We start from the raw sequence: 135118 nt of genomic DNA on the forward strand, positions 1-135118 counted from the left end.
ACACACGCACATGCTGGTCCCACTTACTGAACACAGTGCACTCCCTGGAAGCATAGGAGCCAACTCCTAGGGGCTTGAGGGGTCTTCAGCCCCCCCAAAAAATATTTGAGGGGGCTGTCCTCCCAAAGTTGATAGGCATTGCCATTCAAATAGTGTGTGCGCGCGCACTGTGTCATATGATTGATTATGCAGGGCAGGGCTTACCTGCCACCCTCACCTCCAATATTTTATTCAGCTTGGCACCCCTGCCTGGAAATCATTTGTTAGGCAATTGTTCACATAACAAGTTGACAATTTCCATTAATTCCTATGGGGAAATTTCTAATGCATTTCTGACTGTGGCATTTTGTCCTGTGCCTGAAAAGTCTTCCCAACCCAAGAAAACTTATGGAAAAAATGCTCATTATTTCCAATCCCTCCCTCCATTCCTCAACCAACCAGCAAAAAGCAAATAAGAAATAAAAATAACGCTCTCTGTTTGGATATCTGAATTTTTGCATAGAAAAAGTTTGTAAAGAGGGACCTGTATGTATATAAGAAGCAGGTGTAACAGATTTGCTTCTAATAAGGAAATGAATACACATACACATATACACATTTTTATAAGAAAACACTTAAATATTTAAATATTTGAGATTGAGATTTTAGTAATAATTTGTACATTTATGGAAGAAAATAGATTTGCATTTAGCAATAATTGTGAAGTCAAAGGTTTTCTATTACGATATCACAGAAATATTGAATGGTTTCTATAATAGGAGGTGTTACATTAAACATCAATAAGAACTTTCTGACAGTTTAACAGTGGATTGGACTCCCTCAGAAGGTGGTGATCTGTACCCAAATCAGTCCAGAACAGACGTTTCCAAGTATAGGAAAGACTCTATTCACCTCCACAAAATGATCCACAGCCATTAAAGGTTAGCAATTATCACTAACTTTATTGGACACCTTTACAGAAGTTAATATTGCACATGGTTTAAGAGAGCGTTTAAAAAACAACAACCCAAAGAGATGTTTTTAAAAAGAGAGCAAAGACAGTCTTACAAAGACATTCCCTACATCCAGATAGAGAGCCAAAGGCTTAGAAGTCAAATTCACAAGAAGGCCAGAGGTTCCAGCCTCAAGATTCTGAAGGAAATGGGTACCATTATCCATTAAAACGGTTTTTATTTTCCACATAGGTCACTGTGGGAATGCAAGTTATCTGTAATAGCAACCACCTTACCAACCTTCCAAGTTTCGTCCCCCTCCTCACTTTAACCAAATGGCTAAGCAAAGCAACAGATCCACCTACTGACAGTTTAGGAAATGCAATCAAAGGCATTGTGGTGGTGCGAAGTTAATTTTAAGGCACTAGGGTTGCCAGGTGCTGTGTAAATGGCTGCCAAGTGGCTGTGCATAGGAGAGGCACTGCAGTGCTCAGGGAGAGCAAGTGGAACCAAAACTGGAGTTCCTTTAATTAAAGAGAGAATTCCACCATGCAATACTGGACTAAAGGAAGTGAGCATAAACTAGGGTTTTCATCTCCGAAATTATTCTCCTGTAGCCCCAATCAACTGTCATTCTTTGTATACACAGGCATCACTTTTGCTGGGTCAAAAACAGATATAAGAAGCCATGCAAAAAAGGTAACTGTGACATAAGTTCCTTCATTGGTGGGGCATATATATATATATATATATATATATATGCACGTGCACACACCCTTTCCCTTCTATTCTGGAGCTGCTGGATCTTGCCTTAAAATCTAGCCTTACTCTTCTAAGAACATTCCTTCTATATATATTTTAAAATACAAACGGCTTCAGACAAGCTTTGTTGCCACACACACCCTTTTCTCCAGGGGGTGTCATGTGTTCTCCCACATTGATTTCCTCCCACCCCCTGCAGAACTTGGATGGGGAAATTCATTTGTTTTATTTGTATCTCCAGTCGTCCCTAACCAACTTCAGCATCCTCTCCAGGTGTGCCTAGGCCACATCCGGCAGCGATTAGTGCTTGGGCCTGAAATCTGTGCTCTGCATCTGGTTTGGGGTTGCTTGGTGTCTGAGAGTTGACTTGAAATGTCAGGGTCTCCAGCTTCCTTCTCTGGGTTTCTGGGACAGCATTCAGAGAGGGAGGTGGGCTGTCCCCCACCCCCTTCCCTCTTGTCCTTCAGGCTTCCCTCCTGAGGCACCAGGGCTGCACAGGCAAGCACTGTTGTCCTCTGTGGCCCCAGCAAGCACTACTAGACCTCACCTCCACCTTATCAGGCTACACCCACCTCACGTCTACCTGGCACCACCCTCTGAGCCTCAGGGAGCCTGGACACTGTCCTTGGGGTTTGGGTCTTCAAGGCGATCAGCACTGCCAGCTTCTGCATTTTGGAATGGCTCAGGGAAGTTGGCCTTTGAGAGCCCCTCAGGCACCCAGGTAAGCAAAGGCAAGGCAGAGGAGGGGTTGGGAACTGAGGGAGCACCTCCCTTCCCCCTGCCCCAGACCCCTGGGACCCTCCCCAGGCCGCAGCGTCTTGGTCTGGCTGCAATGGCTCTTGTTTGCCTGGATGGTGGTTGGAGGAGGTGTCTAGCCTACTGTGCAAAGGAAACATTCTGCGCAAAGCATACTCTGCAAAGCATACATAGAATCATAGAGTTGGAAGAGACCTGCCAAGCAGGAAACACCATCAGAGCACTCCTGACATATGGTTGTCAAGCCTCTGCTTAAAGGCCTCCAAAGAAGGAGACTCCACCACACTCCTTGGCAGCAAATTCCACTGTCAAACAGCTCTTACTGTCAGGAAGTTCTTCCTAATGTTTAGGTGGAATCTTCTTTCTTGTAGTTTGGAACCATTGCTCCGTGTCCGCTTCTCTGGAGCAGCAGAAAACAACCTTTCTCCCTCCTCTATGCGACATCCTTTTATGTGACATGTCTAGCCTACATTCGTTGCTTGGCCGGTTTTTGCCTCTGGCCCCGACTGGCACTGGCACGTGGCCCCCAGAATGGGAAGGCAGCCCCTGGGCTGAAAAGGTTCCCTGCTCCTGCCCTATCCCACCACAGGGGACTCCAGGGCAGCCTCCCCCTCTATGCAGAGCCTGGCCAGGTTGGAGGCAGGACATGCTGTCACTCACTTGGCTGGGCTTTCTCATTGCAAAAGGGAATGGAAATGGGAGTGGTGATGCTCAGCCTCTGGCTCCCAGCATCTGCCCAACCCTACCACAAACGTGGGGCCAGATGTGGCAGTTAGGAGCTAGACTGGAGGAGGAGCTGTGGGTTTGAGCTGAAACGATGCTCTGTGGTCACACGGGGTTGGAGTGCTGCGTTCACACTTGTGTTATCCTTTGAATGTCCACATAGGGCCAAGAAGGCCGCAAAAGGTTTGTTCTGATCTTAAAATTCTTGTACACCCGCCATTTTCAGGTGCCATGTGCACCCAGAAGACACCTATTGTAGATATTTTTCTACAGTAAAGATCTCAATGGGAGCAGAATAATGGGTGTCTCAGATCACTCTGATTTGGAAGCCAAATTGCTAGGGGCTGCCACTCAGATTTAAAATGGCTACACTACAGCCTGAAACTGATTTTATGGTCATTTCCTTTCCCCAGAATACCCTGGGAAATGTATAGGTGGAGGGAGCAGAGAATTTTCAGTTTTGCTCACCAAACTTCACTTTCCAGGATTGTGTCAGAGGAAACCACCGTGACTAAGCTGGTATAAAACTGGTAAACATTTGTAACATCAGCAGTGTTTCCCTCTTCTTTCTTTTTTAATACACAGAGGCTGGTTTGAATTTTGAGCAAATGCAGTAAAAGATATGCAGAATTCACATAGGCACTCAGTTTTCAGCACTTCCTATAATGTGCACAGCTGCCCAGATCTAAAGGTTGGAGTCTGGAAAATGGCATCCCCTCTGGAAACTGGATGGTACAACTGCTTTACGGGGGCGGGGGGGGGGGGGATATTCTCTCATAGATATTTGCCAAGAGCACCCACAGCCATTTTGGGAGTCGGCAAAGGACTAAATCTGTGCATGAAATTCAGGCATCATTCCCATGTTACATTATTGTGCACATACAGCCCTACACTTTCATGTTGAGATACATGCACACTGTAATGTAGGAATGGCTGTAGTGGATTGGGAAAGGTTCACCTCAATGTATGGTGTGTCGGGAATACACTGATGTGGCCATTGCCTTGTTTACCAATACATGTGACCCCATGGATTCATGGACTTGAGCGTAAAAAGCTGTAGTTTGTGAATCTGCCTTAAGAGCGTCTGATAGAAAGAAGCACAGGAAACTGCCATATACCAAACCAGACTATTGAAGCATCTAGCCAGTGTTGTCTGCACCTACTGGCAGTGGCTCTCCAGTATTTCAGACAGGGGACATGCCTAAACCGACATGGAAGTGCCAGGGGTTGAACCTGGGATCTTCTGGATGCAGAGCATGGGCCCTAAAACCAAGCCGCAGCCCTTCTCCAACGACGGCAACTTCTGGTGGTGGAGAATCCTGTGCATCCCCACATCCTGCCCCACCCCAGGGCAGCAGTAGTGATCCTTCTCAAAGGAACAACCAAGTTTGTCTAGCACAACAAATTCACTGAAAATGCAGCGTTATTGTATGGGCTGAAGGTCTGAAGCTGGTGAAATTGTAAGATCTGTACCTCTTTCCCTCCACATGTCAACTCTTCCCTTCCCTTCCCATCCCTTTCTCTTCCTTGGGCATTGGCTGGTATTCTGCCAGGTCTCTTTAATTACCCCAACTGGGTCCTCCCCACTGGCTCCCTCCTCCCCAGAATGGCCTTTGCTTTTCCACATTCCCTTGCTCACCCCCCACCCCTACCCCCAGTTTTCCCATTGGCTTTCTCTGTCCCTTCATCCCACCCTCCCTCCCCATCACCCTCCTCTAACTTCTTTATTTCTTGTAGTTTCCGAACTGGATAGCCAAGCGATTCGTAGCGCAGCGGAAAGTAGCTGGTTGGACCTCCCAGTAGGGCACAGGGTTGGCAAAGAGGCTGATGCCGTGGTACGAAGCCCGCTTTACCCCAAAGCCTACGGGACAGAAGTCGTTCACACCAATGTGAGTGATGTTGTTGGAGTGAAGGTACACAACCTGTGGAGGGAGAAGTGAGACTTGGTTACCCAGAGGTGGAAGATCCACTGAGCTTGCTTTTGTCGGCTTGTGAGGCAGCTGAGACCTGGGAAAGAGCTCTCCTTTGATAGGACAACTCAGATCCTGCAAGGCTCCTCAAGGTAAGCTCAGGTGTGTGCTGTGGTTTCGTAGGACTGCAGACAAGTCGCTGAATGAGCTGTTGGCCTACATTTTTTTAGCATCTTGGGAATCTCTACTATTGGTTTTCTTTTCTTTTTAAAGAAGTGGATGTGTTTAACTTCAGGACAGTAAAAGAAACCCCCATTTTATTTACCTAGAAATGACGGTGCTGTGATTTAAATGAGTTTTTAAAATGCAAAACTTCACATGCTCAGACGGTGTTTTTTAAAAATTATAATTATTAGGGTTGGCAAACTGTATTTGTTTGGAAACCTCTTGTCTTCAGGCCTATGTACACCCACCAGGCCTCCACATTTGCCTGTTTTGACCAAGCCACGCTCACTTGCCTGACACCATATATAACATCCATTGGGGGGCAGATAAAGATCCAGTTGGGCCAACGGGAGCCCCAGAGCAGGCATTGGTGATTGGTCTGCAGTCCCTGTAAAGCCTTGTGCTTTGCAAGTCCCAACACTTACCTGATGCGCAGCTGATGCACAGTGCTGCGGCTTGCATAGCTCTGTACAAGACACTTTGTGCCAACTTTGTGTCTGCACGGGCAGAAATAGTTCTCCCGAAGTCATTGTGAGATCAAGTGATTTAACTGATGGGTGGCCTCGCCCACTGATCAAACTTGACCCACAGGCAGTTGGGAAGAAAAGGATCTGGCCAGATCTAGTTCACCCCTACTGTTAATATATCAGGAATGTAGAGGCGGTTGCAAAGCATGAAATGATGGTTGGGGAGAAGAAAAATGTTAATTGTTTGATGTTAGAAAGATGTTGGAATGAAGTTACATGGCTTTAGCAGAAATGTTATAAAGAATTAAGTACAATAGATTGTAAATGGATTAAAGGAAAAAATAATGTTAGAATTTGTCAAGTTAAATGATAGGACAGAAAATTGAGGAAGATGGAAAGGATTTGCTGAAACAATTAATCAAAGTGGAATGCAAAAAAAGGGAGGCGTGAGGAGGTCAGTGAAACAAGTAAAAGAAAGTTAATAACATTGAAAGTATTGGATGTGTTTTGTTTTTTTAAAAATTGTTTTTGTTTTATTTTTGTTATGTATATGTAGTATTTTTGTCTTTGTATTGTATTGTATTGTATGGTTTTGTTATGTTTAAATCTTTTTCTTTTTTTTCTGTAACTTTCAAAACTTTAATAAATATTATTTTTTTAAAAAAAGAAAAATGTTAATTGTTTGTTTCACAACTCAAGCAAAACACATGCCAGCCTAAAGAGGAAGCTGCAAGATGACCTATCTGCAACACTGATGGTCCTGGTTCTCAGTTGCTGGATACCTTCAGGAATGTAGGGTCCTACCAGCTGCCCAAACTTGCCTACTCCTGAAACTGGTCCTGCATTTGCTCACCTCTGCCACAAACCACCCCCAACCCCTCTGGTACCTGCAGAAACTTGAGGCCAGGCAGTCCTGGAGGAACTCGTGACAGCTTGTTGTTATCCAAGTGCAGCTCACGTAGGCTGGGCAGGAAAGCCAGACTGCCGTTCTCAATCATGCGGATGTTGTTGTGTCCCAGGCCCAGCCTAGTGGGAAGAAAGGAAGGGGAGGTGACAAAGAAAACAAAGGGAAAACAACAGCGGCTTCCAAATATCACCAAGGTCAAGTGAATCAAAATCTGTCTCTTGGAAAAGGGCTGGACTCTTGAAGAGTAATGGGGGAGACAGGAGGGTGTTCAGGGCTACAGCCAAAATTAGGATGGCTAGCTGCCCTCCTTTACACAGGGTGGTCCTCTGTTCTGTAGGGTTGCCAGAGGACAGTCCTTTATTTGAAAGGATCCTCTGTTTCGAGGGCTGACCTCAGTCTGTTTAAAAAAATAAGGAACCATAAAAGGGGGGGGGCTAGGGGTTTCTATCAACAGTTAGCAGCACCTGGTCAGCAGACCAAGTAGGCGTACAATACACCTCTTGTCATTCCCAATACGGTGAGATGTACTGTTTTTCTGTTTAATAATTATTTCTAGTTTTGCATCTATACCTATAAATTACCATATGCACATTGTAGGCAAATTGATATCCTTTCTGCCCTCCTTTTTGGGTGATGCATAACTGGCTGCTCTAGCCCAAAGCCCTGTGCATCTGTGACTCAGAAGGTGGGACCCAGCAGAGTCTCATTCAAGCCCCAAAGCGTATGGCTGTGCAACATTGGGTCCCTGTGGTTGGCAGAGAGGCAGCATGAAACCTCAAGCTTAGCCAGGCCTTCTTTCCTTGCCTAATCAACTGAACAGTATCTTCCCTTTGGCCAGTAGGGGCCTGGGGTTGGGAAGCCCCCATTGCCAAGTCTGGATTTGGAATATGGCTGCCTGTCACTCTGCCTCTTTTCTGCTTCCTTAATGCCCTTCCTCCAGTTCTTTCTCTGATTGCTGGAAGCTTCACATTTCAGGTGTGTAGAGAAATGTGTTGCTGATATAAAATGGGGGCTTAAACAGTTGCAATTACAAACCACTACAGCTACATGCAGCAGTCAGCCAGTGTCCACTTAACTATAAAACAGGAGAGGATGACGTAGAGAGGGATCAGACAAAAGCAAGCCATCTTGTTTATTGAGCATTCACCCTGGTTTGTTTGCATTTATGGTTTAGGCCAGCAAATTCAAGGCTCAACATTCCGGTCAGAGACAGAGTTTGCCCCTGGCAGCATTCCTTTAAGCGTGGAAGATGGAGATAAAGCTGTCGTGGGACCTCTGCAGATCCTCCTGCCTGATCCCTCCTGCCAACTACCCTGTTCCTACACCTGCTGTGGCAGCAGGTCTCCAGGTGTGGTGATCAGGAGGAAAGTGGCTATAACTAGGCCAGGGCGAGAACAGGCTCTCTTCCTGCTCTGGCCTGCGCCCTCTTCCTCCACAGAGTCCTCTGACAGAGAGTGTCCTATGGGAAACAGCATCAGGTGCAAGTGCCTCATCTAGAGGGTCTGGTGGCTTTGGGGTAAACAGTGTGGTTCATGGAGCATCTGTTGTGTGAGAGCCGCTTTCAGAATGGTAGTAGAAAAGCAGGATAGAAATGTGCTTAATAAGCAACCAACCAACCAAAAGAAGGAAGGTGTATGTATGAGGAGCATCACACTGAAAAGTGGCCCAAGAATCAGGACTAATAAGTATGGCTCTTTCTCCCTCTACTGGCTGAGACTTGAAAGGGAGGACTATTTAGGAGTTGATGGTTGTGAGTGCAAGTCAATGCTACAAACTCATACCAGCTTCAAACCTGCTTTACAAAAAGCTCCAGCTGCCTCTATTTTCTTGTGTCTATTCCTTATAAAGAACTGTACCTGCCCTGTTTATATATATTTTTTAAAACGGGCAAGGGTTTACACTGGGAAAGAGGCGAACCCTGTCTACTTGCCTGTGAGGTGTGCTCACTCCATCCCGAAATTTTCTGCTCCCCCTCCCCTGTTGAAGACCTCCTACTCTGTTTTTGAATTCATTAATAGGGCTCCCATTTTGTTCCTATTCTATCTTTTGGAGGAAATATTAGATATCTGAAAGCTAAATGAGTTGGGAAAGTCATCTATCTGCATGATGTCATGAACAAAATATTTGCCTCAGATGTTTTCCCTCGCTGATTTCTGTCCTCCCTGCATTCCCTGCCACCCACCCACCACATTTTTTACAAAGAAAGCTTTGGAAACTTAACACAATAGTTGTGAAATTTCCGCAGGTGCAGATGGCTTATATTATGCAGCTATTCTGGCTCTTAATGGTCTGTGCATGTTGTTGTAGCCAGGGAGTCATAAACATGGTGCTTGCAGGGACACAGGTGCCCACACCCGGCTCAAATACCCAGTTTGGCACATACCTCCATGCACATTTGTGTACATGCACTAACACACACACAGGCTGGACTGCCCCTCTGGAGGCTTCACCCGGGGCAAAAAAAAAACAACTGTCTAGCCCCCCTTAGCTAGGGCTCTGGTGGGTGCATGTGATTTTGCCAGTTTGCAAATGTGCCTGGGGGCTCAAAAAAGCTGGTGACTCCATTTCCTAGGTTGCTCTAACTTTATTTCTCTAGAGTCTGTTTATTCTCTCTAGGGATCATTCTATCAGCTTTCCGAATAGAGTTGCCTTTATTTTCACCACCCTCTCCCCAAAATTCAGCGGGGAAGGGAGCACTCTGGACTGGGAGTGCAGTGAAGGGGGAGGGAATATTTAACAACAAGCCCCCCCCCCCCATTTACACTTGCCCCCATCCAACACTTGGGGCTAAGGAAAGGAGGCTATGCTGTGCTAGAAGTCTAGAAGCAGAGTTGCTATTTCACCTCCGACTTAAAGCAGGACAGCAGGTAACAGCTGCTTCCAATTGTCCACCTCTAGAAGAAGCCTCCTTGCCTTTGGCCTTCTGGGCTGCTGCCCTCCCAACCTTAGGCCCACCTTCCCTTGCTGAGTACATTATATGAACAATTAGCTCCCTCTAGTATGAATGGCAAGGGGCAAAATACATTTTGTAAATGTTAAACTTCACTATGAATATTTCCCTGTGTTTGTGCTGCATATAGATGCCACAGATCTTTATCCATGCCTGCTGCCTCTCACAGTGCAAACTTAGCTCCAAGACAATATATTGTTGTTGGCATCTATCCGTCTTGAGAGGCAATGGAGTGCACCTCCAGGGGTAAAGCCAAACTGCTGGATTAGCAGCACCAAAGTGACTTCCCTGGGGGACAAGCCTGGGCAGTGTGTATGGAGGTCCTGGGCTACCCAGATGACAAGGCCACACTCTTGGCCCAAAGGAAAGCAGAGTGATATGTTTGGCCCCAGGTTGGCTGCAGGAGTTGCCAGAAGGAGGTGTACAAGGCACCATCCAACCATCTTAGGAATTCCACTCCAGATTTGTGTAGGGTTTACTCCTTAGCCGTTTCTTCTCCCAAAGAAGGCAGAAGAGGTTCAGGACCAGAGTTTTCCTTCTCCTATATGGGCGACCTTCTCAGGTGGATGAGCCCCATCTGCCCCACACTTCCCTCTATAGCATGTGCAGAAACTGACTTCATGACCGTTGGACCCATCATAACAATTTTAGGAATGTTTATCGGTCCACTATACCTGAATGAGTTTCTCCACCCCCTTCATTCCACCCGGACACTGAGGTCCAGCTCTGAGGGCCTTCTGGAGGTTCCCCCACGGTGAGAAGCCAAGTTACAGGGAACCAGGCAGAGGGCCTTCTCAGTGGTGGCACCCGCCTTGTGGAACGCCCTCTCACCAGATGTCAAAGAAAAGAACAACCACCAGACTTTTAGAAGACATCTGAAGGCAGCCCTGTTTAGGGAAGCTTTTAATGTTTGATGCATTACTGTATTTTAATATTTTGTTGGAAGCTGCCCAGAGTGGCTGGGGAAGCCCAGCCAGATGGGTGGGATATAAATAATAAGTATATTATTATTATTATTATTATTATTATTATTATTGATAATAATAATAATAATAATAATAATAATAATAATAATAGAATGGGGTGGGCAATCTTTTTGGCCCCAAGGGCTGCGCGTGGCAACAATTTGAGGGATACACACGTGTGTGTGCACAAACACACACAAGTACCTCCTTTCCCTCTCCCATGCACAGACAAAAACATACACACAGTATGTTTTTGTCTGTGCATCTTCCACCCGCTCTCTGTCACACCTGCAAACTCACACAGCCTTCCAGGTCCCACTCGCTCTTCTGGTGCACTGGGAACCCATTGTGCCTCCCCAGCTGGTTGGTGCTGGGAACAACTGGGCAGCAAGCATGTCTGTGCCCTCCTCACCTGTTCCTAGTGCCAGTCAGCTGGGGAAGGGGAGTTGTGTGTTGGGACTGCGGAGGAGCAACCTGGTCAGCACACACCTCTGCTATTCCCAGAGCAAATCATCTGGGCAGGACTGGGAAGGCTGTGAGGAGACAGCTGAGTGGCGGGATGCGATTGCTGGTTGGTGCTGGCCATTGTGTTTCTTTCCAACCTCCAAATAGCTGTTTAGCAGATTGAGGAGAATGCAGTTGTGGCAGGGAGGAAGGTGCACAGGTACAGATGTACTCATGTCCCTTACTTCCCATGTAAAACAGACTCCATGTAAGCCTCCATGCAGCCGTTTAGCTAACTGAGGACAGAAAATTGCCAGGGTGGGGGCAGAGTGTGAATTGTTAACCTGCGACAGGTTGCAGGGAACGCTTGTGAGGACCCCATGTGTCCTGCAGGCATCTTAGAGGTCTTGGCTTGGCAATGGACTGGATGAGAGCCAACAAACTGAAGCTCGATCCAGAAGAGGCTGAGGCCCTGTTAGTGGGTGGTTCCCTAGACCAGATGGATGGGAGGCTGCCTGCTTTTGTTTTTTCTTTTTTTTTAAAGATTTTTATTGATACAACAAGAAAAAAAAAAATACCAAATTACACACAAGAATAACCATAGACACATAATTTTCTTAGCAAACAATAAAACATATATTGGTCTTAACACTAAAGACCCAACCTCCCGTCTATTCCATATTTCAATTTCATATTACTTATTGCCAATACACACTTTTATCATAATTAAACTTATTCTTAATAAATCTAATTTCTCATATCTACCTTGCAACTATTACTGAAGTTCCTTGAATGCTGCAACAGAATTTAAACTACTATATTTATTTTTCAGATATTCTTTGAAAACCTCCCATTTTGAAACAAATTCCTGTTTTGATTTATTCTTTATCTTTTCTGAAAGACCATCTAATTCAGCATATTCTGTCAGCTTTTGGATCCAATCTTGTATAGAGGGGGTGGGAGGCTGCCTGCTTTTGATGGGGTTGCATTCTCTCTGAAGCAGTGGATACATCGCTTGGGGATCCTCCTGGATCCATTGCTATTGTTTGAGGTTCAGGTGACCTCAGTGGTACAGAGTGAATGCTGAATAAACTGGTTGGATGCTGAATAAACTGTCTACAATAAGCCTGCAAGTTACACACATTTAACTTGTGTGCATTTACATGCATGGAAGAAAATAAAAAATAAAAATAAAATTGGGGTGGAGTTCCAAGAAAAATTACTTTGGCAATTCCAGCCACCACTGAACCCAATCTGTTTTGACTATACGTGGTTTTGGCTTTAGGCATGATTCCCGGAAGGCAACTCTTGCATAAGTTGCGGACCTACTGTGCTGTAAACTGTCCTGTGATTCTTGGATGAAGGGTGGTATATAAATTTAATAAATGATAAAATAAATAATAATAAGCAAGCCATCTGGAGGAGCCCAGCTCACACTACCTGTAGACTTTGGAATACCGGATCAGATCCTCTAATTCAATTGCCTGGATCTTGTTGTGGTCCAGATGTAGCTCATTTAGGGTTTCAGGAAGATCTGGTTGTGGAGGCGGAGAGAGATTATTTTTATACATCTATGTATTGTATGGAAAGATTGATAGGATTACATTTCTGTACCACTTGCCCATCCCCGGAACCAGTGCTTTTTTCTGGGGGGACACGGGGTCTGCATACCCCTAAACATTTTGTGAATCTAAGTACTGCCCTCTCATAGAGGGGCAGTATTTCAATGAGAGCAGGAAAATGAGAGTACCCCTAAACATTTTTTTAGTAAAAAAGCACTGCCCGCAACACAAATCAATGTTTTTTATGAAATCATGTCCTAAAGCCAGGAGCATGCATTGGTCTTACAGAGCAATTGGCTACCAGAAAATTACATTAATAATAGCCAAGTAAAGCTGTGGCTAGGCATTGCTATGAGCTATGAGAAAGAAGTCATGCACATTACCTTTAGGTACCCCCGTGAGCTTTGCTTCTGAGATCCTCAAGTAGTTCAGCTTCAGACCATCAAAGGCACCAGGTTCAAAACCGCTGTTCTCCAGGGGGTTCCCTCCCATCTCTGTGAGGAGAGAAAACATGTCAGCTAGAACAAAAACATCCCATTCTTATCAGACCCACATTTAATGCCAACATTTGGCATCTTTTTAATTGTTTTATGTCCATTTCTCTCTCTAGGGTGGCCAGATGCAAAGGAGTGTTGTTAAGCAACCTGTTGATAAGCTTTATTCTCACATAATTTTCTCTGATATATTTAAAAGGAATTCTTGGATTCTTAGTCTTGCATTTTAGTTATAATATAATTTTTATTTAATATGGTTACTGTACTATCGAATGCAAACACATTATTTTCTATAAACTGCTTTGAACACAAATGCATCTATAGAAAATAAACTGATATCAACCTGGTTTGCAGGTAATGCAAAAGCCAAAACTGTGGCTTAGTGAGAACTAGTGAATGTGAAGACTCTCAGAGGGAAGATCATGGCCATGGGGCTCCCCCACCCCCCCCCGACCTGCTGGTGCTACGCTGCTTGGGCTAAGCCATGGCTTGATTTAAGATAGAGTCTAAACCTGGTCTCGCCATATGCCTCACTCCTCTATACAAACCATAAGCTGTAACTAGGGGCTGTAACTAGGGGTGGGGGAGAAATCCATTTCAGATCACATTTAAAGGCACATCTATCCAATCCACTTGATTTAAGATAGAGTCTAAACCTGGTCTCGCCATATGCCTCACTCCTCTATACAAACCATAAGCTGTAACCAGGGGTGGGGGAGAAATCCATTTCAGATCACATTTAAAGGCACATCTATCCAATCCACTTTCCAAAACAGTATGAGAACCTAAACCCAGCCAACCTTCAAAATTTGCCCTTATCTGAATTTTGCAATGTACAGTAGTTCTCTAACCAACCAACCAACCAACCAACCAACCAACCAACCAACCAGTGTTTACAAAAATGCACATATCAGGGGAAAGTGAGTGTAAAAATGAATATACTGATGAAAATAAGATAAAAATGCATTCTGCTAGCAGAAATGGCTTGCAAAAATGTGTACATTAGTAAAAACTGCATACAAAATCTGTTTATCAAGAGAAATTTGCACTAAAATGCTGGCAAATTTTGATGAGGATAAAATAAAATGAAACTGCAAATTGCTGCAGAAACATGGAGGGTTGAATTTAAGATTGGGGAAAGAACAAGAGCCTGATGGAGTCAGGTCCTTCCATCCCTAGCAGTAACCAGTGCTTATTCTGACCAGTTTCCTAAGTTCCTCAGAAAACTCATGGAATGGGACAGCTCACAAAGCATGTCTAGGGAGGAACGGCCCAGTGGGCATCAGTCCAGTAGAGCACCCATGTCTCACCCCCATGTCTCACCAATGCAATTCATGTTGTTGAGCCCATTGAAGACATCCTTGGAGACCTTCTTGATCTTGTTATCATGGATGCGGAGTTCAACCAAGGAGCTGGGCAGGTTAGGAGGGATCTCCACCAGGTTGTTCTTGGAGATGTAGAGTTTCTGCAGCTTGTGCAGCGGGCTAAAGGCCTTTGGGTGGATCTTGGAGATCTTATTGTTCACCAGGACCAAGGCCTGCATCCACAGAAAGAAACTGCATGAGGGACAAGGTACGTGGGGGGGGGGGATAGAACAGGGAATGGAATCCATCCTCCAGGTAACTTTGCCAGTACAGTGGCCAGGAATGGGGCAGTGAGAAAGGAAGAAACCTTCCACCATTTCAATCCAGAAAGGGAAGGGAAACCCAGGCTTGCATATCAGAGGTTCCAGTCTCAATCCCTTGGATTTCACCTTCAAGAATCTTGGGAAATGGTCCTTGCCTGAGACCTTGGAGAATGGCTACCAGTCAAAATAAACAGTACTACTGACCAAGGGGACTTGCTCAGTGCAAGGCAGCTATTTATATCCTTAAGAGTGGGTGCTTATGTGGGGAGATCCTGACTTCGATTCTCACAATGAGGGATAAATGCAGGAGGATTGACGAGGCACTGACCTGTTTGTTGAGCATTCATCCTGATTTATTTGTGGGGAAGTTAGATTATGTTGCATTGAAGCAAGTGTTGCCCCACACTTTCTAGTGCATTTCCCCATCAGCGCTTATTCACACTTACCTTTCCTCCGCTTTTCCCAGGCACAGATCCACACTTTAAAGCTTCGTGTCCAAGTGCCCTTTTATTTCCTCCAGAGCTTTCCTTGCAAAAACCTACTTCTTTAAAGCTGAATTTAAAACTGGAATTGCTGTTAGCTCTGATTCAGCTTTAAAGAGCAGGTTTTTGTGAGGAAAGCTCTGGAGGAAAAGCAAAAAAAAGGGTGTTTGGACATGGGGCTTTAAAGCGCAAGCCATGCTTGGAAAGAGTGGAGGAAAGATAAGTGTGGCTAAGCCCTGTGTTGACAAGGGTGAAAAAATGCAGGTGCACACCCTAATTCTACCAGCAGAAGGTAGTGCACAGATAAGGTGAGGAGGAGGAGATGGAGATCAATGCTGTCTTTTGAAAAATGTGCTTTAAGGGAGTGCAGTGAGAGTTGTGGTGATCTCTCCACAGGCAGAGCAGACAGACGGGGCTCAAAGCCTTTGCACAAGCCTCCTTCACAATAAAGACAGAGGTAATAGGTTGAGGAGAGGAAGCTTTTGCCATACTTACATACAAGTGATGCAGCCCCTTAAAGTCATCTTTGCGTAGTTCAGTAATGTGGTTGTTCTGCAGATCCAGCAATTTTGTATCTCGCGAGATCTCCTTTGGCACTTCCTTGAGACCTGGATGAAGCAGGTGAAGAAGGATGGTTAGGAAAAGTTAATAGGGCAGGTTAAATCATTGTGGCAGTTGCTAAGCAGCCCAGAAGGACAGAGCCAGGACTAGCCCAAGATAATTTACTGCCCAAAGGGATATAGAATGGTGCAAATCAAACAGGCATGTCCCAGAATTCTTTGCACTGTTGCAGAGGATTCTGGGGGTGAAACTCTTGCACTGCAGAGATAAATTAATGACCAATTTAAAGATAAAGGTGAAGGGACCGCTGACAGTTAAGTCCAGTCGCAGACGACTCTGGGGTTGCAGCGCTCATCTCGCTTTACAGGCTGAGGGAGCCAGTGTTTGTCCGCTCTGCAGACAGTTTCTCTGGGTCATGTGGCCAGCATGACTAAGCCGCTTCTGGCGCAACGGAACACCGACACCAGAGCAGCACACAGAAATGCCATTTACCTCCCGACGGAGTGTTACCTATTTATCTACTTGCACTTTTTTTGTGTGCTTTCAAACTGCTAGGTTGGCAGAAGCTGGGACCAAGCAATGGGAGCTCACCCCGTCGCAGGGATTCAAACCTCTGACCTTTTGATCGGCAAGCCCAAGGCTCAGTGGTTTAGACCACAACGCCACCCGCATCCCATAATGACCAATTTAAGGGCCTGCAAAAAGCAAGAGCAATGCCATCTTTGCAGCAAACAGGATTCTAAGATGTGTTGCCACTGCAGGAGGGGAACCGACTAGTCTGGACGCACGTGCTGCCTCTCATCTAGCCAGGCCCTCCCTTGAAGTAAAAATGCAATGTCCCCTGGCTGCCAGCTCTTCCTACTCAGAAGGCATGCTTTTAAAAGCACTGCTGAACTGGGAGACGAGGGAGCCAGTTTCTCCTGGGCATTTGGTCTTCCTCTCTTTCACCTGCCATGCAAAACACCTGTGCAGGTCTGTACAACATCTATGGAGTGTGGGATGGGAGGTTGACAAAAGACCCATTGTATGTGTATAGAAGGCGGGAGAAACTGCCTCATATTTTGATTCAGTGGCAGATTTGAGAGTGTGGGGTGATCTCCAGGCCTGCAGAATCATGCCCAGAATCTGTTGAGCTATCAGAGCCACTAGTCCTTTGAGATATGTGGGGTTCCAGAAGGCTGTGCAGGGTGAGGATGCTGTGCCCACCCATCATGTCCTGCCTGGAAACCAAACAATACCTAGAACCACTTCTGGGTTAAACATGAGTTTGTTAGGCATGGATTGGGAATGCTGCTCTAACTTGTATCCTTCTTCCTGTCACTTCTGCCAACCTAGCAGTTCAAAAGCACGCCAGTGCAAGTAGATAAATAGATATGGCTGCAGCGGGAAGGTAAATGGCATTTCCATGCACTCTGGCTTCCGTCACGGTGTTCTGTTGCACCAGAAGCGGTTTAGTCATGCTGGCCGCATGACCCGGAAAGCTGTCTGCAGGCAAACGCACGCTCCCTCGGCCTGAAGCGAGATGAGTGCTGCAACCCCAGAGTCGCCTTTGACTGGACTTAACCGTCCAGGGGTCCTTTTCCTTTTACCTTTACCTTTACCTCCTTCCTGTTAAAACGCACACACCCCTTCTTGGTGCTCTCCAGGTTTGCACCAATATGGGTTGCTAGAAATAATTTGGACCAAAACCAAGGGTAGGTCTCTCTCAAGCATATAATAGTGTCATATTCTGACACACAAGTTTGAGAAGAACCCTCAAGTCCCTAACCATAATCACTCCTGATAAATGGGGCCATCAATGCACAGCTTCCAAACAATGTCAGCGAATACTCAGTTCCTTTTTTCTTTTCTTTCTTTCTTTTACAATTGTTGATCAGTTACCTTTATTTTATATGTCTTTTTTATATAAGACCTTGCATTTTACTCTTAGTTGGCCTCCTAATTGCTATTTTGCATAACCACCAACAGAGGGTGATAGAGCACCATTAAGACCAGGCATGTATTGCAAAATATAGAGTAGCCTAAGAGCAGGGGTAGGCAACCTAAGGCCCGGGGGTCAGATCCGGCCCAATTGCCTTCTCAGTCCGGCCCACGGACGGTCCAGGAATCAGTGTGTTTTTACATGAGTAGAATGTGTCTTTTTATTTAAAATGTATCTCTGGGTTATTTGTGGGGCATAGGAATTCGTTCACCCCCCCAAAAAAAAATATAGTCTGGCCCACCACATGGTCTGAGGGACGGTGGACCGGCCCACGGCTGAAAAAGTTTGCTGACCCCTGCCTAAGAGGGTGGAACTGAAGACTGCAAGGTGGGGGCAGGCAAAAAACCTGCGGCCCTTCAGTATGGTGTAGTGGTTAGCATGTTGGAATAAGATCTGGGAGACCAGAGTTAAAACTCAGCCATGAAGCTCACTGGGTGACCTTGGACCAGTCACTGCTTCGCAGCCTAACCTGCCTCTCAGGGTTATTGTGGGGATCAAATGAGGAGCCAGAGAACCATGCATGCCACCTTCAGCTCATTGGAGGAAAAGGTGGGCTATTAAATGCAAGGAATAAGTAAAATAAAATACAGTTTGACCACAACACCCATCATCCCTGACCATGCTAGCTGGGGCCGATGGAAGTTGGAGTCCAATGGGATTTGGAGGCTCCCCTTTCCTTGTGTATAAGCAGCTGTTGGGCCCCGAGTGTGTGACTGAAACTTGGACCATGATAGCAGGCTCCATGCACTTCAAATTCCCCAACAATAGTTTTCAGAGTAATATGTTGAGCCCTTTTGTTAGCTCTGCCTACCTCACCCAGTGGCACACCACCGACTCCCTGTTTGCAACAGAACTGAGGCCTCCAGAATCCTCGGCTGCTGTTTTGCTCCCATGCTCCTACTCACCCAGGTCAGAGCACTGCACCACCCTAAGATGGCAGTGGCAGCCAAAGGGGCAGAGGCCCGGGTAGAAGGGCACGATGTCCTCAGCTTCGGCCCCTCCTGACGTAGGGAAGATGCCAGACGCCTCTTCCTCTTCTTGGACATTGGGGTCATCCATGGAAAAGTCCCAGAAGCCTCTCTGCACAAACGGCAAGTCACCGCTCACCAGACCCAAGAGTGGCATCAGCAGAAGAAGGTGTTCCATGGTGGGAGCTGCTAGGCGAGAATATGAGAGGGAGAAAGAATGACAGAAGTCAGTTAGATCCCAAAACTAAGAACTTGTCAAGAATGTATAACTTGCTGTTGAAATGGGGCCCTCAGGATGAAACGGTAAAATCGGTTATGATTAAATGGGCACAAGATGTTGGACATAACATTATGATGGCTGACTGGGAACAGTTATGGACCACAGGTATGAAGTTTACGGCATGTAATGCCTTAAGAGAGAATATAATGAAAATGATCTATAGGTGGTACATGACACCAGTCAAGCTTGCAAAAATTTATCATTTGCCAGAAAATAAATGTTGGAAATGCAAAGAGACTGAAGGTACATTCTTTCACCTTTGGTGGACATGCCCAAGGATTAAGACTTTCTGGGAGATGATCTATAATGAAATGAAAAAGGTATTTAAATATACCTTTCTGAAGAAACCAGAGGCCTTTCTCCTGGGCATGGTCGGCCAATTGGTGTTAAAGAAGGATAGAACTTTCTTTATGTATGCCACAATAGCAGCAAGAATACTTATTGCAAAGTATTGGAAGACACAAGATTTACCCACCCGGGAAGAATGGCAGATGAAGGTGATGGACTACATGGAACTGGCGAAAATGACTGGCAGAATCCGAGACCAGGGAGAAGAGTCGGTGGAAGAAGATTCGAAAAAATTTAAAGTTTATCTACAGAAACATTGTAAAATTAAGGAATGTTAGAAGGATGTTGGAATGAAGCTATGTGGTTTTAGCAGAAATGTTATAAAGGATTAAGTAAAAATGGATTGGTAATTAGTGAAAGAGGAGAATGTAAAATTATAGTATATCAAGATAATTTTTTAGGATAAAAACAAAGATGGAAAGGATTTGCTGAAATATCTAATTGAACTAGAATACAAAAAAGGGAGGTGTGAGGAGGTCAAGGAAATAAGCAAAGGAAAGAAAGTTATGTAAAGGTTGGATTTGTGTTTTTCTTTTTTTGTGCTTGTTTGTTTAACTTTTTCTACTTTTCTTTCTGTAACCTTCAAAACCTTAATAAAATCTATTATATAAAAAAAAAGAATGACAGAAGTCAGATTGTGCTGTGAAGGACCGAAGATGTGAGATCCACAAGGCTTTTAGAATCACGGAGCGTCTTAGTGTTCATAATCAGCAGGGCCAGAGTGGCACTGTCTGGCACCTGTTGTTCACTTACCTCATTGCCCACTGCAATTCTGCCCCTCCCTCCTGAAACTCTGGCCCTCTGGCACCTCAGACTGGGCTTTCCCCATTTTCTGTCTGGCCCAGAGAGTCTCTGTTAATGGATTTCTTAATGGGTTAATCTCTTGGCCATTCCTGTCATGGTTCTTCTGTCAGGCAGTTCCCAGGACACAGGAAAACTGGCTTGAAATCCAACCCCTACTAGACCCATGAATTTAGGGGTTTGCTTAAATTCTTACCCTTTTTTTTTTTTAATAATATTTATTAAAGATTTTCAAATATAACAGAAAAAGAAAAACATCCAAATTTAAAACCTTATTTTCATTGGCATCTTTCCAGGACTTCCCCTTCCCTCCCCCTCTTGTATTCCAATTCTTTCAAATAGATTCAACAAATTCTTACCCCAAATTTTAAAATTATTATCATTGGCCCAATTTAAAAAAAATATTTTCCCATCCCCTAAAATCGACCTGTTCCCTTCCACGAGTTCCCGTCTTTAATATGCAATACAGATTAAGATAAACAGAAAGATAAAAAAAAAGAATAAAATGTAATTTAACACCCTTTGGATTCCAAATTTCCCTCCCCCCTTTCCCGGTTGCGTTCCCAATGTCCATCAATGTCTACTGTCATCCTGGAGCTCCCACATCTAAACCACAGTCCTTCACCAGTCCGCTTTGCCGTCTTTTTATTAGTCTTTGCCATCTTTTGATCATCTTTGGTTTCACATGTCCAATCTTGGAAGGAATCTATCTTCCAACTTTGTCCAGTTCTTGTTATTCTTATTGTTCTTGTTGTTCTCTCTCCTCCTCTTTTTTTTTCCCCCCTGCTCTCCTGCACAAATGTTCTAATTCCAAAAAGCTTCTAATTCCTCTGCAGAGGCTTTGTTATTCAGGAACAAAACATTACGTCAAGTCCCTTCCATTCTTCAATAGATAAATCTATTGTCTCCTTTAGTGTGTAGACCTCTGTAGACAAAATAGTGTTCCATTTCTGCAGTTTCCCAGGCGATAAAAAGTCCTATTCAAATTCGATGCCAACAATACTTGTAGTGTCCCACAGCTCCTCTAGAGGGATTATAGTAACTCAGTTTCCTTCCCGATCACACCCAACAGTCAAAGTAACTTATTATTCCTTGTTTTAAACAATTTATATCCAATTTGTAACAAATGTGACCAGCAAAGTCCTCGTAACAAAGTTCTCTTTTTGTTCTTCCGCTTTGACAGCTCCTTTGACAGCTGTCAAAACCTCTATTTCTCCTCTCCCGGCGCTCTTTCAGATCGCTCCCGGGGTTTCCGGGGGGGGGTTGCATTTTAATTCACATTCCACTTTTCTCCTCCAGCCCAGTCTTATAATTTTCCATCGCGAAGTTAATAACTTTATCAAAAAAAGGTTACACTCGATCTTAGTTGTCAAATCCTTTGCTTTAGCTCCTCTACAACAGGGGGGAGGCTGACTTCCTTTTTGCACCTCCCCCGCTCGCTCCGAATTTAAATAGAATTTTTCCCCTTTTTTAATCCAAGTTCCAATTACTCACGGGTTATTCTTTTAAAGACCAAATTTTCAATGGAAGAAGTCAGCACTCTCCGTCGAATGGCATGCGGCTTCACTCGGCAGGGGAAGCGGAGGACTCACAGCACCACCACCCCCCGTCACCCGCTCCGCAGCCTTTAAAAAGGCTCCTTCGCGGGTCGGGGGGGCGCAAACGGTGCCCGCCAAGTCACCATGCCCATGGGTTTCAGCGCCCATGGTTTTTGAGGGTCCCCGCGTCGCCGGCGCGGTAGAACCCAGCCCCTGCCGAGCAGGCTCCCTCCGGAGCTCGGAGGGAGTCCGCCATTCGGCGATGGCGCCAACCCGGAAGTCCTTAAATTCTTACCCTTTACTGAATCAAGATATTTTAGGGGAGCCTTGGCTCCCCAACTTATAATAATATTGTCCTCCATTAACTATGTTAACGCGTGAAGAGCTGTGCCCTGGCATGCCTTATCTCCCTTTGGTCTTTTGTACAGGCACTTCCTGCTCTGGTACTGGAAGTGAGAGGGGCAGGGGATGTCTCAAGAAGGAACAGACGGTATGGATGTAAAGATGAGAGAGAACGGGCTTATCCAGACTTTCTTTTGTGCTGCGTTTCCAGGCACAGATCCATGCTTTAAAGTTCTGGGTCTGAGCCGTGGAAAACCTGAATTGCCTAGAAAGTGCAGACCAGAAGGTAGGTGTGGATGAGCCCAGAAAAGAGTGTTCAGCTCCTCTCCTGTTTACATAGGATGTACCGGTAAGTCAACCTGCTGCTCTGTTTTACATGGAAGCAGCACAAATATGGCTTCTGACATCACATCTACGTAAATTTGGCCATTTCCTTACCTACTTTACAAGGTTGTGGTGAAGATAAAAATGTAGAAAGTACCACATATCAACCTGCAAACTGCTTAGAGGAAGGATGGGATATGTACATGTCTGTGTGCATGTGTGTGTGTTCATGCGTGTGTGCCTGCTTGTGTTTCCAGATGGGGGTATTAATGTATAATGTACTTCAAAGTGAGGTCTCAATACTGTAAACTTGTTGCTGTAACATTGCAAATGGATCATTGGCAGCAGTTTGCTTCTCAGATCTGCTCCAAAAAGGGTAACTTAAGATCAAATAGAGTAAGAAAAAATGCAGGCCTGCATTTTGGTGACAATGACGTCATGTAGATGCTGCAACAAACTGCATGCATGAGAAGCACCACAATAAAAGCACCCTGTTCCTATTTTTGTGGCCCTCTTGTTCCACACCCTCCCTGCACATGGTAGGAGATTATGCTCTAGGCAAGACTAGGCTGTATGGTAAATAACAGTGCATGCCAATGAATATATAATGATATAAATCCAGTAAGTAAATGGTTGAGGGAGACATGAATTGAATGAGGCACTTCCTAGTGACTTGACCATGTCAGGAATTGAAAAGCAGGGTGGGTGGGTGACTGAACCATGAGGGATTGATGAGGGAGCCATGAGTAAGTATCCACAGGAAGGAAGTGTGTATGCAAGAGTGTGGCCAGTTGCAACACAACTGACTGTGCACAAAGATCTCTCGAATCTGCCCGCAGGGGCTGCATTCACAGCCTGGATTCTGGCCTGTGGTCCTGGCCCACCAGGACTCTGTGTGTGTGTGTGTGTGTGTGTGTGTGTGTCAGTCAGACCCTGCAGTTTGCAGCTGCATTTTGTTGCCCTCTATTCAGTCTGCGACTTGGAACAGGGCAGCACGCAGCTGTAACATTGCTCCTCTGAGGATGCCAACTGGTTTCTGCCAAGACGCATTTGAAAACATTAGTAGAGAGGGTTTGCCTTTTTCTGACTGTACAGGAAACAATACTGGGACCTGGGGGCGATGAGGGGGAGCCTCTTGAGAAGGCTAAATGCCAGCTGTGGAGGTTTAAGTGTGTGTGTGTGGTTTCAATGCATAGCCCACCATACGCTAAACAAAGGAAGGTAATAAGGTTACGGTCACTGCCGTGAACAGCCCACTCCTACAACTCTCAAGCTCATATCTCTTATGGAAAACAATGCATTTGAGGGAGTACCTTTCCCCCAGGCTTCCTTTGTATTTGGCACACTATCTCGATCTCTGCCCCAGCCTTCGCTAACCCCTCCAGATGTTGTTGAACTACAACTCCCAACAGCCTCAACTAGCACAGCCACGCTGTCTGCAGCTGATGGGAACTGTAGCTCAACAACATCTGCAGAGCACCAAGCTGGTGAAGGATGTTGTTATGTAGTGAAGTTTCACCCTGGGCCAGCAGGGGGATACTGTATATAGTTTTCACTCAGGTCTGTAGATAGTTTTCACTCAGGTCCACGTCAGTTATTTTAGGTGGGAAACGCTGGGCTGTTGTTGCTACAATGTTGACAGCCAGCTGCCTATAAAAGCAGGCCGGCTGAGCTGTTTGCAGTCAGTTCTATTCCAGCTTACAAAATAAAGAGCTACTTGGAGAAATCGCTGTGCCGTCTGCTATGTCAACCCACAACTTAACAGATGTTCTACCCTGAGATTCTTCCATAGCGCCAGTTGTTTCTCTGTGCTTTTGGAGACCCCTTGCTTCAAGTCTTCCACTCCCCACCTCTGGTTTGTGGTCATAGAAAAAGGCAATGTCTTCTGTGAAGAGCTTGCTCCCCCCCCCTTGTATTTTTGTGATGTACTTTTATGTTGTGAACCGCCCTGAGACCTGCAGATGAAGGGTGGTATACAAATAATAATAATAATAATAATAATAATAATAATAATGTGACCGAAATAAGGCAGTTTGTTGCCACATGGTTTACTACTGGGCTACCTTTTCATTCTTCTCTAAGACTCTTGTATCATCAGGGGTTTTGCCTTAGCAGAACAATATTTGCTGTTCGCTTCTCCCAGCTCCAAGCAACCTTTAAACAGATTTTTCCTCTCTGTGGTGGCTACTATACTGTGGTGACCTAATCTCACATCTGGTCTATGACATCTGTATCATCTGCCTTGGTGGCCTTCCCTCTGCAGTCAGCTCAGGAAGCTAAACTAATATTTCTTATTCTTCAGCTGTCATCGTGTTATGTCTTTCCTTACGCTTGCTGCGAGTCCAGTCCTCAGGGTGACGGTGCCAAATGTGGGTTGCACAAAGGGCTTTTTTCCAGATGGACCTTAACTCCGGCACCTCTCAGGTGGGTGCTGTTGCCTTTATAATAAGGGAGGCACCTCTTTTTCTAGAAAAATAGCACTCGTTGCACCACATCCCTTCCTCTGCCCTCTCCTCTCTTTATTTTTAGAGCATTTCTACAGAGATTTTCACTTTGATTCTGCTTCCCTTCAGATATGTTACACACCTTTGCCGTGATAAACTATAGAATGCGAGAAAGGAAGATACTGAACGAAGGAGAAATTGTAGTGCTTTAAAGCTCAGTAACATGTGTGTTTCAAATCTTAATAAACATGTAAGAGAAAAATATTCTAGTCCTCACATTTACTTTTTTAAAAAATCCCTCTCTCTGTCCCTGAGAATAGTTGTCTCCAGTGCTTTCTTCTCTAGAAAAACAGGTGCTGGTACTCACCATTAAGTTTAGTTACAGAAAGTGTCACACATTTTAACAACAAAAAAAGATGTGCTGGTACAGAGTACCCTTGAGTACCCCCTGAAAAAGAAGCAGCAGCAGCAGCACTGCTTGTCTCCATGCTGAAGCCCTTTGGCACTCCTGAGACATTGCTTCTCTTTAATCAGAGGGAAATGAAATTAGGACAGAGGCTGCTTCCAGACAACCTGCTTATTGGGTGTTCATCCTGATTTGTTTACACAGAGTTTGTGAAGAGGTAAGATGACACTGGTGCTTATTGAGCATCCATTCCTATATATTTCCCCATCATTTTCCATATTGCAAGAAGTCTGTTTTTTGTTTCGGAGGAGGAAGCATTTTTTGTGCATGCAAGAATTCTGAATCAACTTTAATTGGTTTGTGTTGTGTTCTTAAATTTTGTGTGGTTGCATGTCTGCTCAGAGTGCCTTTTGGCAAGCAGACAGAGTATAAATGGCTGAAATCACCCACCCCTTCGTTTGCCATTCGGCTCTCCCCTCACTGTTGTCAATTATTGAAAATTGTTCTTTATCCAAGGCATGTAGGCTGCAAAAGCCCTCTGGGTGGGGAGGGATGTGACCTCTCTGTTCCAGGCAGCACCTAATGTACCCACGGCTGGTAATCATTTTGAGCACTGGGATTTGGAGAGCTTTATATGTTAAGTATGGGGGGCCCACCCAAGAAATTTTGTTGGCTGAGGCAGAAAAATCCTGAAGTGGCAGCACATACCCTTTCATCTGTTTAATAGGGGACTTGGTCCACCAGGAAGGTCCCCTGCACAAACTCTGTCAATGATTAGGAGCAGCACAAGAGCTTTCCTGTTCAATTTCAATGAGGTTTTGCTGAGATAATAGAATCACAGAATTGCAGAGTTGGAAGGGACCCCAAGGGTCATCTAGTCCAACCCCCTGCAATATGGGAACATTGGCCCAACATGGTGCTCAAACCCACAACTCTGAGATTAAGAGTTTCATGATCTACTGACTAAGCTACCCCAGCCACTGAATAGTGTGCCCCATGGGTCAGACTTGCACTGTCTCCCACTCTTAATTCCACTCTTAATTCCACCTGATTGCATTAAATAGAATATCTTTTCCCTTGGCTCAGCTGTTAACATTTGCTCTTTTCCTACCAGAGCTATCTCCATCAGAAACCACTCAAGCTGGTGCTTAGAGAAGCATTACCTAGCGTCATATAAACCAGAGGTTACAGACTTACACCTTCTACTCCATGGGTAGGCAAACTAAGGCCCCGGGGCCAGATCCGGCCCAATCGCTTTCTAAATCCAGCCTGCGGATGGTCTGGGAATCAGCGTGTTTTTACATGAGTAGAATGTGTGCTTTTACTTAAAATGCATCTCTGGGTTATTTGTGGGGCCTGCCTGGTGTTTTCACACGAGTAGAATGTGTGCTTTTCTTTAAAATACATCTCTGGGTTATTTGTGGGGCCTGCCTGGTGTTTTCACATGAGTAGAATGTGTGCTTTTACTTAAAATGCATCTCTCAGTTATTTGTGGGGCCTGCCTGGTGTTTTCACACGAGTAGAATGTGTGCTTTTCTTTAAAATACATCTCTGGGTTATTTGTGGGGCATAGGAATTCATTCCCCCCCCCCCCCAAAAAAAAAATAGTCCGGCCCCACACAAGGTCTGAGGGATAGTGGACCGGCCCCCTGCTGGAAAAGTTTGCTGACCCCAAAATCTACTCTTCTGTGTATGTGTGTGCTTAAAACATCTTGGAATCCTTGTGGATCACCAATGTGCTGTAAATGTGTGAAAGAAAAATGTACACCTTTTGAAGTTGAGAGGCAAAGTGCATACAGATAAAAGTGGTTTCCATATTTGTGTGGCTTATAAAGATCCACTTTTCCTGCTTGCATGTTTGGCAAGTTCGCTTCCACACATTCCCAGTCCTGTGTTTGCTACCAGTACCCAGGCACAGTGATTTCCCCTCACCCTCCAAGTACATATAAGAACCTTATGCCTATTCTGTATGGCAGGTGCACCTCCAGACAGATGAATGGTGGGCAAGTCATCCATGTTTAGGGTCACCATTGCCAAAAAAAGAGGGTGCAAATTTGCATATGGTCATTTAGAAATATTTAGAAATAATAAATACCGTATTTTTCACTCTATAAGATGAACTTTTTCCCTCCTAAAACGTAAGGGGAAATGTGTGTGCGTCTTATGGTGCAAATGCAGGCTGCGCAGCTATCCCAGAAGCCAGAACAGCGAGAGGGATCGCTGCTTTTGCTGCGCAGCGATCCCTCTCGCTGTTCTGGGATTCAAAATATTTTTTTTCTGGTTTTCCTCCTCCAAAAACTAGGTGCATCCTATGGTCTGGTGCGTCTTATAGAGCTAAAAATACGGTACATCTGGAAAGGATTACTGTCATTGAAACAGAAACACATCTCACCATGGTAGAGGAGATGCCACACAACTGATATGCCTGCTCCCTCTGCTGACCAGGTGCTGCTAACTGTTGATAGGAAATTTCAAGGCTCCCTTTCTATTGCTCCTTACCTTTTCAACCAGACTTGGGACAGGACAGCCTTCCCAAGGGAGGACACCTTCAAAGAGAGGCCTGTCCTCTGGCAGCCCTTCAGAATGGAGGGTTGTCTTCTGTATAGCAGCACACACAAGACACCCTGTCCGCATTTCCCATTGCATGTAGTTTCCTATAGCAAGCCAAATCAGCACTGTTTATAGCTATAGAAATTTATAGACACCCGGTCCTTAAGAAAGGAGAGTTCCTTTGCCTAGGTTGTGGCGTCCTGTAATTCCCTGGGGCTGAGAATAGCAGGACTGTAATTTACCAGCTATTTTCGCCTGCCTCCTGGCCTGAAGTGGTCAGAAAGAGACACATCCCTTGCCTCCCCACCCCCACCCCCCACGAGGGTTTCTTTGGACTGTGCTGCACGGGCAGGAAAACGATGGGAGCCTGCCATGGATTTAGTTGGCACTTCTCTCTCTCTCTCTCTCTCTCTCTCTCCCTCCACACCCCACTCCCTACCAATTCCCCCAGGTCTTTAGATGTGGAAAATTATAGCAAGTCATCGTGGGTTTCCAGATGGCAATGCCTGCCGAGAGGTGAGATCATTGTGACTAGCTTGTGCAGGTCCCACGCCCGCTCTCTTACTGTAAGGAAGTAGGACTCATGTGAGCTGATGTCATGCAGTGAGTGTGCTGTGCAAAGTCTCTCCACTGTCAAAGCAAGCTTGCCTGCTTTTCATTTCTATTTGGACATGGGGGCTGCTTATATGTATATGTTTTAAGCCCATATTGATGGACTATTTCTATTGCAGGTGTGAGCCAGGGGCAGCCAATGTGGCACTCTCCAGATGTTGCTGTACTCCAACTCCCATCAGCCCCTCTTTGCAGGGCCAATGGTCAGGGATGATGGAAACCGTAGTCCAACAGCATCTGGCTCCCTGCCCCAAGTGAGCTGATTATGTTTCTTTTTCGTTTTGTTTGCCCCCCAAAAAAGTACAAAAAGATAGAGTTTCCCATTTTTTATGTCAAGATATTTGGCTCTTATAGGCAGCAATGTATTCGGTCAAAGTCCAGGTCCCACAGTTCAGGGAGTTGGGGGCACCAAGAGTGGAGGAAGAGGGGCAGCAGGGCCTGTCCATAGTTACAGGTGCTCATTTTATTATTTTTACTTCTAAAATGCACAGTAGATTGTGTTTATTCTTAAGGAAGCATGTTTAGCAGGAGGGCAGCAGAAGCCAACCCTGTTTTATTCACATAGCCATGATGGTAGCAGGATTTAAGTGAATTTAAAATGCAAAAACTGCACATGCTCAGAGTATTTTTAAAAAAATAATCAGGGTTGCTAGGGTTGCCATATTTCAAACAGTCAAAATCCGGACAGATTTCCAAATGACAGTGGAAACATTGTGTGCTTCCCTTCAGTACTGGAGATTAAGATGCAATAAGTTCTTTCAGTGAGGACGACTACCACTTAGGATCTAATCTTAAAAGCCACGTTCATGAAGTATCTTTTCCAGACCTTGGCGAATACTAGATTTGGAAACTTCAAGCAAAAGGTCATTAATTCTTCCCAGCCCAGGGTCCTAGATTTCACCAGGTGGAGCCTCCCTATTGTTACTCTGTGTCATGGACACATCTGTGTGCATGCTGCAACTCTGCAGGGGTGCAGAAAAAGTAGAGTGTGTGGCAGTTGGCAGATTTCCATCAGCCAAGAGTGCCCCGCTTAACTCTTTGATCCTCACTATAGCAGTGAATACATTATGGGGAAAGAAGCAACATGATGTCAGGTGACTGGCAGGTTTGGCCCATGGAGGCCTGGTCACCTTCAGATCTAGCTCTCATACCAAAAGTGATTCTCCACCTTTGTTTTAAGAACTGGTGACAGGTTGCGCATTTTCTTCCTCTGTTCCCTTCCCCCTTTTCTTTTGTGTAGTGTTTTTTACATTGTAAGCATGAAGGTAGGGACTCTTTTGTTTGTTATGTAAGTGTTATGTACTGAGCTGAATCCTAGAATAGGATCCAGAATACAACAGTCTGATTGGTCCGCAGGAGCCACCCAATCCAGCTCCAGGTGGAAGGGAATCAGCGACTTGATTGGCCTGCAGGAACAGCCAGTCAGAGACCTGGATGGAGTGAATCAGCAACCTGACTGGCCTGCAGGAGCAGCCTGAAATTAGCCAATCATGCGGGGCCCATTGTGTAAATAATGTATATTTAGCTAGACAGTTTTGGGGAAAGTTTCATTCATTGCTACTATGAGCTGAATAAAGAGCATGAATTTCACACTCGACTCCGAGTATATTTCAGTAAGCCACTCTGGGAAGTTTTTCAGCTGCAAAATGGGGTAAAAGTGCTTTAAAGAAATAAACCCAGAAGTAGGTAGCAAAAATGAGGAGGGAGGTTTTGTCTCAGTCCCTGGATTCTTGTATAGTAAGAGAAAGTATGGTTTGCTCAGGGCTGCGATTCCCAGTTAGGGCCTCTGTCTGTCTCACGATGCTTCCTTTCTGACTGCTGAAGGGTCAGGAGCCAACAGTGGAGACCTAGCCAAAGGTACGCCTGGAAACTGCAAATCCTGAACCGGCGTCTGAAATTAGCAGAAAGTCTGAGCAAGGAGCTGTTACCTTTGGAGAGGGGGCTGTGCTAACATACACTGCTCTGCTGATGGATCCCTTTTTCCCTTGGACACTTGCCTTTCTGCAGAGTGTGCTTTTATTTTCTCCACACACACACACACCCTTAAAAAATAATAATACTGTTTAAAGAGGCAAAGGTTTGCAACATTACTACAGGTTCCAGAGACAGGGAATTTTCTGTACAGAGCCAGAGGCTCAAAGTTTCCTGGATGCCTCAAAGCTGGAAGCTCTTTTCCCTAAACCGAAATGTATGGCGAATTTGGGTTGTGAGATTGCCCATTGCTTAAAGGGACTCTTTTCTTTGTCTGGGCTGTGCCCTAACCCTTTCCTCCTAATCCTAAATCTAAACCTTGGCTCCCACAGAAAGTGACCAGCTGCGCAGGTTAGCAGATTTAAGGCACCTGCACCTTAAATCAAGGATGGGGAACTAGATGGTCCTCTTGCACACATGCCTCAGCAGACGTTTTGAGATTTTAGAGGACAGTGTAACAGAATGCTGGTGCACCTGCCCATTCTAAGAAAATCTTCAAATCGGAACAATATCCTCAGCTTCAAGACTGGGCAGAGATTGTTTCCCATCAGCTGAAGTCCAAAAGATCTGGAGGATACCAGGTTAGTGAAAGGTGGTTTCCTATATTAAATAGTGCTACTACCAATATTTGGTGCCCCTAAATTATACCTTCAGTTTTTCTTAGAACTGAAAACCCATATTCTAGAAACAAAATGGCAATTGTCGCTTTTTTAGTTTCTGGCTCAAACGCATGTCTATGCCAGGAAGGTAGATTATCCGAACTCTGAGCTGGTATGGGACAGAGGCTGCCATGAAGCAGGCTGCTTCAGGCAGCAGGATTTAGGAGGATAAGTATATGATGGCAGGAACTGCTGTCTGAATGGTGTAGCAAGACACTTGAAAGCAGGCGTTTGAACTTTAGGCTGGCAGGGTCTGGCTTATTTTTTTTTTTTTTCTGAGCCCCCAGGGCCAAGAAATGGAGCAGAGGACAAAATTTCCCTATGGAAAAATGTGCTGGGTATTAAGAATTAAAGAAAATGGTACCTCAGAGCACATATGCAGGCCAGGAATTTGTGATCAGTACCAGAACCAAACTCACATTCTTCCACACCAAATTCCACTCCTTTCCAACCAAGCATTCCTTTTCAATAATCTTTCTTTTTGGGAAGGGATCTTTTTAATTGATATTGTTAGAAAATTGGAACACAGAAATACTTGTCAATCCACTGCAAATCACCCAGAGTTCTGCCAGTAGATCCCAATCTATGTTCTTGCCACCCCCGATTTAAAATGTTGGCTCTAGAATAGAGGAAGGTGCCATTTGGGTTCTGCTTGGGCAGCAGAAAGTCTTGGACAAGCACAGCTTTGATATTTTGCAGAACAGAATGGTTTGGCTGATCCATTCTTACAGCTTCTATGGAGTCAAGAGGTCTTTCGCCAAACTAGAATTTAAGAACAAGCTGAAGGAAGTCTATAAACAGTATTGTTCCCTGGTACACCCCAACTAAACATCAGCAGAGCCTGAAAAATTATTCAATAGCTTTGCCAACAAATTCCCTTTGAGGAAAGCTTATACCCTCTTTTAGTTAACATAATCTGCTGTTTTAGATGGAAGATTTACCAACAGAATAATAGAATTGTAGAGTTGGAAGAGACCCTGAGATTTTTCTAGCCCAACTCCCTGCAGTGCAGGAATCTCAGCAGAGAATCAGCAGGGCTGCAATTGCAGAACAGGATAAATCAAGTAGGTATTCACAGAATTATTTCATTGTCCTATATGTGAGGATTATGAGGAGTGAGAGTTTGGGTCCAATTTGCAGAAAATTTATTTTCTGTTTTCAAAGAGATGCAGAAAATAGATCTTTCTGTTTTCAAGCAGCGATTGTCAACAAAGTGGCTAATTTTGTGTTAGCCTTGATGAAACCAAAGGGAACATTTAACGACTATACCTCTTTCCTTGTGTATACTTTGGATCAATTATATTTTGGTTTGTGCAGTAATGGATCAGTTCAATTTTATCTTGCCTGCTTTCTTTAAGTATGATTTCTGTCAGTTTTGTTATGGACTACAGCTGAACAAACACCTTTCTAAATACAAAATATCACAGGAAACTGAGCAGCTTCCAAATTTAATGGCTATGACTCAGAATACAGGGTTTGGAGGCAAATGAAAACAGAGCTGATCTGAATGTACTTTGGGAAACATATTTGGTTTGAACCTGGAGATGGGGAACATCTTCTGTTCTGCCCTGTATTCATCGCATGCAGCACATCTCTGTTCTGCTACCGTTTGTCTTCCACCAAAAACTATGTTATTTGACTTGCTGTCTGCTGTGCCAAAATAACTTAACTTGTGCAATTTACATACTTAATTACATAAGTAACATTGTCATCTCATTATTCTATCCCATTCATTTCAATGCAAAGAAAATGCAACACAAATGGGGAAGAAAACATAGTTAATTTTCATTTTCAGACCGAAGGCAACAAGAGCAGTGCATCCCAATTGTATTTGCTGGATTGATTTAGGTTCTGGACATGGGAGAAAAAAGTGAATGTTGGCAATTTCCACTCCATTTTCTGTTTTTTTTCAGAATTATCCTGCATCCCTATTGCCGGGCAACTCTTAACTGGCCAAAATGCTCATTCTAATTAAACATTGGTGGTATCCAGACACTCCTCTCTCATTTGTGCAAAGAAGGCATGCAGGGAGGGTGAAGGCCTTGCAAGGGCAGCACAAGCGAGTCCTGCCCTGTGCTGTCGGTGTGTCAGGAGGGAACCGTGCATCCCAGTCTACAAATTTAGTGCACAGAAGCATACCTTTGATCCTTTTATAAGAAGCCTTCTGTTGACACTCATCACGAGCCCCACCTGCCCTGCTCACTGAAGCCACTAAGGAGAGCCTTCCTGCATGCCCCAGCTTGATCTCCTCCTCCTCCTCAGGGATGTTCTCAGGTGGCAGGGAGAACGTCACGTGCCTGAATGCTCCTCCACAAGTCAATCACTGTACATGAAAAGTTAACACTGCCACTTCCCGTTCGCAGACATGTCTAGTGCAAATTATTTCCCCCATTATAACTCAGAGCTTTAAATTTTAGGCCAGCCACCTCATTTTACTTGTATTGGCATAGCAAGCAGGCATGCCAGATAAACTGTACACAGGGTGATAAAGAAGATGTCAAAAGTGACATCAAATGTTATATTTCAAAGGTCACGTGTACATGCATGAGATGGCTTGGGCTGCTTTTGGGGAAACTGTCACAGCTCTCCAAATAATGTACCTTTGGAAATGTGTCACACCAGAGGTGGAGAACTTGTGTGGTCTTCCAGTTGTTGTTGGACTACAACTTCCACCATCTTGGACACTTAGCCATGCTGACTGAGACTGATGGGAGTTGGAGTCCAACAACATCTGGAGGGCCACAATTTCCCCATCCCCGCAATACACAAATAAAGTGGCCACATTCAAACATCACAACAAACTAGAGTCAAGCCACTGTCATCAACTTGTCTGCCATTACTAATTTTTTCATCACGCTTAATTGAAATAATGACCCATTTTAAAAATCTTTTGAAGAAAATCCAAGATTTCCCTGGAACACTATTTGAAAATTATTGTTGGAAATTATGATGGCCCACTTTTTCTTGGATCAGCAGAAGCTGCAGAGGGGGTGAGCTTGCTAAAGACTCCCTTCCCCCACTGGTAGGCTTACTCGGTCGCTATTGGTGTCCTCCTCCCAGGGTTTGTGGCTGGTTGGATCAGTCAGGTACTAGGGCCTGACAGGACTGACCTGGCCCTGCCATTCCTCTCTGCCTCTGGGTGCAGTAAGAAGGAAAAGGGCTCAAGCAGCATGTTCTAGCAGAGGGCGAGGTCCTTAGGTGTTTTGCAGGCCCAGCAAAAAATTATGAAGGCTCTCCTGATGAACAGGGTGATCCTGGAGCCTCACGGCACAAATGTCACCTCCTGTAAATACGGTAGGTACCACTGTGGCAGGAAGGTAAACGGCGTTTCCGTGTGCTCTGTCACTTATCACAGTGTTCCATGTGCCAAAAGCAGTTTAGTCATGCTGGCCACATGACCCAGAAAAGCTGTCTGCGGAAAACAATGGCTCCCTCAGCCTGAAAAGCAGAGATGAGTACCACACCCCAGTAAATTTGACTGGACTTAACCGCCCAGGGGTCCTTTACCTTTACCTTTAGTTGAATGGCATGTTAGAAAAAGAAAACTTTAAAAGCCATGCTCTTTATTTATACACATAAGGATTTGAACATCTTAAGTATGTGCACATACACACACCATGAGCCCACAATGTGTGGAGTGGCCATTAGATACGGATGAACCTTTAATCCCTTCCAGTTATGAATCTGAAGTAAGCAGTGGAGGTGAGGAGCTTATATTTGAGTCGTCTGCCTTGGGAATTAAAATGTCTTGGGCCATCCCTATGCTCAGTTTATTTTTATTATAAATTTGTATCCTGCTTTTCCAAAATTGTTGGAGGTGACTTTTCTAGACGTTATAACTTTAGAAAGAGGCATTCTCTCTCAGTCAGCCTCCCTCTCTCACCCACTTGTTGTTTTGCAAAAGACTTACGACTCAAACTGGTGGTGCTGAAGAGTGCGTCTCAGGATGCTGGGACTCAACCCAATAGTATTTTGCACACCTGGAAGTTCCTTTCCTTCTTTTACCTGAAAGGGCCCACTATTCTTCTATGCTCTCAACAGCAGCCTGCCATAACAGCTCAGGTACGCTTCCCACCCCCCATTTTACCTTCATGCTGCGAAAGGTGGCTTGATTTTTATTTCTTTTAAATCAAGCTACTGTTGTGGGCACAGGAGCAAGGCATGGGGGGAAAGGTGGCCACGCACTCAGCACAGCAGATTGTCTCTCTTGGAGCAGCCCAAAATTTGAATTATGGCCTTTCCTTGTAAGAAAAGAGCTGCTTCCAGTAAAAGCTGCTCTCCGCACAGGCCACAGCCAACAATTACAGGAGGCTGGCGTCTCTGCCGAAGCGCTTCACATCCCTTCCAAATCCACAGCCCCCTCAGAGCCCACAATAGAAGCCTTTATATCCCAAGATCCGAGTGTTTGCGATTACAGGCGGGGTCACACCCAGTTCTCCGTTCCAGTTTTGGAGCAGACGCCAGGATGGTGGAAAACTCTCCCTCCCTGGCATCTGGGTCCGCTCATGCAGCACTAGGCAGAGACAAAACACAAGCAGGACTGACCAGTGGAGGTTTTTTTTGGGGGGGGGGGAGAGAGAGAGAGAGAGAGAGAGGATACTAGGTAAGGGAGTAGCAGGCTGGCCCAGATGCCTTGATCACTGCGGCAGAAAATCCCAATGCCATCATCTCTCTTCCATTCATTATCGTGGGGCAGGATTCGTCAGGATGTTCTCCTATGCAAGCCTGACTGACATGGGGAGTGTCATGACCACATGATTTTGTTATTTGTACAGAGTAAGAAAACCTGTGCAACTCAACTTGCACAATTTACATAAATCAAAGATTTCAGCTACAATTTGAGTCCACCAGTAATCAAACACAAAAATTCTGAATATGCTTGTCATTATTGTTAAGCATTTAAGGTACCCCTGCCCGTACGGGCCAGTCGTGTCCGACTCTAGGGTTGTGCACCCATCTCACTTAAGAGGCTGAGGGCCAGCGCTGTCCAGAGACACTTCCGGGTCATGTGGCCAGCGTGACGAAGCTGTTCTGGCGCGCCAGCGCAGCACACAGAAATGCCGTTTACCTTCCCGCTATAAAGCGGTACCTATTTATCTACTTGGGGGTGCTTTCGAACTGCTAGGTGGGCAGGAGCTGGGACCGAAAGATGGGAGCTCACCCCGCCGCGGGGATTCGAACCACCGACCATGCGATCGGCAAGCCCTAGGCGCTGAGGTTTTACCCACAGCGCCACCCGCGTCCCTTGTTAAGCATTTACTTGACACTTAAAAAATGCAGAGCACCCTACTATCTTGGCCTGTTGTTACAACAGACCCTTGAAGTAGAAATTAATTAATATTCTTGTTTTACAGATAAGCAATTTAGTTTTAGAGAAAGTTACTTATTTACCAGGCATCAGAGGTTGTGAAGGAAGTTGAGCAATGGTCCTCCAGCTCAACTGAATGAATCAAGTCTTCTTATTAACCTACAAGGGGCTCACTTTGAACCATACAACAATGATACCCTGTTGCTTCACTCTTGTGCACCAAATATGGTTCCTCCTCAGAAGGTACCCAAATCCTGCTCTGAGCCACTGTGGCCTTTTTCTGCTAGGGTTGCAAAATTTGTTGCAGGGAGGGGCATTGAGCTGCCCCACTCCCTTTCACAATCTGAAGTGCCTTTATCCAAGCTAATACTCCCATCCGTCACCTGAGGTCTTTGCTGTAACATGGATGTGTCTGCAGTCGAAACCATTGGCAGTAATTTGTGAAGTAAATATCTGAGGCTATCTCTGAGTGCTACAAGCACCGAACTGAAGATGCTGGCAAACAATTACTCATTTTTTAGGTAAAGGTAAAGGTACCCCTGACCGTTTGGCCCAGTCGCAGACGACTCTGGGGTTGCGGCACTCATCTTGCTTTACTGGCTGAGGGAGCTGGCGTACAGCTTCCAGGTCATGTGGCCAGCATGACTAAGCTGCTTCTGGCGAACCAGAGCAGTGCACGGAAACGCCGTTTACCTTCCCGCCGGAGCGGTACCTATTTATTTACTTGCACTTTGATGTGCTTTCGAACTGCTAGGTTGGCAGGAGCAGGGACTGAGAAACAGGAGCTCACTCCGTCGCAGGGATTCGAACTGCCAACCTAGGCAAGCCCGAGGCTCTGTGGTTTAACCCACAGCACCACCTGTGTCCCTTACTCATTTTTTAGTCTTGGTCAGTTTTAGTCTTGGTTCGGAAAGACAAACTCAAGCTGTGTACTATTAGCACTCATCCGTCCCAAGAAGCAACTGCTGCATTAGCAACACCAAAGTGACCGTCCCAGGACACAAGCCTGGGCATATGGGGTGTTAGGGGAGGGGATAATACCTCTGGTGGAGAACAGATCATGCTCCTTCTGGGGTAGTTTGTCCACCTTTAGTCCCCACTCTCACCTCAGCTCTCACCTATGGTGCCTAGAAGCTGTCAGCGTGTGACAGTGGCCAAAATCCCAGCCAAACCAGGTGAGAGCCGCCGATGAGTCGGGGACTTTCCCTGCATATGAAGACAGGTTCTGGCAGGTTGAGTCCACGAGACCAATAGTGGTTCAAGAAGGCAGTTTCTATGCTGAGTACACACTATACAATTAAAGCACATTTGAAGCAGGGTTTTGCCCCCTGAAAAAAACCTCTGATTGATGTTTGCTCTAATTCTGCTGTAAACAGTGGGTTTTCCCAGGGGCAAGCGGAAGTATGGGTGGGGCCTGGCTTCTACAATGGTGATGGGATCGTGTCCTCCACAGTGGGGTAGTGGGGGGGGGCTGAGAGGGCCATCGCCCCGGGCACAGTTTTCGGGGGGGGGGTGCATCAAGGCAATTGCAATTGCTTCCTCGGCTCCCTCCAGCTGGAGAGCAGGTGGGAAGGACGCAGCAGGCGTGCCCCCTGGCCTGTGAGCCCAGCTCTGCTTTTCCAAGGGGCGCTGCTTGCAGGGAGGGCACAGGGGGCTGTTGCGTCCTTCTCATGGTGCCCTCCTTGCGACCCCAGCACCCCTTCCAAAAGCAGGGCTGCAAAGTGACAAGGCTCACTGGGCACCCTGAGCATGCCTCGCTTTGCAGCAGTGGGCAGAGGACTGGCCATGTGGCATGCACAACTCTGCCTTCCAACAGAGGGGAATGGCTGGGGTGGAACAGCTACTGCTTGAAATGCTGCTGGAAATGGCCTCCTCCATCTGCCTTACGAGGTTGTGCAATTCACACCCCCCAGAGGCCTGGCTAGAGTCCAGGCCTCAGCACCTTTTGGAAGAGTTAGAAGCACTTCCTGCATTTTGAGGCTGGTTGGGGGGGGGGGTGAGGGGCTTATGCCGACAGGTGATGGGAGACTTTCCAGGAATTTAAATCTGATTATATTTTATTCCGTCTTGTTGGGAGGTATGCTTTTGTTGCCCACCTCAAACACCCAGGATGTGGTAAATAAGCTTTAAACCCAAACAAACTTCTAAAAAGACCGACTCGTTGGGACTGAAGCCAGTGTGCCTCTCATGCCCTCCAGCAACCTAATAATCCTAGAAATGTAGAACTTTGTTCCAGGGCCAGGGGTTTTTTTCAGCCGGAACGCGTCGGAACTGTGTTCCAGCGCCTCTCCCCATGCCATGCCTCTGGTTCACATTAAGATTATCCCTGGAGCGCAAAGAGGACATCCTCTGTGGGCACTGGAGAGGGTCTTCTCATGAGCCAGAGGTGCACCGGGGCTTTAATGAGGCTCTTCCCGGGCTAACAGCTGTGCGGGGGGGGGGGAGCTTCCCCTGCCTCTGCTCTGTAAGACTTATGCAAGTCTCTCTGGCTTATGCAAGTGAGCAGAAGGGAGAGGGCAGCTTGCAGGGCAGACCTGCAGGGGAAAAGCTTCTATGCGCATTAGCTGTGCTGTTCACAAAGCAGCCCTCCTTCTTCCGCTGTCCGGAAACAGGAGGGACAGGGCAGCATTCTTGCACCGTTTTTTCTAGGAAAAAAGCACTAGCCGAGGCATAACAGAAATTAGGGCTCACCTGCCCCAGTCTGTTTTCAGTGCCAGAACTTTCACCCCTGCAACTTATTTATTTTATTTATGGAATACATTTACATCTTTTCTCCAAGGAGCTCAAGGCAGCACGCATGGGTCTCCCTCCCTCCCATTTTATCCTCAAAAAGACTGATTTTTTGGAGGAAGCAGATTTATTGTGCAAGACCACCCAATCAGCTGTAACAGAGCCATGTGAATTTGCCGGTATGTGATTGCATACTACTCAAAAATAGTGAGTCTGGAAGAGCCCTACATTCCCCAGTCCTAATCTGACAATGCAGCTACTACATCACACTGCTCCAAGATGGGGCAGGAGGAAGTGGTTTCATGACATCACAGGCTCTAACCAATCAGGGCAGCCCTCAGTTGGCTCATGCTGCAAGCATGCTCACTTGGTTTTCCCTGAACTCAGTCCTGGAGAAGAGAAAGTACATGTGATACACTGTGTTTTGATGTGCTTCCACAGCACCTGCATTGTTCATCATATTTATATCATATTTATATACACTCTGGAATGAGAGTGGGGCAGTGTTATCAGAGGAATTAGGTTCTGGGCAGGATGTAGCCTGGGCACCTCTGTTTTTAACCACTGGCTGCAAGTAACCAGAAGTGAAGGAAAGGCACTCTACACATGCTCAGAGGCCCACTCTGCTTAACTTTTTCTATATCACCTATCTCTGTTAGCCACAAAACCTGCCAGTTCTACCATCCACAGCACTCTGCGACTCTTAATTTATCTACCTTTTTGCAGTATTGCTTTTCTGCTCCCCAGTTTTTCTTCCCCAATCTGCTCAGTGTTTATTTTGGCCTTGAAATTTCCCAAGTGCTACCATTCAGCAGTTAAGGGTTTGAAGCAGCTGCATTCATCTAGAAACTCCTTGCAAGAACTCAGCTGGTCTGTGTATTAGCTAACAACCCATACGGGCTGCATGTTGAGAATATACATTTTACATCCACAAAATCAAAGTGAAACAAAATAAGATCTGAAACTTCTTTTCAGCCTTGATGACTGTCAATATAAAATTCTCCACATTTTTGCTTGCTTTACTTCTGCCCTTATAAGTAATATGGATGAATGTTAAAAGACTGTGCTGTGCAGAAATGTGAATTACCATATTTTTCGCTCTATAAGACGCACCAGACCACGAGACGCACCTAGTTTTTGGAGGAGGAAAACAAGAAAAGAAAAATACTCTGAATCTCAGAAGCCAGAACAGCAAGAGGGATCGCTGTGCAGTGAAAGCAGCAATCCCTCTTGCTGTTCTGGCTTCAGGGATAGGTGCGCAGCCTGCATTCGCTCCATAAGACACACACACATTTCCCCTTACTTTTTAGGAAGGAAAAAGTGAGTCTTATAGAGCAAAAAATATGGTAAGTTTCTCTGACTTTTAGCCTGGCCTAAGAGGGAGACCTAACTCACAGCCTGCAATCTAACCCCATTAATTTTCCACAGCAGTGCCCATTCACAGCTCCATTGCATTCCAGTGAGACTTGCTCTGCAGAACTTCTTAATGGGTTGTGCCATCATGGTAAATAGAGAGGCGGGTGCCATTTAGGAAGAGCCTTGCTAGATCAGGCTAAAGGCCCATCTAGTCCAGCCGTCTGTTCTCACAGTGGCTGTCCATCGAGGCTGTCCAGGCTGCCTACCAACTGGTATGCAGAACCGTATCATCTCTGGCCATGGAGGCACAGCAGAACTTTTGTGGCTAGATTTAGATTTCTTGCCACAAGAAAGTATTGCACCAGTCCTGACCGTGCTCCTATCCTGGCACTTTTACAGTTACCCGAAATGTAACTGCCCAGCTCCACACAGCTCCCTCTGTGTTACAGCATTCTCCCATGCACTGGGATCCAGCCAGATTTTGCTGTTTATGAAGCAAACAAACGTAGGAGACCAGGCTTTCAGTCATCTGTACTCTTTCAGCTCACCAAACTGCCCTCCCCTTTACCAAAGGGAGGCATCAAAACTCCACGCCTTACATTTGTCTCTAAACCGCAAGTAATTTGGCTTCTGTCCGAACATGTAACCATTTTGGGACGGGATTATATTTTTAACAACAATGCCAATGAGAGGACATTGTGCAACATAAGCCTGCAATCAAGCAACCCTCTAGATCCCAAGAGCAGTTCTGAGTGATTCTGTCTACAATAGAGTCCTAAATAGTCCAGCTTTCAGTATTTTCAAAAGTAGGTTTCCAGGCCTCATGGTTGTGATGGCTAAAAGCTATCAAAGAAGGCCCAAGTCAAGTTTGCTATTTCAGATCTCCTGAATAAAATTTCTTTTATAAGGGGAGGAATCTAATTAATTGGAGGATAAATGTTCCATGATCATATAAATCTCAGATTTAAGAGTCAATAGCCACGTTTTCACATAAAACTAAGCCAAATTATGACCTGGGGCTTGCTCACACTTCCACTTGTCCTGCTTTTTACTGTTGAATCACAGCAAATGTCAGACTGAGGTTTACCTGATTCTGCAGTAGACAGAAGGTTTTCTGGGGCTATGGCAAATGGAAAACTTATTGGACCCAAGGACAAGTGGGAAGCCACCCAGAGCTGTGCTTTCTAGGCACAGAACAAGCAAAGAGTGGGTGAACCCTTAAAGGAATGTGCTGGAGGAGAATAGCAGCTAAGTAAGCCAAGGCTTGCTTAGCATGTCATCAGAGCTGCAGATCATGGTTAAGCTCTCTCCTCATTAACCACCATCTATAAAAGGTGAAGGTAAAGGACCCCTGACAGTTAAGCCCACTCACGAACGACTCTGGGGTTGCAGCGCTCACCTCGCTTTACTGGCCGAGGGAGCTGACATTTGTCCACAGACAGTTTTTCCAGGTCATGTGGTCAGCATGACTAAGCCGCTTCTGGCGAAACAGAGCAGTGCACGGAAACGCTGTTTACCTTCCTGTCGGAGCGGTACCTATTTATCTACTTGCACTTTGACGTGCTTTCAAACTGCTAGGTTGGCAGGAGCTGGGACCGAGCAACAGGAGCTCACCCCATCGCAGGGATTCGAACCACTGACCTTCCGATCGGCAAGCCCTAGGCTCTGTGGTTTAGACCACAGTGCCACCCGCATCCCTAACCACCATCTATAGCCAAGGCTTATTCTTGGCTGCAGACAATGCTTAAGGAACCTTGGCTTAGCTGCTGCGCTGCAAGCTGCCTGATGGGAACCAGCATGTTTGAAAATTTCCAGTAAACCATAGTTTGCCTTACTGTGCTAAATGAACCTGGTGACTGTGGTGTAGTACAATGGGGAGCGACTGTAGGGCATGTGTTTGGCATGTAGAAGGTGCTGGATTCATTTCCTGATATCTCCAGTTTTAAAATGAACAGGAGATACTTCTGCTAGAGGTCTACTGGAGCTCTGACCATTTTTCACTTTACTATTTCACATTTTAACTTTTGGGCCATTTCTGCACACATTTGAGAAGATGCCATTATATGCACTTTGAGCTATAGCAGTTCACCTTCCTAATCCACTACAAAGGAAGTGAGTACACTGCAATAAATAACAATGACTAAATAGTACTCTTTCACAACAAATCTGCTTCCTGCTCCTATAACTACAATGGAAAGTAGTTTGATGGTGACATTGCATAACCTCCAATACTGTGAAAAATCAGAATGACTGCTCAGTATTGGAGAGAGGGGGGATTCAGTTTTGTTTGCCTTTTAAAAAGAAACCACCTAATTTGCATTTCTTGAAATGATAGGTGAATCAAACACAACTAGCCTTCAAAATTTGCACTTGTCCAAATTTGGAGCTGCAAATCTCCAACAGAAATACATTATATTAGGGGAAGGTGTGCATCAAAATGCATATATTCATGAAAATAGCATACAAAAAACATATCGGGGAAATTATTTGAAATAATGTGTTTTATTAGTCACAACTGCATACAAATACGTGTTTTTTAGGAGATGGTCACACTGAAATGCTGACAATCCCACACCCAAAAGAATGCAATTTCAGTGGAAATATGAGGAACCAAATTCAATATTAGCAAATGAGAGAAAGTTGACATTGACCAACTCACCCATTCCTACCTAATACTGTACATGTTTTGTCTACATGCACCCCCTATCATGCAGCTGGCATTCAAAGCAGGTGATACTGAAGTTAATGGGACAGTAGTCTGACCTGGGGCTTGCTCACCTTTAAGCATTAAAGGTAAAGGTAAAGGTACCCCTGCCCGTACGGGCCAGTCTTGACAGACTCTGGGGTTGTGCGCCCATCTCACTTAAGAGGCCAGGGGCCAGCGCTGTCCGGAGACACTTCCGGGTCACGTGGCCAGCGTGACATCGCTGCTCTGGCCAGAGCCAGAGCCAGAGCCAGAGCCGCACACGGAAACGCCGTTTTCCTTCCCGCTGGTAAGCGGTCCCTATTTATCTACTTGCACCCGGAGGTGCTTTCGAACTGCTAGGTTGGCAGGCGCTGGGACCGAGCAGCGGGAGCGCATCCCGCCGCAGGGATTCGAACCACCGACCTTTCGATCGGCAAGCCCTAGGCGCTGAGGCTTTAACCCACAGCGCCACCTGCGTCCCCCTTTAAGCATTACTTAGCTGTTAATCCACTTTTCCCACATTAAAATTAGCCAGAAGAAATATCAACAACCTCAGATATGCAGATGACACAACCTTAATGGCAGAAAGTGAGGAGGAATTAAAGAACCTTTTAATGAAGGTGAAAGAGGAAAGCGCAAAATATGGTCTGAAGCTCAACACCAAAAAAACTAAGATCATGGCTACTGGTCCCATCACCTCCTGGCAAAAAGAAGGGGAAGAAATGGAGGCAGTGAGAGATTTTACTTTCTTGGGCTCCATGATTACTGCAGATGGTGACAGCAGTCACGAAATTAAAAGATGCCTGCTTCTTGGGAGAAAAGCAATGACAAACCTAGACAGCATCTTAAAAAGCAGAGACATCACCTTGCCGACAAAGGTCCGTATAGTTAAAGTTATGGTTTCCCCAATAGTGATGTATGGAAGTGAGAGCTAGACCATAAAGAAGGCTGATCGCCGAAGAATTGATGCTTTTGAATTATGGAGGAGACTCTTGAGAGTCCCATGGACTGCAAGAAGATCAAACCTATCAATTCTGAAGGAAATCAGCCCTGAGTGCTCACTGGAAGGAGAGATCCTGAAGCTGAGGCTCCTATACTTTGGCCACCTCATGAGAAGAGAAGACTCCCTGGAAAAGACCCTGATGTTGGGAAAGATTGAGGGCACAAGGAGAAGGGGACAACAGAGGACGAGATGGTGGGACGGTGTTCTCGAAGCTACCAGCGTGAGTTTGACCAAACTGCAGGAGGCAGTGGAAGACAGGAGTGCCTGGCGTGCTCTGGTCCATGGGGCCATGAAGAGTCGGACACGACTAAATGACTAAGCAACAACAAGCTGTTAATCCACTTTTCCCACATTCAGGTTAGACCAAAGTTGTCCACACCCTCACATATTAGAATTTGTATATTTGAATTTGCATATGCCTTCCCCGTTCATGCCAGCAGGCATTCCCTTTTGTGTTTGTCCCTGCCTTCTAATTAGATTCTGTTGTGCCAATTAAGTACCAACAGGGCATGTACATAGAGAGCTGCAGATGTGCCCTGTTGTTGTTGTTGTTTAAAAAAAATCCCCACCCAAGAAGCAGGCAAAAACACAAGCTGTAAGTTTGCTTGTGCAGTTTAAATGTTTTGTATGTTTTTGTTTGTGTTCTGAATTTTTTGTTTTTTGTTTTGTACTGTTTCTATTATGTGTTTGAAAAATGAATAAAAATTATTAAAAAAAAAAAAAAGTTTGCTTGTGCAGTTTTCTGGTTGTGTGCAAATCTGACGGACCAAAATAAAATTATTCCTCCACTCAATAGCACCCCTGAAATAGTTACAAGTACAGGCAAAAAAGAAATGAAAGCATTGAGGAAGGTGTGGGCGTGGAAAGGGGAATAGCAGAAAGTGACAACTGAGCCTTTCACCCCCAAAGACTGGAAAAACCCAAGTGACGTGGTTTGGAGCCTGTATTTCCCCAACTTATTGGATTATCCCCATATCAGGTAAACCCTAATGTTCAGGTGGGAAGCATGAGATTGGTGTCGTTTGAGAATAATTTCATGTGGGCTATGCAAATTAAATGGGAACACAAACAGCTGCAAACACACAGTAAACTCCACTGTGGGCAGTCCCCCGAGGCTATGTTTCAGAGAGCCATGTGGTTCCCAGGAAGCTTATCAGGGATTCCTCAATGATAACATCAATAAGAGTGACAGCTTGAGTGACAGCATGCCTACTGCATCTTCCAATTTTGAGGTGGGAAGCTTTTGGTTCAAACTTTGCCTTTGCCACTGTGGCTCAGATTTAGCCACCCACAACATCAACCTGCCATACTGGATTGTTGTAAATGTTACAATACAATGTTTGTGCTTTGAACATCCTAAATCACAGTACTAATGGTTAATGTTAGTAGCAGATTTTAGAAGCCATAGAAATAAAACATGATTATATAATCATACACACAAACACACATGTGGAAGTAGGACCCCTTTATTTGACAGATGTTCTGTCCTCCCTTGTGTATAGTATTTCCTGGTATATTTGATTAAGTATGAACCAGGGGAGCCAGTGCAATCAAGAGAGCTCAGATTCACAACAGACAAAAGGACCCATCAAAGTGCAGTGGACTGTGGGGTTCATATAGGTATTCTGCCTCTCTAGTGGCAGACTGAGAGTTATGATGCTAATGAAACCAGCCATCAAGGCACTTCAGACTGTCCCTGCTTTCAGGTGCAGTCACGTCCCAACAAATTTGGGTTGCACAATTAATTGGTTGATTGGGAGGTCCCATTCAACAAGCCTACTTCCCCAAAAGATCAAACATTTTGCAATATGAAAAGTGACAGGAAAATGCTGGGAAGTGTGGGGTAACATTTGCTTTGATGCGACGTCATGTGACTTTCCCACAAACAAATCAAAATGGGTGCTCATTTAAAAGCAATGTTGTCCAATCTCCCTGCAGACAAATCAGGATGAAGCTCAATCAGCAGGTTGTCTGAACCTGTGTGATATATCTGCATCACTAGTGTAATATAGATTGCACACATGGTGTTGATAGAACCCAGACAAAGCTTTCGCCAGCAGCGTGCCATATGTCTAATGGAGGGTTAAGAAGCATTTGAGCTCAGCTCAGAGATGGGGTGGTGAGGAGAGGTTGTGCCTGAATGCCTTGTTCCGTGGCTGGGAGCAGCCTGTGGGTCTTGGGCATCTGTGGCTATGTGGAGCCAAGCTGGTGGTTCTGTGGCCGGCAGTGTGCCATGCCTGCCAGCTCAGCAGCCAGCGTGCCAAGAAATCCGCACGCTCCACAGGCAGGGGCTGGCACAAGGAGGTAGAGTTGATGAGCATGTGTGGGTTTTTCTCCCAGCCCTCCCTGCCCTAGCCTGCTGGACCTCTTCTCTCAGATATGAAGTTAGGAACCATGATGCCTCTCATTTACATTGACTTCTTAACCCTTTCCATTGCCCTCCCCATTCCTTGCAAAATTCTGACCTCCAGTGCCATTTTCCTCCACTCGATGATAGCCACCAACTCTCTCATAATACCGTTTAGTTGGATGCCTCTCCATAACAAGCATAAGCCTGTGATAACCCAGCTTCCTCCTCTTTTTTGCATTTAGCATCTTCTCTTTCGCAGGACTCTTTGAAAGGATCAAGGAGGCTTTGCTTAAACTAGCCGGTTTTTGTGGTTTCCTATCCCCCTTGGGGCCTCCCCATATAATTGCTTCCAAGGGTGGGATTGGATGCTCCTGGAGACGTTGCAGGATTTGCTGTCCCGGTTTGCAAACATTTATGCTGGCTTTGAATGAAAAGCTCTTCCAGTCTGCTCTGCTCATGTTTCATTCTCACTTTGGACAAACAAGCCAACCAAGTACCTTATGCCATCCATAACTAACAGCTTTGCTCAGATAAAAATAAGATAAAATAATGCAATGTTAGCTTGCTGGGCCACAGGCACAGATTTCAGTGGGCTCCAGATCCAATCTAATGAGGAACTTGAGGGTCTTTGAGGCTAGCAGACTGAGAAGAGGGGTGGGAATTGGGGAGGGGCTGTAAATGCCTCAGGATTCTATCTCTAGCTAGGGGAGAGAGGTGGATTCCCCATAGTCAACAACAAGGGAAATAGGAGAATGAAAGCTTCTAAAAGAGGAGATAGTGTCTAGCAGTATAGGGTGGGAAAACGAGGCACAGTCCTGGGACAAAGGACAATGCAAAAAAACTGATAGGCGGTAGGTTCAGAATGGGCAGAACCAAAAGTACTTTTCTGCACAACCTCTGGTTAACTTAAGGAATTTGCTCCCATGAAGTGTGGTGATGATGGCTCAGACAGCTTTACAAGGGGATTAAACAAATGCATAATGTAGGGTACTAGGGGCAATGAGCCACAAGAGATGAGTGAAACCTCCACATCCAGAGGCAACATACCTCTGAATATGAGATATGGACTTCATGTGGGATTTGGCTGACCACAGGATGCTAGATTAGATCCACCCGGCCTGAGCCAGCAGGGTCTGTTTATGATGATCTTTTGTGATAGCAGGTTGATGCTGAGGATGCAGGAGTCAATGAGGAGGGCTGTGTGTGCACAGGTCCATGGAGCAGAGGGATGGGGGTCTGGTGGCATTGAGCTTCCTAAGAATCTTGACCTTCGCTTCTCCTTTTTTTAACCCCAATATTTTTTAACTTGTGGTGGGCAGGAGTAGAAGTGCACCGAGCCATCCGTTAGGAACGTGCACACAATAAACATTTTCCTCTCTGCCCACTAGCAGGTTCAAGTTTCCTTGGGCACATGAAACATGCAACAGCACCCCTGCTACAATTCCCATACTGCCAAATGCTGTGACCAAGGGCATTGCCCATTATCACCCAGTTCGCACATTTACATTTGTCCTCCTGACAAAGATGTACCTAGGGACCCTAAGGAATATTCACAGGACTGGCACAGTTGCTGGCAAAAAATCCAAACACACACACACACACACACACACACACACACACACACACACACACAGTCCTCCTTTATGACCTCCAAGAACCCTTCTGACTCTGGAATGTTGCCCAACCCACTACTGTCTTCTTGCACCACCAGTGTTCCCTTCAATGGGGCTTTGTGCAAGAGAGCTCTCCAGTGGATTGGGCCCTGCATATCGGATCTCATTCCACTAGCCTTAATGATGGGGAAATCCACTGTGTGAGGTCCCCCATGCCTCATGGTGGCAGGACCCCCTCCGCATATCGAGCAAAGAGAAGACCCCGCCAAGGGAACCACCCCTTCAAAGGAGTTTGGAGACCCTGGTAATGGTGCAAGAATAACAGGAGACCTCAATGGATTGTAATGGCTGAGGTCAGAATGTGGCCCCAGCATCTATTAATTTCGCTAACAAGGAGAAGAAAGCCAGCAGCAACAGCCTGGGAACCCTGAAGATTGTTCGAGGGAACGAGAGTGAAAACCAAGAAATCCTGTCTTGTTCTTGCAGGGTTAGGCAGCTGCCAAGCAGATGAAAGTAACAAATGGAAACCTGAGAACTAGAGAGTTTAAGAGCAAGCTGTTAACAGCCCAATTCTCATCAGCTTGTGGGGAAGGGGAGCAGAGTTGAGGGAAGTGGCAGCGACAGGCAGCAGATAAGAATTCCACTGTAATAGACAGACAGACAGACAGACAGACAGATACACACAAACACACTACAGTGGAATTCATAACTATATGAGTCTTAGAGCAGAGGGAGGGTGACAAGAAGACTTCTCCTGTGGTTGGAGGGGATGTCCAGGACTCCTGGGTTCTGTTCCCCATCACTAGAAAGAAACTAGTATAAGGTTTTAGGGCTTTAGGGAGGGGTAAATGAAGTAACAGTAAATATGGTAAGGGTAGACTCAGAAGGCAACATTCCTAGAGGAGAATGGGATTTCATGAATTAAGTTCTAATGGTTAGAGCAAGGGAGCCCTGGAAGTGAAGGTTTAGTGAGAGCAAGGGAGTCTAGAGCACCAGTTCATGGCTTTCATTCCCCTGACTGCAATCCCTGTGTGGTCCATTCATTAACTCAACCACCACAGGGACAGTCCGTGTGAAAAACTTTGCCAGACACCCTGGGGATGGGGGGAGCGGGGTGCAGAATGAAAAGAAAAGGTACCTTTGGGTCAGAATGTGGTCCTGGGTGTCACAGCCTGGGGCAGACTTTCTTCTCTAGCCAAATGCCTGCTTCCTTCTGCCTTTAAATCCCCTTCTTCTTTCTTCCTCTTCCCTGACTCTGTGGGTTTTGCTTTTTCTTCTTTGCTGCTGCAGACGGGAGCTGTGTGTGTCAAGCCCTTCTCACGGGCCGGAGGAGACTGCGCTGCGCTGGAGGGAATGTAGAGGAGTTGACTTCCCTTGTAGGCAAGCTGGTTTCAATGAGGTACAGCGCACTCTCTACGCACACAAAGACTCCCTCCCTCCCAAAAAATGACTTCAGGGGCTGAACCGTCATGTGGTTTCCATCAACCACCTGCCAAAAGGATGGGGGGGGGGGAATTAAAAGAGAGAGAAAACCACCCAGCCTCAAGGATGGAAGTTTTCAGCCGCCCCCTCCTCTGTCCAAAATGGCAGGCTTTCTTGTCAGTTCTCATTTTCAAAGTAGCCACATGAGTGAGTGGGCCAGGAGGGTGGTGAGGAAACAAAACTGACACCCCAGCCCACCCCCTAAAAAATAATAATAATGAGGGCAGGGTAGGATTTGGTCACCAAACTCTGACTATGTGGCGCCAGAGAGGATGGGCTTTTGTGTTGGTTTAAGGCCATGCAAAATATTTGTCTTCCCCTGAGTGGAAGAAACTGACCAGCGATAAAGATGAAAGGGGGGAAGCCATTTTGTTGGTAAGGAACTGGGCATATGCTGTTTTAGACCTCTGAACAAACAATGGGCAGAATAAGACAAAGAGACAGAGAAACAAGATTGCGATACGAGGGGATAAAGGAGATCAATAAACATGGGGAGAGGGGGGAATGCTGTTCAGTTACATAGCCCATGGATGAATGGCTTTAGAGAGAATGTGAGACAAGAATGGCTGGATCAGTTTGCAGATCCGTCTAATCCCAGAGATGGGAAATTTATGGCCTTCTAGATATTGTTGGACTGCCAGTCCCAGCCAGCATGGCTAGTCAGTAGAGGAGATGGGAGTTATATTCCCATCAATATGTGTAGGGCCAGTGTCCGCCCTTTTCCAGTTGTGGGCAGTTGGAGGATCTGGAAGTTCATAAGCGGAGCAGTGGAAGAGACTCCCTTGGAAGGTGGTGGGTCCTTCATGGGATCCTTCATCCAACAGGGATTGGATGGCCCTCTGTCAGGGATACTTTGGCTGTGAATCCTGCATTGCAAGGGGTTACACTAGATGGTCCTGGGGGTCCCTTGCAACTCTACGATTCTGGGATTCTGAGTTTCTGAGAAGGCTGACTCAGCCAAAGAATGGAACACACTGGACAGGGAAAGCTGTAGAATCAGGAGGTTTAAAGGATTTTCCTGCCCTGTTCATATCATACCACAATGCTGACCCAAAGAGTACAATTGCAGGTTGCCCACATCTTGGGCAATTGCCTATTTTCAATCTCTTGCTCCTTCCTTAGGAGGAGGAGGTCTTTCCACACCAGCGCTCTTGCACAGCTCCCATTTGTTTCAATGGGGCTTACACGGGAGAGCCTCTTGCTGGGTCCATCACTGCTAAAATGGCACTGTACAACTACAGTTGAGTACATCAGGCCATTTGGCTGATGTCTGGGTGGAAGAGCAGCCCTTTCAGGTTACCTTTCGCTGTGGCTTGCTGTCAGTTGAAGAGGAGCAAGACAACAGGTCAATGGAAGTGCTTGCATCAGATGAGCTTTTGATGCCAGTGCCCCTCCAGCCCAAGGATGTGGTACAGCCATCCTCAAACTTGGAGGACTCCATTTCAGAAGACCCAGAGAGGTCAGAGTAAGAGACTTTTACCTCCCCCTCCCCCTCTTTCCAAGTACAGGTCTGTGCTTAAAAGCTCCATGTCTGAGCAGTTGTTGTTGTTGCTGCTGTTGCCACAAAGCATTCCCCGCAAAAATCCGCACCTTAGTGCTCAATCAGAGCAAATGTCAATTTGGGTTTTCTGTGGATTGCTGCTTGCTCCTATTGTATGTTAAAAAGCGAGTCTTCATGGGGAATGCTCTGTGGCAACAAAAGGACACTCGGATACAAAGTTTTAAAGCACAGATTGTGGTTGGAAAGAGTGGAGGAAAGGTAAGCGTGGATAAGATCTTAGAGTGGGCTAGACCCAGCGGGGGCAAGGCTAGCAATTAGGATACAGTTGTTGTTGTTGCTGCTGCTACTCAGTAAGGCTCAGTGTCAGGTTTTTTCCTGATAAACTAAACATCCCAGCGCCATGTTCCTAAAGTCCTGCCCAAAGCTCGCCTTTCCCCAGCTAGTCTGCCTTGCACCTAGCCTGGACAGAATAGATCAAGAGACCAAATAATATATTCCCTCGCTGCAATTACTCACACACCCCCACCTACCCTGCAATCTGTGCATTATAAACTACAGCATTATTTATGTGTTATTTCTATTTCTAACCATGCACCAATTCACCTTATGGTCCTAGGACAAGGGACAGACAAAATCACTATAAACATTACATTCAAATGTACTAGAGCACAATCAAAATTTAATAATAAAAAATTATAATCAGAGAATAACACTTGTATCCTCCCTCCACCCAAAGGCCTGGGTGAGAAGGTTCATCTTAACCTGTGGCTGAAATATATATTACGATGGAGCCAGATGCACCTGGGGGCAGGTGCTCTAGCCTGAGGCCCCCACCCAGAAGGCCTTCTGGTGTCCTTAAACAAGCAGGCATGAAACTGCTAAGAGATGCTTGCTGAGGAACTAGTTCCAGGTGACGGAAGCAACCAAACCATAGACAAGGGTGCAGGGGAAAGCAAGTCCTCCCTGAACCCTCCCATGAGGTACAGTGGTTGAATCCCCTCAGGTAATGTAAAAGGGCAGCAAATGTTATGTTTATTGTCCCTGCTTATCCCATATAATCTAAACCAGGGGTGGGCAAACTTCAAGTCTGCAAGATCTACTTCTATTCTTTACTACAACTCCAAGATCCACCACCTGGAGCTAGTTGCAAAAGAAGTAGATTTGAAATTACAGTGGTACCTCGGGTTAAGTACTTAATTTGTTCTGGAGGTCCGTTCTTAACCTGTAACTGTTCGTAACCTGAAGCACCATTTTAGCTAATGGGGCCTCCCTCTGCCGCTGTGCTGCCGGAGCACGATTTCTGTTCTCATCCTGAAGCAAAGTTCTTAACCCGAGGTACTCTTTCTGGGTTAGCGGAGTCTGTAACCTGAATCGTATGTAACCCGAGGTACCACTGTAAATAATCCTGAGCCCAGGGATTTATTTTGCGTATCAGAGCCAAAAAGATCAATTGTCTGACTTGAATATAAGGCAACTTACTACGAATGGGACGCAGGTGGCGCTGTGGGTTAAAGCCTCAGCGCCTAGGACTTGCCGATTGAAAGGTCGGCGGTTCGAATCCCTGCGGCGGGGTGCGCTCCCGCTGCTCGGTCCCAGCGCACAACCCCAGAGTCTGTCAAGACTGGCCCGTACGGGCAGGGGTACCTTTACCTTTACCTTACTACGAACCTATGAAAATCTACTCCTAGTTATCCCTGTGTATATACCAAACACTTAAAGCACACTCCCGCCTGCAATGAATCCTGGAAACTGTAGTTTACCCTTCACAGACCTACAATTCCCAGCACCCTTAACCTCCAGTTCCCAGGATTCTTTGCAGGGGTTTCTGCTTTAAATGGATGGTATGTAGGCAGCCATAGACTGTGGAACAGTTTACATGCCACTGGGGGTCGGGGGGGGGGAGCTGCTTAGGTTTGCGTACTGGTCCCGAGAGAAGATTAGAAAAGCAATTTTGTACATTTTGATGCTAAATTCCTGAATTCCTTAATGTGTCATGCCAGATTTGTTGAAAATACTTTCTCTTACTCCATGTAATATAAAATCTTTATTTTATTCATACACAAAGGTATATACTGCCTAATAAAGAATACAGCAAACAACACAAAAATAGAACATAAGAATAGATTATCTATGTGTGTATGTGTATATAGATATAGATATAGATATAGATATAGATATAGATAGATAGATAGATGATAGATAGATAGATAGATAGATGATAGATAGATGATATAGATAGATGATAGATAGATGATAGATAGATAGATAGATAGATAGATAGATAGATAAAGGTAAAGGTACCCCTGCCCGTACGGGCCAGTCTTGACAGACTCTGGGGTTGTGCGCCCATCTCACTTAAGAGGCCAGGGGCCAGCGCTGTCCGGAGACACTTCCGGGTCATGTGGCCAGCGTGACATCGCTGCTCTGGCGAGCCAGAGCCGCACACGGAAACGCCGTTTACCTTCCCGCTAGTAAGCGGTCCCTATTTATCTACTTGCACCCGGAGGTGCTTTCGAACTGCTAGGTTGGCAGGCGCTGGGACCGAGCAGCGGGAGCGCACCCCGCCGCAGGGATTCGAACCGCCGACCTTTCGATCGGCAAGTCCTAGGCGCTGAGGCTTTAACCCACAGCGCCACCTGCATCCCTTAGATAGATAGATAGAGATATGAATAAAATGAATCACATAAAACAGTTCTATATGCACTCAGGGAAAGCCTATGCAATGTAAATAAGTTATCTTCCCATATCTATTTAGATCTACATGCCATGGGGGGTGGGAATATCTGCCACCAAATGTCAAGTGCAGAGTAAAAGAGGTTTACGTAAGTGATTTTGGCCCATTGCCTCTTCTCCTGTTCAGCTGATGTTCTTACAGTGTGTGTGTGTGTAAAAATTTTTAAATCCTCACTGGGTCTTACGAGATGCTGTGGACATGAGTTGTTCACAAACAACTTCACCCCACTGAGAACATTTCCCCTTAATTTTGTGACTTTTTTATAGTTCATTTTGATTTGTGGAAAGAGGGCATTCCTAGAACAGCCGTGTGCCTGGGAGTTCAGGGCTCTTTTGGTCAAGGGCTTTTGATCTCTGGAAGCCCTGGGTTGAGGGTTCAGAGGCAAGACAAGGGGGGCTGGGAAATGGGGCTTTGGGAAGGCTTTGGATTTGTTGGTGGCTTTGCGGTTTTTAAAGCATCCCCATTAACATCTCCCTTTGCAATCTTCTAAATCATGAGTATGTGTGTGGTGTTGCCCATACATATGGTTACCCACCACCCTTATCTCTGAGATTCCGGGGGTTGCAGGCATGCTTACCCAGGGCTAGTGTTTCCTTGGGGAATGAGGCACAATGGGGGCTAGGGTGTCTTTATGATATATGGTTTTATTTACATATATACAACTTGAGCCTACCTATGGAGGGGCTCACAACAGCAGCAGCAGCAGCACCCCAAAAAGGGCCAGCTTATTCCAGAATCACATCAGCATCCCTTCTCTGCAGCCTCTCTTGCTCTACAGCTGGGGTCGGCAAGGTTTACCTCGCCTGGGCTGGTTCACTCCAGCGGAGATCCCTCTGTGGGCCGGATTGTGTGCGCATGATTTCCAGCGTCTGCATCTACGTCTGTGCAGACGCAATTTCCAGTACCATGGAAGCGAGTCCCCGCGCCGTGCTGCACTGGTTAAACGACCCCCGTGGGTGGCCTGTGGCCCATGGGCCTTAGGTTGCTGACCCCTGCTCTACAGGGCACATCCAGATAAATTCTTCCTCTCAGCTTCCTGGTTGCATCACTTCCACTCCCCTTCCCTAAACTATGCTCTCTTTATCTACAGAGGGAGGAACTAAAGCAGGGGTCAGCAAACTTTTTCAGCAGGGGGCCGGTCCACTGTCCCTCAGACCTTGTGTGGGGCCGGACTATATTTTTTGGGGAGGAAATGAATGAATTCCTATGCCCCACAAATAACCCAGAGATGCATTTTAAATAAAAGGACACATTCTACTCATGTAAAAACACGCTGATTCCCAGACCGTCCGCAGGTCGGATTTAGAAGGCAATTGTGCCGGATCCAGCCCCTGGGCCTTAGTTTGCCTACCCATGAACTAGAGGGCTCCATTCATTTGCATTCTGACACCTACCGGTACTTCCTTTTTGCTTTGCCCTCCTAAGAGTTAATCTGCCCAGGCAGTCCTCTCACAAAGAAGTTTGTTTGACTTATTGACACTTGTTGATTTGGCTAGGATTACCATGTCCAATACACAACCCAGGAAATGTGCCTCATGTAATTATCTTTTACATGTGCTAATTAGGTAAAGGACCCCTGGACAGTTAAGTCCAGTCAAAATGTGACTATGGGGTTGTGGCGCTCATCTCGCTTTTCTGGCCGAGGGAGCTGGTGCTTGTCCGCAGACAGCTTTCCGGGTCATGTGGCCAGCATGACTAAACCACTTCTGGCGCAATGGGACACCATAAAGAGTGCCAGAGTGCACGGAAATGCCGTTTACCTTACTGCTGCAGCAGTACCTGTTTATCTACTTGCACTGGTGTGCTTTCGAACTGCTAGGTTGGCAAAAGCTGGGACAGAGAAATGGGAGCTCTCCCTGTTGCGCGGATTCAAACTGCCGACCTTCCAATCAGCAAGCCCAAGAGGCTCAGTAGCTTCCTTAGATTCTAACCCTGGATAGTATTACACATAGCTTTATAACCCCCAAACTTGTTATAATAAGAGCTCACAACATTTTCTGGCCCTTGCATGCATTGTGGTGGCCTCTTCTTCTTCACTGTGGGAGCTGGTTCCAGCTGCGTTTGGATAGCAGCTGCAGGAATGTAGGCCAGATTGGACATGACGCCAGCAGGAACATTCCTGATGTGATCTTTGATCCCTGCAGGGTTTTTTGCTTTATTCCCCAGGAATCTCATATTCTTATTAAGATATTCTCTATCCCTCTTGCCTTGCCCCTCCTGAACATCCCTCATGAATCTACTGCTGTTTTGAATTGAGCAGACTAACAACAGCATTGGCTGCCTCAAGGCCAAACAAAACGTGACGGTGGCAGCCACGCTTGCCCCTCACGTGTCTGCCTTCTCCGGGTATAAAGGGCTGGGGTCTATTTTTAATATCAAAAGGGGCATAAAGGAAGGGAACCACCCACACCCCTTCCTTACATCCTCAGCTTGTCTCCCCTACCCAGCCCCATTTGGTAGGCATGATGCTCTTAGAACAGGGGTTCCCAAGCGGTGGTCAGGGGAGCACCAGTGGTCCACGAGCCTGAACTCCATTGTGTACATTGTACAGCATCACAATTGCCTCAAGTGGTCTGCAAAGATCCTCAGCAATCAGCAATTTTCAACCGGTCTAGGGAGGGTGGGGAGGAGTTCGGGAACCATTGCCTTAGAAAAGCCTGTAGCCTGTCAATATCATTCCACTCAGAGTTAAAAATCACAGGCACCGTAAGGTGTGTGCATGTCCAATTGCAAATAATGATTTACAAAATACAGATTGAAATCTGAAATGACTAATTCCGAATTGATTTAATACAAAGGAAAATTTAACAAAAGTAATAAATTATGCAAATAATTTTAATCTAAAAAATGAAAGACAAAATAAAGATTTCTGCCCCCTAGGGCCTCCACCCCATATGAGCCTGCATGAGTGGCCTTCACATATGGAGGTATTCAACTCCTGCTCCCTATCCTGCTTATGCAACAGGACTTTCCTCCTCTCCTCCCCCCCATGCACAACCCATGTTCTCTCAAATATTCTCTGCATAAGTTTGGGGAAAACCCTAGAATGGATTTAGAGAGCATGAGCAGGGAGAAGAGGGGGAGAACGTTGCATTGCACAAGCAGAAGTCCATGTGGAAATGCAACTTTGGTGTAGAATCTATTCCTGGGCTTTGGAAATCGAATGGGGTGGGAGCCTGGGAGTTTGCTCTCCAATTTTATTTAGGTTAGGAACAGCCTACAGGGTATAAAGCTGGCATTCCTGTTCTCTCAGGCAAACTAATGACACTGCGCCCCCACCCCCATGTCCCACATGAAATGTTCCTTCCTTTTCCTCTCCTCAGAATTCCTCAGATGTTTTCTTTAATTAAGAACTTCCCGATTCTCCCTTGAAATTGCATTATAACTGAAATTCCCTGGCAACTCTGAAGCACCCTGTAGGGGGATTGTGTGGAATAAAATGACACCTAGTTGCTTGACTTCTTGTCACCTGGGATGGCACAATGATTGGATACTGGGACCGAGCCCTATTGGTAAAGAGTTAACCTTTATGGTGGCAAGCGACTGAGTTTGGTTTGAGGTTGCAAATGAACTCCTCCTCCTGAGTCACCCAAATCCCTTTCCGTGGATCCAAGCAAGAGGCCTCAAAGGAAGGTGTTGCTTTTGGGAAACCAGGCGTGAGGAATCGTACCCACAGCCTTGGCCAGGACTGTTTCACTGTAATTACAGAGAAATGTCATTTTGGATAGAATGTCTCTAAATTCGAATGGGTGGAAGCAATATGAGCATAAGGTGAGCCCTGATGGATCAGACCCAGTCGGCATCCTGTTTCCCAACAAAATGCCTATGGGAAGCCAACAGGAAGAGCCCCCCTGTGGTGTTGCTCCCCAGCTATTGTATTCAGTGGTAAGTGAAGATGGAGGGTTAATATAGCCAGCCCTTTTCCTTAATCTTTCTGCTCCGGATGTTGCTGGACTCCCATCAGCCTCAGCCTGCATGGCCAAAGGTCAAGGGTGATGGGGGTTTTATCTTGTGAACCACCCTGAGATTTTCAGATGAAGGGTGCTATATTATCAATAATATTAATTGATTAATTAAAAATAGACCAACAACATGAGGGTCACAGTACCATCCCCATCCCCAGTACCAGGTGTGCCAACTCTGGGGGGTTGAGGTGTCTTCAGCCTCCTCAATATGCACCATTTTACACAGCGTCAGGAGACGTCTGTGACGTCATGTGATGTGTGTGTGACATCACACGTGTTACACACGTTGTCCCCCCAATCTTGGGGGCAACCCGGCACCTCTGCCCAATACATCCCCATATATCCTTTTGGCAGAACTGAGCATTTAAATTTTAAACATTTTCAGTTTTTGCTAAAGATGTACATAAATTAGAGAGTAAAGAATATCTGAAGAAGGCTTTCACCTTGTGAAGAAGTGATTGGAAAGGGAGCAGGCAAAAAAGGAGTGCTAATCACATATGTATTCATTTATCATGGAAGTTATGATATACATAACTGGGTTAAAGATTTGGGAGCAGCTCATTGCAATTTCAACAGACTAAATGAGAGGCCATCACCCTTTTAAGGCTTGTGGCTCATTTCCTAACAGGGGGAACTGTTGTGGGTATCTCTCTCACACACACAAAAATTGTATCGAATGCTAGTTAACTCCACTGAAGTTAATAGGCATGCCTAACTTAGGTTCATTATTTTCAATGAATCTACTTAGAGCTTAGCTCAATACAAGCCACACAGGTTCTATGGCTTTTTTTGAGCCTAATTTCAGAGGGGGGGGGAACCCAGTGGGAGCCAAAGAAGACCCACAGGCACTGCATTGGCAACCCCTTGGCTAGACAGTTTTTGATAATGCTTTTTTGATAATGTTTTAAGGGAAACTTTAAAAAGCGAGAAATAACACATATATTGTTCCAATAATGTTAAGCAATGTTAAGCAACAACTCGCCATTCTCATTATCTTCATATCTTGGCTGCTCCCCAAAGAGCTACTTTAGGCTGCCTCGGGGCATTCCCTGTGCTCAGTGGGGTTTTTTATCTTTGATGAGTAGATTTTCCCTCTCCAAACCCCCCAACTAATTTGGAAACTCACTCAAATATAAAAGCAATCTGCTGGGCAATGCTGGAAGAGCAGTGGTGTGTGGGGGGGGGGGGGATGACTATTGTTCAGTAAACACAAACTCATTGCCTGGTCCATCCTTCCTTCATCCCCCCACCTCAGTCATAAGCCCTAAGGATAGGGTCTTGTGGCCCTCTTGGGGAACTGTGTGTTCCATAGAAGTACACAGTCTTCTCCTTTCCACCTTGCCTCCATTTTCTAATTCTCTCCCCTTCCTCAGTTGTTTTCTCTTTGTTGAATTCTAGATTGCAAGCCCCTTTGCAGCAGGGACCCACCCTCTGTCATTGGTTCTGGCACCACCAGCTGCTGGCCTTTCTGCCTTCCTACTGGTCCCAAGGAACACCACCAGCCGCCACCACCACCTAGCATACATTTGTAAATAAAAAGATCCTACGAATGTGCCTCCCTCACAAGGAAGTGAGAAGTGCAAAACACTCCTGTGCTAGAAGGCAAAACAGCAGAGAGTCCCTCTGTCTCCTGAGCCACGTTTGCTGGCAAGCCCCTGGGCTGTGGTCAGGGGGCTTCTGACACTCTGTGCTTGCGATCAAGGGCCTTTTACACAAGTAGAAGTAGAAGAGTAGGAAGGGGAGACTTTTCGCTTCCACCAGAATCCTGATCTGCGAAGAGGACAATGGGTGTGGGAGGCACCAAAGGGGAGGCTGGCACTGCTGCTGCCCCCAACAAGACCTTTGCAGTAATGGTGTCCAGATGTGCCTCAACTGCATTTGCTCAGGCTGGGGCCTTTCTGCTCTTGAGTGTGGGCCTCTCTGCCAAGGACACAGACCTGCCTGGTGAGTCTGGGATGCAGCTGTGGGTGGCCCTCATTTTGATTGCACTCAAAGGTAACCCAAAGGGAGCTGTGAAGGACACCTGCGTGAGAGATGAATGGATGGACTGGAGAAGAAGGGAAAAGATTGGGGGGGTGGCATTGCTGCTTGAAATGATGCATTTGAAAAGTCAGCACTTGGAATCAAACATGCCTGTGTTGGAGATTGAAGTTGTATTTCAAAGCTTAGAATAAATGCGAAGGGTTTATAATAGAGTTCAGCTCCAGTGCACTCCCACTGCTGGTGTTTGGAGCCAAAAACACAAAATGTTAGCCACAATCCACATGTTGCCTGTAGTTTCTGGAGAAATACGGTACTGCTGCTTGATGCGTTTCCCCCCAAACCAGCTTCCATCTGATTTGAAACTGTCAGCTGCAGTTACACTGAGGTGTATACCTTCCAGACATCCATTGCACATGCACAGTTAGCAGCACATGCACAGATTGAAAGGGAGCGGAGGGGTGTTTTGCAGCTGCAGGGAAACTAACCTGGTAATGCACATCTCCCTGACCCCTCTCTGGTGTGTACAGCAATGAAAAACATGGCTTGAAACGCAGCTGTGCTGGCAGTAGCTTTCCACCCACTGCAGTGCTGGGCCATTTCAAAGCTCTGAGCAGCTTGGACCCAGGATACCTTCAGTTGGGTCTTACCCTGTATGTCCTGGGTCAAACAACTGAGTTCATTGGGGGAGTACTCTTGGTAGTCCCTACCTGGACTTGTAGCACAACTCATGTCACCGTGCCTTCAGAATAGTGGGTCCAGTAGAAAGCTGGCAGGCTCTGTCCTTGAATGCTACTCTGATGTTTTAATACTCTAGTATTAAATCACTCTGGGAGTTTTATGGCAAGTGTAAATGAATACTCACAGAGCCAGCTGTATGATGTGGAGCTGCCGGGGAAGGCCTTGGCACTGGGGAGCCCTTCTGAGGCCCTGGCAACTGCCCTAGGATGCCCGGTGCAGATGCAAGAGAGTTGCTCATGTGCTGGAAGAATGTATTTGAGTAAAGCCGCCTTTGACAACCTTGTGCCCTCCAGATGTTTTGGACTACAACTCACATCAGTCCCAGCCAACATGACTGTAAGTTCCAGACATGTAGTCTGGGCTGATGGGACTTGTAGTCCAAAACAACTGGAGGGCACACCAGGTTTGCAAAGGCTGGATCTGATTATCTCATGAACGGAAAGAACTCTACTCCTACCGAGGAGGCTGCCCAGTACATCCCTCTGTGAGTTACTGCTCCCCTCTTGCTGTCTCCTGTTCTGGCTCAGCAGCAAGAATAGGGATTGACTGAATCATTCATCATTCTGCAGAGGCTCAGGATAATTTCCTTCCTACAGTAGAGGCAGCAAGTTGCATCTCCAAAATAGAGACTGAGGTGTACAGGCTCTTCTGAGAGGGCCCTTAGAAATCTGCCTTGTGACAGGTCGGACTAGCCCAGTATTGTCTGGTCTGTCAGTGGCTCCCACAGTTTCTTTCACATCCCTTACTACCTTGTTCTTTGAATGGAATGTGCTCCAAACTGAACCTGGGCTTTTATGCATGCAAAGCATATGGTCCCTCTCCAAGTATAAGGACTTCTAACATTATAAAAAAATAAACATCCTTAGGTGAAGTATGCATCCAGTTTCAACTGAGAAAAAAGTTTGAGAGATTACGCTTTACACAGATGTTTTAAAAAGTCAAGCCTTGTATTTCTGTTCTCCCCAGCACAGTAGCTTTGAAAGTAAAATATTGTCTGTTAAACACATTTTCACAGCATGTATAGTTATGTAAGATGGCAGTTTAATTTGGATTGCAAAGTACGTTTCTGAATTTTGGCTTTCCAAATACTTTTACTTTGGGGAAGGGCTTCAACTTTTGAAGTGCATCTGGACTAGTGTTGTGTGTGCGTGTTTCAAATTCTCTCTGTGACTCCAGGCTGCAGAGTATATTCACTACTACATCACATTTACAGCATCTCACACTGGTGAATTGTTTTCTGCAATTTGCCACCAGGGCTCTGCCGATACACTTTGGCACCTGAGGTGAACCCAGAAATGTTGTCCCCTGCTGGTCAGGGAAGAAAGGGTGAGTGAAGATCTACATCAGGGACAAGGGAGAAAATAAATATCTCCATCAGGATTTGCTGCCCTTGTGGAACCTGCCGCCTGAGGCAGTTGCTTCACCTTGCCTCACGGGTGGGCTGGCCCAGTTTGCAGCTGTTGATTAATTGAGGTCTTAAAGCTCTTCTGCAAGTCATTGTATAAGCATTTGAATAATTTTGTATATATTCAATTCATGATTTTCCATAACTTAGAACTTGATGGATGTCTGCCATTGGTACCTAGTCTGTATTGCTTTGTTTTTATTTTATAAAAACATCTGCTGTCTTTTGTGTTCTTTCTATTGTACAAGCAATGACCAATTGACCATGCACGAACCAGTAAATGGCTTTAAAAATGGCAAAATGGTCCGAAAACAATGCCTAGCAATCCCACGAGCCTTTGCAAGTACAATGCCAGGAGCTCTTGCACTGACCGTTGAGGCCTGGGGAGAGTTGAAGTTTGAGCAAGGAGGTTTGGGGGGAGCAATTGTGGTGGAGTTTGGTGTCTGGAAGTACTGCTGATTTTTCAAAGGATTTTTCAAGGGTTTGCAGAGGTTTAGAGGGCATTGGCAGGCTTTTCCAAAGGTGTTTCAAGTATATGTGATTTCACGTAAATGTGCGGTGCCTTGGAACGCATCCCCCACATAAATGGAGCGTTGCCTGTACATTGTACAACACAGAAGGGCTGACTCACCCCCCCCCTTGAAGCAATGGAAGGAAATGCAGCGTAGCATCTAACAAGGGTCACCCCCCTCCCGGCAGTAAACACTATTCAGGACCTAACTGCACCATCGGGAGAGATCCCACCTGCAGTCTGCAGTGTCACAGTCCAGACAGGTTTACCTCCTCACTGGCTGTTTATAATAACCAAGCCTCAGAGAGAATGAGTTTAGAGAGGGAGAGAGCAATTCATGGCAGTGACAAAAAAACAAAGCCCTATACACCCCCTTGTGCCCCAGCTTCACTTCCCTCTTCTAGATTTGTTATGTACTGACTTGAATAGGATCCAAAATGCAGCAGTCTGATTGGTCCTAGAACAATAGGATCCAGAATGCAGCAGTCTGATTGGTCCGCAGGAGCCACCCAATCCAACTCCGGGTGGAAGTGAATCTGCAACCTGATTGGCCTACAGGAGAATCCCAGAATTAGCCAATCATGTAGGGCCCATTGTATAAATAATGTATATAAAGCAGACATTTCAGGGGGAACTTCCATTCCTCACTACTCTGAGCTGAATAAAGGGCATGAAATCCACACTTGACTTGGAGTATATTTCAAGATCCCTCTTCTACCTGGCTGAGCAGCTGAGGCTGATGAGATTAGCATCAAGCGTGAGACAGTGTACCTGCAGGCTAGGTGGGGGGGGATAGGATGTAAGGGGACCCCGCCCTTTGAGCTGCCTACAAGGGTTTGCAGGAAGGAGGGAGGGGCTCAGCCATCCAGTTATATAACAGGCCTTTTTTTGAGGGGGAGTTGTTAGTAAAAAGTCCAGTGGGGTGGGGTCATAGATGGCTAGGAACAGAGATGAGCAAAGGCCCACTAGATTGCAACCAGCCTCCCCTCCTCCTAGCATTTCTCCCTCCCCGCAGCTCTCCTCTCTCTTTTTCTCTGGCCAGCCTAGCAAGCAGCCCTGTTTTCACAGCTGCAGCCGTCCTGTGCCTTGGAAACGGCATTACCTGACTGCTTCCCCCTCCCCGGCCATCATCGCCCACCCTGCCCCAGGACGCGAGGGGCAGGGATGGTAAGGGCTGCTGTGAGATGCAAGCCAGAGACGGCTGTTTTCTGGGTTACAAGAATCAAGTCAAGGCAGACCAGAGGAAGAGGGTTGCTCCAAGGACCAACTCCACTCTCCGCAACCGACAACAGGCAGTCAGAAACACCTCTCTTGCTTTGGTTTCTTCCAGACCCTTTCTGCCTCCCAGCGCCCTCTTCTCCATGAACTGTCTGTTCTCAGCATCATCAATAATTGTATAACCAGGGTGGTGAATGTCAAGCCCAGGGGGCAGATGTGCCACCGCAGGCCTCACCCCTCACTGGCCTGCTTCGCACCATGAATATTTTTGCCCTCGAATCCCAATGATGCCTCTTGCCAGTCTGGGTGAAGGATAAGAGAGCATATGTAGAAACTAGCACATGGTCCAAAAGCAAATTTTATATTTGTTACTTGGTGCACTCTTGCCTCTGGCCCTGCCTGCCACTGGCATGTGGTCCTCGAAAAATCTCCAAGGAGGAAATGCGGCCCCTGGGTTGAAAAGGTTTCCCCATCCCTACTGCAAAACTCATGCCCTCCAACATTTCTCTGCTGAAAATAGGGACATCTGATAACTTAAGTTTAGTGTAATGGATATTAATGCAACCCTTTCACGATGTATTGTGGTTGGCCCCTAAAATTGTTTAAACAAGCCTGAATACTTTTAAAAATTTGTCTTTTTTCCCCCAGGCAGACTGACCAGCTCCTTGTGTTTTTCGGGTTCCTCAGCAGCACCCTGCAGCATCAGGAACAGCTGCCTCTTGGCTTTTCATTGGCGTCTGCAATGTGATGCAAAAAACCCCCACGTAACACTGAAAACCTGTCTGGGCCCCATGAGCTGTGTGCATCAAGGAGGGGCAGACAGCCCAGCCATTTTTTCCATGTTCCATTTGGGGCCTCTGGCTGGTGGCAGAGTCTTGGAGCCAAGTTGTCATTGGCCTCCTGCTCTCACAGTGCTGCTGCCTTTTTGGCTGTGAGGCTTGGATTAATGATGACGCCGGAGTTTCCAACCTCCCCCCTTCCGCCCTCTCCCACCCCACTCCTCCACCTCTCCAGTTTTCCCAGCCAGCACCATGACTAAGAGTCCCATTTTGCACAGGGCTGCTGTGCACTGGCCTACCCTCCAACATTTCTCCCATGAAAATAGGGACGTCCCATTCCATCATGATAATTTCACTATTTATACCCCACACATCTTACTGGGTTGCCCCAGCCACTCTGGGCAGCTTCCAACATATGTAAAAACATAATAAAACATTAAACATTAAATAAACTTCCCTATACAAGATTGCCTTCTGGCAGCTCGGTCGGATAACTCCATACCTTCCAACATTTCTCCAGTGAAAATAGAGACATCCTAAGGAAAAGTGGGACATTCTGGGATCAAATCTGTATCCGGGATGGTTTCTCTCTCTCTCATTCTCTCTCTCTCTCTCTCTCTCTCTCTCATTGATAAAGAAATGATCGGAAATAATGCAATAGACACAAAAAAGAAAACTGTGAAATAAAAAAGAAATAATAATTTTAGGATATCGAAAAATAAACAGAAAACCAGAAAGCATTCCTACACCAGCTTCCCATCCTTCTCCTTCCATGGTTCCTTTTGTCTCCTCTTTTTCTCACATTTTCTTGGTTCACCTTATCACAACTATTTATCTACACTTTATTTTTTTATTATCCTACTGAAAATATCACCATCCTGCTAGGTAAATTGTGTTTTTATCATACTTTTTCATATATTCAATAATAAATAGCCAGTCCTCCTTGTATCTTTCATCATTTTGATTTCTTATTCTAGTGGTCATCTCTGATAACTCGGTGTATTCTAACAGTTTAATATGCCATTCTTTTGTTAAAGCTGGCGCCTTAACATGTTTATAACTATGGATATGTAAATGTGTAGAATCCATGTACTGGTCAGAAATACAGGTGCTCCATGGAATAATTGCATGTTCTCTGAGGTGCAGAGAGGGCTGAGGGCCCATTCTGCCACTTGATGCAATTTCTGATTCAGCTGAAGCACAGCTGGACTGCAGTTTTTGAAACCTGTTGAAACAATGCTCCCAGTCCTTTAAATTAGAGCTGTCTGGGCAAGGCTGAGATGCAGCCAGCTGTGATCAGTGCCATTTGTCTCCTGTTGGTTCGACATGCTGAAAAATATGTGTGGCATATGTATACATAGACAGGCACACATATAGTTGAGAACCTCACTTTTGAAAAGTGGCTATGTTTCAAGTTCTCAAGGTTTCACAGATGTATCTGCAAATATACAGGCTATGCCTTCAGCTGTTCAGGAGCACAGGAGCTTTTGCATTACACATATAGCTCAATCCAGATAAGACAGAGGCGCTGTTAGTGGAGGTTCCCTAGGCTGGCTGGATGGGAGGTGGCCTGCCCTTCAGAGGGGTTACACTCCCTCTGAAGGAGCAGGTACGTAGCTTGGGGGTCCTCCTGAATCCTTTGCTGTTGCTTGAGGCTCAGGTGGCCTCAGTGGCACAGAGTACCTTCCATCATCTTTGGCTGGTGGCTCAGCTGCCCCCTTATCTGGACAGGGAGGGATAACCTAACTTCTGTTGCCTCTGCTCTGGTAACCTCTAGGCTGGATTACTGTAACACATTATAAGTAGAGCTGCCTCTGGAAACTTCAACTAGTGCAGAATTTGATGGACAGGTTGCTCACCAGAACAAGACAGTTTGACCAGATTACACTGATCGTGGCCCAACTCCACAGGCTGCCAATTAGTTTCTGGGCCCAATTCAAAGTGCTGGTTTTGAACTATAAAGCCTTAAACAGCTCAGGTCCACAATACCTCAAGGACTGCCTTTCCTCATATAAACCATCCTGGACTCTGCGTTAATCATCTGAGGCCCTTCGTCGTGTGCTGCCTCCACGTGAGGTCCGGAGGGTGGCAACATGAGAACAAGCCTTTTCTGCAGTCATACATCTTTAGGTATCCAGCAAAAACCTTCTTCAACCATGCCTTGGGCTGATTAATATTGTACAGCCTTTTAAATGTGTTTGTGGGAGGGTGGATTATGTTTTGCTTTAACTATTTATTTTGTACTTTTATCCTGTGTTTTCATATTGTGAACTGCCCTGAGATCCACAGAGGAAGAGTGGTATATAAATTTAAACAGCAACAGCAACAACATCCCCCTCCCACTCTATTGTCCTTCACTCCAAATGCAAAAGTCTATCAAACAAGTAAACATTGACAAGGCACACCCACACTCCTTTCCACCTCTTTCCCCCTAGGAAAACCCCTGGTTTAGCGCTGGATTTCCCACAGGGTTTCCCACAGGTTGCCATTTGTGCTGATTTAGTGCTTAAGAGCAGGGGGTTTTTTTTGGGGGGGGGAGTGGCTGGGCAAATTATTTATTTATTATTTATTCAACTCATACACCCTCCTATACCCAGAGGTCTCACGGTGGTTCAACGACTTGGATGATGGACTCAAGGGCATCCTGATCAAATTTGCAGATGACACCAAACTGGGAGGGGTGGCTAACACCCCAGAGGACAGGATCACACTTCAAAACGACCTTGACAGATTAGAGAACTGGGCCAAAATAAACAAGATGAATTTTAACAGGGAGAAATGTAAAGTATTGCACTTGGGCAAAAAAAATGAGAGGCACAAATACAAGATGGGTGACACCTGGCTTGAGAGCAGTACATGTGAAAAGGATCTAGGAGTCTTGGTTGATCACAAATTTGACATGAGCCAACAGTGTGACGTGACAGCTAAAAAAGCCAATGCAATTCTGGGCTGCATCAATAGGAGTATAGCATCTAGATCAAGGGAAGTAATAGTGCCACTGTATTCTGCTCTGGTCAGACCCTGGAGTACTGTGTCCAGTTCTGGGCACCACAGTTCAAGAAGGACACTGACAAACTGGAACGTGTCCAGAGGAGGGCAACCAAAATGGTCAAAGGCCTGGAAACGATGCCTTATGAGGAACGGCTAAGGGAGCTGGGCATGTTTAGCCTGGAGAAGAGGAGGTTAAGGGGTGATACGATAGCCATGTTCAAATATATAAAAGGATGTCACATAGGGGAGGGAGAAAGGTTGTTTTCTGCTGCTCCAGAGAAGCGGACACGGAGCAATGGTTCCAAACTACAAGAAAGAAGATTCCACCTAAACATTAGGAAGAACTTCCTGACAGTAAGAGCTGTTTGACAGTGGAATTTGCTGCCAAGGAGTGTGGTGGAGTCTCCTTTTTTGGAGGTCTTTAAGCAGAGGCTTGACAACCATATGTCAGGAGTGCTCTGATGGTGTTTCCTGCTTGGCAGGGGGTTGGACTCGATGGCCCTTGTTAAGTTGTGGGTTGACATAGCAGACGACACAGCGATTTCTCCAAAGCAGCTCTTTATTTTGTAAACTGGAATAGAACTGACTGCAAACAGCTCAGCTGGCCTGCTTTTATAGGCAGCCGGCTGTCAACATTGTAGCAACAACAACCCAGGGTTTCCTGCCTAAAATAACTGACGTGGACCTGAGTGAAAACTATCTACAGTATCCCCCTGCTGGCCCAGGGCGAGAACTTCAGTACATAACAGCCCTTGTGGTCTCTTCCAACTCTATGGTTCTATGATTCTATGGTTCGCAACAAGACCACAACATATAAAATCAAACCCAAAGCAGTAACTCAATAACCCCCCCCCCAAAAAAAAAGCCACATTGTAAAAGGGTGCTGGATGTCAAACTGATAAACCAAAGGCCTGGTTAAAAAGGAATGTTTTTGCCTGGCGCCTAAAGGTATGTAATGAAGGCACCAGGTAAACGTCCCTGGAGAGAGCATTCCACGGGCTGGGAGCCACTGCAGAGAAGGCCTGTTCTCTTGTTGCCACCCTCTGGACCTCTCAAAGAAGAGGCACGCAAAGGCAGGCCTCAGAAGATGATCTCAGGGACCTGGTAGGTTCATATGGGGTGAGGCAATCCTTGAGGTATTTCAGTCCTGAGCCGTTTAAGGCTTTATAGGTAAATAAGTGGATGATATTTAAAATTTAATAAGAGTGTTTTCTTTTTTATTTTTGTCTGTTTATTTTTCCTTTGTTGTATTCTTTTTGTTTTTTTTGTTTTTTTGTGGAAATTTCAATAAAAAGCATATATATATATATATATATATATATATATATATATATATATAGGTCAAAACCAGCACTTTGAATTGGGCCCGGAAACTAATTGGTAGCCAAAACCTCTCAGACTAGACACAGGACAAGCAGGAAACTGCTTGGACCTGTGCTTTCTAGGAGTGCACTGTTCATTATCAGATTCCAGGCTAAAAGTAGACAACTTCATGTTGCAAGCAAACAAGGAAACCCAAGGCAGCTACTGGAACCCTTTGCCTCCCTGCTGTTTTCCATTCAAAAGTCCCTCACCTACACCCCATCAGCTCTTGCATGTACTTCAGAGAAAAGAGCAGCAACAGCAGCTAGATGTCTTGTAATAACTAGCTCAAAACCGCATCTCTTAAGAGAGAAACACCCGAGCATATAAAAACAGCCCTGCCTAGTGGGTGGATATCTCTCTCTCTCTCTCTCTCTCTCTCTCTCTCTCTCTCTCTCTCTCTCTCGTTTGCCTTTCGGATGTTGGGATACCGTGAGGCAGAAGAAAGCAGCTGACACACGGTTGCACAATTTCTGTTTCCCAAAGAATTCAGGACAGGATTTGCAGGATATTTCTTGACCAAGAAAGTGGGTGAGAGAAGGAGGCGGGTGGTTTTAGAGAAGAGAATGGAATTTCCCCAGCTGGAGTCAGAACAGGAAACAGGGGTTAACAACACACTCCAGCTCTTGAAGCTCTGGAAGTTTGGACAGGCTTCAGTCTTCCTGGGGTACTTGATGTCTAGGAGGGGTCTCATCCGCCCCATACATTCAAAGCATTTTTACAGCACTTGGAGAATCCTGGGAACTGTAGTTTGTTAAGGGTGCTGATCTTACAGAACTACAGTTCCAGCACCTGTGACAAACCCAGTCACCACCAGCTAGAGAGGAATAAAGGTTGTGGAGCAGTTGCACTTGCAACCCACTTCTCCCAGTAAGAAATTCTGAGCTTTGGGGATTCAGCCACTCAGAACCTTTAGGATGTAATTTTGAAAGTATAAATAAAGTCATCCACAAAGGGCACAGGCCATCACAGTGGGATGCAGCAGCACAAACCCACCACACGCAAGGCAGCGCCCTTTTTTGTCCAGGATCAATACCCATCTCTCTCCTTCCTACTAAATGTTTCAGATGGGGGGGGGTCCTCTCTCTCTCTCTCTCTCTCTCTCTCTCTCTCTCTCTGTGTGTGTGTGTGTGTGTGGCCTTGTTGACCCCATTGGGCAGGCAGGCGAGAGGCAAAACAAAGGATTGTATCCGACATAGTGTTTCATGAACTTTCTGCTTGCACAACGATTTCTGCTTGTACAACTGAACATTTTCCTTCTCTTCCTGCTCCTCCTAAATCTGTTCTAGGGGCTTCTTCTACCTCTATAACATATTCAGGGAGGGTGTTGCCTGGGCGGAAATGCCTGCGCTGACAGGATGGGTTGGTTAAGTACCTTCCAAAAATCTTTAAAATCAAGCTAGAGGAGCCATTCTTCCAAAAGAACGGTAGATTTGTGATGAATGGTTTACAACAAAAAGTAACACACATTTGTGTGTAAATGTTCTATTCTGTCACAAGACATTCATTTTTGTCTCCCTGACCCCAAGTAAGTTTTTAGAATAACAATTCACATATTTTAGTGCACTCGGATATTAAATATTCTGAAGGCATCCAGTTGCATAACACTCTAAGCTGGTTTTCCTGTGCCGTGTTAAGTAATCTTCTACTCTGACTACAGCTGCAGTGATTTGGGGTGAGAACTGTCCATCAGATTCTCAGTTTTCACATTTCCTCACTTTTAGATTCATGTGACATTTTGCTTGTGTTCTAACTATGACTACAAAGCAGGAAGGACTGAACATGGAAGTTTCTGTATGCAAATCGTGTGCTCATTTTCCTGCATTCATTTCTGCGGAGCTTCTGTGGGAGAACTTACCTGCACAGTGTTCCCCATTATCCAACCTATCTCCTGTTACAATTCAGCTACCCTTACTGGGACCCAGCATCCAATATCTGGGAGCCAAACTATATCTGGGAGACATCACTGGTTATCAGTGACTACTAACCATGATCGCTGTGCTGGCTGCTGGAATTGCAGGTGGGAAGAGTGTTGTTGTGCTCTGCTTCTGCTTTCAGACTTCCCGTAGGCACCTGGACAGCCACTGTGACACTAGGATGTTGAACTAGATGGGCCTTTGGCCAGATCCAGCAGAGCCTTCCTTATGTCCCCATGAAAATCTCCCTCCCCAATCTGCTATTTGCATCTGGTCCCCTTGACACCAGTGGAAACTCCCCTGCCCTGGAGCTAATAGCAGCTTAAGGGGGGCAGAATGGTAGTCAGAAACAAAGTGTGAGAGGAAGGCCTAACTTCTTTCCCCATGTGCTGCTGTTCCAATCCTGCTGCCTTCAATGACTCCCTCCCATTCTTTCTCTTTCTGTATGTTTGTGTGAATAGACAGATAAATAGAGCTAGAGATATATTGTGCACATAAATTGCTCACAGTAACTCTATCAGGTCCAGATCCCAGTAACTGGGGGGCATTCCCCAAATCAAATATGTTAAGGGACAAGGAAGTGGGTGGGGGGATAATTGCCTAGGCTGGCACATATCCCTTCGCTCCAATAAACAAGAAAGCTGACTTTAACAAAATAGCTATTGCAAAATATTAAAAAGCAGCTCCAAGCAGTGCTCTTAAAAACTCTGTTTTTCTCTCTCGGCTATTTAATATTGTTTATATCCAAGAGCAGGCCTTTAAGCCTTCCTGGAATCTTGAAATAAGGCATGGCACTCTCAGGAATCAGGCACATCTAATCTGATTGTGACTAAACAGGGCCAGGCTAACTTCAGTCTCTTGTGTGGTCTGCTGTTTTCTTCACTAAAATCCCCTATGGCCCTCCAATCTGTTTTTAATGTACGAAAAATAGTGCATCTGTAGGATATCCTAAGGCATGGCTAGTTTATATGAAATGATCCTGAGAATGCACTCCTAGTCAATATTGGAACGGACTCTGTCAAGAAGTGGTGGACTCTTCTTCCTAGGAGGTTTTTAAGGTGAAGTGGAGATTCCTGCATTACAGGGGGTTGGACTAGATGACCCTCGGGATCCCTTACAATTCTGTGATTCTATGATTCTGCCCACCCCCAGTTTAAAGCCCCTGAGTCCATCTTCCCCACTAACTTCCTCCCTATGTTGTCTGGCGCACATGCACACACAAGCGAAAGGGTCTTGGCACAAAATTAGCTCTAGCTGTCTCGTGGGTGGTTCCTCCTTTGCGGGCTGTTGACCAACAGGTGACCCAGCCTTCAGTGCTGCATCGCATCTTATCTGTGGCAACAGGCAAAGCAGCGGCAACAGCAGGTGCTGGAAGAGGCCTCTCCCTGCTGCTCCAGCACTCCTTGCCCTGGGGCACCAGATGGGCAGGAAGCCTGAGGAAAGAGGAGCAGCTTCTGTCGGTGATGCTAATAGGGGCAGACAAGGCTTTGGCTGGTCACATCAGGCACCGCAGCACATGGCAGGAAGCGAAGGCACTGGGAAGGGAGGAACATGTTGAGAAAGGGGGGAGACACTCATTTCCTCCGCAATTACAGCAGAACTCCACTTGTTCTTCTGCTATCACCTCACTAAAGTACAGCCAATAATGTAATTTCTTTAACAAGTATTTGGTATATACTTTGGTATATACATCCAACAAACTAATAGGGGAGATAATTTGTTAGGATCGCCTTTCTTAAATATAGGAATGACTATACTAATATTCCACTGAGCAAGGAAGTGACCACTATTATTAATTTCTGTAGCAGAGCTGCAGGGATAGAGGCCCAGAAATTGCAGGCTGCTTTCTACACTTCTCCAAGTGATTCCATCTTCCCGAGGCACCTTCCCATTTTTTAGATTTCACTAGGAGTGAAGGCTTTCCTCTGTATTGACAGTAGGGAGGTTGCTATCTGAACAGGGTTTCAGAACAAGGCCTTGGGGAATGGCATGTTGAACAGCTCTCAGAAATGGGCTCCCAAACTTGTGAGGGAATATTTGTCTGCCTCAATGTGCCCCTTGGCATGCCAAACGACCCATTCAGACCCCTGTCCCTCAATAGCTAACCAGCATCACAAATGTCAAATGAAGCGAAACCTTTACAGCTCTACGGCTCCAGTCCACGCACTCGACCAGAGCTGGACGGATGCCATCACCAGATCCCCTATGAAGAGAGAGCTTGCCCATGTGGAAGTACTTGCTTGTTTGTCCCACCTACAAGGACTAAGCAGCAGACTTGTTCAAAGATTTAAATCTCCCAGTAGGGAGATCAATTGGCTATTTGATTAACTTTTTTTTAGGGGAGAAGTCTCCTCTGAAAAGTGGTCTGCCTTGCCTTTAGAATGGCAATTCTAAGGAGAAAAGCTTGTGGGGATCATAAGTTCAACACTTATCTGATAAAATGTCTGTTTTTAATAACTTTTTAAACTGTGTAATGTATTTTTTCCTGTTTTGTGTATTTTATCTTTTGTAATGGCTTTGGCTAAACAAACAAACAAACAAACAATATTTGTGTTGCATTTGTATTTCCTCAGCATTGAGTGCCTTGTTCTAGCTGCCCTGCTGTCTTTTCCCTTCTCACCATCCATTCATCCATGACTTGCCTTTGCTGTGATGAGGAATATGCCACAGTCCTACTGGAGAGTGGAGGCAGGCTTTATATTTGACGGAGGGTCTGTCTGCATCCCACTGGCAGAGTGTGGCCCTCCGGGTCTCTATCTCTGGCCCTTGTTAGGACTCTACCCAAGCCATGCCTCTCCCTCCCTAGGCCATGCCCTCTCACCCCACCCCACACACGGGCTCTTCTGTCTTCTCCATGTTCTCCTTGGGTCATTTCCCCTGCCTGTAACTTGTCCTTGAACTTTGATAGTGCTTCTGGTTTGCCGAGACAGAGAAAAGTGTGTGTGTGTGTGTGTGTGTGTGTGTGTGTTGCAAAACCTCTGTTCATATCCCATGTGGCAAGAGGGATCCTCTGCCCTTGCCCCATGTTCCTTCAATCCCCAGTACAGCATTTCTTCTCTCAGCTGACGTGCTCCTCTCCCTTCCCCACAGCTGGGCCCCACGAGGGACCCGTCAAGAGCAGGGAACAGTTAATGCCCAGCTTGCAGCTACAATCTCCTCCTGATCTGGATCACAACAAAGGCACTTCCTGTTTGGGGAAGGTCAGAGGGGCCAGCAGCAAATGCTGGCTTTGGCTCAGGCTCCTGCTACGCCTTCCAGTCCCCACGCCGGGTTGACCTAACAAATTGACCTCGCAAATTGGAACCAGCTTGGGAGGCTGCATCATAAGCGTCAAACCCCTGCCCCCACCCCCACCCTGAGCCATTTACTGCACAGACCGAACAAGGCTGTGCGGTCAGGATGAGCCTCAATGTGTCCTGCCCAGTGAGAGGCTACAGTTGCTCTTACGTATTGCCTCTGAGGGTAAGGCAGTGGTTATTCAAGGAGGTCTCCTTCTGAATCCATAGGGGTCCATGCATTATGAAGTGGCAGGCTGGAGGTTTAACAGATGTTGGCTCTCATTTTTCTCCTTTGGTTTAAAGCAGCTGAGGTGAATGGGAGCATTTGGGTTGGGGCTGCTGGTTCCCATCCCCCCACTTTCCCTAACTCGATATCCAGCTCTGTGGTTCTGGGATGTCCCTCCTGCCAGCAGACTTGCTTCCTCCTCTCTGACATCAAGGGAGAACTTCCCTCCTCCATCCCTGGGTGTCCCCTGTGTTGTCCCACTCTCTGATCCTTCTCTTTCGTCCAGTGCTGCCAAAACATGCCAGATCCTGATGGAGCCAAGGGATCCATGCCCATGGCTTACCCAAAAACAGGCTTGAGGGTCAAACAGATTATGTCTGAGGGCCAGAGATTCTGCACCTCTTGCCTCTGAGCAAGTTGAAACAAAGCTCAGTCAGTAGAGCATGAGACTCTTAATTTCAGGGCCATGGGTTTGAGCCTTGTGGGCCTTTGCTTAACAAAAACAGGGCCAAGTGCAGATGTGTTGCCATACAAATTACATTGCTGGGGGAATGTCTTTCTCTGCTCCCCTGGCTGGAGGCAGTGTCATCATGGTGTCTGTGAAAGGGGACAGAAGAGGCCTTATTTGCTCTCTGTGAGAAGTGAATGCTATGGGAAATCTCCATGCGTCTATTGGAATGTTAATGCTGTGACTCTTCCAGTTTGTGCTCAGTTTGTATATGTGTAAATTAAACCTTCTAATCACATAAATGCCATCAGCCCAGTGACCTTCATTCTAAGGAAACCAAATCTGAGGGACATGTTGGAACTCCTGAAACCTTTTCCTGCTCAGACATTGGGGTTCATGTAACAGTACACAACGTTTTGCAAAGGGTGATGCTGAAGTTTCAGCAGCTTCTTCATTGTCCACTGCTTTACTGGAAATCAGTTATAAACAAGCATAGTGTGGCCTTTTGCACAGGAGCATCCAGCATCTTTGTTGTTCATGAGTTGCAGCCAAGTTGACTTTTTTACTCTTCATGAGGCATATGAGTGTTTTGAACTTTGGGTCAAGAGCATTTGTTTCGTCATATGGTTTGCAAACCGCAAGCTCATCCTCTCCCTCTCAAAGGAGTCAGTGTTAACTTTAAACTTTGAGATACAGTGGTACCTCGGGTTAAGAACTTACCGTAATTCGTTCTGGAGGTCCATTCTTAACCTGAAACTGTTCTTAACCTGAAGCACCACTTTAGCTAATGGGACCTACTGCTGCTGCTGTGGTGGCGTGATTTCTGTTCTCATCCTGAAGCAAAGTTCTTAGCCCAAGGTACTATTTCTGGGTTAGCGGAGTCTGTAACCTGAAGCGTCTGTAACCTGAAGCTTCTGTAACCCGAGGTACCACTGTATATCCTGGGTCACTGTTAGGAATGATTAAGTAAGGTGCAGCAGAAAACAAAACACTTGAATTAATATGTTTTAAACTATTTTTTATTTTATTTAAAGAAGGTTTTTTAATTCACAAATTGAAAGAGCAAAAACAGTTATACATAAAACAATTGTGAAAGATTTCAACGTAAGTGAAGAAATACAGAAAGTACCAGTATATAGCACCACATATTAATAACATTTACCACATAAAAAGGAGGTTGGATAAGAGCACTGAGCTGTCTGATAGAATTTGTGTTGATTTGTTGTTGTTGTTTTAAAAAAAACTTCTTATCAAACTGATACACCGGAGAGAAAATGCTACCATATTGTGAGTTTTTGCTGTGGAAAGTCTAAAGAGAGAGAGTCTGGAGTGCACCCCCCTCACTCTTTATATGTAGCAGAATTTGGAGGGTTATGAGGTGGTAAAAGCCTCAGGTGCTGACTACAATGGTTAGGGTAGGGAGAGTAGAAACAACGCCCTTGGAAATGTTGTCAGTACCATACAGATGACAAAACACAGACCATCCATAACAAAACCTATCTACCTTCTGGTGCCAGACAGAAGATCTCGTTTAGGGATGTGGAATCGGTGGCCTTCCAGCTGCCTTTGGACTCTCATTTCCTACCAGCCTGAGCATAGCACGGCCAATGGTCAGGGATGATGGGAATTGGAGTCCAGCAACATCTGAAGGGCCACAGGCTTCTCCATGCCTGCACTAGAAGAACTTCTCTCAAGGCTTTTTCACAATTGCTTTGCTAAAGGTTCCTACTAAAGGCCTTTGATTAACCGGTGGCAACAAGCTAACTGTCCTGTCCAGCTGCTTGAAGAAGACCTAAGGAGACAGTCTGGTGCTGCAACAGAGGCAGCAAAGGACACGGAAGCCTTGAGTTTTGTAGCAGGATGACAAGAGAGGTTCAAAGTTATGCTGCTGTTTTGGGGGCACCGGGTGTCTGTGTGGAATGTTGTCTGCTAGGTATTCACCTGGTCATCTGTGTTCACCTTTGTACATTTGTAATGTTTCCAGTACTCTCTCATCACAAAAAAAACCTGATTCCTTAAAAGACTGCCCCTGAAGCCTCTAGTGGGTAGCATGAAACAAGTGACAGAGAAGAGACAGGTGCCTATTTTCTTGCCCCTGCAGCACTGTGATGTCTTGAAGAGCAATATCTCTCCCCACGCCCTCGGGTTGGGACAGTGTTTGGTTCCATAGCTTGTGACCACCTCACAGCTGTTGCGAGTGATCTGCAAGGCACCTTTAGTAGTCGTCCTCTTCATTCTGTTGCGGCCGCAACACTACACTGTGGTAGGCTTTGATGCAGGAGAAGGCTGTGGGTGGGATCCGGCGGCGGTCAATCAAGTTGTTTTCCAGGTGCATCGACACAATGTTCGAGTCCTCTGCCACTCGCGTGTCACAGACAGAGTTCAGGGGGACATGCCTGCCAGGAAGAGAGACTAAGAACCCTCAGCATCATGCAGCCCTTGACAGGGCTTCACATACAGTACCTTCTCTCTGCCGTACAAACAGCAACCCTGTGAGGCGTCTGGGCATGATCCCCATATTACAGGTTTGGTCAGGAGAGGTGCTGACTGGCTTACCCAAGACAATGTAGTAGTGAGTTCATGGATAATAGGAGAATGAAATTAAAACTTCTTGGCTCACATAAAATGAGGGTGAGAGTAGCAAGGCTAGGAATCTGATTTCCCGTGTTTTATCCCAGGAGCAAAATACAACCTCAAGATACCAGGTACTGTATTTAAAATAGTTGCCTGCGGAGCCTGACAATAGCTGTTCTGTTGTGTGCTGGTCTGCCTGCGTGCTTGCTTGCTAATTGGTATATTTATATACATTCAGATTTTACACAAATGCCACCAGTCCCTACAGCACTCTTTCCTCCAAACAGACTGACTGTAATGCCCTAGGATTTCTCATTGCTTGTGGATGCAAGAAGCACAAAGGAGCAAGGAGCAGAGCAGGCTCTCTTTTGGAGATGGAGAACCTGTGCCTTTCTCATTACTGATGGACTCCCACAAGCCCCAGCCAGCATGGCCAATGGTCAGGAATGATGCAAAGTGGAGTCCAATAACTATGCAAAGGGCCACTGTCTCCCCATCCCTGCTTTACCTGATGCAGTTGTGGCTCAGTCTCAGAACCTGCAGCCCCTTTAAGTTCAGGATGCCACGGGGAATGGCTTGGAGCTGGTTGTTGTCCAAGAGCAGCTCGGCAAGGGAGCGGTAGAGCCCTAGGAAGGAGACGGCGTGGATGCCATCGTCCCGCAGTGCATTGTGTGACAGATGCAGAAACTCCAGGCCAGGCTTCATATGGGCAAAGACGTAGCCAGGGATGCGCTCAATGCGGTTGTGGTGCAGAGTCAGCTGCTTCAGGTGCCGGGGTAGAAATGAAGGCACGTGCACCAGGCGGTTGTGAGACAGGTCCAAGGCCTCCAGCTTCCTGAGGAGGAAAAAGACACACACAGCCCTTGGGGATTCCTGAGTTCCCAACACTGGTGTCCTGGATTTCCTCCTATATACATGAATTGCTGCCATTCCCTTCCTTGGGAGAAACATTGCACTTGGGGGCATATTGTAGTTTAATATGGACGATAAACTTCCTGTATCTCTGTTTTCTCTGTTGTCCATATGACAGTTACCTCCAGCCAGACCTACAACTTTATTATGAGGCATCTTGTCTTTGCTAGCTAAATGAGTGGTTAGTATTGAAAAATACACAGGTGTTAGACTTGGAAGGACATGGCAATAAGTTTGGCTCGCATTCATATTTATGGTATGTTAAAGTTAAAATGCATAAAGGTTTCATGAATCATGTTATCAGGAAGAATTTATATGAGATAAATATAAAAATTGGTTAGAAAAAGACACCTTTGTGGCTTTCTCCCATAGAAGCTATATCAGTGAAAAAATGAAATATGAAAAACAAGTAGGCAACATGTAGAGATTCTTAATGGATGGAGATGTTAAAATAAAAAGGTCTGGAGACAGCTTGATTACAATATCATCAACTTAATGAATTGTTCAAATTAGATAAAAGAAATAGATTTGTTAATCAAACCTCACAATCTGAAAGAGAACTTAAATAAATTTGTTTTTTAAAAAATGACAGTCACCTCCAAATCACCTTCCCACACTTTCCCCTCCCTCAATCTGGATTTTTTCATACCCTCTCCTTTTGGAGTATCACTGGTATGAGAAAATGACGCTGAGATACTCACGGGAGGTTTATCCAGGCACGTGGAGCAATGCGATCTTCCTGCAATTTGTTGTTGCTCAGAACCAGCACAGTGAGGTTCAGGGTTTTGTTGAGGACACTCTCGGTCACCTCCTCAATGCTATTAGAGTCGAGGTGCAGCTCCTGCAAGGGTGGGAAACTGTTTATTTTAAATCTGTCTTTTAATATGACTTCAGCTTCACACACACACACACACCACACAGTTGATTCCAGCATCCCCCCCTTCCTTGGTTCCAGTTCTGCCCAGTCCCTGTCCAGCTTTGTGTGGCAAACAAATCCAGTACCTATCTCACACAACCCATCCATCCCCAAAAACAACAACATACAGAAGAACTCCGGAATGAGACAAGTTAAATGGGCTGGACTGGAGACAGACAGTCATCTTTAAAGAGAGATGAAAGTGGTATCACAGGAGCAGAGGGAAATAACCCTGCTGGACCAGCCCTAGTTCAGTATCCTGTTTCACACAATGGCCAACCAGGTGACTCTGGGAAGTCCACAAGGACATGAGGGCAACATATACACCCCTCCCCTGGTTGCCGTGTTAGAAACTGAGACATGAAGGCTAGGAGATACAGTAATTGGAATCCTTAAACCTAGGTTTAACAATGGAATGTCTAGGCACACTTTTTTATAACAAGAATACAAAGCTGAAAATGAATGAACTGCAGCTAAAATATTATGTTCATTTTTCACATGGTCTAGTCCTTCCCCTGCCCACCCCCTAATATTCTTAAGAGGGTCTCTTCTCCAGTTCTTCATATTGTAGCTGGAAATGGGGAGGCAGAAAATGGTCCTCTTTTCCTTCCACTCTGCAGTTTTAATCTTAGGTGCAGCACTGTGCCCAGTATTTGGCTGATTTGGACAGTGGTGCTGCTGCCCTGAGCAGACAATGCAGACATCACTGGCTCACTTCAGAGCTTCTTTCTCTATCCTGGCTGCTGCCCAGAGGAGAAGCGGCGCCAGGTGAGAGCTCTGCAGTGCATACCACTAGCCCAGCTAGTGACCTTCTAGGGTGGAGCAGGCAGGAGAGACCAACAGACAGACCAGTTTGGCCCAGAGGGGGTCTAAAATAAGCACAGCATAAAACACATGTGTTAAGGGGGGGGGGAGAGTATGTTTAAGTTGAAGAATGACTATGGGTAGATCAGGCATAGGCAAACTCGGCCCTCCAGATGTTTTGGGACTACAACTCCCATCATCCCTAGCTAACAGGACCAGCGGTCAGGGATGATGGGAATTGTAGTCTCAAAACATCTGGAGGGCTGAGTTTGCCTATGCCTGGGGTAGATCACCGCCCGTTTTTGATACTGGGTAGTAGTTTACAGCCTATTTGAAGTTGGACATTGCTTGCTGTACGGTATTCCTTTCAAATCTCATACATTACATTATACCCTTTGACCTACCAGGTTTGGCTCCTGGTTCAGCTGACAGCCCCCTGACTAGGGTCTGGTCCTGTTACAAAGATCAACCCCTGCTGTGCTCACCTGCAAGGAGGCAGGCAAACCTGACGGGATGGCTCGAAAGCGGTTCCGATCCAGTCGCAGGTAGATGAGTCTGCTCAGGGGCTTGAAGGTGGTGGGGAGCACGTTCCCATCATGCAGCTCGTTTGCCTCCAGCTCCAGAGTGAGCAGCTTGAAAAGGCCTGTGCAGAGGAGAGATGAATCCATGAATGTCCTCTGACCACTTGCAGCCAACCTGCTTATTGAGCATTCATCCTGATGATGTTTGGCACAAAGATTGTGGGAACGTTATATGGTGGCAGCTATTTATTAAGCATTTGTTCTTATTTCTTTGCAGGAAGGTTGTATGATGTTGCATCAAGCATATCCCACACTTTCTGGGGCATTTCCCCATCCTATTGATTGATTGATTTTGATCGATTTTCAAAATATAAAACAGCAAGTTCCCCCCGCAACTGCAATAAAGAAACTTCCCTGTTCCTTCCCATCACATTTCCTTGCTGCAGAAAGCCCAGGTTTTTTTTGGGGGGGAGGACAGTTTTGTTGCACAAGACCACTGAAGCCCTTTTAATTGTGCAGTATAAATTTGCTGCTATGCCATTTAATTGTACCTGTAAGAATAACAACAGTCTGGATGTGCCATCACAGTGCTGTGGCAGAATTAATTCTTTGAAGGCTCATGTATAAGATGAGAAGGGGGGCTCCCCAAATGTATTATGAAATGTCATTCAGAAATCAGTCCAGTGCTGGAATTATACTGGGACAGGCAGAGCACCCCTTAAGGAAATGCACTAATCTCACTCCCTGAATTCCTCGAGGTTTAACCAAATCATGCCCCCATAGCCTTTGAAAAACAGCTGCAAAGGAGGACCTCACAGAAGCTAAGAGGGCTACCCCCCAACTGAAATACAGGACTGATACGCAGGTCAATATACATTTGAATATGGGTCAAATATTCCCCTCTCTGCCCACCCCCACCCTGCCTCCCATTACCAGCCTTGCTCTTAAGCTCTTTGCCTTTTCGCTGACATGGAGGGATTTAGCAAAGAATGGAGAAAGCTTCACCTGCCAAATTTCTGCCTCCCCAGGGTGCTTGGAAAGACACAGGGACAACAACAGTTTAACATGGGATAAATATATCAGCAAAACAGCTATCAGAATCCCTCAATTGTTAAGGAACAAAAATTTCAAATTATATAAAATTAATGCATGTAAGCATATTAGTCCAGTTTTTACATTTCCTTTCAGTTTCCACTGCTGGAACACTCTCAGGATAAAAAGGTAAAGGTAAAGGTACCCCTGCCCATACGGGCCAGTCTTGACAGACTCTGGGGTTGTGCGCCCATCTCACTTAAGAGGCCAGGGGCCAGCGCTGTCCGGAGACACTTCCGGGTCACGTGGCCAGTGTGACATCGCTGCTCTGGCGAGCCAGAGTCGCACACGGAAACGCCGTTTACCTTCCCGCTGGTAAGCGGTCCCTATTTATCTACTTGCACCCGGAGGTGCTTTCGAACTGCTAGGTTGGCAGGCGCTGGGACCGAGCAGCGGGAGCGCACCCCGCCGCAGGGATTCGAACCGCCGACCTTTCGATCGGCAAGTCCTAGGCACTGAGGCTTTAACCCACAGCGCCAGGATGGACAGAGTAGAAACAACGGGCCTCTGTTAGCAACAGAACTTGCTCCCAGGAGGCCCAGTGTGTATCCCAGCTTCCTGTTTAGCCCCCATTTATCAGCTGCTAACAAACTTCTCAGGAAACAACCCACACACATCAAGCACTGGGCAGTTATAGAAACAGAATAATAAGCCTGCCAGTAATAGAAGGCTTCCTGGCTTCCAAACTGATAGAAGATCTTCACTGATAGAAGATATTGGAAATAGCATAACATGTCTGCATGAAAACGGTGCATTGCATTCAGTACAGCGCTGGCTTTGTCAAAGGACAATGCGGGGGCGGGGGGGGAACAACATATCTAGATTTGCCTTTGTAGTAGCGATCCTTGAGATTTGTTTATGTGGGGGATCTCTTTTTGCTACTGTTGTCTACTTTCAATGTGTCTGGGCAATAGTTTCAGGTCATTTAGACACATGGATGTTGTTAGCAAAATGAGGTCACTTGAAATCGCCGGGCATCCCGTTATGTAATTGTTCTACTGTGCATCTTGATAACATGTGTGTGCACTATGTATGGCTGCGCCAGACACCGTTATCTGCAATGTAATTTGCCCATAAGGGTTTACAATACAAGCCTATGCATCTCTCCACAGAAGTTGTTGGCACCTGTCTGTCTTGGCAGACAATGGAGTGTGCCTCCAGGGGGGCAGGGAGCCAAACTGCTGGAGAATCACATTGCCTGAAGTGACCTCCCTGGGGTGCAAGCCTGGTCAGTGTGTCTAGAGCAGGGGTAGGCAACCTAAGGCCCATGGGCCGGATGCGGCCCAATCGCCTTCTCAATCTGGCCCGTGGACGGTCCAGGAATCAACGTGTTTTTCCATGAGTAGAATGTGTGCTTTTATTTAAAATGCATCTCTGGGTTATTTGTGGGGCATAGGAATTCGTTCATTATTTTTTTCAAAATATAGTCCAGCCCTCCACATGGTCTGAGGGACAGTGGACTGGCCCATGGCTGAAAAAGGCTGCTGGCTCCTGGTCTAGAGGTTCTGGGCTGCCCAGATGACAAGCCCCTCCCCCTCTTGGCCTCTCCAAAGGAAAGCAAAGAAATGAGTTTGGCACCAGCTGGGCTGCAGGAGTTGCCAGAAACAACATGTACAAAATGGCATCCAAGTGTCTTGGAAACTCCACTCCAGATTTGTGTAGGATTTGCTCCTCAGCCTTTTCTTCCCCTGAATATGTTCTACAAGGCAGCAGTGGGGCAAAGGGAAATAAGAATGTGCCCTAGGACTCTGGAGACTAGGATTCAAATTCCCACACAGCCACAGAATTCATGTTGGGCAGTCACTGTCATTCAGCATCACCTACTTCGCAGGGTTGTTGTGAGGCTAAAATGGGTGGGGGAGAATTGTATGCTGCCTTGGGTTCCCTGGCAGCAAAGTGGCCTATAAATGTAGCAAATCATGAGCAAAGGAACGAATTCTTAACATCTTATTAAGCGGTTGCCATAGCTCTAGTCCTGCCTAAAATGTGGAGATCATAAAACAGAGTGGTTGTAATCGCCACCACAATCTTAAATATTAACAGCGGCTATTCTACAGAAATGCCCACAAGAAACCTTCTCAAGAGACCTTTGGCCAATTAAACTATCTGTGGCCTTTTAAGTTGTGTATATGGGGTATTGTTTTCATTTCTTACTATGGTATGTATTTTTGTGTTTTTATATTGTAAACTACCCTGTGACCTTCAGATTAAGGGCAGTATAGAAATTTAATAAATAATGATATAATTTCCATGTCTCAGTGAAGTTCTCTTTGCTATGGAAAATGTATTTTTTTTTCCTAATGACGAAGGGCTTCTGCACACTTCCATTCGTTCCATGCCTAGAAACCATGGGGATCTGAGCAGTTTTCCGCTTGCCCCACTCCCTTCTCCAGGGAAAACCTGAACTTTAGTGCTAAATCGGAGCAAACTTCAATCCTAAGAAAATCTGAATTACTGTTTGTTCCGATTGAGTGTTAAAGAGCACCTTTCCCTGAGGAAAGTGGCAGAACAGCAGGAAGTATAGATGAGCCCCTAGGTATCTATCCCAGAGTTTCAGAAATCTATAGGAAATGTGACTTAATAGGGTGCCGCCTTGTGTTTACAAAAATTCCGGCACCTAGGAATGAGGGCCTCTGATCATATGCAAAGTACACACACACATCCAAAGAAGGACTTTTTATAAAGTGACCCCTACCTCGGAAGTTGTGTCTCTGCAGTCCTTCTAAATTATTGTCATTCATCTTTAGCTCTTGTAGTGAACTGGGCAAAGCTGGGACTGCAGTGAGGCGGTTCCCATCCAGATTCAGGCGCTTCAGCTTGGTGAGATTCTGCATGGAAGAAGAAAGGCACTGACGGGGTTGTGATCATGTTCAATAGTCATAAAGAAATAAATATTGTCTTGCAAATGGGCAAATTATAGAGCAATGGCCCAACACATTCTTTGCATGTACAGTCCTAGTTTCAGAATCTCCTTTAATTGAAGAAGTTAGGAGTAATTGATCTCCAAAGGTGCCTGTAATAATCTATTTCCCCCTCAGCCCCCCCCAAATAAATTGACTTCCCTCTTTGCTTCTGAACCTCCCTTCATAGCAAAAGGTCTTTCCCATCTCCACTCACCTTGAAAGCTTCTGGGTGCAGACCTGCAGAATCCAGCTTGTTCTTGCTGAGATCCAGCCATTCTAGATTGGGCAACCCCAAGAAAATCCCAGCTGGCACATGTGTGATCTCATTCTCTGGGAAGCATAAAAGATGGAAGGTTACAGAGAAGATCACGCTCTGGGCCTTGTAATGGCAACTCTAAAAGCCCAGCTCAGACATCTCATTCTGTTCCTCCAATCTTTTTTAAAAAATCAATCTTATTAAAGGTTTTCAAACTAATATTCTATAAAATTCCAACTAAACTAAAGAGAATAATAGAAAACAATTTATCAAACAGAAGCAACTAAAGAGAAAGAGAAAATGAAACACATTAATAATCCTCATATGATCCTTATAAGACACAAAATTATGCATACAGGTATATCTATATAGCCCATCAAATCTCAGTAACATATTTGTCCATGTTAGTCTATAGTTATTTCCCTGTTAAATCATCCTTATGTTCCATCCTCATAGTCTCGTTCCCTCTTTTCCCTCCTCATAACCATGGTTTGAATGACCTGTGTTCCCACTTCCTGTGCACCAATTCCCTCCTCCAGTCTCTGCTTCCCAGTACCACAAGTTTGCAGGCAAACTATGGTTAGTGCTAACCTCCAAACCACTGTGATACATTGATGGGCCCCTGTATTTGGGTTCCTGTCGGAGCAAAAGTCATGATATTGATCCCAGCAGCACACAAACCTTTTGGGAATTCCAGATCTAGCTGGCTTCTATCCACCACACAGACATTTGGAAAAGGGGGAGAAAGGGCCCTTCCAAACTGGTGTTTGGCTGCAAGTGCATTCTGCAACATATCCTCGCACAATTATAGTGGTGGGTTTTTTCCTGCTTTATTTTTTGTTCTGTGATGCTTCCCCAATGCTACCACATTATTGCTGTCCAGAGGGACTACAGTGCAACAAAAGCAAGAGGAAAAACACACCAAAACATTTGTGGTATGAAAAGTTAAAAGGATTTCAGCACTGATTGGAAATTAAACAGTCTGATCACCTGAAAACTTTGCAGGCACAAATAGTATTGAAAGCAGGATCATTAATAATGAGCGCACTGCAGAGTATCGACTGAACAAGGCTGCAATCCTATACACATTTACCTGGGAGTAAGTCCTACTGAGCTCAGTGGAGTTTACTTCTGAGTAGACATGTATAGGTTTGCACGATAAGCCAGTTATTGGGCCCAGAAGAGTGTTTATACTGGGAATGAGGTGAGGAAAGAGAAGCTGGAGAAGCACAGGTTGGTGAAGAAGAAAAATCCCTTTTCTGCCTCAGATATTCACCTGCCAGGTAGAGGGTTCTGAGTGCAGTGTCACTCAGCCTGGGCACATGTTTCAGGCGAGCATTGCCACAAGCGATGGCATGTTCAGAAAGCAGGCAGGTCACAGGCAAGGATGGCATTATGGGCTCATCTCTTTCCTTTGGCACGGCAGGTTGCCATTTTGGTGTGCCTCCTGCTCTGAAGACATTTTTATGAGATACGTTTTGCTCTTTCACAGCCTCAGTTTGGGTGACATTTCTGAAGGGGACACCAGGCAGATTCCTTGCTCGTGCCTGTCCACCTTTCCTGTGCAGGATGGCATGTTCTGCCCCTGCCAGTGATCGACTGACATTTCTGCGGGAAGAACTGGAGTCTTTCCTTGGCAATGCCCAACTGGCGTTCTGGTGAGAAGGTCTGTGCTTCTTGTTAACCTCTACCCAACTGGTATTCCTTTGCTGGGAGCCATCCTGCTTCCCTGGCAATGCCTGGCTGGCATTCCTGTGAGAAAATCTGGGTTTTTCCTGTGGCGCTGCCTGGCTGGCATTCTTATGGGTAAGGGTGGGCTCCTTCCTGACCTCAACCCAGCTGGTATTCCTGTTTGGGGTGATGAGCCTTTTCCCTGACAGTGCCTGGCTAGCATCTATGTGAGCAGCTCTGAGCCGCTTATTCATCTGTGCCTGGCTGGCATTTCTCTGGGAGATGCCCTGCTTTTGCCGTGTCAGTGGCCAACTGGTGTTTGCCGACGGAATGCCATGTTCTTTCTCTGATTGTGCCTTGCTGGCCTTTTTCGGGAGAAGCCTGGGCTCTTTCACTCCCTGGGCCTGAGTGCCATTCCTAGTGAGGCCACTGTCCTCTTTCCGCATTGGGGTGTGACTGGCATTTCTGAAGAAGGGGCCATGGTCCTTTCTTGATGCTGGCTTGCTGGTGTTCCTGTGGGGAGAGATGTTCTCCTTCTGCAGCAGTGCCCGGCTGGCATTGCTTTGGATTATTCTGGGCTCCTTCCCTTCTTTTGCCTTGCCAGTATTTTTGTGGCTAGGACTAGAGAGTGCCTGGCTTTCATTTCCATGCCAAGGGCCTGGCACTCTTCCTATCTGTATCCGAGTACTATTCCTAGATGTGACAGCGTATTCCTTTCTTGCCTTTGCCTTCTGCGGGGTAACAGGTTCCCTCACTGGTGCTTTCTCTACATGGATCAAACCTGTAGAGAGAAGAGATGCGCAATGAAAGGCAAAGCAGACTAAGACATTTTGGCACCTACATGACCCATCTCCGCTCCACCCCCACCTAACAGGGGGCCCAATACCTAATTAACAGTCCTTGATTAACTTGGGGCACCATTGACCAGGTAGTCGCCCTGCACAAAGGCAGCATGGCTCACTCTCTCTCTTGCCCAGCTGTTCATTCAAACGGGGAGCCATGGGTTAGATCAGTCTTCCACTCAGCCACATGTTGAACTCCACTATCAGATGCAGGTGCCTTGCGCTTGGAGCCAGGTCTCTCGGAAGAGGCCTTCTGCATGCCACCATTTTACATTTCCCACAGGGCCCCTTGGCAACACTATGTTGATGGTAGCTAAAAATGGCACCTTGCAGCTCCCCACGACTGTTACCAAATAAACACCATTGATAAAGGAAGCATCCCAAAGGAGTGCAATTCTCTGGGGATCCCGACAGCCTGAGCATCAACCCTACCTGTATTAACTGTACAGTTAACCTCCACGAAGATTAGTGTGGGATGTTAGCATCCAAAATGATGTTTGAAAGGGCCGTAGGACCTTGTGATTTCCGTTGGTTCTGTTATTCACAGTCTTGTGAGTCTTAGCAGTCAGAGCAGCAGGTGTCTTGTGTTGTGCTGCTGTCTGCCTTGGAGTCAGTATCATCAGTCTGTAAATGTTTGTTAGTCTGCAACAGCTTAATCTAGGTGAGATGTTTTAGTGACTAAAAGAAACATCCACCTGTATTGTATATTTAATCTGAAACTGCAAGTACACTAAGTAAAAGTCATATGTTCTTTAAACTTTAAAAGAGAGTGTATTATGTAGTTTTTATAGGAGGGAAAAGAGAACTAAAGAGTCAAACAGCCCAGGGCTGCCTTCTGCATACTCTGCAAATGGGAGCTACAAGTCTAATTCCCACAATTAGAAGTAGTTTGTTAAGGGCACTAGATATAGTAGCTCTGTGAGGAGTGAACTACAGTTCCCAGGACTCTTTGCAGGGTGTCTCTGCTCTAAATGTATGCTGCACACAAAGCCTTACTCAGAAGTAAGGCCCACTGAGTTTCACAGGACTTACTTCCTAGTAAGCATGCTTGGAATTGCAGCCTAAAACTGGTAGGCAAGCTGAAAAATGAAACTGGTCCAAGCTTATTCACAGGCTGGACTTCATCCCTTTATTCCCACTCTTGTTCATACCTTTCTGAGGGTACATACTGCCTGCCTGGGTCAGGCTGAGGTTTGTCGCAGGGGCAGCGGATTCTGGTTTTGCACCCATGCTGCTGCTGGCAGTCTCTGCTCTCTTTGTGCCCAATACCTTCTTTCCAAATTTGGACAACTTCTTCGGCACACCTCCCTGCCCCAGATTTTGGCCATTCAGGTACTTGGGGAGCGCTGCCTCCTTCCTCCTCAAGACACTGTTCTTCAGGATTGAAGGTTTTTCACCTTTCTGGCGCAAGCCCTTTTCTCCTGCAACACTCTCTACATTGGCTACAGATTTGAGGGTCTCTGCAAATTCGAAAGGGGAAACAAAAACCACGACACCTCGGTTATTTACTTAGGATTTGAAAAATGCACATCCTGCCTACCTATGTAATAGTCAGCTTCTAAAATTATGCCTCATCAGAGTGATCAGGAAACAGGACCAAAGTATGCATATTATGCTAATTAAGCAGATAGGATCAGATTTGGCTCCTAAGGCCTGGGATCATTAGGGGCAAGAAGCAGGTCAAGGTGCTACATCTGTGGTGTCCCTGAGGGCACTTCCTTTCCCCTCCCATGTGCATCAGCGGCTGCCAATAAGTCCCACCAGAAAATTCAGTGCGCTTCCCTTGGGAGTACTACAGCAGGATGGTAAACCTGACTCTTGGGTCTAATGTGATGAGGGGCGCAGGGCTCACCCAGACTTCCTTTGGCACCCTGCTTTCCAGGCACAGGTCCGGGCTTTAAAGTTCCCTGACCAAGCAGTTTTGTGTTTGCCCCACAGCTTTCCCTGGGAAAGCCCATGTTTTACTGCTGAAATGGAGCAAATGACCATCTGTGGAAAACCTGATTTCCATTTGCGCCGATTCAGTGGTAAAATGCAGGTTTTCCTGGGGAAAATGCCGAGATAAAATACAAAATACTTGGACATGAAGCTTTAAAGCCTGGACCTGTTCCTAGGAACTCTGCACAAAAGGAAGTCTGTGTTGAGCAAGTCCCCAGAGAAAAGATTTTCTCTCTGGGCACTTCCAGGCGGCCGATTGTTTTGGGTGGGATTCACTGGCCAATCACACATTTACAGTTGATTGGGAGGTCTCACACAAACTAACCCACTTCCCCAAAAGACCATAATTTCTTTGATAAGGAATATGGCAGAAAAATGCATGGGTGATGATCAATATGTGGTGATGATCATTAACCTGGATGGCTTCAGAAGAGAATTAGGCTTATTCCTGGAGAATAAATCTGTCCGTCAAAACCAGCCACTGGGAGAAGGCTGCTGTATTGCCTTTATGTCTGGCTTGTTGACTTCCTCGGAGGCATCTCACTGTCCACCGTGGGAAACAGGATCATGGATCGGATCGGAATTTAGGGCTAGACAAGATAGAATCGAGGTGACCGGGATTTAAATGCATAGTGCAGATGTAGACATTCCTTCGATATTCACAGTTTCTTGGTTCTCCAAGTGGTAGGGAGTTCCAAGGACAGCCATGACACAGCTAATTTCCTTATGCAGAAGGTGAATACTTGAGACTGACAGCATTTTTGTGACAATGTGTTAGTTACATGTATACAGTTTGAGCTTGTGGGAACAAGCAAGGACTCCAAACAGAGTTTGGGCAACCTATTTCTTGAAAGTTCATCCTGGGGTTAGTTTGTCTGCCACTGAGCATTTGTCTTGCATTCATCCTCATCTGCTATTAGTCATTTGTTCAGCCCACACTCTTCAGTGCATTTCTCCACCATGTCTCAAACAGCAAGAAGACCAGATTAACAGAATACAGTGGTACCTCGCAAGACGAAATTAATTCGTTCTGCGAGTTTTTTCGTCTCGCGATTTTTTTCGTCTTGCAAAGCACGGATTTTGGAAAAGCTTCAAAAATCACCAAAGTCTGATAATAAATGTTGGAAATGTAAAGAGGTTGAAGATACATTCTTTCACCTTTGGTGGACATGCCCAAAGATTAAGACCTTTTGGGAGATGATATATAATGAAATGAAAAAGGTATTTAAATATACCTTCCAGAAGAAACCGGAGGCCTTTCTTTTGGGCATGGTTGGCCAATTGGTGCGAAAGGAGGATAGAACTTTTTTTATGTACGCCACAACAGCAGCAAGAATACTCATCGTGAAGTATTGGAAGACACAAGATTTACCCACCCGGGAAGAATGGCAAATGAAGCTGATGGACTATATGGAACTGGCTGAGATGAATCTGAGTCTTTTCAAGGATAACTATGAAAAATGTTGGTCAGAAATTAAGAGAGACTTAGATAGTTGGACAAAATTGAAACTTTCTTTGCTAGGCCGAATTGCTGCTATCAAGATGAATGTATTGCCAAAAATGTTGTTTTTGTTCCAAACATTGCAGATTGTGGACAAGACAGAGTGCTTCCGGAAGTGGCAGAGAGACATTTCTAAGTTTGTCTGGCAGGGCAAAAAGCCCAGAATTAAGTTTAAGATATTAACTGACGCGAAAGAAAGAGGGGGCTTTGCCCTGCCAGACCTAAAGTTGTACTATGAGGCCGCAGCTTTCTGCTGGCTAAAAGATTGGCTACTTCTCGAAGACACTGATGTATTGGATCTGGAAGGTTTTAACAATGCTTTTGGTTGGCATGCATATTTATGGTATGACAAGGTTAAGATCAATAAGGCCTTTAAGAACCATATTGTCAGAAAAGCAGTGTTTAATGTCTGGACAAAATATAACGACTTACTGGAAAATAAAACTCCAAGGTGGCTTTCACCACTGGAAGCTAAGGCCCGAAAAAGACCCAATATGGAGGCCAAATGGCCAAAATATTGGGAAATATTAGAAAAAGATGGAGACAATTGGAAATTGCAGAGTTTGGAGAAAATTAAGGACAAAGTGAGAGACTGGTTACATTACGCTCAGATTAATGAAGTTTTTAAAAATGACAAAAAGTTAGGGTTCCAGGTGGAGAAATCGAAATTGGAAACAGAACTGTTAGAACCTAAGACTAAGATACTTTCAAGAATGTACAACTTGCTGTTAAAATGGAATACACAAGATGAAATGGTTAAATCGGCCATGATAAAGTGGGCACAGGATATAGGGCATAATATCATGTTTGAGGACTGGGAAAGGTTGTGGACCAACGGGCTGAACTTCACTGCATGTAATGCTTTGAAGGAAAATGTAATGAAAATGATATATAGATGGTACATGACCCCAGTTAAACTTGCCAAAATATACCATTTGTCTGATAACAAATGTTGGAAATGTAAAGAAAATGATGGAACATTCTTTCACCTCTGGTGGACTTGCCCGAGAGTGAAGGCCTTTTGGGAAATGATATATAATGAGTTGAAAAAGGTATTTAAGTATACCTTTACTAAGAAACCAGAGGCCTTCCTTTTGGGTATTGTTGACCAGAAGGTGTTAAAGAAGGACCGAACATTTTTAATGTATGCAACAACAACAGCAAGGATACTCATCGCTAAGCACTGGAAAACTCAAGATCTACCCACACTGGAAGAGTGGCAGATGCAACTGATAGACTATATGGAACTAGCTGAGATGACCGGCAGAATCCGAGACCTGGGAGAAGAGAAGGTTGAAGAAGATTGGAAGAAATTTAAGACTTATTTTAAAAAGCATTGTAATTTGGTTGAATGTTAAGATGGAGGCTAGATCATAAATAATTGACCACCACTAAATTAGATGCAATTAGGATGATAAGCGAGATTGAGGGAAAACTTTAAACATTTGGGAGAACCATTAGATTATATTCTAAATGAATGGGGCATAAGAATGTAAACAGGATGATAAATTGCGGGGAAGAATTGACAAAGATGCAAGTGGGAGCGGAAGACGTGAGGGAGTCCAAAGAAGTTAAGAAATTATGTTATGATATATGTTACATTGTTTATTATATTTGCATTTATGTTTAAAAATTTTAATAAAAAATGATTTAAAAAAATATATATGGAACTGGCTGAGATGACTGGCAGAATCCGAGACCAAGGAGAAGAGTTGGTGGAAGAAGAGTGGAAGAAATTTAAAGTTTATCTTCAGAAATATTGTAAAATTAAGGAATGTTAGAAAGATGTTGGGGGAAAAAATATGTGGTTTTAGCAGAAAGGATATAAAGGATTAAGTAAAAATGAAATGGTGAAAGAGAGAAGGTAAAATTATAATGTTAAGATAAATTATTAGGATAAAAACAAAGTTGGAAGGATTTGCTGGAATATTTAATTGAATTAAAATACAAAAATGGGAGGCGTGAGGAAGTCAAGGAAATAAGTGAATGTAAGTAAGCGAGTTAAAGGTTTGACTTGTTTTTTATTTCTTTTTTCTTTTTTCTGTTTTTTGATGATATGTATTGTTTTCTTTTTTTTCTGTAACCTTTAAAATCTTAATAAAAATTTATTTTAAAAAAAAAAAATCACCAAAGTCTTCAAAAACCTCAAAAAAGGCTACCACACCGCTATGAGTTGCTCCTCGAAGTCAAGTCGCAACTGCACCCCCTGAATGCATGGTTTCAATAAAAAGGAAACAAACTTGCAAGACGTTTTCGTCTTGCGAAGCAAGCCCATAGGGAAATCCGTCTTGCGAAGCAACTCAAAAAACGAAAAACTCTTTCGTCTTGCGAGTTTTTCGTCTTACGAGGCATTTGTCTTGCGAGGTGCCACTGTACCTCTTTTCCCATCCACCCCAATTTCTGGCTACATTTTAATTTTTCCTGGTGCACACACACTCTCACATTGGTATACAGTGGTACCTCAGGTTAAGAACATAATTTTGTTCTGGAGGTCCGTTCTTAACCTGAAACTGTTCTTAACCTGAAGCACCACTTTAGCTAATGAGGCCGCTGGAGCACAATTTCTGTTCTCATCCTGAAGCAAAGTTCTTAACCTGAAGCACTATTTCTGGGTTAGCGGAGTCTGTAACCTGAAGCATCTGTAACCTGAAGCGTCTGTAACTCGAGGTACCACTGTACACAGACATATACGCAGATAGGACACTGATCTCAACTTCCAGCATGGCTGGTAAGATGTGTCTAGTACTTAGTAGCCAGCAGCTATCACAAACCATAAATGCTAATTTAAGCAAGTATCCTCTAGGAGTCAGTGCCCCTTTTAATAACATTCCCCTCACAATACTTTTATGTCCACTTCCCCCTACACTGCACACCTCAATGCTGTCCTTAAATTCTATTTTGGAAACTTCAGCTGGTGTAGAATTCTGCAACCCAGTTGCTTGCAAGGACATATTACTCCAGTTTTTGCTCATCTGCACTGGCTTCTTGCTCGCTTTGGGGCACAATCAGGACCAGCCTTCCAAATGGATTAGAAAGGTCCATATAATATTAATTTATTCTATACTCTCAGTGGAGCTACTGCAGTCTGGGTCAAGTCGATCCTGGGTGAAGCATAACACGATGAATGCTGTGACTTTGTTTGCTGAGTTCGCTGTGCACATCAACAGAATATTTTCTGCTGATTCTTGGGGCTATCCATCAAAAAATCTGGGTCAGCCCTTGCCAGAGGACACATACACAAGACCACACTTTTTTTTGACTTTGAATGAATGACTGCTGAATCACAACTGCTCTTTCAGGATGTATTTCTAAGTTGATTTGCTGCTGGAGTCCTTTAGAACTGCTAACTGCCAAGAATTGCCTTTCCATATTAACTGGAAGTGGAATTAAAGCAGAAGTTCTGCATAGCGTGATATTGGTATTAGTTTGTGGGTGCCTTGACTCCCCTAAACTCCTGGGTCTGGTGGGTCTTGGAGTTTGATCAGTGCTTGGAGTCGTAAGTTGGGCTGCCAGGCAGTGTGAAAATACAGACCGGCCTGATGATGGCCTCTAAGTGACAGAGAACAAGGAGAGGGGGGATAAGCCATCAGCCAGCAAATGGATGGAGCCCAGCCCTGGGCTCTGGGTAGTTAGCAGAAGACAATGCCAGAGTTTCTAGGAGCAAGAAGTTTCAGGATTGCAGTTAGGTATGACGTAAGCAGGAGGAAATACAGCTGCAGTTTGCAAGCAGCAACATGCTGAAGGGCTGGGGGAGGTCAGAGCACAATGTGAGCGGACAGTTTGAATCTGAGGCTGCAGGAATGGGAGACACAGAACCCTCCTGGAGTATGATGCTGGGAGCCCCTCCATCAGAGGCTCAGACAGTATAGGTGAGTAAATAAACCACATCTCATAAAGACACCACAGTCTCTGCTGTTATAAGCACCTGGAGCCTAAAATCTAACTCTGCTCAGAGATTGGGGTGGCATGTAGCAATATTATACCGTTGTTAAACAATATATACCATAGCTAAAATCTTTCTACAATGTTTGCTGGCAAAAAGTTTTAGTCAGAAAAAGTCCTTGCCCATGTAAAATGAAAATCCTGCCCGTGTTATTTCTTTCCGTTGACTGGAGGATTGTTGGTGATTGAATAACCTCAATTAATTGTCCCTGTTGCCGTTTCTCTTCCTGTCTGATAGAGAGGCTTTGATTACTGGTTTTCTTGCTCTTTTACTTTTTTATTTTTTATACTAAACAGTGTTATTTTACTATTTTTTAAAAAAACAAAAACAAAAACCAAGTACTTAAAGACGACCACCACATCCATGATCAGAACACCACACTGGGCAATTAACAGTCTAAACCTATTTACTTTGATGTCCATCTTACAGAGTCTAAAGCATGTGTTGCATTGCAGCCTAAGTAACCCTCCAGATGGAATAAACAGGAAGCAATAATATGGGGAGGACCTGCAAACTGGAACTTTAAAGCTGCAGTAGTCCTGAAAAGCTTCAACAGTCTGTGGAGACAACCCCCCAAAGCACACACATATACCAAGTCTGCAAATTACAGGAGAATAACACAGAAACCAATGGGCTACAATGATTTGACAACAGCATAATTTCTTCTCTCCATTAAAAGTATGTGAACAAAGGGTGGCAATTTCAGATACCAGTGTATCATAAATGTTGAGCAGAGGCTAGCTCCAGGCATAAATGTATACTGACAAAATGTGGGGAAATGTGTGTCCTTTTACCCCAGGAAAAACAACTGACGGCTTAAGGAACATATTTGTCCCCAGATGTTTGTTATCTGGGCCCTAGATTACATTTTGGTTTGCCTAGGGCTCATTAGCATAGCCATAGCCAAGAGGCTCACATGTAGTTTTGCCAAATGGCTCCAGTTGTTGCCATACGCCACTTGCTAAGGGGCTTATTCTCACATGGTAGCCCAATTTACACACATTCAAATTTATGGTCCACAACATCATTTATAGCATATGCAATACTACAAATGGCACTACCACCAACCCCTACCTCTCCAGCATGTGCAGCTTGTGAGAACGTTTCCTTTTGGTTTTGCATCCTCCAGTTCTGGCAGCGGGGTAAGATTCTAGCTGAGCCTGCCTGCAAAATCCCAGCTGCATGTGGGACAACTCTTATTGGTAAATGTGGGCTGACACACTGCAGGACGGACGGGGCTAGACAAACAGGGCACAAAGTACTGAAGCTGAGCTTCCCTTCTTCACAGTTGCCTTATTTTCTACAAGTGTCTACAGGGGTGAGAGACTGTATCAGTTTGGTACATTTCACTATTTTGTGGTAGTCTGCACTGCGGCCCGCTTCATGTCCCCACTGCTTCACTTTTCAACCACGCCCCTTGGAAGCCCCTCCCTGATGCAGTTCCACCACCCACACGGCCTCCCCCTGACTCACCTTCCGCCACACCCTGCCCCAAGATCAGCTCGCTTGCTGCCTGCTGCTTTCGTCGCTTCCCAGGATGGGCTGGCCCATCTAGGGCAGGAGAGGATGAGGAACTCAATCCCGTGCTTGGGCTTTCAGGTTTTTTCCTGGCAGCCCAGCCAAGGGGAGCCCACAGAGCCAAGGCAAAGAGAGCAGGGAGAAGGAGCTTCATGCTTCCTCTGCCTTCCAGACTGCAAGCCTGCAGAGCTCCAGGCTGGTTTCCCCACTCGGCACATATTCCTGTACAGGGAGAGGTTTATATTCTTCATCCCCACAACTCTGACGATGGGGAGGAAGAGGGAGGGAGGGAGGGGGAAAGCAGGGCTTTGACTGGAGCAAATGGAGGGAAAGCTCTGGCAGTAGCAAGGGGGTTCTGGCAGTTAATGTCCGTTGGGGGAGCCGGCTCACCTAAGACAGGGGAGTTTGTCTCTTAGCACCTGGCCAGGCTCCGAGGTCTCACTCCAATGAATGGCACTTCTGTGCATGCACACAACCAGCTACTGTGCAGAAACCATGAGCGGCTCTTGTTAGAGAAGGCGATTTGACGCCTCCAGGGCCTAGCTGGCCCATCCCAGCACACTGCCAGGTCTGTGACTACAGAAACCAGCATCCGTCTGGTGGAGGGGCCTGGGGTTTTGCTGGCTGGTGATGCAGCAGAGCGCCCTACAGGGGTCCAACATGGTCTCAGGGATTTGGGCAGGTTGTGAAGCTTCCCTTGAATGAGCCCTTTGTTTGGGGGCACCATAACACTCAGAATGGCCACTGTATCTCTCAAAGCAATGGCTTCCAAGCTGCCTTCTCTGGGGTACCTTGGAGGTTCCTCCTCTGAAGCTTACCAGTCTTACCTCAGTTACAAACTGACAAGTTTACCACAGCCTACTCAGGTCACCACTACTTTCCCTGCAATACCTAGTCCCAAGGGGTGGGTGGGTCTTTAAAATATTTTGCAGCCACTGATCTTCAGAAGATTCCAGGGTGGTGTACAGAAGTGTTAATAAAACTGTTCACACAACAAAGGAATACAATCTTATTTATTTTTTAAAACATAACAACAACAACATAATTTGGGAAATGTTTGTCCAGTATTGTTGTGAAACTCAGCACAAAGGTTCCCAAGGTGGGGGGGGGGCAGAGCCTTGTGTGGATGCCAGGCGCCATTTTGAGTCAAGATGGTGGACAAAAGCATCACTTTGGTGCAACATTGCCTGTTTTTTTGGCATAGGTTTGGCCACATCTTGAGATACCATTTCCAAATTCGGCGTGTGGGTTCCTGAGGAGGGGGCAGCAATCTTTGTCAATGTTTGGATGCTGGACAGTTGTCCTTTCTTTCTCCACACTGAATAGCTGCCAATCTGTTTTCATGAAGATTAATGCTTTCCAATGTGTATGTGTATATGTGTATGTGTATGTATGTATGTATGTATGTATGTATGTATGCAGAACATGGGTGGTGCTGTGGGTTAAACCACAGAGCCTAGGACTTGCCGATTAGAAGGTCGGCGGGTTGAATCACCGCAACGGGGTGAGCTCCCGTTGCTCAATCCCTGCTCCTGCCAACCTAGCAGTTCGAAAGCACATCAAAGTGCAAGTAGATAAATAGGTACCGCTCCAGCGGGAAGGTAAACGGCGTTTCTGTGCGCTGCTCTGGTTCGCCAGAAGTGGCTTAGTCCTGCTGGCCACATGACCTGGAAGCTGTACGCCGGCTCCCTTGGTCAATAAAGCGAGATGAGTGCCGCAACCCCAGTCAGCCATGACTGGACCTAACGGTCAGGGGTCCCTTTACCTTTACCTATATAGCATATATAATTAGTTTAATGTCTTCTTAAAAAAACCCCACCACACTTCACCATGCAAAAGCAGCTTGAACATAAGTGGGCGCATGATGCAAGAGGCAGTCCCATTACTTCAAAACCTCCATTTTCATCATCCCATGTGAAAGACGTGTGTGCCACCTGCATTTCCAGCTTCTCACCAGGGGGTCCCAGGCAGAGAAGGCAAAGTACTGGGTTCCTGCCTATTCTCCTGTCTCGTCCCAGTTGGTGTGTTGGTCAGTGCAGGCATGATTCATCTGTAGGGGCAGATTCTCCAGACAGGCTAAATGTTGTGTTTGTCTTCTTTGCGACCAGTATTATTTGCTTCCTTCTGCCTCAGTCTACCCAAGACTTCCTCATCTTTCATAAATGTGTTCCGTTAGTTTTGCCATTATTGGTTTGAAGTGGCATGTGCCTCCACACAGGGTTGATTTGGGGTGAAACAAGGAGAATATTGTCTATCGTTTACAAATGTCACATTCTTTTATTAGTAGTTTTTCTCAGGTCTAAACTAGACATGATGGGGTTTCTCCAGGAATACTTCGGGACATCAAATTATTTTGAAATCATCTTTTTCAATATTATCCTGACCTGTTGGTAAAGATCTTTTCTCCACTGCAAAATATTTGACTGCCGACTCCACCCAGCTGCCATTTTAGTGGAAATAATTTTAGGAGGTCATTTTTGCTCAGTCCTACTGCTCTTTTTCAGACGGAGACACCTTACCCCTTTCCCTGGCTGCATGTGAGTGTGTGAAATGCAGATGAGTCGTGTCTACCAGCCATTACCTAGACTTCTTAGCTCCCATAGAGTCATGTCACCAGAACACCAGCTCTTCACAGTTTCCATCAAAATTGGAGACTCTGGTCAGATATATCCTTAGCCCTCAGGACAATCCATACTGAGAACCCTTTTCACAGAAATCTGTTGGGAAACTCATAAAAATATCCTACTTTGATATCAATATGTTTTGCCTCACAGGGCAAGTTGCAGCTTTGGTGTAATATCAATCAGAAAACTGCTCTATGGAGGAAAGGGTTAAACCCTCTACACACACGCACACAGAGTCACAGTCACAGTCTGAATTTAAGGGCTGCAATTGACCATATTAAGGAATCTCTTGCATCACATCCAGTTGGCCCTTGAAATTGATCATCTTTCTCCAACTCTGGTTGCCATTTTTTTAAAATTACTACAGATGTTTCAATCCTATGAGTCACCGTAGCACTGAAGGAGCCATGCCTTTCTCAGATCTTTGGAAGAGATGGTGACAGGTCTGGCAAACAGCTCCATGTGTGCACTGGTGTGCAACAGCTAATCATTATCCGCCACTAGCGACCAGGATTAGGATGGTGCTGGAGTTATGGTGATGCGGATTACTACTTGTTCATTTCAGCTGAAACTGCTTCATAGGCACAGCCATTAAAAGTATGAAGTTGCAGTATGGAAATGCATTAAATGCTCATTTAAAAAGAGATCTTCCAGATCTGCCCCTCTAATTAAAGAGAATATTGAAATATGCCTGCAGTGAGTGTGTGTGCTGTAGAATCCAGCCTTCAGAAGACAAAGATCGAAAAAGTCAAAATCATAATTATGCACGTGCTACAATTCCACAGGAATGCAGAAAAATGCACAGAAAACATCTTCCCAATAATTTTAGATTTCTTGTTTGAAAAAATATCTTTCTAGTCTTGATATGAAGTTATCTGCTAAAGCCTTTGAAGAGTGGAGTGGCTGAAAAAGCCTGTATACACATTACCAGCTTAAAACACATGTACAGTAAGTCATTATTTCTCTCAATTTGGATTGAAGCTGGTTTTGGGGGAAATGCAATCAGAACACAGTATTTCATAAGAAACGGCAAGATAAATATGAATTGTGGCTAACATCATGTGTACAGCAGTGGGAGTCCACTGGATGCAAACTGGAGAGGACATGAGGCCTAATATTCCCAGTAGTGGGGCTTCAGTGCCCTTCAGTCCCTGCTCCACCCCCTAATAAGGGAAACAACCCTGAATAAATTAGACAAGTTAATATGAATTACAAATACATGCCCAATTTATATATTTTATACAGGTTAAATAATTCAACTTTTCTTGGCAAAAAATTTGAATGATCTAGTAGCAGAATTCTTCATTTATTTATTTATTTATTGCTTGTTTGCTCAGAAATGGTTCTGCTATGTCGTGGAGTTTACACATATTAACTGTGCATATCATTGCTGCCCTTGTGTTACACTTGTTTTATTTTTCTAATAAATTACTACACCAATCAAAGTTTGGCTTTGTTTTTAAAACATCTCATTTGTTCTGAGCCAATCTCATGATTTCAGTGCCAGCACTTATTAAGTGTTATTAATAAGCCTGCAATTCAGGGCTATTAACCAGCACTTTTCCTAACAAACATGCTATTAAGTACTTGACAATTCGTGAATGTACCGTAATTCCCTCCTATAGTGAACTGACATTGTTGAAATGAAATGGGGACACCTAGACATAGAGATGTCTACATAGAAAATGACATTTTATGAACAGCAAAGGTCAAAACAAAGGCTAATTTCAAAAAGCTTAAGGAACTACTCAGTGAAGTCCCATAGTCAGAAATACTCAGAGGGAAGAGGGTCCAAGATGGATCAGAGTTTCTTAAAGGTGAAATATTGAAGTCACAAAAGCAGACAATTCCAAGAAGAAAAAGTGAGAGGCACCTAAAGAAACCAGTATGACTGCTTAAGGAGCTTAGAGATAAGATGAAATTTAAGAAGGGCATGTATCAGAAATGGAAGAAAGGGAAAATTGTGAGAGTATATACAAGTAACCAAGAGTTACAGGGAGAAGGTCAGATCAGCCGAAGTTCAGAATGAACTCAGGCTTGCAAGAGAGGTTAAAAATAATTTTAAGAGGTTTCTTTAGCTATGCTTGAAGCAAGAGAACAAGCAAGTTAACAGGTCCTTTGCGTGGAGAAGATGGAGACATGCTATTGGGTGACAGAAAGACGGTGGAACTGCTCGACACCTACTCTGTTTTCACCCAAAAGGAAAGCAGTGGCCAACCTGGTGAAAACTGGATAAAGAATGCAAGGAGGGAGCCGCAGCCCAAGACAGGAAAAGAGGTGGGAAGGCATTTAGTTGACAGTCCTACATCTCTCTCTTTGGTGATCCCTCGTAGCCGAGTAAGATTGTCTTCCATAAACATGGTTTTAACAATGAGTCCGTAGGTGACTGTGGAGTCCAATTCTGGATCCACACGTCCTTCCACAGTGGGGACATTGGTTTCCGGGTGGGAGTTGATCCCTGTGTGGATTTGCCAAGTGTGCCTTCCCCTTAGCTCGTTTCTCCCTTGTGTCCTGAGTTCAAGTGTCTTCAAAGCCCATGACACCTTTGGTCAAGGCTGTTCTCCAACTGGAGCACTCGCAGGCCAGTGTTTCCCAGATGTCAGTGTTTATACTACATTTTTTTAGATTCCTACATTGCAGGGGTTGGACAACATGACTCTGAGGGGGTCCAACTCTACAGTTCTATGATTCTGTTATTCTAACCTGTGTGACAGAAACCTGTGTGTCCACAGATGCTGCATATCCGCCTTCTTTAAATAATCAATTAAGCAATAGAGAGCTACATGTGTAGCTTTTTCCTTTCTCCTCCGGTGAAGAGGCTACATCCTAATGTTTTAATGTTATATTTTAATCTTTTTTAAATTGTATTTTAATCAACTTGTTTTTATTAATGGTTGTTAGCTGCCCTGAGCCTGGTCTTGGCTGGGGAGGGCGGGGTATAAATAAAAATTTATTAGTAATATTATTGTTACAATTCTCAGCACCTTAAGCAAAGTAGCTCCCAGGATTCTTGGGGTGAAGTCATGTGCTGTAAATGTGCATTGTGTATGTCACCAGAATGTTGATAGCCTACAGCATACCCTCCAACATGCCCAGAGGAAAACTGGAGCACACATATTTTGGGGCTGTGATCTTGTGGGAGCCAGGTGACTCGTTGCTGCATCACCCTGTTGAGCTTGTGGTCTACTAAGACCCCTTGTGATGAGAAGTAGAGACATCACCTTGCCAACAAAGGTCCGTATAGTTAAAGCTATGGTTTTCCCAGTAGTGATGTATGGAAGTGAGAGCTGGACCATAAAGAAGGCTGATCGCCGAAGAATTGATGCTTTTGAATTATGGTGCTGGAGGAGACTCTTGAGAGTCCCATGGACTGCAAGAAGATCAAACCTCTCCATTCTGAAGGAAATCAGCCCTGAGTGCTCACTGGAAGGACAGATTGTGAAGCTGAGGCTCCAGTACTTTGGCCACCTCATGAGAAGAGAAGACTCCCTGGAGAAGACCCTGATGTTGGGAAAGATGGAGGGCACAAGGAGAAGGGGGCGACAGAGGACGAGATGGTTGGATAGTGTTTTCGAGGTTACCAGCATGAGTCTGACCAAGCTGCGGGGGGCAGTGGAGGACAGGAGTGCCTGGCGTTCTCTGGTCCATGGGGTCACGAAGAGTCGGACACAACTAAACGACTAAACAACAACAAGACCCCTTGATCCTTTTAATGTACTACTACTGTCAAGCCAGGTGTCCCCCATCTTATATTTGTTTATCTGGTTCTTCCCGCCTAAGTGTAGAAGCTTACATTTGTTCCTACTGAAATTCCTTTTGTTAGTATGGGCCCAATTCTCCAATCTTTTAAGGTCATTTTGAATCCTGATTCCATCTTCTGCAGCATTGGCTACCCCTCCCAGTTTGGGGTCATCTGCCAATTTGAGGAGCATCCCCCCAATGCCTTAATCCATGTCATTTATAAAGATGTTGAACAACAATGGGCCCAGGACAGAACCCTGTGGCACCCCACTTGTCACTTATTTCCAGGATGACAAGGAACTATTAGCAAACACTCTTTGTGTTCAGTCAGTCAACCAGCTACAAATCCACCCAACAGTTACCTTGCCAGCCCACATTTTCCTAGCTTCTCCACAAGAATATCATGGGGAACTTCGTCAAAGCCTTTGTCAAGATACACTATGTCCACAGCATTCCCCTGATCCACCAAGCTTGTAATGAACAAGAGAGAGAGAGAGAGAGAGAGAGAGAGAGAGAGAGAGAGAGAGAGATTAGAGTCATCTAGTATGACTTGCTTTTAAGAAACCCATGCTGGGGCTTAGTAATCTCAGCATCTTTTTCCAGGTACTCTCCACAAGTTTGGAGTGTGAATGACTGAACTGGGGAACCTCCTATACTTGTGAAGTTGTCCATGCATTTTAGAACCTTAATATGAGTAAGATATTTAGGGTTGGGGAAAGGTGTCACTATTCCTTTTCCCGTACCTTAAATATGACCCCAAGTCCTGAGGAGCCAGTTATAGCCATAAAACAGAAGCATGCCACTGAGTGACTGTATGCTGCAAAATTTTATTGCAAGTCCCCCTTATAGGAACAATTTATCTGCCCACCTGTACAGCTGTCTGCCCATATTTCCTCTCCAAGGCTCAGCCCTGCCTAGTGAACACATGGCTTCAGTCAGCAGCTCCTGGTCCTCTTAAATGTGGTGATGCAGCCTTGGGAGCAAGAAGATGGGAAGACCGATAAATAGAGAGGTAAAGTTTATTACCATTCTTTATTCCAGAAGGGCTGCTGGTGTGTTTCCCTCCCCTTTCCTGTTTTCATTCAACCTGGCCTCATTCTACTGATAGAAACCATCTTTCCCTCAGCCCAAGCGGCTGGTTCCCATTATGACACTACCCCCTCCCTGACCCCCTGAGAAGGCTGCTTATAAAAAACAAAACATTTTATGTAATTTTGTCCAAATAAATTCATGGCACACAAGACACCACCCCAGGCTCAGCATGGGACATTCTGAACTTCTAGCTTGGACGACTTCCCAAGCTTGGCTTGTGAGATAAGACATCAGTCAGAAGAAGAAGAAGAATGGGCTATCTCCTCCACCAAGGATAGAACAGGCCAAGGAACTAGTTTACTGAATCCTGGAAAAATGGGGGGGGGGGACGATTTTTGATACAATGCACTCCTCTCCCCTCTACATCTCTCTGCCAGGCTGCTCTCCCTTGTACAGTACAAATATTTGGTCTGCCAGCAGCACTGCAGAAGCTAGGCTCAGCATGACATGTAGCAGCCAGTAACATCCATCAATTAACATCCATTATTAAGAATATATCTGTGCACAAATCTATATGTATGCTGTTCTGTTTTTCATATGCTCAAATGTATGTATTTGAGTCCATAGCTCCATACCAGTCAATGATAAGAGAAGCTGGCAACTGATCTACCCACCCAAAACTCTGGAAAAATCATCTGGAGTGCTTTAGAGCCCATTTGTCCACATCAAATTGGATTATCCACATATTGGGTAAACTCAAATTTGTATGGGAAAGGAATCAAATTTGGTGTTGTTTGAGGGTAACATCATGTGGATTATGTGAATTTAATGGAAATGCAAACAGCTGCTAACACACAGTGAAGTCCAGTGTGAACGAGCCCTTAGTGAGGCTAGAATTGTACTTTAAATTGCACTTGTGTTGAGAGAACTGTACTGCCTCACAATTGGATCCCAGGCATAACTGAAAAGTGCTGGTTTTAATATTTAAAGCCCTAAATGTTTGGGGTTTGATACGCCTTTTCCCATCCAAGTGCACTGATGTTCTCGGGTGGGGCCTTCACTGTGTGCCTGACTTGAATTGTCGGATTTTAGGTTGGCTGGCAAAGTGGCTGAGCCTTTTCTAGGGTGATGTCTGCCCCATGAAATTCCCCGGTGACTTGTGATGGGTCTGTTTGGTTATGGTTCCCAGGAAATGAGTGAATATTGCTGTAGCTAAGAAAGCATGTGGAATTTAAACCCCCGTCCACTTCAGACCATATTGTGACTGCAGTGGGAAAGTCTGTAGCTGCTACGGTTTTGTTATACTTCTGCTTTCCTGTTTTTAATAAGTGAAATGTTATTGATGTAACTATATCTTCTGAGTTTTTATGTTGTAGGCCATCCTGAGGGATCTGTTAAAAACTGTGCAGCAGAATATAAACATGAATAATAAACAGCAAATCCTGAGTGCTCTTACTCAGATTTAAGTCACCTTGAGGAGTCTGTGGGATTTCTGAGTAAACATGCGTACGGCTCATGACCTGTAACCCTCAGCCTGCTTCCTTGGAAGTAAACCCTCTTGGAAGATATGGGTCTAGGGCCAAATTACACATCCACTTCACCCCATCACAGCCATGGCTTCTAGTTTGTCGTGTTGTGGGAACAGCAGAACAACTGGAGACGTTCCGGCGTTTAACCAGGAACAATTTATTGTTATAAATTGTCTGGAAAATCCAGGAAAATAGATTGGTACAGTACAGAAATAGCAAGTTATCTCAGCTTTACTTTGGGGCCTAGCTCTTCCTGTGTCCTTGAGGTGATATGCAGTGACACCTTGGTTCTCAAACTTAATCCATTCCGGAAGTCCGTTCCAAAACCAAAGCATTCCAAAACCAAGGCACACTTTCCCATAGAAAGTCATGCAAAATGGATTAATCCATTCCAGACTTTTAAAAACAACCCCTAAAACAGCAATTTAACATGAATTTGTTTATTTTTTACCTGCACTGATGATACAGTGGTGCCCCGCAAGACGGAAAACCCGCTAGACGAAAGGGTTTTCCGTTTTGGAGGTGCTTCACAAAACGAATTTCCCTAAGGGCTTGCTTCGCAAGACGAAATGTCTTGCGAGTTTTTCCGACTTTTTTTCCCTCCCCCCCCTTTTTCTAAGCCGCTAAGCCGCTTATCTGCTTATCCGCTAAGCTGATAAGCCGCTAAAAGCCGCTAAAAGCCGCTAAGCCGCTAATAGCGCTAATCCGCTAAGCCGTCAATGGGCTTGCTTCACAAGACGAAAAAACCGCTAGACGAAGAGAATCGCGGAACGGATTCTTTTCGTCTTGCGAGGCACCACTGTAGTCATTGTTTGGATGGGGGGCTTTTATCCATTTCTGCAGTCACACAATCAATCAGTAGCTGAATTGGGTTCCACACAGTCACAAAAACAAATTAACCAAAAAAGCCTCAAAAACAAAAACACAAAATAAATAGCAAAAACAAAAGCGCCAAACTTAATCCATTCTGGAAGTCTGCTTGTCTTCCGAAATGTTCGAAAACCAAGGTGCAACTTCTAATCGGTACAGGTCCCTCAGAAACAATAGCTGACAGCCACATCAGACGATCGGCTTCCGAAAAACATTCGAAAACCGGAACAATTACTTCCAGGTTTTCGGCATTTGGGAACCAAGGTACCACTGTACTTGCAACTGCTACCGCTTCTACTGATGTAAAGAGTTTCCTGACCTGAAGCATTCTGCCATAATGCACAGTTGCCCCTGGAAAATGCAGTAAGGCATGGGTTACAGCCAACTCAATCTGTGTGGTGAGATGTTGTTGGTAGTCTACTGTATAGCCATCGTGACTATTGGCCATGATATCCTTTTCCGCCACATATTAAGGAATGGGATGTTAAAGAGGCCTATGTAAAGAATAAAAATACTTGTCAGGAGAGACAATATGATGAGCCATTAATTTATAGGAACAGAGGGCAGAAGGGATGAATATATTGGCTACCCAGCCCTCCTTTTCTCCCTGTGGCAAGGCTATAGTGTTTATCCAAGGTACACTGACTTGGTCTTCCCATTTTGTTACTCCAGATCACTGGATAGTAGGATGTTCTTTAATATGACAATCTCAGTAAATTATTATGTGTGGCTTGGGATGCCTGAGGGAAGACATTTGTTACGATTGTGCAAGGATCTGTCAAACAACAGTACAAACAAAAATGTTTTCAGACAACTGAGGGACATGAGAAGGCAAATAGGACTTGGTATTATAGATGGAAGGTGCAAGGAAGGAGAGAAGGAAACTAAAAACATCATTTGAGCCAGGCCTCACTGAGGCTTTGCCCCAAAATTTGTTAACTTCTTCATATCAAGCTATGTTTTGCCAAAGGCAAAATGGGTTCTTTATTAGGGATCTCTGAAGCATGGACAAAACACAAGTAGTGAAGAAAGTCTGAAATTTATTGAGCTGCAATACCAGGCAGAGTAGAATACCAGGCAGAGGGCCTTCTCGGTAGTGGTGCCTGCCCTCCGGAACACCCTCCCACCAAATGTCATGGAAATAAGCAACTATCTTACTTTTAAAACAAAATTAAAAATTCCTTCCAGTAGCACCTCATAGAAGTGTGCATATACACGAAAGCTCATACCAATAACAAACTTAGTTGGTCTCTAAAGTGCTACTGGAAGGAATTTTTTTATTTTGTTTCTACTATGGCAGACCAACACGGCTACCTACCTGTTACTTTTAAAAGACATCTGGAGGCAGCCCTGTTTAGGGAAGTGATTAATTTTTAATATTCGGTTGGGAGCCACCCAGAGTGGGTGGGGAAACCCAGCCAGATGGGTGGGGTATAAATTATTATTATTATTAATAATAATAATGACAACTCCTCCTTTCTGCTACTGGGAGCCCCAGGGATGTAGAGGCTGAGTAGACCTCCACCTGGCCAGGCTACGCAGCACCTGTATGTTGGTTCAGGCCAGCATCATAGCTCCCTACGCTGCCTCTCTGACTCAAACCCTAAGGTTGTTCTGTGCCCCAAGTCCTGAGGCTTAATTGCTAAGCCAGCCTCTCCTGCCTTGATTGTTCAGCTACCTTGAGCTAGGCCAGCAGGCAAGCAAAGTAATTCATCTACAGCTGTGTTATCTCTGCAACAGGGCATTCAAGTCAGCAAGGAGGCTGCATTAGACTCACTACTACTGAGCTTAGGGGAGCCATGAAGCCTAATGTTATGAAGGGTTAATTGCGCAAGGCCACCCACACCTCCTTGTATTAACCATTTACCTTCCACTTTTCCACTGCAGTTCCCTGTTAAAGGCACCGGAGCAGAGGTTGGAAAGCTTATAGCTACACTCCATCTTAATGAATTTTTTGACCATGGACCAGTTAGCCTGGACCTTTAACTCCCATCCTCCCGCCCCCCGCCCCCCCCACCTCCACTGCCACATAGGCAACTATGCTGGCTAATTTGGCCACCTCCATCTCATACCCTGCAGGCCAAGCTCTTGTTGCCAGGCAACAGTAACACAAAGGCCCAGATGAAAGGAGGTCTTTTACAGCAGCACTTCGCTTGGTGCTGCACTCAGCTCATCCTGTGCTGCAGTGGGCAGTGGGGGTTGTTTGTGCAAAGCTGCAATGATGCCACAGTGCTGTTGTTTTTTTGCAGAGAACCTTCTCCAGATGTGGTTTTTTAAAAATTTCACTCTACATGGAATGGCCAAAGCGTTTCTGAGTGGCACTGCCCTCCCTTCCCCCTCCCCATTAATATTCTCTACCATTCTTTATTTATCCAGACACTTTTGAGTCACAGGTGACCCTGCCAAGCAGTCCGTCTAGACGGAGAGTCATTCCCAAGCTATTCGGCTTTTCATTTCCTCCCTCTTGCAATTGGTGAAAACTACCCCCTTCCCCTCGACTAGGCCAGCTAGGTCTGCTTTACTTTCAGATTGCCACATGCGGAGACTGGCTTGAGCCAGGCTACATCTGATGGGTTGCCCAGCAACAAGAGCTGGGCCTGGAGTATGTGAGGTGAAGGCAGCCAAATTAGGGAGCAAAGTGGCCTAGATGGCAGAAAGCAGCATGTGGTCAGGGGAAGGGTCCTAACCAAACACACTGAGGTGTAGGGTTGCCAAATGTTTGATCTGCCGAAATCAGCAGGAGACTTTACAGAACAGAGATAAGAATACTACTCACCGTACTGTGAGAAATGTCGGTTAGTAATTTTAATAAAATTTCAGTTAAAGGCACAGGAGCAGTACAGACTTCTTTCCTAACCAGGTGGCAACCAACTTACAAAAGAAAATCAACTTAGAGAATATGAGTTAGCTCAGCTAATATACTTATTTATATTACTGACAAATGTGTTGCTGCTTATTCACTGTAGAGTGTAGAAAGTGGCGGATCTTGCCTCTCCTCTTAGAATCTCAGTCTGCAATCTCAGTCATACTTTATAGATTTTAAATTGCCTTCTGGTATATTGTTTTAAATGAAAGGTGGAGTAGAAATTTAAATAACAAGCAAACCAGCACTTTGGTCAATTGAAGTGTTATATTCAGATTACCGATGAATTAAAGAGCCACACTGAGTTTAATATATGAGAACATTCAATGGTTCTGCACAACTGGACTTTAATGCCTTGAGCACAGCTGCCATGCATTTGGAAAGTTCAGAGTTTCTCCCTTTTTTTAACTGCAGAACAGTTCAGGAAGAAGCTGCACCTGCAGATGTTCCATTTCCCTCAGACCATGCATACTTACATGAGCAGGCGTGTGAGCAGCAAGCAAGCTACTATACTTGTATTTCTTGATGCTCAAAACCTGGTCCAGGAGCTGGTGTTCCCCCTAAAAAGCTCCTGCCAGATTTGGGCAATAGCATCAGAAGGGGAGCAGGAGGGTCTGATTCAAATCTGCCCCACTGTCCTCCTCCTGGCCTCACACAGTCTCTTCTTTTGAAAATCATGCTTTTCATTCTCAGGAGGAGACATGCTCACACCAGCTGACTGATGCATGCTCCTCTTACACACATGAGACAGAATCCAAAGGCTTGTGTAGGCTTTCCATGTGTCGGGTTGGAGCAGGAACTGGGAGGATGCTGTCAAACTGGACACAAATGAGCTTGGGGCGCCCCCTGCTGGTGACTGGCAGGCATTACATTAACCAAACCGGCCACTGGTGGCCATTTGAGGCCTCTCAAAGGTATAATAAGGCCAAAAGAGAATGAAAAATAACGCATAAACGGGGAATGTAATATTGGTGTGTGTGCGCAGTACCAGAGTCTTTTTCTTTTTTATTAATATTTTATTTCATTTATAAAAAGAGTGAGAAGGAAAAAAGTAATAAAAAGCGAGAATGAAAAGAAAGGAAAAATACATTATTACCATACATTAATATACAGATGTGTATATTCTTATTCAGATCTGTGGACATAAAGCTCACACATTCCCCAAACAATTTTGTTTTTATTCACTATCACACATTATGCTTCTGCTGAATGTACGTCTTTCAAATATTGACCCATGTATGTGTATATGGATCTGATGCTTGTTCACAATGATGTATGCACAATTTTTCTGTATCTTTTCTACTTCTTGAAATATTTTTTAAAGTTACAGTAAAACCATTACCATCTATATTTGCATCATCAAGTTGAATCCAACATTTTATCCTATATGAAAGCACATTTTAAGAAAAAAATCAAGGAGAGATGATGGGAATTTGCATGGATGCAATAATAATAAAAAAAGCTTTGGAGGCAACTGGACAACACTGTATTTGAAGAGACCAGAAAGGCCACACCCAGGGTAGATCACAATTCTAGGGTTATATGTGTGATATGGTTGCCAAACATAGGCACTACAAAAAACAGCAGAACAATTGGAAAATGTTGGCACTGGAATTAGTACTGAAAAAAATTGTACTTTTTTGTTTTTTAAAAATCTCAAAAACGACTTTAAAGAAACAACTCCATATTTGAAACTATTAACTTGCAAGTTCTGGTTTCCAAAGGGACAGAGATATGTCTTGACATGTTAGAATGAAATACCTGTGTTTGACTACTCAGAAGGCAATCCTGATAGGCTCTTTGGGGGCTCTTCTACATATGTATGTTTCAAACTTATAAACTTACCATACAATAAAAAAATGGAAGGGGGTATTACCCTGAATGTGAACTTACAAGACAGATAGTTGTCTTGCTGTTTAGCAGTTGTGCACAAGTCTGGTACATGCATACATGCATTGAAAAACAAAGGGGAAGGAGGGCATGTCTAGTAAGGCTCCACCCCACATTGAGAAAGGCAGTAACCCACTTTTTGGGGTGTAAAAAATGTGGGGGGTTCAGTACAATAAGGTTGAAAACAATAGCACAACTTTAGCATGAACTTGGAGTGGTGGCTTCACATATTCCTTGATGTGCTTTCTGCAAAACTTTTGCCAGACTTTGGCGGCGGTTTGGAGTGAATCAGACAACACTGGCTTTTGGGTTGACCCCATGACCCCCAGGTTTGAGGGTCTATTGCTCTGTTTGTGGGGCTTCAAAACACAGGGTTTTCGCCACAAAACTTTTGCCAAACTTTGGTGCCAGTTTGAGGTGAATCAGATGACATTGGGGTTTTAGGTGTTAACTACAAATCCCCGTTTGATGTATCAATTTGTGGTGCGCTGCAAAACAGTTGCAAAACTTTAGCACCATTTTCAAGGGGATCCCAGATTTTGAGGTTCGCAGTCTTAAAGTGGTTACTAATAAATGTTGCAAGATACAAAGGAACATTTTGCTTTTAAACAAGCTAGCAATGCGGTCCCATTTTCCTTAAGTCCTTAACTCACTTCAATACTTTCCTTGCTCTGCTCCCAGAGATCCTAAGCGACTTGCTTGTTCACCATCTCAGGTTTCAGCTTCCTGCTGTGAGAGATTGCAGCTCAGTTTCCAGGATGAGTCACCAATTAGCCTAAAGGCTGAAACAAACATCCAACTTCTTTTGCCTCATTTGCCATAGTGAAACCAGCTGCGCCAAATACAAACTTTTCTGCTTTGCATTTTAAATACAATGCATATAAACTTTGCATTTTATGTGCATTAAATCTTACATCTTTAACATGGGGAAGGTTGTTGAGCCAGTGGTGGCTAGTCAGTTCAGATATGACTGGGGGGGAGGGGCGAGGAAAGGATTGTGCTCCAGATTCAGAACTGAAAAAGCCTTGGCACATTGGCCAATGACCTTTGAGTAACTCCTGCCTTTCCATGCTGTTTTGGGAAACCAACGCTGTGCAATCACCTTCTGAGAAGGCTGGCAGCTCAAGGTGGCATGCCTGGTTCTCCCCCCCCCCCCATTTATCCTCATAATAACCTTGTAAGGCAGGCTAGGCCAGGCATAGGCAAACTCAGATCTCTAGATGTTTGGGGACTACAATTCCCATCATCCCTGACCACTGGTCCTGTTAGCTAGGGATCATGGGAGTTGTAGGCCAAAAACATCTGGAGGGCAGAGTTTGCCTATGCCTGGGTTAGGCTGAGAGACTGTGACTTGCCCAAGGGTCACCCAGCGAGATTCATATTGTGATAGGAATTTTGAGGTCTTATTTATATGTTAAATGTTCGTAAGTGTACCAACCAAGCACGTACATAGATCAGCACAGGAAGACCAACCTGGAACCCTTTTTGATTCCCAAACTGTCCCAAACTGACCAAATGTTTTCTCTGCAAGGTCAAAGTGGGAAACCTCCCCATTGTCTCTTTCTTCACAAATCCTGTCTTAAGGGCACATTTAAGATATGAATAGGGTTTGAGCCTGTGACCTGGTCCAGGAACTAAGTATTTATCATTACAAAAGACTGGCCAGGCTCCCCAGGCAACCCAATCAAGTAACCTGCCAGACAGGAGATAAACAAGGACAGGAGAAAAACAACATTCAAATTTCTGATGTAGGTATGATGTATCTGGGGGGTGGTCTTAGGTTACACCCCTTCTGTGATGTATGTATGATGTTTCTGGGGGTGGTCTTGATCTACAGGGTGGCAATTTCAAAAGTCTTTATAAGGCCTTGCGTGCCATTTTTCTGGGTTCCTCCTTCTCTCCTGTGGGTGAGGGGAGCACCCTGTTGCAACAGATCAATAAAGATCAGCCTTGCGAGCTGCTTTGCTTCTCAATATTCTCTGGTTGGCCTCTGTTATTTTCTCCTACCAATAGGGAGCCTATGTAAGGACTCTATATGGGCTCTTGGATCATAAGGGAAAAGGGCAATTTTTGTTTACAACAGAAAGAATGATTCCTGCTGGAGGCTGCGAGACTCAAGTTCGCCTTGTGCCATGTCTGCCACACGAATGGTAGTTTCTCCCTGTGAGTTTTGAGCCCCCTCTCCTGGTGGAACACTGCTTTTATTGTAATTGGTTGCATGTTTTTAATAGATTTTGTTGTTTAGTCACTTAGTTGTGTCTGCCTCTTTGTGACCCCTGGACCAGAGCACGCCAGGCCCTCCTGTCTTCCACTCCCTCCCGCAGTTTGGTCAAACTCATATTTGTAGCTTTGAGAACACTGTCCCACCATCTCGCCCTCTGTCATCCCCTTCTCCTTGTGCCCTCCATCTTTCCCAACATCAGGGTCTTTTCCAGGGAGTCTTCTCTTCTCATGAGGTGGCCAAAGTACTGGAGCCTCAGCTTCAGGATCTGTCCTTCCAGTGAGCACTCAGGGCTGATTTCCTTCAGAATGGAGAGGTTTGATCTTCTTGCAGTCCATGGGACTCTCAAGAGTCTCCTCCAGCACCAGAATTCAAAAGCATCCATTCTTCGGCGATCAGCCTTCTTTATGGTCCAGCTCTCACTTCCATACATCAATACTGGGAAAACCAGAGCTTGAACTATATGGACCTTTGTTGGCAAGTTTTTAATAGATAGGACCGATTAAAAACATGCAGATTTCAGGTTTAAATTCGACCGACGTTTACTTGTATTGTGCTGTTGCTTTTGTGGCGATCACACAGGGCCCCTGGACGTTTGATGGTCTATTGACCCTGTGCCACCACTGCGGTTGCTTTCTTCGCTGCCACCACCCCGCTTCTCACGGGGACACACGGAGTCCAGACAGTTGTTAACATAAACAAATAATCAAGTTTATTTTTAAGTGCAGGAACAAGCGCATGATTGCAGTTTATTTTCCTCTTGTCAGTTTCCTAATCTTGTTGTTGTTGTTTAGTCGTTTAGTCGTGTCCGACTCTTCGTGACCCCCTGGACCAGAGCACGCCAGGCCCTCCTGTCTTCCACTGCCTCCCGCAGTTTGGTCAGACTCATGTTTGTAGCTTCGAAGACACTATCCAGCCATCTCGTCCTCTGTTGTCCCCTTCTCCTTGTGCCCTCCATCTTTCCCAACATCAGGGTCTTTTCCAGGGAGTCTTCTCTTCTCATGGCCAAAGTCTTGGAGCCTCAGCTTCAGGATCTGTCCTTCCAGTGAGCACTCAGGGCTGGTTTCCTTCAGAATGGAGAGGTTTGATCTTCTTGCAGTCCATGGGACTCTCAAGAGTCTCCTCCAGCACCATAATTCAAAGGAATCAATTCTTCGGCGATCAGCTTTCTTTATGGTCCAGCTCTCACTTCCATACATCACTAATCTTAGTGCCTAACAACATTCCTAATCCTAGTGCCTAACAACTTCAAACTGTATTATTCCAACTAACTATCTGCCTCAACCTAACAATTCCTCTCACTCTCTCGCAATACCACCCACACCTAAGCCTCTCTCTTCCTTCTCCAACTCCCAAACCTCAACTCCCAACTGACAAACCTCAACTGCCTTTCAAAACCTCCCACTCTATCTTTTACTCCCCCCCCCTCGCATTCTCACTGGCCAATCACATCACACCTATTTTAACCCTTTCCTTGACTCATCCTAGCAGGCAAACACCACAGCTTTCTATGTTTTGAGCTGTTCTTATTTTATCTGTAAGCCGCCTCGAGGGAGTCCCTTTTAGGGAAAAGGCGGAGTGTGAATAAATTCATAAGAAAAACTAGCAGGGAAGCCACAAGGGTTCAGCCGACGTCTACTTTTCCCTGGTTGGGGGGGGTATGTGTATGATTTTCAAAACTGAACCATAAAAAACCACACCGGACAATGAGGGAACATACAGCACGACGGAAACAACAACACAAAACCCCAGTGTTTGTGAGGTGCGGGTGTGGGGAGCATAAGGCGTTCCGGAGGGGCAAACCAATTTTCAGCCTCCCCCCCCCGTCCCCGGCTTGGTACAGCTCAGAAAGTTATGATTCTCCTGAGGCGGCCGCCCCGCCTCCTCCCCTCCTCTCCCCGCCCCTGCTTCCAATCAGCTTCGAGGCTCCTCGATCCGCGGCGAATAGGAGTGGAGCAGAGGCGGCGCCTTGTACTCGGCGGGAAAATGGCGATGGCTGCTGCTGCTGCTGCGCTTTTCGGGCGCCTGAAGGTATTCCGGGAGCGTCCTCGGGGCAGAGGCCTCGCCAAGCAGAGAGAGAGCGAGACGGCGGCGGCGGCGGCGGCGGCCGGAGCCTCCCTCTGAAGTGCGGGGATGGGCCTCGTGGGAGGCATTAAGACCCTCGGAACCAGATTAGTGTTTCTGCGAAGAGGCTGAGCCCTCAGCGCAGGGTCTTCCATTATCGCAGAACTTGGAGACACAAATAAGCCGGCCGGCTGCAAAACGAGATGGTAACCGTCTCGTGAGCATAGTAGGACACGTGTAAGCCATGCCAGCAAAGGCCTCGAATGCAGACCTTGGGCTGAGGAAATCCTGAAGGATCCTGACATCTTCCTATGCAAGGTTGATGTCTGGGAACTTGTTTGATGCATTACTGTATTTTAATATTTGGTTGGAAGCCGCCCAGAGTGGCTGGGGTAGAAATAATAAATTAGTAGTAGTATTATTAGTATTATTAGTATTTCTGCAAAGTGGGTGAGCAATGCCCAGTGACACTGGCTGAGCAGGACTGGCCCTGAGCACAGGTGTCTTCCGTTCTGTTGGGGTCTGGCTGATCGCATAACTGGAGACACAGTTGGGCTGAGGAAATCCTGAAGGATCCTGACATCTTCCCACCTTTTATGCAAGGTTGATGTCTGGGAATTTGATTCTGGCAAACAAGATCTCCTGCCTGCTATGTTTGGTTGATACAAGGCTGATTTCGGTAACATGCACGAGATTCTTTGAACGCTTGCAATCCTGTATGTTTCCTGAGTATTACCACTTGGAGTTTAAAATCATTTCTTTCTTCAGTGAGTGCATATGAAGGTGGGGAAATGAGCACTGCACGGCTTAAAGAGACTTGGCGGGTGTTGCAGAATGTGATTGGAGTGTACCTGTCCCTGTTTGCCCTCTTGCAGGAACTGGGCTGCCCTGCACTAGATGGTGTCTACCTGTCAGAGGCTAAAGACATACAGAAGTTGCTATGCGCTCCCTCCCTGCATCGCCTGGACATACTGGAATGGATTTGCGGCAGGTGACGGCCATCACCGTTCGATCCTTATACCTTTAGTATTTGCCACTCTCTTCCTACTTCTAGACCAGTGATTCTCAAACATTTTCTCTGGGCCACACTTTCAGAATAAAAATTTGCTTGCACCACACTGAATTTGTTATGGATAAGAAATGCGTTGGCAAACAAAAAGAAACAACTCCTAGCACTTGTTGATTTATATTATAGAACGCAACTACTTTATTATATGACCATAGGCCGTTCAGAAAATATAAAACAATTATTTTGATTCTATACTACACTGAAATATTTAAATGTTTCTTTGATTGTCCTTGAACCTACCCATCACACTTTGCATCCTCTCCTGCCACACCCTATTGTGCTAGGATCAGCTTCCCTGAGCAATGCTTGGCTCCTAATGGGAATCTGTAGCTTGAAGCAAACACAGCTTTTGTTCTTCATTTACGTATCTAAGACCACTTCTGCAGCTAGGCCAAAGTCCAAGGTCTGACAACCCAGCACCCCCAAAATGACCACACAGAGAGCAGCAGATAGTGAGGGCAGCCCTGATCAGGTTTGGCATTGGCTGGGCTTGCTGGGGCTGATGACTGGTCAGTCATTTTTGTTTTTTAAGCCCTCATAGGTGGAGGACAGACATGTACATGGTTACAGGTACACCTTTTATTTTTGCATTAAAATATACAATGTTCTCTTATTTCTACTACAAAACGGTGTTTAACATAAGTGAGCAGAATTGTGATAGTACTGTGATTGTGATAGTACCGTGACTTGAGTGAGTTTTAATGCACTATGCTATACCATTCTGTGCTGTCAGGAGCAGGTCAGCAATAAAACACCTGGTGTTCATAGTCAACTCTTTATTCATAGAATCATAGAGTTGGAAGAGACCACAAGGGCCATCGAGTCCAACCCACTGCCAAAGAAACCAAAACAGCTCAGGCCTAGTGATCAGAGCCACTCTTCCCAGTAGATCTTGCCCCAGTGAGGCAGTTGCGAGGACTGAAGATCTCTGCCTTCCCACTGCTCTCTGACTCCTCCCCCAGCAACCTGAACCTCCTCCATCTTGTCTCTCTTTGCTTTGCCTCTTCCTTCCTCTTTGTGTTCTGGGAGACCAGGGGGAGGAGAGCTGGTCACAGCAGGAGGGGCAGACCCCCTGGCTTCTTCAGCAGCCTGCCTCCACTTTGCTTCTTGACCTGCTCTCTGTCACAGCCTCTTCCTGCTCACTAAACCGTGTTGCCTCTTCAGCTCCTGACACCACTTCCTCCTAGTCTTCTCCCTCCTCTCCCGCTGACCCCTCATAGTCATCCCACCACCAGTCCCCTGGCTCTGAGCCTTCTTCCCCTGGGGGTTCCCAAGCTGGTGCCCCCCCACTCCTCTGCTTTCAGCTAGTCCATGACATATACTATACACTATACTTGCCAAGCAACAACTTGCCAGCCACAAGCTGCTGTGCAGCACCGTAACAGCCCGCTTTTCTAGGGAAATGGATCTCTGAGCAACCTGGGAATTTTGTGTAGTTGCTCTTGTCCCTTTGCTGTTGACACTTTTTCCCATACTGTGTACCATTCTACTTTCCCTGTCGTTATGATTATCCACCAACCCCCATCAAATTGTGAGCAGGGACACGCTTGCATACAGTTTTTTTTGTTATGAAGGCACTCATTATCGCCTCTGTCAGTACTGACCTGATTCTGAAAGAATCTTAGAATCAGAGAATTGTAGAGTTGGAAGGGTCCCTTGAGGGTCATCTAGTCCAACCCTCTGCAGTGCAGGAATCTTAACTAAAACATTCCTGACCAATTGTCATCTAACCTCTGCTTTAAACCCTCTAAGGAAGGAGAGGCCACCATCTTCTGAGGAAGCCTCTTCCACTGTCAAACAGCTCTTACAGCCAGAAAGTTCTTCCTTGTGTTTAGTCAGAATCTCCTCTTTTCTATATAGTTCTGTACTTTTTGCTTTCTCAAGCTTAGTCAGTAGTAGTAGTAGTTTTTAACAGCCCATCTCTCAATAATTAGAATTAATTTGTTATTAGTAGAAGGCTGGAGTAATTTGTCTGGCTTCTCGGGATCAACTGCAGATGTATTGCTGAATCCAAATTTGGAGCAGATATGTGTCCCTTCTGCAGCTCATCAACAATGTTGCAGCAAGACTGTGGCCCTCACTTTGTTTTGTTCTTCCTTGCAGTGTGTCTCCAGCCCACCGAAAGCAGTTGTCATCTCTTGGAGAATCGCAGTCGGATTTGAAGATAAAAGGTACATATTGTGCTTTTGTTGGAAGGACAAGCATGTAATAATTGTCAGTCAAAGGGATTTGTTGGAACCGTATTGAAATGTGTTTGCCTTTGTGTGTGAGCATGTATGTGTTCAGAGGACCTGCACGTTACAGGGAGCCTGATGGGGGAAGAGGTGAGGGAGAGTTGCAATGCATCACTGTGCTTTGTATGCAGGCACAAATTGTATTTGCCTATAATAATAATTATTATTATTATTTATTATTTGTACCCCGCCCATCTGGCTGAGTTTCCCCAGCCACTCTGGACGGCTTTCAACAAAGATTAAAAATACATTAAAATGTCACGCATTAAAAACTTCCCTTCAGATGTCTTCTAAATGTCAGGTAGTTGTTTATCTCTTTGACATCTGATGGGAGGGCATTCCACAGGGCGGACGCCACTACTGAGAACACCCCCTGCCTGGTTCCCTATAGCTTTGCTTCTCGCAATGAGGGAACCGCCAGAAGGTCCTCGGAGCTGGACCTCAGCGTCCAGGCAGAACAATGGTGGTGGAGACGCTCCTTCAAGTATACTGGGCCGAGGCCGTTTGGGGCTTTAAAGGTCAGCACCAACACTTTGAATTGTGCTCAGAAATGTAGGTCTTTCAAGACCAGTGTTATGTGGTCTTGGCGGCCGCCCCCAGTCACCAGTCTAGCTGCCTATAATCTCCTTGGGTTTTATTCACAGTAGCACTGAGCAGCATGTCCTGTTGTGCCAGCAAAAATTGTTGCACACTAAGGTCAAGGTCAAGCAATGTTGGGTGTGATTGGCAGATGTTATTCCAACCTGTTATTTGCCCCATCTAAATGCATGGCTAATATTTACTCCTCTGCAAGGGGAATAAAGTGATAGCATTTGCGACAGCTATAGAAATGGAAACGAAACCAGCTCCTGATGACCACAGATGGGGGTGAGGCAGCACAGCTCTTCTGTCACTTCTATCCTAGATTCCCACTTGTTTAGCTTGTCCCATAAAACTCCATGGAAACAACTGAAAATCAAGCCAGCCACTGTCTGTATTGCAGACGGAGATGAGAAGCACAACCTCCTCCTGAGCTCTGTTTTTGGTCACACTAGAGTGTAATGGAATGTAGAACTAACTTTATTTACAGATGGCTAGATATATCTGACTAGAACTGGATTCCATCTAGTCTTCTCATTGGATTACAAGGCTAGGAGGAGGATTTCTTAAGCTGCGGGGTTGTGAGTCTTGGAACAGTACACCCCCCAGAACTCTTAACAAGCAAAAGGAAGGTCTTGCTTAATGCTGTGTTTTATGTAGCAGTTAAACATACCTTCTAGGTAGGACAGAGGAAATGGCCTGGTACTGAGTTGATTCTTTAATTCACCTAGATTAGTATTGTCTTCACTGACTGGCTGTGACTCCCCAGAGTTTCAGACTGTGAAAATTGCCAGCTTTGCCTGGAGATGCTGGGGACTGAGACCTTCTACGTCTTTAGCTGTAAATCAGAATGCACTAATCTGACAACTAATATGCACTTCTGCATAGGAAGATGTACAAATTAGAAATTTGTGTGAAGTGATTTCAGTTAATTGAAATCAGTTGCTCTCTCCCTTGCAGATTTCTAAATCAGCCTACCCTCTCTCTCTCTTTTTCACTCACTCACACCAAAGTAAGCAAATATAAAGCAAAATGATGGAAGGATGATAGTTCCCTTGTCCTTTTGTGTGTGTGTGTGTGTGTGTGTGTGTGTGTGTGTGTGTATAAATACTATTTCACTGCCACTCAGCACCATCAAATCAGTACTTGTGGGCAAGCCTGCAGCCCACTGAAAATGCATAGCATATCAGCTGCTGCAAGGCTGAAAGCTGAGCTTTTCATATCATCTAGAAATGCTTGGGCCTCCCTTCAGAGACTGCCTTTTCTCTCCTAGTCTCAAACATGGTGGAAGATTCAGCCCCATCATTGACCTCTGCCCTTGCCACTTTTATTTCCACCAGGTTCATTTCTGGTATCTGAGCCTAACAGGGAGAGAAAATGAGTTCTAGTGATAGACTATGGGGAAGTGAACCCACAGATGTGGGGAGCATCCAGGTCTCTCAACCGTCTCCTGCTGCTCTAAAATTCACCACCAGCACCACCTGCTTCCTCTCTGATTGAACAGATGCTTCTGCCCCTGTTGCCTATAGAATGAACCTCAGAACAGTGAGCCAAAGGAGGACCATCATTTTCTCCACAGGAAACACAGGATTCATGGATCAACTAGCATAGTCCTGTAAGCATGCTGAAATGGGGTCTGAATGTAGACTATGTGGTGAAGCAGTTGCAGGAATGGTGACTTTCATCAAAATCCCAGTTCTTGGAGACTTCAGTCTCTGGTATCTCCCATTAGCTCCAGATGTGTGAAAGGAAAACCAGAGTAGGAATGCCATGTTAGATTGGCCAGTGGTCTGACCTGTGCAAGGGCACTTCAGAGTGCCCAAAGTGCTTTACAAGCTGCATTATGGATGGGACTTTGGAGCATATTGCTGCTAAGGAAATTGATGGTTTCTTTTAAAAAAATAAAACAGGTGCTCCAGACCATATTTAAATCTAGGGGAAAGACATTCATATGAGTGGCTCAAGCTATTTACCTAAAACTTATTCTGTCCTGACAGCAATGGCAAACTTGGGATATCACCTGATGCTCTGTCGAGCCAATGACTTGGATCTCATTGAGGTAAGCACTGGGGGAATTTCTGCAAAATGAGACTGTCTCTTCATAGACAACTTATTCCATTTCTTAACTGTTCCCTCAGGATCCCCTCCCCTTTTAAAATTTTAAACCTCTGTCCCCTAATTTTGAGACTCCTGCAGCTTGATTTGCCTGCACTGAATGTGGTGAACAGTTGTTCCCCTTCCTGAGATCATTTTAAACTACTTTTGAAAGTTCAGGTTCCAGTATGAAAAAAGACTAAGGGGGTAACATATCCACTTCATCGTTTCCTCCTGGCTTTCCTTTCCTAGAGCCTTTGAAATGTGTCTTGTTTTCAGTGACCCTCTGTATACAAGTTGCTGAACATGGGGAACACATGGTTGTGGGGGTGCCCTGCCCATGGCAGCCTCTGGAGGCCTCTAACAGGCAACAGTTTGGTGCAATGCTGGAGTAGAATAATAAGATGGTAGAGCTGGATGAGACTCCAAGGGTCCTCTAGTCCAGGGATAGGCAACCTAAGGCCCGTGGGGCAGATGCGGCCCAATCGCCTTCTCAGTCCGGCTCACAGAAGGTCCGGGAATCAGCGTGTTTTTACATGAGTAGAATGTGTCCTTTTATTTAAAATGCATCTCTGGGTTATTTGTGGGGCATAGGAATTCATTCATTATTTTTTTCCAAAATATAGTCCGGCCCACCACATGGTCTGAGGGATGGTGGACCGGCCCACGGCTGGAAAAGGTTGCTGACCCCTGGTCTAGTCCAACCCCTGCAATGCAGGAATCTCAACTAAAGCATCCATGACAGATGGCCAGCCAACCTCTGCTTAAAAAGTTCCTGTGAAAGAGAGCCCACCACCTTCCGAGGGAGTCCATTCCATGCAGACCCTCTGCCTGCCTGCCTGTCTGTCCCAGCAGGGCTAGTCTCCAAGTTCTTTCCTCCTTGTAGCACCTATGCTGAATGTCATGCTACAATAGATGGGTAGTCCTACTTCCTTTCTCAAAAACCATCTTCCTGTTAACACAGCCCAAATGACCCCTACTTTTTGCATTGTATCAATTGCAGTGTAGTCTTTGTCACTGTTAATGCTGCCACCCCCCAATAACTGGAGAGCTATGTGTTTATGTGTTGTATTTTTACAGGGAAAGGTCTCTGCGCAGGAGCAGCTCCACTTCCTGGAACAACTAGTGGCTGTGATTCCTGCTCAAGCACTCAGGTGAGAGAGGTTTTTTAAGCACAAAAGGATTGGAATCTCCCTTGCCAAACTGATGAATCTGGTAACCGTTATGCTAGCGGGATCTATTGGACTGATGGCCTTTGTGGGGTATTTAGCTTTACTGTCAGTCTTGCTGAGCAGGATTGAATTAGTTGGCAAAGGGTACAGAGTTCTGTGCCTGATAAGATGCCAGCAGATTCTGAAACTTGGATTAAATCAGCACATCACAAGTGTGTCCTTGGCAAGTTAGTCCTGGATATTTTGTGGTCAAAGTTTCAACTGCTGTGGGTATTTTGTTTTGTTTAAATAGTGGACCAGAGAACGAGGAATTAAATATTTGAGGCAGAGTTGTAGATGGACAGGAGCTGGGGGACTATGGTGAGAATCCTGGACATATCCTACATACTGGCAACCCAGCAACAGCTTCTCTCCCTGATTCCTAAGGCCTTCAGCACACCACACTTCTACCAGTCTTTCTCTGTAACCAGGAGGACTAGAAGCATTTCTAGGGCTTGGCTGTAAACACCCAGGGATGCATTTTGTCAGGCTTCATAAGCAAGGGAGACAAAGAGACCACTCCACAGTGCACAGAAATCAATTTTGAGCTTCACGACTTGGGGGCAGCTGAATAGGGCTGCAGGGGGAAGTGACCTGCTTTATATGGCACCATAGGGTAGGAGGAGAATAGATGAAGGTAAGGATTTGATGTCTTGAGTGGTGTGGTAAGATTATTTCGCAAATTATCAGCCCTAGGGGAGGAAGATTTTGTGGCCTAAAGCAGAGCTCAGATGCCAGCACTGAACAGGTTGCTTCAGATTGTTTGTAAACTTTTAAGCAGTTCCTCTGAAGAAACTGGATCAGGCTCCCCTAAAATGTGTTGTGAGCCAGTTTTAGGGTCTAACACGCCTTGCGGCCACTTTCTTCCCTTTGTTTCCTGTGCTCGTGCCTCCCCCTTCCTGCCTCAGTATCACGAAGCTGCCCTATTTTGAGCTAAGCACTGGCTGTGGTATCTGCCATACAGCCTCTACTAGCCCCCTCCAGAAATCATGGGAGGTCCAGGTACCAAGATAGAGCTCTGAGCCTGTTCTTCCTTTTATTATACCCAAAGCAGCGCATCCTTCCAATAATAGGGTTAAACCACAGCTTTCTTGATTTCTTTGCTCCACTGTTCACCTTAGCAGAGCTAGGAATAGACCAGCCTGATTGATGCCTGATAAGCTGTCCTGGGATGTGCTGCCATTGTCACCTGTCTGTAGTTCTTACCCCTCCCCTTCCTCTTCCAGCACAGTGGAATCTTTCCAAGAGATAGGTAGGAAGAATGAGGCATTTATCAAGCAGGTTTTCACCAGCCCTTACCTGCAGAGTGTGCTGAACCCAGAGTGCCATCCCTGGCCTTCGGACATCAAGGGCCTCCTGTTGAGAGAAGATGTGCTGCAGGAAAGGTGAGCTGCTTGGTTTCTGTGCCAATGCCTGCATGCAGAAAAGAGCCCACAAGTTCTGACACCGTGTTTCTAAAGCTAGAATGAGACACGAGGCCAAACCAGAGAAAGACTTGGTTAGTGTAAGCCTGAAGTGGGGATGGAGCCCCCATGAAATGAACTCCCAGGCCCCATGGCTCCCCCATCTCCTTCATTCCCTATTGCCATATCTCCCCTTTGGACACCAGTGGTGGAATCCGGGAGTCGTGATGCCCAACCTCCCTTCCTGTGTCTATCAAGGTCCCTTCTGTCCGTGACTTCTCATGAGGAAACCCTGCTAGAGGCATCGAAGGAGCTGGAAGAGGTGGTGGCAGCTCTACAAGATCTCAGGAAAGAGGTAAGCAGCCTGCAGACTGGTCTGGGTGTCTTCCAGGGAGCAGGGTTGAGTGAAGAAGGGGTTGCTGCTCACCCAGTCACCTGGAACTTAATGACTGCTGGCCCAGCTGTAAGGTGCATCAGTGCTGTCCGTGGCCCCCTATGTTCTGATGGTTCATGGTGGGATGTTGGGAGACTGGCCTTATAGTCTGAAATTCTCTGATTATTTAGATTTTGCTAAGGATATGCTCACTAAGTGCCGAGCCTGCATATTGAACAATGACCCTAAAGAAGGCAGGAGAGTCGCCATCACCTTCTCATCCCACCACCTGTGTTTCCCTTGGTCCTTGCACTCGCATCTGGACTAAGGCTCTTTTTGGGAAAGGCTTAACAGGGCTGGGTTTTTTGCCCTGCAGTGAAGGAAGGTGGGGCATAGTATTATTTGTACCCTACCCATCTGACTGTGTGGCCCCAGCTTCCTCTAACCTTCACAAAACTCTGCCTTTTCAGTGTTCCTTCCTGCATGGGGATCCGGCTGGTGCAGATGCATCCTCTGGCCATGCCACAGTTCTGCAGACCCTCAGACTGATGGCTTCCGATTTCAGCCAGCTGCTTGTGGCCTTCAGCCAGGTGTATGAGCGCCAGCTGCAGCTGCATTGTGAGCGCCCGGCTCCTGTGCTGAGCTGCCTTGGCCCCCTTGTCCAAGAGGTCCACCTTGGCCTGCAACTCTGTGTGCAGGTGAGACTGGAGGTGGGGGCGGGTGGCAAGGAAGGAGCTCAAGGGTGAGCAGTCAGGTGGCCATAATATAGGGAAGCGGTTTTTTAGTTCTCAAATGATGCCCAATGGCTCCGATATTTAGGGAAATGGAGTGGGGTAGTAATAATACAAATAGCTAAAGCATGTCACAATTGGTTTCCTAGCAATCACCCCGCTGTTCCCCCAGGGCTTTTGTACCTTTCCTAGGTCTGGTGTTCATTAAGTTACTAAGACCTATGTCTAAGTTGTACCACTTCAGTCTGCAGGTAGGGGCTCATGTAATGGACTGCTTTCTGCGTGAAATTAACTCTAGATGAGTATGTGAGTTAGAAGGCTGGTGAGATGATGTTGGGGCAGGTCTTTGCTCCACCCTAACTCACCTGAAATCCTGGAATCTGGAACACAATATAAGACTGTTACTAGTGATTAGGACACCAGGCTAGTGAGATGATGCAGCTGATCAGGCTCTTTGGTTTCATCAATGCTCCTACCTCCAGGAGTTGCAGGCTTTGCTCCAGGTTAAAGAAACTTCAGAGTGCATCGTGAACACCGTGAAACAGAAGGAGCAGGGGAAAAGGTTTTGGAGTGGCAGTGCCAAAGCCACACTGTGTGAGTACTGTGCCCAAGAGGAGATGGTTTATTGGTGTATATCATTATTACTATTATATAGATATATAGACTGCTTCACAGCATAAAGCCACTGAAGAGGTGTACACAGTAAAAACAGAATAAAATGCAGAAACTCAAGCACTCTAGGAACCATGAAGTGGATCCAACAAGTTCTTAATATGCCTGCATGCTTGGTTGTCCCTGCCGCCCTTGGCACAGAGCCTTGCCTATACAGCATTCCAGTCTTCTCCTGCAGGTTGGAATGGGTCCCAGCTGCAGTGCTAATAGAGAAACTCCATTGCTGCTTAAATCCAAGGAGAGGTCACAGTGTGGAGATGTGATTTGTGACTGGGATGCTTTCTGAGCTCACGTTCCCTCCATCCTAGTCTAATCCTGTGAAAAAAGATCTAACTCTCGCAGGAAGTTTGCATTTTGGGGGAGCTAAAACTCTACCTTTAGAGCTACAAGGAAGAAGGCTCAGGTGCACTGTGTACTGGCCAGGTAGTGGCATCCAGCAGTTGGGTGAGTGAGTTCCTTTATGCCCCTTCTAAGCATAGCCTAGCAGCTTCCATAGCAGCAGTGTGAGGAACAACGAGAATCGAGAGGCTGTCTGGCTCAAAAGGAAAAGGGGGGAAAAGCCAGTGACTTCAGGACCCCAGTGCCTTTTGCAGTCACTACCATAACTAGCCAGTGTTTTGCTTTTCCAGCTTCAAAACTTGAAGAATTGCAACAGAAGTACAAGGCTATCCATGCAGCACTCAAGAAGTGCCAACAACCCTGAGTTCTAGTCGTCTGCAAATTGTGGGATATTATGGAGGAAAAGACTTGCCTGTTGCGTTCCTAAATTTAAATATATTCTTCTGTATATATTCTTTTGTGAGAATAAAGAGCATGTTTGTACTTTTGTCCTTATTTCATCCGGTTGAGGGAACACTCTCTCTCCATGGTCTTCTGGACTGTTGTTCAGGTGCAGTTTAGATTTCTGTAATACATTTTTTTTTAACAGCCCAAGTTGAAACTCTCATCTTAGCTACTGGCTTTCCAACATTTTTCTGGTTTTTAGTTTAACTCCTATCGAGATGAATGAGCAACTCTCCTCTGCTGCCCCTGCATCTTCTTGTTATCGAAAGGACAATAGGTTTAGTTTCCACTTCTGTCATTTAAGCACCATGTTAGCTCCCTCTTTGTGACTTCTTTAGTCATTAGCTTTTGCCTGTCACCTAGTTGGTTGATCTGGCCTTGCTGTGTTGGAAAGAATTAAATTCATCTCTAAATCATGTTAGACAGGCTTGTTCACAGCTTCATAAACCAATAAGCCAGAGTTCCCGATTATGTCTGAACAGGAGAACTCTGGCTTAATGCCAGGCTCTGCAGGCAGAAGCCAGCAGGTGGCAGGAGGCAAGTGAGGAATACATGGCCGTGATACCCTGATGTTATAAACAATGGTACAGACATAATATGAGCTATTAACCATTGCTAGGTAATTTAGCTGGCGCATGCAGATGGAGCACTCCTGCTCCCCTCCCCTCCCCAAGGGAAACAACTTGGTTTTCTTGGTTTCTTTCTCCCAATGAGCCTTGGCTTCCTGACCACAGCTTGTTCAGGAGAAAAACCACAAGCGCTAGCTAGTCTGGATCCAATGCTAAGCAGGAGCTGCCCGTCCAATTTTGCCGCCACAGGTGAAATGGAAAGGTGCCCCCCCGCCAAGCCTCACTTACTTGAGTCACATGGCGGCTGCTTCCGGTGACATCTCGCCATACAGTCCCAATGGCAGGTGGCACCACCCCATGAGATTCTGCTACCAAGGTGGGCTGCTTCACTCCGCCTCATGGGCCCTGATGCCCAGTCAGTTGCTCCATGGTTTGTTTCTCACAGGAAGGAGCAAAGCTGGAGTGCTCAGGCTGAGTGCAGTAGCTAATTTCACTGACCATAGCTAATGGCACCGGTTATAAAGAAATGCAGCCAGTATTCCTTGGAGACTAAACAATTCTGTAACTCTAGAGAATTTCATCTTAAGTTGGAAGAGGTCTTCCTAAGGCATCAGATTTCTCCATAAGGTAAATTATAGAACAGGTTTCCTCAACCGCAACCCTCCATATGTTTTGAGATTACAGTTCCCATCATCCCTGATCACCAGTCCTGCTAGCTAGGGATCATGGGAGTTGTAGGCCAAAAACATCTGGAGGGCTGAGGTTGAGGAAGGTCAAATTTTCCCTTGTATTCTGGGGGAGTGAGAACTATCAATGGATTTATACACCATGGGAGGGCTTATTTTTATACCAAAATGTCACGCTAATTCATATTTCTCGTGTAACCATTCCATTATTATTATTATTATTATTATTATTATTATTATTATTATATTTTAAAAGGCCAGCTCAATACTGGAGAGAGAAGTCTCTGAAAGCTACCAGAACTGCTTTGTTTCCTAGCCACCAGCTAAATATGTTTATATATCACCTGTATTGCCACCAGAGAATTGAGGAAACTTGGTGCGGATTGAGGCTGATGGAAGTCATAGGGCAAAACATCTAGAGGGCACCAGGTTGGCAAAAGCTGGGGTAGATTAGCAGGAAAACTAATATGTCTCATTTCAAGCTTGTTTATGTAGAATAGAAGCGGGGCTTTTTTCCAGCCAGAACTCACCAGAACCCAGTTCCTGCACCTCTCAGGTGGGCGCCATTGCCATTGTTAAAAGAACAAGGGAGGTGTTCATGGTGAGTTCCAGCACCTCTTTTTCTAGAAAAATAGCACTGAATAGAAGCATTTCCATTTTCTGCCAATGATAAGATGAAACATCGTACATTCTCCTGGCTGTTTTTAAGACTGTTCTCTGTTGCTTCCAAGGCAAGAGTACTGCTCTATAAAGATCTCACTTCAAAGGTTTCCAAAATATCCTTTTCCCTGTTCACCATTAATGGTCATCAGCTTGTTGATAAAATCTGTTGAGTCATACACACAGGATTTGATGTTGGGTATGAAATCCTTAAGTGGAGCACAGACTAAGGAGAGTGGCTCAAAGACTGAGCTGTTTGCTTGATGCAATTGGTTGTCCTGGAGGTAAAAAGCTAGTCTTACAAATCTTCAGTAAACCATCAGCAGTCCTTGGGTATTATGTTTATATAAAATTTGTATTGATGGATGGCTGTATTCTATTGCCAAGTTGTTTTCCAAAAAATTATTCCAATCCTGGAGTGGACTAGACTCTGCTACACACTAGCAGAGTAACTTCTTATGGCCAGCAAAACTTTCAGAAGTTGCCAGGAGACATATTTGTGCTGCTGTAAATGTGTGCGCATCTTCCTAGCAGTAGAAAATGCAACATATGAAGTGGCCCTTATACAAGTTTTTTTCCCATGCTATCTTCAAAGCTAGATAACTGGACCAGCTTCACTTCACAACAAGACCCCCCCCCCCCCCGGCCTTGCTAATGTGCAGCTGGCTCACACCACTTATTTTATTTTATCTATTTATTTAGCAACAGTCCCCAGTAAGCAGTAGCTGTTATACACAGTTTCTGCTCATTCCAGATCTACAGTAGTTTAAAGCATTGGGCTCTCCTTTCCTCCTCCCTGGGGAATTAAAAGTTGTGTTGAGTGGGAAGCTGGTCATGGCAGTAGCTGGGAATCTCTGAACTCAGCACACGCCGCACACTGGCATGGAGCTGGTGCAACTCTCGTTCTGTGAAGATGTGGCCAATCTGACCATAAATTGCAAAAGGGAGTGCAGTTGATCACCTTGCACGTAGCAGGTTCGACTGGATGACCTTTGGGGGTCCCTTCCAATTCTACAGTTCTATGAATTGCTCACTCAGGAGGTAAGCCCTGCATTGTGCTTGTACAGTGGTACCTCGGGTTACATATGCTTCAGGTTGCACACTCTGCTAACCCAGAAATAGTGCTTCAGGTTAAGAACTTTGCTTCAGGATAAGAACAGAAACTGGGCTCTGGCGGCAGCAGGAGGCCCCATTAGCTAAAGTGGTGCTTCAGGTTAAGAACAGTTTCAGGTTGAGAACAGACCTCCGGAACGAATTAAGTACTTAACCCAAGGTACCAGGAGAGCCAGTGTGGTGTAGTGGTTAAGAGCGGTAGTCTCGTAATCTGGGGAACCGGGTTTGCGTCTCCGCTCCTCCACATGCAGCTGCTGGGTGACCTTGGGCTAGTCACACTTCTCTGAAGTCTCTCAGCCTCACTCACCTCACAGAGTGTTTGTTGTGGGGGAGGAAGGGAAAGGAGAATGTTAGCCGCTTTGAGACTCCTTAAAGGGAGTGAAAGGCGGGATATCAAATCCAAACTCTTCTTCTACCACTGTATGCCCCCCCCCATATTCTGCCTGGGAAAATGAATGATGTTCATGTGCAAAGTGGATCCTTCGGAGCCTAACCTTTGGAGCCATCCGAGATTCTGGCTGCTGCATGAGAAAATAAAAGGCCCAGACTGGAGCCTCCACTACACCAACCAGAGGGAAAACTGGCTCCACTCGGCTGCATTGTTTCTCCTGGTGACTTTTAGTGGGGAAAGCAGGTCAAGTAAAACAATATATTCTAGACACAACTGAGGAGAAACTCTGGAAGAGTGAGCTTTGACCGAAAACCTGAAAGGGGGACATTTTATCCCTAACACACTAAACAGTGCCCATGGTGTTTATTCCCATATTACAGACATTCCAGCACCGGATGACAAGCCACATGAGGTAGTTGGGGGTCGACTGCAAAGCTGCATGTGGGCATCTGTCTGCACTTCTGCATTAGATTTGTGGGAGCACTTTCAAATGCAGCAGGGTTAGGGTTAGGGATTTTGCCACACATCCAGTGTGATGATGAGCTCTGGAGAACCCGAAAGCTTGCACACTGTTTTGTATACATATTGGTTTGTAGCAATCCTGACAATGGTGTAGGAAGATTACAGGCACACTGTGTGTGTGTGTGTGTGTGTGTGTGTGTGTGTGTGTGTGTGTGTTGCCCAGAATTAAGTCCAGCTCACCAGTAGTCCCATAACAAGCCATTCCTCCTTTCCTTTCTTAATACTCTCGGTCTCATCTGTGCACTGCCAAACTAGGGAATCCAGTGAAAGTAAATCTTTTCCTCCTCCTTGCTGCAGCCAGATCCAGACTTCAGCCTTGCTTACTGCCAGCAAGCTTCTTGTGTTTGGCTGAAAGATGGACTCACTCAGCAGAATAGTGATGCAGCCCCAACCCACCTCCCCTCTGTACTGTGTTCATAGAAAGGTTGATTTGATAATGCAAAAAACAACAAACACCCAACCCTCATCTTAATCAATGTCATTGTTACATGCAAATATGCAACTTAAGATGCTTGTTGTTTTTTCTAAAGTCAGTGATGTGTGGGGACAAAGCCAAATACAAACATCCAGAAGTGATAATCCGAGTACCATGGAGCAGTCGGTGGTTTCCCTCCATTACTGTAGATCTTTTAACAGCCGCTATGGGGATCCTGTTACCTTCTAGAGGCTGTTGGGACTACATTTCACATAATCCTTAACTCTTGCTGGTGCTGATGGGAGTCAAAATCCATAAGCACCCGTTTTCCCTCCCTGTTGTTGGCATCCATTTGTCTCAAGAGACAACGCAATGCACCTTCTGGGGTGAAGAATCACAGCGCCTGCTGTAGCTGCAGAAACCAGTAGTTTGTAACTGCTATGTTAACAGCACAGTAGTGACCTCTTTGGGGGCGCAGGTCTGAGCCGTGTGTATGGAGGTCCCCCGATTGGCCTCACTGATGTGGTCCAAAGGAAAGCAGAGCAATACATTTGGCACCAGATTGCGACACGACTCCAAATCAGTGTAGGGTTTTAAAGCCTTTTCTTCTCCTGAAGATATCCTACCAGGCAGCAGAGCTTTAGGACCAGAGTTTTCCTTCTCCTGATGGGCTCCCTTCTCAGGTTTACGAGCCCCACCTGCCCCTCACTTCCCTCTATAGCACATGCAGAAACCACATTCTTGACCACTACCATTCTTGCTACCATTAAGATGAATGTATTGCCTAGAATGCTGTTTTTATTCCAGACGTTGCAGATTGTGGACAAGATGGACTGTTTCAAGAAGTGGCAGAAAGACATATCAAAATTTGTCTGGCAGGGCAAAAAGCCCAGAATTAAATTTAAGATTTTAACTGATGCAAAGGATAGAGGGGGGTTTGCCCTGCCGGACTTAAGACTTAAGACTTTACTATGAATCAGCAGCTTTCTGCTGGTTGAAACACTGGCTACTTCTTGAGAATACTGACATTTTGGATCTGGAAGGGTATGACAATAGTTTTGGTTGGCATGCATATTTATGGTATGACAAGGTAAAGGTGTATAAAAGTTTTAAAAACCATATTGTAAGGAAAGCATTGTATAACGTTTGGATTAGATACAAAGACTTGTTGGAAAGTAAAACCCCTAGGTGGGTGTCACCAATGGAAGCTAGGGAAGTAAAAAAGCTTAATATGGATTCTAAATGGCCAAAATATCATGAGATCATAGATTATGATGGGGAAAGGGTGAAACTTCAGAGCTATGAGAAACTAAAACCTAAGGTTCGAGATTGGTTGCATTACTATCAGATAAATGAGACGTTTAAACAGGACAGGAAAATAGGATTTCAGAAAGAGAAGTCAAAATTAGAAACAGAATTGTTGGAACCCAATACTAAGAATTTATCAAGAATGTATAACTTGCTGTTAAAATGGAATACACAGGATGAAACGGTGAAATCTGCTATGATTAAATGGGCACAAGATATGGGTCATGATATTATGTTTGCTGACTGGGAACAGTTATGGACCACCGGTATTAAATTTACTGCATGTAATGCTTTAAAAGAAAATATTATGAAAATGATCTACCGGTGGTACATGACCCCAGTCAAGCTAGCAAAAATTTATCATTTGCCTAATAATAAGTGTTGGAAATGTAATGAGACTGAAGGCACTTTCTACCACCTTTGGTGGACCTGCCCAAAGGTTAAAGCTTTCTGGGAAATGATCTATAATGAAATTAAGAAGGTCCTTAAGTGGACTTTTCCTAAGAAACCAGAGGCTTTCCTCTTGGGTATGGTGGGCCAAGTGGTGTTAAGGAAGGATAGGACTTTCTTTATGTATGCCACTACAGCAGCAAGAATTCTACTGGCAAAGTATTGGAAGACGCAAGAACTACCTACTCTGGAAGAATGGCAAACAAAGGTGATTGACTTTATGGGACTGGCTGAGATGACGGGCAGAATCCGGGACCAGGGGAAAGAGACAGTGGAAGAGGACTGGAAGAATTTCAAAATATATCTTAAAAATAACTGTAAAATTGAGGAATGTTAAGATGTCAGGGGGTAAGAAGTAAAGAATTGCAGCAGTAAACAAAAAAAAAAAAAACTTAAGAAATATTTACGAAAAGGAACTAAGACAATGGACTTAAGGGTTGCTAAAGAATTTTTAAACAAGGATGCAGGGATGGGGAGGTATGGGGAAGTCAAAGAAAAAAGGCTATGAACCGATGAGTATGAAGTTATATTGTGTTACACTGTTCTTTATTTTATGTGTGGAAAATTAATAAAAATTATTATAAAAAAAAAAAAAAAAAAACAGAAACCACATTCTTGACCACTGATTGGACCAACTCTTGCTCTTGTCCGCTCAATCCACTGGAGCCTGTCTTCTCATGCAGGGGAAGTCCCTGACTCACCAAGAGTTTGGGACCCATCAGCTACCCTCATCTAGTTCAGCTGGCCAGTCAAAGCTGTTTCCCAGGGTGTGGCTGCTGTCACATGCCGACAGCTTCTAGGAGCCACAGGTGAGAGCTTTGTGCAGGGTGGGGACCAAAGGTGGATAAACGACCCCAGAAGGAGCATGACGTTTCCCACACGAGAGGTACAACCCCTCCCTTAACGTCCCATGCAGCCCTCCCTAAGATCTACCTATCACATCAGATTGTGTTTCTGAGCTCTTCCATGGAAGGTGTCTCTGGAGCACAGCCTGCTTTGTAGCGCAAGCAGTAGGAGTTTCATTTCTCTGACTAGGACAGCAGGGGGCACCAAGAGACCATGAGCAATGCTCTCTGTAGAGTCTGTGTAGGTTAAAGTTGTAGGCTGTGCCCCCAATCCTTCCATAGAGCTCAAGATGCCTGAGCCCCATTTCTTCTTATTGCCCTATTCGTTCTTTCTTTTCCCCCTTACCTCCCTCGCCCCCCAAAGAAAAAATAGCAAAAAAATCATGTGGAGGTTTCAGAAGCGAATGTTTCTTGATGTGCAATGTCTCCCTTAGCTGTTCATCTCTGCAAGTCTCTCCTATCCCACCCCCCAGAGCTCAGGAATGCAGGCCTTGAGCTGAGTCACCTTGGCTCAGTGTAAACACAGCCCCAAAGTGGAGTGGCTGCCTTATAGGGGAGAGATTGCAGTGCCCTCCCTGCCTGCCTCCCTCCCCCAGCCAGGAACAGGCCTCAACAGGCCTGGCTCTCAGCCCAGCCACCCACCCCCATTCTGCAGCACTCTCCCCATGTCCTATCCAAGAAGAGAGGCGGCGGCGCCTGGCTTGCCGCTCTTCCTCCAGTTCATTGCAATCTTGGCAGACTCAAATGCTGCTGCCCCAGTAGCTTAGGGCTGCCTGCCTGCGCATGTGCTGTGTTTCAGGCAGCTGGTTCTACAAGGGCAGTAAAGGGCTATTAACCCCTTAGGGGTGCACATGTCTTGTGCTGCTGCATGTCAGAGCTGCGGAGGGCCGTAGGCGCATCACAATGACAGGCCAAGCATGGGAACCTTCCTTATACTGAGCGAGATCGTGGTTCCATCTTGCTCAGTCTCTTCTATGCACTAGCTGGCATCAGCTCTCCAGGATGTTAGGCAGGAGACTTTCTTGGCACAAATACTGGAGGTATGAACATGGGCCCTTCTGCAGGCAAGGCATGTGTCCTGCCCCTGAGCGGCAGAGTTGCTGCAAACTGCTCCCCTCTGCACAGTTCACCAGGGAACTCTTGGTGGTGAAGTTCCTTCTGCGCTGGGATCCTCAGAGAGAGCAAGAAAGGAAGTGTGTGTGTGTTGATTGACTGACAGGCGGACAGGAGGAAGCTCATCCCTCTCTAACCACCCAACGCTCCTTTCCTTTCGGAGCCAGAAGTCTTGCCTCTGGTCTTTCTGATAACACCATCCCTCCTGCAACTAGGAAAAAGAAGCCAGGAGGACTGCAGGCCCACATCCACCCTGTTCTCATCTGCTCCATTTTCCTTTTCCATGCCAAGGGAATGAACCCAGGAGTCCTGGCTTGCAGATGCCCCCCCCCCAACTTCCCTTTAAGTGAGGAGACATGACCTCCTCACCCAGCTGGTATTTCTCAATGACGCTTAGGTCTATCTCCAGCTTCTCCCCCCCCTTTTTTTTCATCCTTGCAAGGCCAGATTCCTGAGGGACTGAGGTAATGGGTGGGAGGGACTGGCTGCCCTGTTCACCCCCATCTTTGCTGTCATCATCTGGCAAGAAGCCAGGCCTGGTCTTGAGCATCCGGCTGGGCTCTCGGTTCCTCTGGGCTGCAGCCAACGCCCAGGCCTGCTGCGGAGCCTCCTGGCTGCTTCATGGCTGCTTCATGTCCTCGCAGTGGGGCAGAAGCAGTGGCAGAGGGGAAGGGCCCTGTGGGCACCCATCAGGCAGCCCCTTCGCATTTCCGCTCAGCTGCTGAGTCGGCAAGTTCCCCCTTTTAAATTACTTTTAAGAAGAAGGGTAGTTGTTGAACCTGCTTCAGTCAGCTCTCCCAGGATCCTTGGAGGAGCCCTCATCCTCCTCTTGCACTGGTTTCAGGATTTGCAGGGGGGGGCTGTGCCTGTGGGGAAGCAGGCCATCATCAGTGGGGCCCCTTAACTGGCAAGGTGAGCCTGAACTGGGAGTGCTCCAGAGTCCTCTGCCCAGATGACTCATGGAAGCTAGCCAAGCTGCACCGCATGCCAAATTGTTTTTCCCCTTAAAAAAAAACAACTCTGCACCTTCCAACTCTCCGTCATGCAACTAAAGGTCAGCTTCATCATTTTCTGGAAATGTGCTGCTGCCCAGGAACA

General features: G+C 45.6%; 4 protein-coding genes across 5 annotated transcripts; 2 read left to right on the forward strand and 2 right to left on the reverse strand.

The window, feature by feature from the left end:
* Window positions 1–914: 914 nt before the first annotated feature.
* On the reverse strand, window positions 915–49334 carry BGN (biglycan). Its single transcript, XM_079958790.1, has 8 exons — window positions 49176–49334; window positions 18654–18902; window positions 15702–15814; window positions 14421–14634; window positions 12987–13097; window positions 12482–12575; window positions 6663–6801; window positions 915–5095 (listed from the first exon to the last, which is right to left on the reverse strand). The coding sequence occupies exons 2-8, from the start codon at window positions 18892–18894 to the stop codon at window positions 4898–4900; spliced, it is 1110 nt and encodes a 369-aa protein (XP_079814916.1). The 5' UTR covers window positions 18895–18902; window positions 49176–49334; the 3' UTR covers window positions 915–4897.
* On the forward strand, window positions 47996–59274 carry LOC307206032 (uncharacterized protein). The gene is made up of 3 exons (XM_079958851.1): window positions 47996–48341; window positions 49328–49436; window positions 59118–59274. Exons 1-3 carry the CDS (start codon window positions 48257–48259, stop codon window positions 59236–59238), a joined length of 315 nt encoding a protein of 104 aa, XP_079814977.1. The 5' UTR covers window positions 47996–48256; the 3' UTR covers window positions 59239–59274.
* Window positions 59275–75652: 16378 nt separating this feature from the next.
* LOC307205958 (uncharacterized protein) lies at window positions 75653–96238 on the reverse strand. Its single transcript, XM_079958683.1, has 9 exons — window positions 95921–96238; window positions 88217–88525; window positions 85829–87004; window positions 84511–84626; window positions 84089–84221; window positions 80266–80423; window positions 78762–78901; window positions 77657–77983; window positions 75653–76970 (listed from the first exon to the last, which is right to left on the reverse strand). Exons 1-9 carry the CDS (start codon window positions 96117–96119, stop codon window positions 76790–76792), a joined length of 2739 nt encoding a protein of 912 aa, XP_079814809.1. The 5' UTR covers window positions 96120–96238; the 3' UTR covers window positions 75653–76789.
* An 18439-nt stretch (window positions 96239–114677) lies between these two features.
* HAUS7 (HAUS augmin like complex subunit 7) lies at window positions 114678–125987 on the forward strand. 2 transcript variants are annotated; one of them, XM_079958796.1, is made up of 10 exons: window positions 114678–114766; window positions 115675–115790; window positions 117972–118039; window positions 120679–120740; window positions 121856–121929; window positions 123213–123371; window positions 123648–123744; window positions 124233–124460; window positions 124976–125087; window positions 125795–125987. In XM_079958796.1, the coding sequence occupies exons 1-10, from the start codon at window positions 114722–114724 to the stop codon at window positions 125866–125868; spliced, it is 1035 nt and encodes a 344-aa protein (XP_079814922.1). In that variant the 5' UTR covers window positions 114678–114721; the 3' UTR covers window positions 125869–125987. The 2 variants fall into 2 exon arrangements, with proteins under 2 accessions (XP_079814922.1, XP_079814921.1); XM_079958795.1 differs by having other exon boundaries at window positions 114702–114766; window positions 115568–115790.
* Window positions 125988–135118: the final 9131 nt, after the last annotated feature.

Source organism: Podarcis cretensis, assembly GCF_951804945.1.
Source record: "Podarcis cretensis genome assembly, chromosome: 17".
NCBI lineage: Eukaryota > Metazoa > Chordata > Lepidosauria > Squamata > Lacertidae > Podarcis > Podarcis cretensis.

Coding starts and splice junctions, on each gene's coding strand:
- BGN (XM_079958790.1), bottom strand. CDS start 18,894: ATGGAACACCTTCTTCTGCTGATGCCACTCTTGGGTCTGGTGAGCGGT. Junction 12,576..12,986: donor GCTCACGGGGGTACCTAAAG/GTAATGTGCATG, acceptor CTCCACAACCAG/ATCTTCCTGAAACCCTAAAT. Junction 6,802..12,481: donor CGGTATTCCAAAGTCTACAG/GTAGTGTGAGCT, acceptor TCTTCCCACTAG/GCTGGGCCTGGGACACAACA.
- LOC307206032 (XM_079958851.1), top strand. CDS start 48,257: ATGGTGGCAGGACCCCCTCCGCATATCGAGCAAAGAGAAGACCCCGCC. Junction 48,342..49,327: donor AAAGGAGTTTGGAGACCCTG/GTAATGGTGCAA, acceptor TTGCTGCTGCAG/ACGGGAGCTGTGTGTGTCAA. Junction 49,437..59,117: donor GGCAAGCTGGTTTCAATGAG/GTACAGCGCACT, acceptor GTTGAATTCTAG/ATTGCAAGCCCCTTTGCAGC.
- HAUS7 (XM_079958795.1), top strand. CDS start 115,591: ATGAGCACTGCACGGCTTAAAGAGACTTGGCGGGTGTTGCAGAATGTG. Junction 124,461..124,975: donor GCCTGCAACTCTGTGTGCAG/GTGAGACTGGAG, acceptor TCCTACCTCCAG/GAGTTGCAGGCTTTGCTCCA. Junction 125,088..125,794: donor CAGTGCCAAAGCCACACTGT/GTGAGTACTGTG, acceptor TTGCTTTTCCAG/CTTCAAAACTTGAAGAATTG.
- LOC307205958 (XM_079958683.1), bottom strand. CDS start 96,119: ATGAAGCTCCTTCTCCCTGCTCTCTTTGCCTTGGCTCTGTGGGCTCCC. Junction 84,222..84,510: donor TGCACCCAGAAGCTTTCAAG/GTGAGTGGAGAT, acceptor TCTTCCATGCAG/AATCTCACCAAGCTGAAGCG. Junction 78,902..80,265: donor GTTTGCCTGCCTCCTTGCAG/GTGAGCACAGCA, acceptor CCACCCTTGCAG/GAGCTGCACCTCGACTCTAA.